The sequence below is a fragment of the Vicia villosa genome, unplaced genomic scaffold, assembly GCF_029867415.1.
Source record: "Vicia villosa cultivar HV-30 ecotype Madison, WI unplaced genomic scaffold, Vvil1.0 ctg.002934F_1_1, whole genome shotgun sequence".
Taxonomy (NCBI): Eukaryota; Viridiplantae; Streptophyta; class Magnoliopsida; order Fabales; family Fabaceae; genus Vicia; species Vicia villosa.
This window is the reverse complement of record NW_026706072.1, coordinates 96,267-211,678: the sequence shown is the minus strand read 5'-3', so window position 1 is coordinate 211,678 and position 115,412 is coordinate 96,267. Positions and strand designations below refer to the sequence as shown.

The 115,412-nt window shown below is 34.6% G+C and overlaps 11 protein-coding genes and 1 long non-coding RNA gene across 12 annotated transcripts in view; 8 read left to right on the top strand and 4 right to left on the bottom strand.

Annotated features, from left to right (window-relative positions):
• Positions 1-23,926: 23,926 nt before the first annotated feature.
• LOC131640090 (TOM1-like protein 2) lies at positions 23,927-27,361 on the top strand. The gene is made up of 3 exons (XM_058910494.1): positions 23,927-24,550; positions 26,204-26,491; positions 26,717-27,361. Exons 1-3 carry the CDS (start codon positions 24,065-24,067, stop codon positions 27,146-27,148), a joined length of 1,206 nt encoding a protein of 401 aa, XP_058766477.1. The 5' UTR covers positions 23,927-24,064; the 3' UTR covers positions 27,149-27,361.
• Positions 27,362-29,044: 1,683 nt separating this feature from the next.
• Positions 29,045-31,007, top strand: LOC131640103 (legumin A-like). Its single transcript, XM_058910508.1, has 4 exons — positions 29,045-29,369; positions 29,463-29,713; positions 29,834-30,385; positions 30,484-31,007. The coding sequence occupies exons 1-4, from the start codon at positions 29,084-29,086 to the stop codon at positions 30,871-30,873; spliced, it is 1,479 nt and encodes a 492-aa protein (XP_058766491.1). The 5' UTR covers positions 29,045-29,083; the 3' UTR covers positions 30,874-31,007.
• A 3,607-nt stretch (positions 31,008-34,614) lies between these two features.
• Positions 34,615-36,586, top strand: LOC131640102 (legumin A2-like). Its single transcript, XM_058910507.1, has 4 exons — positions 34,615-34,941; positions 35,040-35,290; positions 35,414-35,965; positions 36,060-36,586. The coding sequence occupies exons 1-4, from the start codon at positions 34,656-34,658 to the stop codon at positions 36,450-36,452; spliced, it is 1,482 nt and encodes a 493-aa protein (XP_058766490.1). The 5' UTR covers positions 34,615-34,655; the 3' UTR covers positions 36,453-36,586.
• A 6,614-nt stretch (positions 36,587-43,200) lies between these two features.
• LOC131640104 (legumin A-like) lies at positions 43,201-45,172 on the top strand. The gene is made up of 4 exons (XM_058910509.1): positions 43,201-43,527; positions 43,621-43,871; positions 43,981-44,532; positions 44,641-45,172. Exons 1-4 carry the CDS (start codon positions 43,242-43,244, stop codon positions 45,028-45,030), a joined length of 1,479 nt encoding a protein of 492 aa, XP_058766492.1. The 5' UTR covers positions 43,201-43,241; the 3' UTR covers positions 45,031-45,172.
• Positions 45,173-47,328: 2,156 nt separating this feature from the next.
• LOC131640108 (legumin A2-like) lies at positions 47,329-49,281 on the top strand. Its single transcript, XM_058910516.1, has 4 exons — positions 47,329-47,648; positions 47,738-47,988; positions 48,093-48,644; positions 48,738-49,281. The coding sequence occupies exons 1-4, from the start codon at positions 47,360-47,362 to the stop codon at positions 49,128-49,130; spliced, it is 1,485 nt and encodes a 494-aa protein (XP_058766499.1). The 5' UTR covers positions 47,329-47,359; the 3' UTR covers positions 49,131-49,281.
• A 6,219-nt stretch (positions 49,282-55,500) lies between these two features.
• On the top strand, positions 55,501-57,640 carry LOC131640096 (conglutin alpha 2-like). Its single transcript, XM_058910501.1, has 4 exons — positions 55,501-55,836; positions 55,920-56,170; positions 56,268-56,996; positions 57,125-57,640. Exons 1-4 carry the CDS (start codon positions 55,533-55,535, stop codon positions 57,521-57,523), a joined length of 1,683 nt encoding a protein of 560 aa, XP_058766484.1. The 5' UTR covers positions 55,501-55,532; the 3' UTR covers positions 57,524-57,640.
• A 3,177-nt stretch (positions 57,641-60,817) lies between these two features.
• On the bottom strand, positions 60,818-61,803 carry LOC131640107 (uncharacterized). Its single transcript, XR_009295160.1, has 4 exons — positions 61,730-61,803; positions 61,558-61,631; positions 61,324-61,468; positions 60,818-61,218 (listed from the first exon to the last, which is right to left on the bottom strand). It is a non-coding gene; the product is annotated as an uncharacterized LOC131640107 (long non-coding RNA).
• A 681-nt stretch (positions 61,804-62,484) lies between these two features.
• LOC131640101 (uncharacterized) lies at positions 62,485-63,193 on the top strand. The gene has a single exon (XM_058910506.1). The coding sequence runs from the start codon at positions 62,580-62,582 to the stop codon at positions 63,057-63,059; it is 480 nt and encodes a 159-aa protein (XP_058766489.1). The 5' UTR covers positions 62,485-62,579; the 3' UTR covers positions 63,060-63,193.
• A 3,123-nt stretch (positions 63,194-66,316) lies between these two features.
• On the top strand, positions 66,317-67,334 carry LOC131640091 (uncharacterized). The gene has a single exon (XM_058910495.1). The coding sequence runs from the start codon at positions 66,494-66,496 to the stop codon at positions 67,067-67,069; it is 576 nt and encodes a 191-aa protein (XP_058766478.1). The 5' UTR covers positions 66,317-66,493; the 3' UTR covers positions 67,070-67,334.
• Positions 67,335-70,308: 2,974 nt separating this feature from the next.
• Positions 70,309-71,166, bottom strand: LOC131640109 (zinc finger BED domain-containing protein RICESLEEPER 2-like). Its single transcript, XM_058910517.1, has one exon. It carries the CDS (start codon positions 71,164-71,166, stop codon positions 70,309-70,311), a length of 858 nt encoding a protein of 285 aa, XP_058766500.1.
• A 5,091-nt stretch (positions 71,167-76,257) lies between these two features.
• On the bottom strand, positions 76,258-78,014 carry LOC131640098 (transcription factor MYB14-like). The gene is made up of 3 exons (XM_058910503.1): positions 77,747-78,014; positions 77,499-77,628; positions 76,258-77,032 (listed from the first exon to the last, which is right to left on the bottom strand). Exons 1-3 carry the CDS (start codon positions 77,877-77,879, stop codon positions 76,525-76,527), a joined length of 771 nt encoding a protein of 256 aa, XP_058766486.1. The 5' UTR covers positions 77,880-78,014; the 3' UTR covers positions 76,258-76,524.
• Positions 78,015-115,407: 37,393 nt separating this feature from the next.
• Positions 115,408-115,412, bottom strand: part of LOC131640089 (protein root UVB sensitive 2, chloroplastic-like) — a 4,475-nt gene continuing 4,470 nt past the window's right edge. Inside the window, exon 9 of the mRNA XM_058910493.1 lies at positions 115,408-115,412. This exon is cut by the window's right edge and continues 1,036 nt beyond it. The gene's annotated coding sequence lies outside the window, so the exon portion shown is untranslated.

Below are 115,412 nucleotides of genomic sequence, written 5' to 3'. Positions count from 1 at the left end.
TATTTTCTATGTTTTCAGGTTTTACGCTCATATTGAGACTATTTGTGAAAAGGAAAGAAATTGAGCTAAAATCACTACTATTTGTGCCTAAAAGATGGAAAAGAGGTACTGTAGTGAAGTGGAGGTGCAAATGGAATGAATCAAATGTGAAGGGTGAAAATACGATGGATCAAGTGTGGAAGCCCAGCCCACGAAGGAGCTGAAGCTCCCACTATGAAGAAGCTGAGACGCCCGTCTAAGGGCCCAATTGCATGGAGACGCCCGTCTCCAAAGTCCAAGGGCCACGTCATCAAAGGAGACGTCCGTCTCCCAAGCTCACCCACGTTCATAGGCCACATCACATGAAGGAGACGTCCGTCTCCAACAATCCAGCCACTTTGAGACCCACGTCTCAAGACTCGTTCAAAGATAGTTTAAATTTGAAGGCCCACGTCTCCGTTTTATACTCCACCAACCAAGTCTTCCTATATTTTCTCAACTTCCCACTCCACTATCTCCACTACTTCTCACGTGATGCTGAAAATAACCTCCATTTCCATTCACTATAAATAGAGTCTTAGCATTCATTTGAAATCATCCAAGTTTTAGGCGCGGAAGCGCTGTTCATAGTTTTAGGCATAAATTATCACTTTGTAAAAGTGGTAGTTTCTCACATTGAGGAGCTACCACACTATTAGTTTTAGGCCTAAAATTTATGTACTCTTGGATCACAATCTTGCCGACATTATTTCAAAGCTTCATTCAAGTTTCAAGATTTGTTTTGTTCGCAATTTAATTCAAGTCCATTTTGTCCGCCTTACTTCCAGGTTTATTTATTTGCAATTATTTTAGTTTTATGTTCTTATGATATTGTTCTATCATTATCATTATAATATGGTTAGTAATTATAATTTCATGTTTAATAATTATAATTCCATGTTTAATAACTATAATTTCATGTTTGTTTCTTTAAGTATGTCAGGCTAATTTATTTAGATGTCGGTATGTAGAGTAATTTAACCGTAGGGACCCGAAATAAATTGGCTTAATTATGTTTTATTAAATATCACTTGTTTTTGGTTTGTATGTCTAATTAAATTAGTAAGTCTTAAAACCAATAGAGCGAAAGTTTGAGGGTTTAAGACGGTCAAAGGTTAAAATCAATAGAGCGAAAGTTTGAGATCTTTAACCAGATAGTAGACATAGGACATTAGTTTTAAGGATGGCGAAAGCGTATTAGAACTAATTAGAACTTATTTATTTTCAAAAAGTGTTTTTATACCCGCGCGGGATGGCGAAAGCGTACGTTAGGGATATTAGCATGTTCCGAGTCAACAGAGCGAGAGTTTGAGATTAGGGGATTTAAGTAGATAACGACTTCATAAAACAAGCATTTTATTAATTATGTTGTTTTCAAAAAGCGTTTCTAAATCTGGTGGGATGGCGAAAGCGTACATTAAGAGTTAGGATCGTAGTCTGAATCAATAGAGCGAGAGTTTGAGAGGAGGATTTTTAAATAACATAGTTAGTAAAGATCTTTGATTTAATTAGAATCTGGCCAATGGAACTTCGGATCACCTAAGTTAGATGAAATACATACTGATATCCGTTTATTATTATATTTTACCTAGATTTAAGATTTTAGTTTCCCCATTTATAAAAAAAACTCAAATATCATTAGCCTTAGCTTTACATAGTAACTTTAGATAACGGTAGGTCGATTTATAGTCCCTGTGGATTCGATATCTTTTAAAACTACACGACACGACTGTGCACTTGCAGTTATCCCGACTAATAGACACGTAAAGTCGCGATCAAGTTTTTGGCGCCGTTGCCGGGGACTATTCAAGTCGATATCGTAACTCATTGTTACACCGTAGAGACTAAGGCATTTTTTTTAATTAGTTACAATGTATCACCCAAATTTTTTCTACAACTCCCAACAACAATATTTCGAGGGATACCAAGAATCCCATAAATCCGACCTCGAAATACTGTTGGAAAATTTCAATGCGTCACCAATTCATTCTCACCCAAATTACCTCCGCAACTCCCAAGTTCAACATTTCGAGGAACCACAAGAAACCTACAATCCAAACCTCGAAACATTAATTGGGGATTACAACTCGACACTAGCTTATCCTCAACCGAATTCCCTCTACAATCACCAATCCCAACATTTTGAGGAGACACAAGAATTTTATAATCCCAACCAAACCTATCCTCAACCGAATTTCCTCTACGATCACCACAATCAATATTTCAAGGAGTCGCCAGAATCCCATAAATCCGACCTCGAAATAATAATGGAAAATTTTAATGAAACATCTATGATGACAAGGAACTTTGTGGAAACACAAAATGCGAAGCTAGCCTACTTCGAGGAACCACAAGAATCTTATAATTCTAACCTCGAAGCATTAATAGAGGATTTCAATGCAACGCCAACTTATCATCAACCAAATTTCCTCTACGATCACCACGCCCAACATTTTGAGGAGCCACAAGAGTATCATAAATCCAACCTCGAAATCTTAATGGAGGATTTCATTGAAGAACAAACTCTCTCTAGGCTAGAATCTATGATGACGAAGCACTTTGAGGAAACACAAAATGCAACGCTAGCTCCCTTTGAAGAACCTCAAGAATCCCATAATTTTAACTTCGAAATATCAATGGAGGATTCCGACGAGACGCTAACTCACTCTAGATTAGGAGCCATGATGGAGCACTTTGTAGAAACCCAAACCGTCCAAAACCAAGAGTTTATCAAACAAAGTATTCAAAACAATGAAACCCTTAGGCAACTGACAACTATGGTTGAATCCCTCGCGACTCACAACATGGCGTTAGATACTCAAATCGCCCAACTTGAACAAAAGCCACTAGGAGACTTACTTGAGGAGTATATTGGCACAACCATTAGTGAAGAACAAATTGAAATGCCTGAGGAGAGTAATAATGAGATTGAGGAGAGTGATTATGAGATTGAAGAGAGTGATAATGTGGTTGAAGAGATTTCTAGTGAGAAAAGAGTGGAGATTGAGAAAAATCCACCAACACTATCTGAAAGGGAGGTTGTAGAAGAGGTAGAGAGGGAAACACCTATTGTTATTCCTCTTCCCTATACCCCACCGATTTCTTTCCCGCAAAGTTTTGTGGAAGCTAAGGTAGACTCCAAATCCATTATGTATGTGAAGGTATTGGAAAATATCAACACTAATGCATCCTTATTTGAAGTCTTGCATAAAAAGAGAAATTTAGACGACCATGAAACTAAGGATATCGTTAGTGATAAGAGGGTAAGGTTAACCTTTGAGGTGGTGAATAATATCACTAAGCCCGAACTTGAAAAACTGATACTTAGGATAGATCCAGAACCGCCACCACGATTTCAAAAGAATGAACCACCCCACAGAAGAAAGAAAAGAAAAGGTGAGGGATATGTGAGATGGCTTGATAAATGGCCATGGAAAACGAGGTTTACTAAAAGTTCAACCGAGGAGTCATTCTCGAGAGAACCATCTTGAGTGCTTGCACTATTAAGCCGTCGAGCTATCGACGTTAAACAAAGCGCTGTGTGGGAGGCAACCCACGAGTTTTCAATTTAATGTTTTCCTTTTATTGTTTGAACTTGCAGATAATAAAGATATGGATCGCCTGTCACGTCTCGATCATATCTAGGCGAAAAACCTATAGATGATCATCTCAAAGATGAGAGGGTCTCCACGCACATTCCTACGAGTGTTGCTGCTGGTGGTGACACAAATTGATGAGTATGATAGGAGAAGGTATTTCCTCTGGACGCGGAGTGGATTTGGTCGTGATAGCCCGCCGGTAGCATCCATACAGGTTCTGTTTTTCCTTTTTCACCTTTTATCAAAACATTGAGGACAATGTTTGGTTTAAGTGTGGGAGAGAAGCTTTACCGCTTTCCTTTTTTACTTTATTTATTGTCTTCTAGTTGTGTTGTCGAGTCTTTATATGTGATTTTCAGTTGCTATTGAATTTCCCCTGAAATTTAAAAATTTTAACCTCCAACCAAAAATTTGAATTTTGACGCATGGCATACACACTCTGAAAGTATAGAGGTTGTCACACTTTAGGCATTGTTAGAAAAACTTGGAGATGTTTCAACAACATCGATACCGTCCTGACACCCAAAACCTCCTCTTTATGTGATATCAATCTGGATGCCCATTATGTCGAGACCTTAGGCTCAAGTTTTTAAAGTAGCTCTTAAGTAGTTTATATTAGCAGTCGGCACCATCTTAAGCACAAACTACGTAGGGAGTCGATGAATATAAGTGAATGATCCTGTTTTTTATAAATAAATGTTCTGATTGAAAAATAACCTTCTAAGTTAGGTGACCCTCACCCGGTCATTTAGCCCAACGGTTGTTAAGCCAATAAGGATTTAATAATTAGCACCCGCTGTTGGTTGGCCTAGAGGTCACTGGTACTGGGCTTGGTAGGGTGGACTACGGTCCGATCCCCCGCAACCGCAATTGGGAAAGATGGGGCTTCGCCATTTAAAAAACCAGAACCCCGTGCTAAAGAAAAGAAAAGGATCATAGTCGCTAACCGATTTCCCTACTATGTGCGTGTACGGATAACGGGCTTAATGTGATTGCGCTTGAATGAAAAGAGTGAAAGGAAAAACAAGAGATATAGGTTGAGTTATAATGGCATAATTCGAATTGGTTTGTATAAGGAGGGAGTTTTTGAACATTGTGTCGTTACGGTATCCTTGGTGTTGATATCTATTTCCTATCGATGTAACATTTGCCTAACATAAATATGATTAGGAGTCGTGTCATGCCCTTGTTTCAAATCTTGCTTAATCATTTTCTTTTACCGTGTGGTTGATTGCTTGAGGACAAGCAATGGTTTAAGTGTGGGGGTATTTGATAACACGAAAATGTATCACATATTTGGCTTGATTTACAATGATTATTTCCCTATTTTATCTTAATTATGTTGCTTTATGTTGGTATTATGCCGGTATTTTCTATGTTTTCAGGTTTTACGCTCATATTGAGACTATTTGTGAAAAGGAAAGAAATTGAGCTAAAATCACTACTATTTGTGCCTAAAAGATGGAAAAGAGGTACTGTAGTGAAGTGGAGGTGCAAATGGAATGAATCAAATGTGAAGGGTGAAAATACGATGGATCAAGTGTGGAAGCCTAGCCCACGAAGGAGCTGAAGCTCCCACTATGAAGAAGCTGAGACGCCCGTCTAAGGGCCCAATTGCATGGAGACGCCCGTCTCCAAAGTCCAAGGGCCACGTCATCAAAGGAGACGTCCGTCTCCCAAGCTCACCCACGTTCATAGGCCACATCACATGAAGGAGACGTCCGTCTCCAACAATCCAGCCACTTTGAGACCCACGTCTCAAGACTCGTTCAAAGATAGTTTAAATTTGAAGGCCCACGTCTCCGTTTTATACTCCACCAACCAAGTCTTCCTATATTTTCTCAACTTCCCACTCCACTATCTCCACTACTTCTCACGTGATGCTGAAAATAACCTCCATTTCCATTCACTATAAATAGAGTCTTAGCATTCATTTGAAATCATCCAAGTTTTAGGCGCGGAAGCGCTGTTCATAGTTTTAGGCATAAATTATCACTTTGTAAAAGTGGTAGTTTCTCACATTGAGGAGCTACCACACTATTAGTTTTAGGCCTAAAATTTATGTACTCTTGGATCACAATCTTGCCGACATTATTTCAAAGCTTCATTCAAGTTTCAAGATTTGTTTTGTTCGCAATTTAATTCAAGTCCATTTTGTCCGCCTTACTTCCAGGTTTATTTATTTGCAATTATTTTAGTTTTATGTTCTTATGATATTGTTCTATCATTATCATTATAATATGGTTAGTAATTATAATTTCATGTTTAATAATTATAATTCCATGTTTAATAACTATAATTTCATGTTTGTTTCTTTAAGTATGTCTGGCTAATTTATTTAGATGTCGGTATGTAGAGTAATTTAACCGTAGGGACCCGAAATAAATTGGCTTAATTATGTTTTATTAAATATCACTTGTTTTTGGTTTGTATGTCTAATTAAATTAGTAAGTCTTAAAACCAATAGAGCGAAAGTTTGAGGGTTTAAGACGGTCAAAGGTTAAAATCAATAGAGCGAAAGTTTGAGATCTTTAACCAGATAGTAGACATAGGACATTAGTTTTAAGGATGGCGAAAGCGTATTAGAACTAATTAGAACTTATTTATTTTCAAAAAGTGTTTTTATACCCGCGCGGGATGGCGAAAGCGTACGTTAGGGATATTAGCATGTTCCGAGTCAACAGAGCGAGAGTTTGAGATTAGGGGATTTAAGTAGATAACGACTTCATAAAACAAGCATTTTATTAATTATGTTGTTTTCAAAAAGCGTTTCTAAATCTGGTGGGATGGCGAAAGCGTACATTAAGAGTTAGGATCGTAGTCTGAATCAATAGAGCGAGAGTTTGAGAGGAGGATTTTTAAATAACATAGTTAGTAAAGATCTTTGATTTAATTAGAATCTGGCCAATGGAACTTCGGATCACCTAAGTTAGATGAAATACATACTGATATCCGTTTATTATTATATTTTACCTAGATTTAAGATTTTAGTTTCCCCATTTACAAAAAAAACCCAAATATCATTAGCCTTAGCTTTACATAGTAACTTTAGATAACAGTAGGTCGATTTATAGTCCCTGTGGATTCGATATCTTTTAAAACTACACGACACGACTGTGCACTTGCAGTTATCCCGACTAATAGACACGTAAAGTCGCGATCACCTTTAGTGCCTCAGATGTAGTATATTTGACATGATGTAGAGAAATAAATCATTCACAACTTTCCCTTTGTTGTTCAAGAACCTAGAAATATAAATAAAAAGTCAAATGTATTCATCTAATTTTGAACAAAATTTACAAGTTTAAGAACAATAAAAAACTCATTATAATGGAGGCATGGAGAATAATATGTAATATAAATTGGAAAATACAACTACTAACCTCAACATCACCGTCATTTGCTCTTTGACAGATATATCACATGACTCATCAATAAGCACATAGAATTGTCTATCACCAAGCTCTTCCATAATCACCTTGGTAACTTCATGTGCACAACATGTTGCAAGCTCCTTTTGAATGTCGCTGGAAGTCATTGTGCAATTTTTTGGACCACGGTCAAAAGCATCTCTCACTTTTTCATCATTAAATTTTATCCAATCCACCATCTCTCTAAAATTCCCTTGTTTAGAGAAGTAGAGCTTTCATCATGGCCACGAAAAACAATGCCTTGTTCTATGAGATATCTAGTACAATCTAAAGAATAAGTTAAACAGATCTTATACAATTCTTCTTATTCTCTAGATGCTCTAGCAAAGACACTTGTCACACTTTGTCTTTGATTATTATAATCATCACAGTGCTTCATACATCACTTGTGCTTACTATCATTACTACCAATATGATCTTTAAAGCCTTTAGATGCATGCTTGCAATCTTTAAATCCGTCTTTGTTGAAGACTTCATAACCAAAGTGTTCGGCCCTCCCGAGCGGCTGAAAGAGAAAACAATAGAAACACTAAACTGCATGCTTTGACTCATTGTATTCAATCCATGTATAATTCTTATACCATGCTTTACAAAATGCTCTTGAATACTTCCCAAATTGAGTACGAGGAAATCTTGCTAATTATGGCTGCTTTGAACCCTTTAATATATATGCTCTCCTCACTTGGTCTTGAATATCCGGAGCACACTTATGAATTTGTTTCCTACATCCTGGATCACGCACAATCTTATTTAGATTAAACTCATTGGCCATATTATATGGTGTTTCTTCTACTTCGGCTTCCAGTTGCACAACATTCACATTCTCAATACTTGTTCTAGGAACCAAAAACCTCCTTATCTTTGAAATTTAATGATCCAACAAAAAACTATGAAGTTAAATTGAAACTTTAAAAGCAAAAGCCGTATCTCATTGATTCATTGAACAAAATTTATTTTAATAATTAAAAAACTAAAACTAAAACTAAAACTAAAACAAAAACACAATTTATAAAACTAAAACAAAAACAATTATTTTAAGAATTTATAAAACACAATTTAAAAAACTAAAACTAAAACAATTTATAAGTCAAAATTTATAAATCAAAAACACAATTAAAATAATTAGCCTCTCAATATGTGAGCATGGTTGGCAGTCACCGAGTAAAAGGCATGGCGGTCACCAAGTAAGGGCATGGCAGTCGCCAGTCAGTCCCTTTTCCTTATTCTAAGAATTATTAGTAAAAGGGCATGTCGGTCACCAAACTATTCTATGGAGGTCACCAAACTATGGTATAAAAGGGCATAAAATTGCTTCAACCAAAAAATTAAAATATAAACAACAAAACTCAACTCACCACACTATGGCGGTCACCAAACTCAACTCAAAAACAAATATGATCTCCGATCGAATTCGCCTGTAGAGCAACTGTGGTCCGTGGTCGCATTCGATAGAGATTAGGTTGATTCATAAATAATTAATAGGGATGGGCTTGAACCATTGGTTATTTATCTGTTTTAATTTTCACACCCTGTTTTAACTAATTCTGCTCCTATTTTTACTAATTTTGCCCCTGGTTTTGTCTAAAAATCGGCTATTAGGTTGAAGGAGAGTACGAATAAAATAGGGGTTGAGCCTGGGTGCATGGTCGGGCTAGCTGGGCCATGCAACCGCCCCTGGTCTTGACAGGGTCGGAGATGTACGTTCAAGTTTCGGGAGAGATTGTAAGAAGCATTGAGGTCTAAGCTAAGGTTGAGCTATGTGTATCGTCCGCAGACAGATGATCAGACTGGGAGGACTAACCATTCTTTGGGGGACTTATTGAGGGCTTGTGTCTTGGGGAAAAGAGGTAGCGTGACGTGTGAGTCAGATTGTCGGATAATAGAGTTTATCCGAAGCTGTTTGTGTCGAGCGATTTTTTAGGGCGGAAATCTTATTTTAAGTGGGGGAGAGTTGTAACACCCCAAATTTAAATTAATATTTTTACTTAATTATTAAAGTGTTGATGTGTGTGATGTTTGTTGTATTTAAATTATTTTGGAGTATTTGAGCTATTTTGATGTTTTGGGGATATTTTATTAATTTAATAATCACAAGAAATATTGAGGTTGAGAACGAAGAAAATAAAATAAAATTTATTTAGATTATTAATAATAGTTATATAATTTGATTTTTAGTAATTAATAGAATAATTATAATTTATAGAAATAATTCATTATTATTAATGTTATAATTAAATATTTATCTAATAGAAATATGGGTGTATCCTAGTTATTTGATAAATAATATAGTTTTTGGTATCTATATAAAGGATTAGAAATAATTAAATAATTTTATTATTTAGTAATAATTGGAGTGAGTATAATTATTATAAATAATTTATAACATTGAGGATTTTTATTAAATATTTATTTTACTGACATATTTAATTAATTAGAATAATTATTTAAAAATTAAATGTTACTGTAAAAATACTTTACTGTTAGAAATAATACTAAAGTTAGTTTGGGACGTGTGAACAAGTAGGGGTGAAATGTTAGAAAATTGAGACTATTAATAGTTAACGTAAAGGTTGGAACTGAGTAAGGATCCTCTTCATTTCTTAAAAGAAATGGAGGTGTCTATTACTATAGTTTTTAAGAAAATAAAAGATATAAATACACGTATTTTTAAAAGTGGTGACACTAATTACATATTTATACACCAAAATCATAGTAATGGACATCTCTATTTTTTTTGAGAAATGGAAAGGATCATTATTCGTTGGAACTAGAAAAGCAGAATTTTTTTGAAATGCCGCATCTTAAAAATTGTTTACTGTAAGGTGGATTTTTAGGCATCAAAATGATGAGGGTTCCGTTGTCCTCTCATTAGTGTTAAGGTTTTCCCAAAAATCTTGTAATCGTATGATTTTGATTTTTCATATGTGGTAATATTTGATATGATACGGTTGGTTGGTTGGTTGCCTTATGAAATATTGTGTTGATATATATATATATATATATATATATATATATATATATATATATATATATATATATATATATATATATATATATATATATATATATATATATATATATATATATATATATATATATATATATATATAGAGGAGGGATCAAATTACACCCGAAGAGTTACACCACGAGTTACACTCGTTCAATAACTACATCTCGAAATAATATTTTTTAAATTCAACCGTTGGATTGAAACATAATATCATATAGATCATTCCTATAGAGTTTGAGCTTAATCTATAATGTTTTACTATGTCATTGAATAACATCAAAATTAACGTTATATGAAAGCTCATTTTGACGTTAATCTTTGGATATCTTGATGATATAGTAAATCATTATAGATTAAGCTCAAACTTTATAGGTATGATCTATATGATATTATGTTTCAATCCAACGGTTGAATTTAAAAAATATTATTTCGAGATGTAATTATTGAACGAGTGTAACTCGTGGTGTAACTCTTCGGGTGTAATTTGATCCCTCCTCATATATATATATATATATATATATATATATATATATATATATATATATATATATATATATATATATATATATATATATATATATATATATATATATATATATATATATATATATATATATATATATATATATATATATATATATATATATATATATATATATATATATATATTGTGTCATATGTATTGTTCGACCCAAGGGGTTTCTCTTAGCCCCTTAGATACGATATGTTAATCATACTTGTAAATGTGTGAAATTGTTGTTATAATATTATATTACTATAATTGTAATTTTATCTGTAAATTGTTTGTCGATTATTTTTACAATTGGTGGGTAAATGGTGTTAGAACAAGATTTGTTCTGATCAATTATCTTAGTTTTGATGATAACAATAATATGAATTTTGCTTAAGATAATATGGTACTCTAATCCAATGCAATTTCCTTTTCAGGAAATATATAAAGAGTATGCATAATTCAGCGCTCAGAAGCTTTGTCTCAAAGGGTTCAGCATGCAACATCAGAACATGGTCTGGCAAGACATCAGAAGATGGTCGAAGCAGAATCAGAACATGGGTCTATGGAAGCATCAGAAGAACATGAGATCAGAAGCACTGAAGTTCTGATGGTATCACGCACAGAAGCACTTCAAGGTCAGAAGATCAGAAGATGCTTTGCACCAAGCTGTTTGACTCTGATGATATTCAAACGTTGTATTCACAAACATCAGATCAGAAGGAAGTACAAGTGGCAAGCTACGCTGACTGACAAAAGGAACGTTAAAAGCTATTAAAGGCAACGTCAGTAGACACAGCGTGAACAAGGCTCGAGGTAGTTGACAAAAGCGTATAACATTAAATGCGATGCTGTACGGAACACGCAAAGCATTAAATGCACTCAACGGTCATCTTCTCCAACGCCTATAAATATGAAGTTCTGATGAGAAGCAAGGTTAACGATTCTGAACAAAACAACTCATATTAACTTGCTGAAACTCTGTTCTATTCAAAGCTCAGAATCTTCATCTTCATCAAAGCTCACTACATTGCTGTTGTAATATATTAGTGAGATTAAGCTTAAACGTTAAGAGAAATATCACAGTTTGTGATTATAGCTTTTAAGAAGCAATTGTAATACTCTTAGAATTGATTACATTAAGTTGTAAGGAACTAGAGTGATCGTGTGGATCAGAATACTCTAGGAAGTCTTAGAGGTTATCTAAGCAGGTTGTAACTAGAGTGATCGTGTGGATCAGAATACTCTAGAAAGTCTTAGAGGGTATCTAAGCAGTTGTTCCTGGAGTGATCAGTGTGTGATCAGAAGACTCTGGAAGACTTAGTTGCTGACTAAGTGGAGAACCATTGTAATCCGTGCGATTAGTGGATTAAATCCTCAGTTGAGGTAAATCATCTCTGCGGGGGTGGACTGGAGTAGTTTAGTTAACAACGAACCAGGATAAAAATAACTGTGCAATTTATTTTTATCTGTCAAGTTTTTAAAGCTACACTTATTCAAACCCCCCCTTTCTAAGTGTTTTTCTATCCTTCAATTGGCATCAGAGCGCCGGTTCTAAGGTGCAAGCACTTAACCGTGTTTAGAAAAGATTCAGGAAGAGAAAAACGCTTCAGTAAAAGATGGCTGATGAAACTGCAAAGTCTACATCTACATCTGGCTCTGCTGAGCAACACAACGGTAACAATGGTTATACTAGACCGCCGGTATTTGATGGTGAAAACTTTGAATACTGGAAAGATAAACTGGAAAGTTACTTTCTTGGTCTTGATGGTGATCTATGGGATCTTCTGATGGATGGTTACAAACATCCAGTAAATGCCAGTGGCGTAAAGCTGACAAGGCAAGAAATGAATGATGATCAGAAGAAGCTTTTCAGGAATCATCATAAATGCAGAACTGTTTTGCTGAATGCTATCTCTCATGCTGAGTATGAGAAGATATCTAACAGGGAAACGGCCTATGACATATATGAGTCCTTGAAAATGACTCATGAAGGAAATACTCAAGTCAAGGAGACTAAAGCTCTCGCTTTAATCCAGAAGTATGAAGCCTTCAAGATGGAGGATGATGAAGACATTGAAAAGATGTTTTCAAGATTTCAAACTCTTACTGTTGGATTGAGAGTTCTTGACAAGGGATACACCAAGGCTGATCACGTAAAGAAGATCATCAGAAGCTTACCCAGAAGATGGGGTCCTATGGTGACTGCATTCAAGATTGCAAAGAATCTGAATGAAGTCTCTCTGGAAGAGCTTATCAGTTCCCTGAGGAGTCATGAAATTGAACTGGATGCAAACGAGCCTCAAAAGAAAGGTAAGTCTATTGCATTAAAATCCAATATCAAGAAATGCACTAACGCTTTTCAGGCTAGAGAAGAAGATCCTGAAGAATCAGAATCTGAAGAAGAAGATGAACTGTCCTTGATCTCCAGAAGGCTAAATCAACTCTGGAAGAACAAGCAAAGGAAGTTCAGAGGCGTCAGAAGTTCAAAGAAATTTGAACGTGGAGAATCTTCTGATGACAGAAGATTTGACAAGAAGAAGGTCATGTGCTATGAATGCAATGAGCCTGGACACTTCAAGAATGAATGTCCAAAACTTCAGAAGGAAAATCCCAAGAAGAAGTTTCATAAGAAGAAAGGTCTTATGGCAACCTGGGATGAGTCAGAAGATGATTCAGACTCTGAAGATGAGCAGACTAACTGTGCGCTGATGGCGACAGAAGCTGACGGATCATAATCTACATCAGAATCAGATTCTGAAGAGGTATTTTATGAACTTACTAGAGATGAGTTAGTTTCCGGTCTAACAGAACTTCTGGAATTCAAGTCTCAGATTTGTCTCAAATACAAAAAGCTGAAAAAGTTATTTGAATTTGAAACAAAGAAGCTTGAGTTGGAGAATTCTGAATTAAAAGAAAATCTTTTAAAATTATCCAATAATGTTGGATCTCCTTCTGATTCAGAAAAATCCACTCCTAGTCTAAACCATATTCTGAAAGAATATGATTTAAGTTTCAGGAAGTTCTTATCTAGAAGTATTGGCAGAAGTCAGCTAGCTTCTATGATATATGCTGTGTCTGGAAACAAAAGAGTTGGCATTGGTTTTGAGGGTGAAACGCCATACAAACTTGAACCTGTTGATGAAATGAAATTCACATACAAGCCATTGTATGATCAGTTCAAGTATGGCCACTCCCATGATATTAGGCACACTTCACATGCTCAAAGTTTTCACATAACACACACCAAAAAGCATGTGACACAACCTAGGAAATATCATGAAACTCACATTAGAAATTATCATGTTGTTCCTCCTTCTGCTTACAATGTTAAACCTAAGTTCAATCAGAACTTGAGGAGAACTAACAAGAAAGGACCCAAGAAGATGTGGGTACCAAAGAAAAAGACTATTTCTTTTGCAGATTCTCTTGGCGACAAAGAAGATAAAAGTCAACATGTCATGTCACCTGGACTCAAGTTGGTCTCAACACTTGAAGGGAAGAAGAGCTGTCTTCCAAGTTCTGGTACTTAAATCTGTTGAAGAAACTATGTTCGTAGGAGATCAGAAAAGAAAGTTTATTAGTCTTGGAACCATTTGTTTTGTTTGTTTCTAAAGCAATGATGTTTCGTTCTTGATTATTCTGAATGCTCTAAATGCTACAGAATATACAATACTGAAACATTGATTGTGGACGAATCAATAAATATCTGGTTTGATGATAAACTTGTTTCTGATGAAACAAAGCAGCTTAAGAATTTCTGCAGATACAGTTTTGTCTTATCAGAAGCTGCAGAACAAAGAAGTGAATCTCCAGAAGCTGTGTATATCAGAAGTAATGGATCAGAAGATCATTCAGATTTATATCAGCACACTTCAGAAGGAGTGTTTCCAGAAGAGAAATTTGATCATTTCAGAAGCAGTGATCGGAATCAGAAGGCGTAAAGCCTATTGAATATTTCACACCTGTCATCCATTATCTGATGATGAACACGTGTCCCTACGGTCAGTACGAAGCGTGCAGTTGAAAAGACGCTGACCTAGGTAACTGTTTTAAATCATTTCGTTTACCACGATCTCTCTCCTCACGTCACTCGTCATTTAATGAAAATGATTTCTTTTGATTCTGAAACTATTCATTTTGGTTATTTATTCTTTTTTCATTCTCTATTTTATATTCGTCTCCTTATATTCTTTTCAAATCATATCATACATCTTTTTCGCTCCCCTGTCTCTCTTTCTTCTTGCATTCTCTTGTTTGAAAAGTTCTTAGCCGTTTTCTAAAACCCTAATCAAAAACCCAGTTCTCTTCTCTTGTTCGTTTTTGTTCATTCTGCATCCATGGCTGCCTTCTCATCCCAAAATGTTGATACATCTGTTCCTCACCATCTCCAAGAAGAAACTTTGCAACTTACTCCTGTTGTTGCATGCTCTATTCCCAAGGACAAATTAGAAGTTCTATGTGAACTTATTGTTGATTTTGACAACCTTGAAGAACATGGATTTCATCTTAAAGAAGACATCATCTTTCAAGGATGGACCTCGTTGTTTGCTGAGTTCGTTGGCCCAGTTTATCCGGATCTTGTCAAGGAGTTCTGGGCACATGCTGTGGTTGCTCCAAAATCTATACTTTCTTTCGTCCATGGAAAGTTTGTTGTTATTACTGAAAACATCCTAAGAGTGATGTTTGATCTGAAAAACCCTGAAGGGGCTTTTGAGTTTGATCAAAGGGCAGATTTGGGAGATGTTCTATCCACTCTCTATCCAAATGTCAAGAAAACAAAAAGCGTCAAGGATTTGAGAGATGTCTACAAAATCTGGACAAAGATTCTTCTTGGGTGCTTCTACCATAGGAAAGGAACACATGCCGCGGATTTCATCAATAATGAGCAAAGGTATATTCTTTATTGCATTGCCACTAAGAAGAAGGTTGATGTGATCTACATCATCTTCAACCATTTGTGGAAAGCAGTAAAGGATTCCAGAAACGCTTTCAGAGAAAAAGGTGGAACAATCATTCCTTTTGGAAGGATTATTTCAAATCTTTTGGTGCATTCAAAGATTGTTGAAAGCTTGGAATCTGAAGGTATTGTGAAAGACCTTGCCGTCACATCTGGGGCTTGTCTGAATGCATTTACTTTGAAGAAGATGAAAGTAATTAAGGCTATCAGTAAGACTCCCCAACCTCTTGCTGATACAAGAATTAGAAGAGCACCTGTTCTTGCTGAATTTGAAACTTTCTTCAACTGTGAGGTACCTGTAGTCAAAACTAGGTATCTGTTATCACAAGAAGAAAATAAATATCTCAAAAATCAAGAGAAGGGTGCTCCAATGAAAATAAATAAGAAGAAGGAAGAAAGGACTAAAAGAAAGCATGATTATCCTTCTGTTGTCTCTAAGAAACAAGATGTTTCTAAAGAGGTCATTGCAAAGGTTGCTAAGTCTGTCTCTGATGAGTTTGAGAAGAAAGGGAAAGAAGCTGTTGAGAAGAAGAAAACAAGAAAAAGGAAGATGATTCTTCAAGAGTCAGATGAAGAAAATGTCTCTCAAGAGGCTGAGAATCAACCAGAAGTTCTGGCATATGTCAGAAGGAAAGAAATCTCTAGCGGCAAAGCAAAGATTATTGAAGAGCCGAAGAGTAAGAAGCAGAAGAAGACTGAGGATGTGGCCAAAGCTTTTCTGAGAGGTTCCAAAGGTATATGCATTTCTGAACCTGATTCTGTTCCTGCTGTTCGTTCAGAAGTTGCACCAATAGAGGTTGTCCCTACACCTGAACCAGAAAAAGCCACATCAGAATCACCTGTTTTTGTCCATGTTCTTACACCTCCATCTTCTCCTATAACCATTCCTTCCTCTCCACCTACCATCAACCCTGTTCTGGATATACCACCCCTTCAAACTCTCTTTCCATCTCAACCTTCTCCCAATGCCACCTTTGAACATACTCTCTCCACCTCTCAAAACAATCCTTGTGATTCTCCTTTTCCAACCTCTGCATCACATGAGCAGCTGCTCCGTGATTGCAACTACACTCCCAAGCCTCGTCCTGAAGCTGAAGTGGTAGTGTTAGATTCTGATACTGAAGCAGAATCTTCTTATAGGTTGGATAGAGAACCTCATCCGTACTTCACTTCCAACCCTGCCTTTTCAAAAACCCAAATAAAATTCCGCCCTGTATACCCTATTGGTGTAGTTTTTGAAAAGATAAAGAGGAATCTCAGAAGTATCTTTGATACTCTCAGAATTGCTGAAAGTTCTGGATTGAATGATGTTGCTATGCGGAACTTCTGGAGGATCTTTCGCAGAGAATCAGATGCTCTGTTTTTAGAACTTCAGGAAGCCTGTGTGGCTGCTGCCCCACGACCTCGTGGAATTCTAAGGAATTATGAAGACTTCTGGTTTGCTAGTCTCAAAGGAAGACATCTGTTGGAAGAGAAGCCCTTCTTGGATGAGATGGAACAATTAAGACTGGCTGCTGAAATGGAAGCAAATCCATGCAGGGATATTGTTATCTTTATTCCTGATTATCCTGTTCTGCTCGGAGACTTCAAGACTCTCTTTGACTATCTGAGGGAAAACCCTTCTGAGAAAGACCCAAGCTTGGTCATTCCAGAAGTTGTTAACCCACCAGAAATTGAAGGTCCTTCTGCTCCCAGGAATCTAGCTGCCATTCTTCAGGCACTTGAGAATGGAGACTCGGAAATTCCTGCTGCAGAATATGGAGATGCTTCTATGCAAGAAGCAGATGCTGAAGATCATGTTGCTGAATCAGATCCTGTTGAGGAAATCCCTGCAAATGATCTATCCATGGAAGCTACAGATCAAGTTGCTATTCCTGTGGTTGAAAGCGGTGAAGCTTCTTCTGATGAATCTTCTCGTCTTGCAAGGACTCTGGAAGAAATTCAGAAGAGACAGGATGAGCAAAGCTCACTCAATGCTGAGTATAGAGCTTTCATGGTGAGGCAAGATGGACACAACAATGAGGTTCAAGAGATGCTGGCCAAGATCTTGTCAAGGCTAGGGCCATCTTAGATTGAGTCTGTGTTGTTTCTTTTTCGTTGCATCTGTTTTTGTGCATCTGATCTTACTTATCTTCATGTACTTCTGTACCTGCTGTTTGAACTTCAATGAAATCATCTTCTTCCTCCATGTGTTTCGTTTTTGTTTGTCTCTGAATCTTTTGAAAAATTCTTTTTGATGTTATGACAAAAAGGGGGAGAAGATAAATGATAAATGATTTGATTAATCTATCAGTTGCTGGGTAAAGCTCCCACACATTTACTAACAAGAACTGCAAGTTCTATATGGTTTAAGTGTTTTGCAGGTATAAAGAAGTGAAGAGAATCTTCAAAGCAAACACAAGAAGCAAAACCATAAGAAGTGTTATTCTGTAAAAAGAATAAGCTCATGGAAACTGAAGCAAGCTGAGTGCTGTCAAGCTTCAGAAATCAGAAGCAAGAAAGAAGAATGAATCAGAAGCACTGATAATAGAATTTGATCCATATTTGTCTATTTGCTCTGACAAAATTCTATTTGCTCTGATACATTATTTTAGCCTATATGGCTCGGATACATATCATGTGTTCTAATATACATTTTATGTTCTAACTCATTCATGCTGACTTTTGTCGTTTAGTTTTTGTTCTGTAACATTTCAGGATGTAGAGATGCTCTGATGATGCTCTGGTACATTCAACAATGTTCTGATACAAATCTAGCATGAAGTGATGTTGGTAGAAATTCAAAGCTCTGAAGCTATCCGAGGGAAGCAGAAATCAGAAGCTGTAAATGTTCTAAAGATCCAGAAAACTCAAGTTCTGAAGATCAAAGAAATTCAAGTTCTGAAGCTGTCCTAAATGGAAGCAGAAATCAGAAGCTGTGAATGTTCTGAAGATCAAAGAAATTCAAGTTCTGAAGCTGTCCTAGATGGAAGCAGGAATCAGAAGCTGTGAGTGTTCTAGGGATCTAAAGAAATTCTAGTTCTGAAGCTGTCCAATGGAAGCAGAAGTCAGAAGCTATGAATTCTCTGAAGACAGAAGCTTATGTGATCGTCTCTACCGAAATAATCAGGGAAGTCTTTTATTAAAGTTCTTCGAGTATTTATTTCAGGGGGAGATTATTTATCTCAGGGGGAGATTGTTAATCTCAGGGGGAGACATATTCATATGCTTATGCTATAGCTCTGTAATTTGTCTTTTGCCGTCTGCTCTTTCTGATCGCAAATTCATATCATTTATATATGTTTTTTTGTCATCATCAAAAAGGGGGAGATTGTTAGAACAAGATTTGTTCTGATCAATTATCTTAGTTTTGATGATAACAATAATATGAATTTTGCTTAAGATAATATGGTACTCTAATCCAATGCAATTTCCTTTTCAGGAAATATATAAAGAGTATGCATAATTCAGCGCTCAGAAGCTTTGTCTCAAAGGGTTCAGCATGCAACATCAGAACATGGTCTGGCAAGACATCAGAAGATGGTCGAAGCAGAATCAGAACATGGGTCTATGGAAGCATCAGAAGAACATGAGATCAGAAGCACTGAAGTTCTGATGGTATCACGCACAGAAGCACTTCAAGGTCAGAAGATCAGAAGATGCTTTGCACCAAGCTGTTTGACTCTGATGATATTCAAACGTTGTATTCACAAACATCAGATCAGAAGGAAGTACAAGTGGCAAGCTACGCTGACTGACAAAAGGAACGTTAAAAGCTATTAAAGGCAACGTCAGTAGACACAACGTGAACAAGGCTCGAGGTAGTTGACAAAAGCGTATAACATTAAATGCGATGCTGTACGGAACACGCAAAGCATTAAATGCACTCAACGGTCATCTTCTCCAACGCCTATAAATATGAAGTTCTGATGAGAAGCAAGGTTAACGATTCTGAACAAAACAACTCATATTAACTTGCTGAAACTCTGTTCTATTCAAAGCTCAGAATCTTCATCTTCATCAAAGCTCACTACATTGCTGTTGTAATATATTAGTGAGATTAAGCTTAAACGTTAAGAGAAATATCACAGTTTGTGATTATAGCTTTTAAGAAGCAATTGTAATACTCTTAGAATTGATTACATTAAGTTGTAAGGAACTAGAGTGATCGTGTGGATCAGAATACTCTAGGAAGTCTTAGAGGTTATCTAAGCAGGTTGTAACTAGAGTGATCGTGTGGATCAGAATACTCTAGAAAGTCTTAGAGGGTATCTAAGCAGTTGTTCCTGGAGTGATCAGTGTGTGATCAGAAGACTCTGGAAGACTTAGTTGCTGACTAAGTGGAGAACCATTGTAATCCGTGCGATTAGTGGATTAAATCCTCAGTTGAGGTAAATCATCTCTGCGGGGGTGGACTGGAGTAGTTTAGTTAACAACGAACCAGGATAAAAATAACTGTGCAATTTATTTTTATCTGTCAAGTTTTTAAAGCTACACTTATTCAAACCCCCCCTTTCTAAGTGTTTTTCTATCCTTCAAATGGGATTTTTCCCATTTGGCCACTTCCCTTTTGATCGATCATTTGATCTGTAATTAAATTGGATAATCCCATTTGATAACCATATTCCTTATTTTGAAAAATACACGTGGATCAATGTTTTTAGGTGAATAGAGACTGTTTCTTGTAAAATTTGTGGTTATCATAATTTTGAAAAAATATATATTTTTTATAAAATAATTTTTAATTAGATTTTCTCAATAACACCGTATAAATTGTTCTGTATCTTATTTGATCACTGTATTCTCTTTTGACGAAGAAACATGGATCAATATTTTTTTGCTGAATATGGATTATTTCCTAGTAAAATTTGGTGTTATAATAATTTGAAAAGAAAACTAGACTTTTTATAAAATAAATTTTAAGTGTATTTTCTCAATAACACTGTATAGATTGTTTTGTATCATATTTGGTCATTGTATTCCCTTTTGACGAAGAAACGCGGATCAATTTTTTTGGGTGACTATAGATCATTTCCCTTTAAATTTGGTGTTATAATAATTTTGAAAAAAACCTATTTTTTTATAAAATAACTTTTAATTGGATTTTCTCAATAACATTGTAAAAATTGTTCTGTATTATATTTGGTCAATGAAACCCAGATTTTGACGAGGAAATGTGGGACTGTTATGTTTTGTGAGCTGTAATTTTTTGGATCTATGACTAATAATACTTTGGGAACTGTGACAAATTTGTGGGAATTGTAATTTTGATCAATAATTTCACAAATAAAATTTGTGAAACCTTTTTCCTTACAATTTTTCTCGAGTCGAACGATGGAATCCGGATTTGGGAGAAATGGTCGAAAAGTCGGAAAAAGTTGGAATTTTTCGAAAATGCTATGAAATCGAGAATAAAAAACCGGAAAGCTTGGGAATCGGATGGGCGGCGGTCAGAGCTGCGAAGACTGTATAGACGCAGGCGACATACGGTCGACGTGACGGCGACCCCAGGGGCATTTTCATAATAATTTTTGCTTTTTTATATTTTTTGAATTTCAAAGACCTTTTCCTTGCTATTTTGAGTATTTTTGGTTAGTAAATAACCTTATAGAAACTTGATTAAAATTGTTAACATTTTATATGCAATGATTTGAAAATAATTAATTATGATAAAAAAATAATATTTTGGTGTGGTGAATTTTGGTGGATTTTCTGTTGTAAATTATGGTTCACATTTGGAACCTATTTTGGTGAATAATTCTTGGTGGCTATGATTTTTGGTGATTTATTGTGTTCGTTTACTAATATGATCATGCATACATTTATTTTGGAGCTAGGTGAGACTTCGATCTATTTGGTGGCCTCAGATCCATTGGTGATCTCGTTGGTCTAATTGAGAGGTCAGAGGCGTGTTTTAGATCCATTGGTGGGATCATCGGTTCAGGTGAGGGACTGGACACGGTGGAATATTGTCGGTAACATATCTCTGATTCCACAAAAATTTGGTACCACATGCATATAGGAAAAGGAGTTGGTGCATTATACAACATTGCATAAAATTATGAACGGTGTTTTGGATGTTTGTGTTTGCCTTATATGTTGATATTGGTGCTTGTTCGTATTATCATTATGTTGCTAAAATCTCACCGTTATTATATGTAAATTTATTCTCACCCCTTTTCTGTTTGTTTGGCATAATTTATGCTACTATTTATACAGGTGAGCAACAAGAGTAATATGGTCATGAGTAATGCGAGATGGCGGGACGCCTCTTGGCATTTTCTGTTTTATTTTCCTCTTACTTAGTCGAATAAAATGCTTTGAACTGTATCACTAGGGTTTTGGGCGCTTGTGTTTTGCTTATGTTTGGAATTGTAAGATCCTTCTGAATTATTTTGGTGATAATTACTTAGACTATTTTTATGTTTCATTTCATTTGCGTTGTATTTTGCAACAATGTATGATTAATATTTGAGTTTTGTGATGAAGTAACATCCTATGCACGAGGTCCTTCTATAAATAAAAAAATTGGGGTTTAGGGTGTTACAATTATCAGTTGCAATTCTCCAGGCTTCTGCAACTTTCTGCTAAGTCTTCACGTGATCAGAAGAAGACAAATTGACCTCAAAGTCTGATACCGACTTGTCAAACATCCTTGGTTCTTGAGATTTGACTGGCTTTAGGTTATGATCCTTTAGAGTCTGAGTCTTAGCTTCTGATCCTTCAAACTTTGAGTCTTCAGACGTTGACTTGATCTTCATATGTTGACTTGATCAAAGTCTAGGATCTTCAGGTTCTGATCATCAGAAGTTGATTCTTCAAAGTCTGATCTTCAAAATATGCCTCTTTAGACATTCTTTTTAAATATTCAATGCAGTATGAGAACTGAATATATTAATCTTTGTACCTACCTGCACACTTGAACACACATTAATTCACCTAATTGTTCTTTAAATACTTTGTTATCATAAAAACCTATGGGTTATGGTATCACCAATTTTGTTCCAACATCTTCGCCAAGGCATGGCATTTTTGTTACAAAACCATTCGGTAGACGTTGTTCAACAGTTCGTTGGCTCCTTGCAATCCAATATTAACTTGCAAGAGTTTGAAGTCGAAGACTGTTTCTCGTTTGAACATTGTAGGCCGTATCGAAGGTCTGAATGAATATTCAATTATGTGGAACTACAACATTAATCTAAGAAATGATGGTTAAGACGGTCCTTGCTCCGCCCTAGGCTGGACATAATTTTGTGGAGGAGGTATGGAGGAAGTAGTTGTTAAGACTCGACAAGGAAGATGTGGAGGATACCTGACAACTTTAGTGACTACATAAACTTACCGCTAAACGAAGAATAGGTGACTTTGGAACCCTCAATTATTGACAGATCATAGGGAGGAGAGTTTGATTTTGGGTTTGATAGAGTTTATCAAGAAACAAAGATCTTCGCTTCAATATAAGGAGATTTTGATTTCTATTGGAGGAGGTTCGGTAGAATCGGGAGAAGTTAGATCTTGGAAGATCGCAAGAATCGTAAGTTGATTCTCATTAATTGCACCAATGTTTCGTACTAGAACTAGAGATGATTTAACAGAGTGTATTCACAGCCAGGTACGATGGCTTGCAACTTTCGATACGGAGGATAAGGGGCTGACCTGCAAGATTAACACTCCAACTCTTAAGTCAATAAAAAATGAGAGATGAAGTTTGAATAGAAAAAGATTTTGAATACTTATGAAATGACACGTTTTTCTCTTTATATAAGGTAAAATGGTTGGTAACTACACGCATATGGAGTGACATGAGATGTGGTCAAATATTGGATTGATTTAGAAGATTATCATAACATTCTCGTGAGGGGTACAAAGAAAAAAAAAGGGATACTTGCTTCACATTCAACAACTTATAAAATTTTAAAAATAATATAAATATAACATTAATTTTGAAAAGTAAAAATACAAATAATTTAAAAGTATTTTTTAAATTTATTTTTTATAAATTAAAAGAATAATTTTAACATGAATAAATATTGATGATTAAAATATATTTGAAATACACATTTTTCAAAAAAATAATTTTTTAGAATTTTGAAATTGAAAAAAGTTATAATTAAATAATAAATATATAAAATAATATTTAAAAAATAATTATTTAAACTAATTTTTTATTTTAAAGTTTTTAAAAAAATATTTTTGTAATATTTAAAAAAAAACACTATAAAAAATCTATTTTAAATAAACTAAAATCAACTGACTCTTAATTACGAAAATTCCCATAAACATACAATTAAAATATTTGTTTGACTAGAATGAAATTCACCATTGATTTGAAAGGAATATATTTAGGGTTCGAAACAGTTAGTCCAATGTCACGATTCAAAACAGTGAGTAGTTTACCGAAACGTGTACATCAACATAGCCACGTAAAAACTAAAAAGTATACACGATCAATAGTCAAATCACAAATCTCTCAACTTTCCAGTTTCCACTTTCCCATTTCCACATTCTCCTTAGCTTCACTAATCCGATCTAGGGTTCATCACTTTCTCACTTCCGATGGACAAATCCAAGCTAGCTCTATTCGGCGAGAAACTCAAAACCAACAGCGCTAACCTGAGCCGAATCGTCAGCGGCAAAATGAAGGAAATACTCCAAACTCCAACTCCAGAATCAAAGATGGTCGACGAAGCAACATCGGAGACATTAGAGGAACCGAATTGGGGAATGAATCTGAGGATATGCGGGCTTATAAACTCCGACGAGTTTAACGGTTCGGAGGTGGTGAAGGCGATCAAGAGGAGGATCAATCAGAAGAGTCCCGTTGTTCAGAAACATAGCCTTGATTTGTTGGAAACTTGTGCGATGAATTGTGATAAGGTGTTTTCGGTTATTGCGTCTGAGAAGGTTCTGGAGGATATGGTTAGGTTGATTGATAATCCGCAGGTGGAGCAGAGTAATAGGACGAGGGCTTTGCAGTTGATTAGGGCTTGGGGTGAATCTGAGGATATTGCTTATCTTCCTGTTTTCAGTCAAACCTATTTGGTTAGTTTCTTTCTGACTTGTTTGCTTTGTTTTTTTCTATGCCTCTTTTGTTGTAACATTGCAGGTTGATCAATAATAGAGCTATATCTGAGTATGTGAGTTATTATCTAATTAGGGGAAAAACTTAAAGTTTACTTTAGTAGGTTATTGGTGGAATTATGATAGATAGAGGATGTGTTCTATTTTAAGAGGTAAGCAAGTGTTAGATTGGATCTATTGTATCTATTATTGGGAATCTTTTTTGCACGGTTAGGCTTAGGCTACCCTTTAAGGATGTTGAAATTAATTCACTTAAATAAGTACTAACAGGATGGAAATACAACAGGTTGCATTTTCTATTTTGGTTTGTCATACAACAAGGACTTATAGTAGCTACAGGGATTTCTGTTGGGCTTATTCTGATGTGGCAATTGGCAAATCATCACATACACAACTCTACTAATTTGTATTGTTTTCAACTTTTCTTGGATGGATTTATAGTATTATTACTGCTTGAGAATCAATACCCCATCACAAGGCAAGGCATTATTTGTTTTTTTGACGACGACAACAACAACAACATCAACTGTAACAAAAACAAAATTTTTCCTCCCATTAGGTGGGATTAGTTATATGAATTTAATGATGTCATTATGTCCTGTCTTGTTCTTGTCACGGATCATGTTCTGCCCTATAGATAATATAACTTCAATTCTTTCTTGATGGGTTAGTTTATTGTTTTGCTTGATTTCTTTCTACCTCTAATTATTGAGCTATCTTATATCTTGATCTGCCATATTTACCAATGCCTTCTCAAGTTTCAACACATGCCCAAACCACAACAAAACCCACCATCTTTTATTCCTGAGTCTGTCGTCTTGTACAACAAGTAATCTTTTTCTTATAATAGAGACCAGAGGGAGTAAAAAGCAATGTCAATCGCAAATGATGTTGAAGCTTTTTAATTTTATCTACCTAGGTTGAATACTATGATTTATATTTATCTATAGCTGTTACTTTTATGATGGATTCTAGGTGTATACTCTGAGTTTTGGCACAGTAAGATTTCCAATTTTGGCTTCCAAGCTTGTTTTAAGGTGTTTCTACATGAATTGGCATTCTATATACTGCATTTTACTTTATTTCTCAAATACTTGAAATGACAGGTCCCAAAAAACCCTTGATTGGAATTTGGATAAGAAAGTTTCATCCAAGAGTATTAATAGATTGGGTCATTTGTGCCCTAAGGGCTAAAGGACACATGGGAAAATCAATTTATTTAATTTTTGAAGAATAGAATGCACAATTTCCAAGATTTCTACATTTGATTTTTTAACATGTGCCTTTAGAGCACAATTTAATATTTTCATGATAGTTTAAAGGGAGCAAATATCATTGGCCTGAAATTGTCTTTGGATGGTAACTTAATTGTTTTTGGTACTTGATTTTATTGTTATATATAGCTTCTAGACATTGTTTGCAGAATTTTACTGTGTAAAAATAGCATTTCCTATGTGACTTTGGGATTTTCTTTTTACAGTATATTAGCTTTGAAGTGAATTTGACGTTTTTATATACAACTCTTTTGAATTTTGTGCCTTCTATTTTTTTATGACATTCTTGTGCTTCCTTTTCGCTTTCATTAATATGAATCCTACCTTTCATTGATAACAGAGTTTGAAAGGAAGGGGTGAATCACTTGACACGGCGGGAGGAAATTCACCACCAATTCCGTATGCCACAGAGTCCCATACTTACCAACAATCTTTAAATCCCCCTGAAAGATACCCAGTTCCAGAAGCAGGGTTACGTGCTCTTGCTCTGGATGACTCAGAAGCTTTCTTTACTGACCACCAACCCGTTTCTGTTGAAGAGAAGAAAGAGCATCTTGTGGTTGCTCGAAACAGTCTTGAAGTTCTCTCTAGCATATTAAATTCTGAGGCAGAACCAAAACCTTTAAAGGTAATCTTTTTCTGAAATTTGAGAAACGCAGCATCTCCTGAATACCGAATTGTTGTTTTGTTTGCTATGTGATGTTTGTTGTATGTATGAAGTCTTTCTTGCACAGATTTGTAGAGAACTAAACTACTCATAAATCAGTTGCATGCTTTTCAATACAAGGCTACTATTCTCATGATATAATTTTTTTTTTTGCTGATAGATTGTTCTATTTTTGTTTGGTTACAGGAAGAATTAACTTTGAGTCTGCTGGATAAGTGCAAGCAATCACTTTATGTTATCAAGGAGATTGTGCAAAGCACAACAAATGATGAAGAAACACTTTTTGAGGCTTTATATCTCAATGATGAGCTGCAGCAGTTGGTTTCTAAGTATGAGGAGTTGGAAGCTTCTCAAAGTTTAGGGGAACAACAAACACAAAATGCTGACTCTACCAAGAATGACGCGGAAGCTGTTCAAAACCTCAATGAAAGACATGAAAGTGACAAATCTGAAGAGGCAGAAGCTGCTCAGAATGTTGATCAAAAGCTGCCCCAAAAGTCAAACACTCTTGAAGTCGGTGTCAATGCAACCGAGGTGTATGATCACGTTGAAACCAAAAATGTGGATAGCACAAAAGAGAAGAACGGTGAACCTATCCTCAAGACTAATACCGAATGAGAAGGCAAAGGATGCAAGTTTCATTGTTTTTTCTAGCATTATATTTTGTTGTTGTCCATACCGTGTAGGCATGTAATAATATTTATAACCTATAGTTCTTTCTACAAGGGTGATTATATCCCGAGGATTGTGATACTTAATCCTTGTGAGATTATGGTAGTTCATCAAAATGTTAATGTAGTTTTTTTTCTTGTAAATCTCTCATTTTGACTATGCGCGTCAATTTGCTAATGTTTGATGCATTTCACCACAAGCATTAATAAAACCTGATCTATGATACAGAATTGGGCACAATGGTATGTGATTCTTCCTTTTCTTTAGAAACCTGGTTGTTGTAGATCATTTGCAGAAGTTGTACTGTCTTTCTTTTTAAAAAGAAATAAATTGGTCTGATACAACAACACACTTCAGTGAAGGGAATGTAAAGCATTTGGTGGCCTTTTGGTTTGACTCAATCTTTGGCTTGAATGATCAACGACTGATCTCTATTTTCTCCCTAGAAAAAGTAGGACTAAAACAAAAGAAACTGTGATCAAAATAATTTTAAATGTTATAAAGATTTCAGTTTTTTAAATTCTGTATATAAATGGTTATCATCCTATTATAAAATGATTGGAATTGATTTAATTTGTATTTTAAGAAGAGCTATTAATTTGTGTTGATTCAAGCTAATCGAACAATCCAGGATTTGCAAGAGCATTGACCGCTAGAAAAATTAAATTCAAATGCTCCCGAGGTAAAACACAGTCTCCACTATTTTCCCGCCAATTTTTCTCTCTTTCCATGTCAGTAGGTACCCTTACTAGGGGGCGTGTGATTTCTTTGAGGGGGCTTGCGATTTCTTCGAGTTTACAAATCAGGACTTGAAGCATGGGTTTAATCTATGCGAATATATATTTCTACGCTCTCTTTTCAAGCTTGAATTTCATGCAGATACATTTTTCTAGCTATGCATGGCATCATATTTGTGAGTTACCGTATTTTTCTTTTATCTTCAGCAGCATACAAGTGAACAAAATTGTGCTCTTGGTTATTCCAGAATTGGAACTTTGATATTGTTATCCTAATTTAACTGTTTGATTTATAAAACATGTCGTTTATAATTTATATAGCGATGATAAATTTTGTTTTGTTTGTGCTTATGTACTGTGGAAAATGGGGACCAGAGAATAATCTAGGCATTTTCATAAATTTATATGTTATATTTGTAGTTAGTTGATTGTGACTTTCACCTTTCTTATTCTTCAGTATTTAAGGATCCTTCAAAATATTTTTTTATAGGTCTGAACAGATTAAGAAGTTAGCGCCCATTGTAATAAAATGAAATCAAGTATAATGTATAAAATGAATGCTTCATTTGATCCTTCAAAAGGTATTTTTACATAAACTTTTAAGAGGTTTTTACCATCAAATTAATAGCTAAAAGTTCATAGAATTTTACTTCTTTAGAGTAATATCTCATTTTAGATATAAAAGTAAGACATCTCAGTAAACAACTGGTTGATGAAAATTTCACATTTTTAAGGTACTAATATGAAGTTCATAATAATGTTTTTCAAACACTATGTAGTAACACTTGCTAAAGTACCTAATTGAAAGTTTATTCTCCATAAATCTTTGCAGTGCATAATATGAAGGAAAGAGGCAAGGAAGAAAAGAAGTAAAGACATGGTCCCCCCAGCACCGATTTCAGCTATAAGAATGGCAACGAGTATGCTCTTTGTCTAGTAATGGAGATGATGAAGCCACCTGCTCTATTAGACATAGGTGTAAAGCATAAGAATTTCATAGCCATGCAAGCTGCAGAATGTCTAATTCTCAACACCCCACTTTCTATGACGTGTTCAATCTTCATCACCCTCTCTTCCCTATAAATTACTCCTTCTCATTAAGGTTCTCCGCATCACAACCAACATTCTCTAAGTATCCCTCGTCATGGCTAAGCTTCTTGCACTTTCTCTTTCATTTTGTTTTCTACTTTTGGGTGGCTGTTTTGCTCTCAGACAACAGCCACAGCAAAATGAGTGCCAGCTAGAGCGCCTTGATGCCCTCGAGCCTGATAACCGTATAGAGTCGGAAGGAGGACGCATTGAGACTTGGAATCCAAACAACAGGCAATTCCGATGTGCAGGTGTGGCCCTCTCTCGTGCTACCCTTCAACGCAATGCCCTTCGCAGACCTTACTACTCCAACGCTCCCCAAGAAATTTTCATCCAACAAGGTTACTTATTTTGATCTTATTCCAACTTCTATATTTACATTCAATACATATTAGTCATTCAGTACTAATTAGAGTTTACTATACCAATTACAGGTAATGGATATTTTGGCATGGTATTCCCTGGTTGTCCTGAGACCTTTGAGGAGCAACGGGAATCTGAACAAGGAGAGGGCCGTAGGTACAGAGACAGTCACCAAAAGGTTAACCGATTCAGAGAGGGTGATATCATTGCAGTTCCTACCGGTGTTGTATTTTGGATGTACAATGACCAAGACACTCCAGTTATTGCCGTCTCTCTTACTGACACTAGAAGCTCCCAAAACCAGCTTGATCAGATGCCTAGGGTGAGCACTGAGCAAAATAAAACTTCCCATATAATATACTCTTTTACATGATAATATATAGTCCCAAAAAGCAACATTGATTGGCAATTATTTGATTTTGACTAAAAATATGTTTGATAGAGATTTTATCTTGCTGGGAACCATGAGCAAGAGTTTCTACGATACCAGCATCAACAAGGAGGAAAGCAAGAACAAGAAAATGAAGGCAACAACATTTTGAGTGGCTTCAAGAGGGATTTCTTGGAAGATGCTTTCAACGTGAACAGGCATATAGTAGACAGACTTCAAGGCAGGAACGAAGATGAAGAGAAGGGAGCCATTGTCAAAGTGAAGGGTGGTCTCAGCATCATAACCCCACCGGAGAGACAAGCACACCACCAGAGAGGTAGCAGACAAGAAGAAGACGAAGATGAAAAGGAAGAGAGGCAGCCAAGTCATCATAAAAGCAGAAGAGATGAAGAGGAAGACAGCCAAAAGGGTGGAAGCAGAAGCCATGGAGACAACGGGCTTGAGGAAACCGTTTGCACTGCCAAACTTCGGCTGAACATTGGCTCATCTTCATCACCAGACATCTACAATCCTCAAGCTGGTAGAATCAAAACTGTTACAAGCCTTGACCTCCCAGTTCTCAGGTGGCTCAGACTAAGTGCTGAACATGGATCTCTCCGCAAAGTACTATCATTTCTCTTTCTTTCTTTCTTTTTTTCTCTTTTATTACTTTTAATTTGTTTTTGCATGACTTAATTTTATGTCAAACAATCTTCATACAGAATGCTATGTTCGTGCCTCACTACAACCTCAACGCAAACAGCATATTATACGCATTGAAGGGACGTGCAAGGCTACAAGTTGTGAACTGCAATGGCAACACTGTGTTCGATGGAGAGCTAGAAGCCGGTCGTGCATTGACAGTGCCACAAAACTATGCAGTGGCTGCTAAGTCAGTAAGCGAGAGGTTCACATATGTAGCATTCAAGACCAATGATAGAGCTGCTATTTCAAGGCTTGCAGGGACATCTTCAGCTATAAATAGTATGCCGTTGGATGTGGTTGCAGCGACATTCAACTTGGAGAGGAATGAAGCAAGGCAGCTCAAGTCCAACAATCCCTTCAAATTTCTAGTTCCACCACGTGAGTCTCAGAACAGAGCTGCTGCTTAAATTTGGCACCAAATGTATGAATAATAATGAATAAGAAAACTAAGGCTTCGATGCCTTTGTTACTTGTTTAAAATAACCAGAGTAATGTATCTTTGGCGGAAGGAGAATAAATAAAAAGCTAAAATTCCATGCTATTCTATGGTTTTCTTTTATGTCAAATATAGTGTGTTCTGCATTAGAGTTTAAAGGCCATCTTTTAAAATTGCATATTAAAAAATTAAGGTAAATTCTTTGGTACCCATGAGTTTAAGTTAGATACCAGTATCTTTAGTGCAAATTGTATTTTAATTTTAATCTATTTAAAAATAAAATAAGGGTACCGGAGTGTTCACCAAAAATTAATATGGTTAGGTCGTTTTGAAAATCGAAAGATATACTAATACCTTTTTTAAAAACTTTTTTTGATACGAAGTTTTCCTGCCGGGATGTCTGTCAGTATCATTGGAATAGAATTTAATTCATAATTTAAATTTATTTTATTCTATAATTATTATTAATTTTAGGGTTTAATGGATATGCGCTAACAGTGTAAATTAGTTTTACACTGTCATCCAATAGAAAACAAGAAGTATGTCATGTTATTAAATTTTTTTAAAATAAAAATGTAGAGAAATCAGATACATGGTTGTGATTGGTTGACAGTGTAAAATTATTTTACACTGTTAGTGCATGACCCATTTTCTCTTAATTTTATAATAAGTGATTAGAGTATAGATATTTATAGGTTTAGATTTTGGAGATTGATTTTTCCACCTTAGGTGCTGATTATGAAAATCCAAAAATATATCTACGAATCTGAAAATGTATTTTTGGATGCACTTATTCTTATCTAGTTCATATGCAAATAGTTACACCTATATTTTTGCTAGAAATTAGTACGGAGATGCATTTCACAATTTACTCTAAAACCATTTTTAACTAATTCAAACCATTTCTAACCGAAGCACTCACTTTTTTTACATAATTAATCTCCGTATCAAATATACATTTTCGAATAGTAAATTTTGACAATTTTCTAAACACCAATGTAAAAGACGATGTCTTATAACTATACAACCATAAAAAAAACTCAATTAAATCAAACACTGATGTAATAAGACGAAAATGCCATTTATAAATAATAATATTATCCATAATATAGTCAAAATAACAAACGATAATACTATCTATTATCCCTAATACAAATTTAATACTATTGCGTATATCAGATTCCCTTGTTTCTTCGTCGCCTCCTATATTATAATGTCATCCGTGTGTCAATAAAAATGACTTCTATAATGGTCCTCCAAGAAGTTACTTTGGGAAAGTCTCCTTTATCTATACCCTTTCGTGCAATATCCATAACACGATGACATACATGCAACACATCAACAACATGAGCTACCCTAGCATGTTCCTCCTCTAATATCTTCTGATGAGCTGACCTAGGCGGTTCTTCCTCAGCATCCGCTATCATATAAGAATGTGATACTTTAAAATACCATTGGACGTAGTCGTATGCACAACTCTAGTTACTAGGAGTTATGGTACCTTGTGATTCAGCCGATACCTTATGATTAAGAAAATTATCATACATGGCATATACATCTCTGCGGACCACAATAGGAAGAGCATTTTCAAAGGAATCTCTTGGAAAAAACTACATATATTCGAACTGACGCATGACTTACTCAGACATATGTGGATACATCATACGTCACCCACAAGTCATTCATCTAGAGTAGAAGGATATGTCATCCAAGAGATGTGTCTAACGATGAAGGTCGTACGCATGGAAGCATATATCATCTTCTGTTGTGCGTTCAAGATACACATTGAAGGGCTCGGTCGAATGATTATCTCTAAGTGGGACGAATGCACAAGCACGTGGCATATCTTTAGTATAGTGATCAACATATGAACATGCGGAGATGTGTGGGAAGTGCATGAGGCTCCCTGCTGGAAAATGGTACAAATTAATTATTAGTAACGCCTGAAAATGGGTAGAACATGTGTTATGAAAATGGTACAAAAATAGTAAAGGATGCAAATATAATATCGTCAACAGCGTGCAGCGTGCAACTAACTGTCACCTATTTGGACTTCCAAAGAAAACCTTTAGCTAACATGGGGTACGGGTAGAACAAATAAGCGGTTCCCCAATTATACTCATGAATCCACTCCAAGTCAGCGAAGTATCTGAGGTAAGCCACATCCACGTAATAGGAACTCTTGTCCACAAATATGGTCGTATCAACCAAGTACAACATATATGTCCTCAATGCATATGGTTTACACAATATTACAACCAATTACAATTACGACATAATAGACAAAGGGTCTTTGTAGAAATCGTAAAACAATTAGAATGAGTAATATTGCCATATGAAGACCACCTCCAAACCAAAAATTTAATGCTCCAAACCATATTATTTATGTTCCACACTTCATTCCAAACAAAAATCATTCCTTGTTAACCAAATTATCCAAGTCGTGGCTAACCAAAACACCCCCAATTTATTGCTTTTAATCTTTTTAACACGGCTCATCGAATGCCATTCCACAAAAAACAGGATACACTCTTCCTCAATCCAACCCGAAAAACTCACCCACTAAGCAATTTCTTTCTAAACTAACTTTATCACTATGCATTAAAAGAACATATGATCCCTCTCTTCCACATGAATCACAAAAAACACAATTTAAATTAGCGGGGCTAGCGATATCTTTAAGTTTACAAATTCAGGATTGAAGCATGGGTTTAATCTATTCGAATATCTATTTCTAGACTCTCTTGCATTGCTGCTGAATTTTTCAAGCTTACTTGAATTTCATGCAGATGTATTTTCCTCTCCACGCATGGCACCGAATTTGTGAGTTGTTACCGTATTTTTCTTTTATCTTCAGTAGTATACAGCTGAACAAAATTGTGCTCTTGATCATTCCAGATTTGGAACTTTGATATTTGTTGCCCTAATGTAATTGTTTGATTTATAAAACATTTAATTTATAAGTTATATAGCTAGTATTATTTTGTTTTGTTTGTGCTTAGTTATGTACTAGGAAAAATGGGGACTAGAGAATAATCTAGGTATTTTCATAAATTTATTTGTAATAAAATGAAATCAAGTATAATATATCAAAGTAATGCTTAATTTGATCCTTCAAATGGTATTTTACATAAACTTTTAATAGCTAAAAGTTCATACTTCATAGTATTTTACTTCTTTAGAGTAATCTCTCATTTTAGATATAAAAGTAAGATATCTCAGTAAACAAACAGGTTGCTGAAAAATTAACATTTGTAAGGTACTATACCAATATGAAGTTCATAATCATGTTTTTCAAACACTATATAGTAACACTTTAATTTCAAGGATTAGTTATTTGGTAACCGATACCGTAACACCTTAGTTTCATGGATTAATTGCTTTGGTAACCGAGATCGTAACTACTAATTGAAATCGTATTCTTCATAAATCTTTGTAATACAGAATATGTAATGAAAGAATCATGGAAAAAAAGAAGTAAAGCAATGGTCCCCCCTACCACCAATTTGAGCTATAAGAATGGTAACAAGTATGCTCTTTGTTTGGTAATGGAGATGATGAAGCCACCTGCTCTATCATACTTAGGTGTAAAGCATAATGCTTCCATAGCCATGCAAGCTGCAGAATGTCTAATTTTCAGCACCACAGTTTCTATGACGTGTCCAACCTTCACCGCCTTCTCCTTCCTATAAATTACCACTTCTCATTAAGGTTCTCCGCATCACAACCAACATTCTCTAAGTATCTGTCATCATGGCTAAGTTTCTTGCACTCTCTCTTTCACTCTGTTTTCTACTTTTCACTAGCTGTTTAGCTCACAGAGAACAGTCTCAACAAAATGAGTGTCAGCTGGAACGCCTCAATGCCCTCCAGCCTGATAACCGTATAGAGTCGGAAGGTGGACTCATTGAGACTTGGAATCCAAACAACAGGCAATTCCGATGTGCAGGTGTGGCCCTCTCTCGTGCTACCCTTCAACGCAATGCCCTTCGCAGACCTTACTATTCCAATGCTCCCCAAGAAATTTACATCCAACAAGGTTTGTTACTTTGATATTCTTTAAACCTCTTTATTTACATTCTTTACATATTAGTGATACAGTACTAATTAATTAGTGTTCTACTATACAAATTACAGGTAATGGATATTTTGGCATGGTATTCCCCGGTTGTCCTGAGACCTTTGAAGAGCCGCAAGAACCTGAACGAGGAGAGAGACGCAGGTACAGAGACAGTCACCAAAAGGTTAACCGATTCAGAGAGGGTGATATCATTGCAGTTCCTACTGGTATTGTATTTTGGATGTACAATGACCAAGATACTCCAGTTATTGCCGTCTCTCTTACTGACACTAGAAGCTCCCAAAACCAGCTTGATCAGATGCCTAGGGTGAGCACTGAGCAAAATAAAACTTCCCATATAATAATATACTCCTTTACATGATAATCTATAGTTCCAAAAAGCAACGTTGATTGGCAATTATTTGATTTTAACTAAAAATATGTTTGACAGAGATTCTATCTTGCTGGGAACCATGAGCAAGAATTTCTACGATACCAGCATCAACAAGGAGGAAAGGAAGAACAAGAAAATGAAGGCAACAACATTTTGAGTGGCTTCAAGAGAGATTTCTTGGAAGATGCTTTCAACGTGAACAGGCATATAGTGGACAGACTTCAAGGCAGGGACGAAGATGAAGAGAAAGGAGCCATTGTCAAAGTGAAGGGTGGTCTCAGCATCATAACCCCACCGGAGAGGCAAGCTCACCACCACAGAGGCAGCAGACAAGAAGAAGACGAAGATGAAAAGGAAGAGAGGCAGCCAAGTCATCATAAAAGCAGAAGAGACGAAGAGGAAGACAGACAAAAGGGTGGAAGCAGAAGGCATGGAGACAATGGGCTTGAGGAAACCGTTTGCACTGCCAAACTTCGTATGAATATTGGTTCATCTTCATCACCAGACATCTACAATCCTCAAGCTGGTAGAATCAAAACTGTTACCAGCCTTGACCTCCCAGTTCTCAGGTGGCTCAGACTCAGTGCTGAACATGGATCTCTCCGCAGAGTACTATCATTTCTCTTTCTTTCTTTTTTTTCTCTTTTATTACTTTTAATTTGTTTTCCATGACTTAATTTAATGTCAAGCAATCTTGATACAGAATGCTATGTTTGTGCCTCACTACAACCTCAACGCAAACAGCGTACTATACGCATTGAAGGGACGTGCAAGGCTACAAGTTGTGAACTGCAATGGCAACACTGTGTTCGATGGAGAGCTAGAAGCCGGTCGTGCATTGACAGTGCCACAAAACTATGCAGTGGCTGCTAAGTCAGTAAGCGAGAGGTTCACATATGTAGCATTCAAGACCAATGATAGAGCTGCTATTTCAAGACTTGCAGGGACATCATCAGCTATAAATAGTATGCCGGTGGATGTGGTTGCAGCGACATTCAATTTGGAGAGGAATGAGGCAAGGCAGCTCAAGTCCAACAATCCCTTCAAATTTCTAGTTCCACCTCGTGAATCTGATGAGAACAGAGCTGCTGCTTAATTTTGGCACCAAATGTATGAATAATAATGAATAAGAAAAGTAAGGCTTAGATGCCTTTGTTACTTGTGAAAAATAACCAGAGTAATGTACCTTTGGTGGAGAGAGAATAAATAAAAAGCCAAGTTTCCATGCTATTCTATGGTTTTCTTTTATGTCAAATATAGTCTGTTATGCGTTAGAGTTCAAAGGCCATCTTTTAAAATTTGATATATCAAAATTAATATGATTAGGTCGTTTTGAAAATCGAAAGATATACTAATACCATTTTAAAAACTTCTTTAATACGAAACTTTCTTACATGGATGTCGGTCAGTATCATTGGAGTAGAATTTAATTCATTATTTAATTGCATGTTTGGATTGGCTTTTGCAAGACCTAGAATCAAGTCTAGAGATGTAGAATTGATTCGGGGTGATTTTGAGATGTTTGTTTTATCAAAAGTAGAGTTGATTCTGCCTCCAAAATTGATTCTACTTGAAGCTCGAATTTATAGCTTCTACCTGCAAAATTTATTCTGAGTGATTTTGACACTATTTTTTTGTTCAACTTACTTTTACATGTAGCTAAACATAAATCAATTATGCTATACTCAATTTTGTTAAAATCAATTCTACCAAACTCAATTATGCTAGAATTAATTCTGTTTACCGCCAATTCAAACACACTCTACTTTTCATCATGATTGAAACTTCCAACCATGGTGAAAAGTGCCGTGTGGTCATAAGTTTGAACTTTGCTGTTGTTATCATTCTACTGCTACATTTTATATATATATTTTTTTGATAAGATGCATTTTTTATATTTTATCAAAAGACATACAACAACGGTTGTTTAATACAACCGTTGTTATATGTAGCGTATTGTCGTGAGTTCAAATCTTGCTGTTGTTGTTGTTCTACTGCTGCATTTTTTATATTTTATTAAAAGACATAGAACGCCAGTTATTTAATACAACTTTTGTATGTAGCGCACTTATTGAGTTTCTTCACTGTCATTAAACAAATCTTGACCGTCCATTTAGTGATTATCAATGCTCAAGACACTAATATTAGTAATCCGCGTGAAACCTAAAACTTAGGCTATGTTTGGAAAGCCATATTTTGAGCTTATAGCTTATAAGCTCGTAAGATAATAAAAGACTTGTTTGATAACAGTCTTTTCATCACGAACTTATGGCTTATTTTAATAGCTTCTATTTTTTTATACGCTATTTTAGCGTTTTAGCTTATAACTTATATCTTATCATTTTTTCTTCCATTATTACTCTTATAAATTTTAATTATTTTAAATGTGCATTTAATTATTAATTAAGAAATGTCTCTTTATGTCATTTTACATTTATCAGTTAGTTAAACTGCTAATTTTACCAAACACTTTAATTAGCTTATCAGCTATCTGTCATCAGTCATCAGCTGTATGCTATAAGATATCAGCCATCAATCATAAGTTATAAGCTATAAGTTAGCTAATCACCCTACTGCTAATTTTACCAAACAGAACCATAGACAAACTTCCAACTTAGACGAACTTCATGTTCTACCTTCAAACGTTTCATTTACGATACTCTTATTTCTCCACCAAACCAAACTCAAAAACATCATTTCTTTCATAAAAAAAATTCAAAAACATCATTTATTTCATAAACAAAACTCAAAAACATCATTTCTTTCAGAACTTCATCATCTTTTCTCCAAAATTAATGGGTTTAATATACGATTCCCCCTCCCATCAGGGCGAGTTTTGGTTTTTCCCCCCTGAAGTATTTTTTTTGTGATTCCCCCCTTATAAAATAAAGATTCTGTTTTCTGTAGCCCTTATCCCTTGTTTGGATGATTGGGCGTTTGGAATCTAACTAGGTGGCATTAATTTTGTTGACTGTGTATTAGCTTCATATGAAAACATAAGAAATATATCTTAAAAATTTAATTCCAGGAGAAATCGAACCCATGAACATGAAATGAAATGCCAAGCCCCCAACCACCAGACTAACTACTCTTTTTTGTTAATGTTTCTCTCAAAGACGTTAACACAAGACATTTAACTAAGAGAGAGAAACCAAAACAAATCTGCTTCATCTCTCTCACATGTTCTCGTCTGGAATAACTATGATCAAGAAAACACCAAGAATCCATAACGTAAACTGCTTCATCTCTCTCATAATTGCTTTTGTACAATAACAACAACAACAAAAGAACAATTTTCTTCAGTTTTTCTTCCAACCCTTTTCTCTTATTCCATGTTCTTGTTCTTCTTTAGTTTTTTCATCAAATTTCTCAAACCCACAAGAAAAAGATTCAATTTATATCTCTCACACCCACAAGAAAAAGATTCAATTTTCATCTCTCACACCCACAAGAAAAATATTCACAATTTTCTCAATCCCCAATTCAATTTGAATCCCTCACACCCACAAGAAAAAGATTCAATTTTTATCTCAAAAAATGGGGTTTTCAAATTTTCGTTCAGAACTTTTATCGTTCTAGTGGGGTTTCTCAAACCCCAATTCAATTCACGTAGAACTTTTAATGTTCTAGTGGGAAATGATTGATTCTCCTCCTTCAATATAATAAACTGATCTTGGTCATGAATCTGAAAATCCAGATTAACATTCATTTCATAAAGATCTAATATACTGAGATTTAGGATTTTCAAATTGGGGATTTTTGTTTTAAATTACGGAGGAATTGATTTCGTAGCCGTAGTGTAATTACGGATGAATTGATTTAGGAGATGGAGGATTTTAGTGTCACAGTGTTGATTTTATGTGTTACCAAAATTGGAACATGGAGGATTAGAGAAAAGTCTTTCAATTTGAAGAAGAAGATGGAAGGAAGATTAGGGATTTGTTCTGTTTTCAATTTTTGTTCTAATTATTGTTTATGGAGCAAGATTATTACAAATGAAAGGAGTTGGTTCAGCGGTTGGCCGTTTGGTTCGAATCCTGGATGTAACAAAAAGTTCTAGTTGGTTTTTTAAGGAAAAAATCAACATTAATCCATGTCAGAAACTCAAGCCATACCACCTGTAACACCTCAATTCTACCCAAGGAATATTCTAAAAATCAGAGTTATAAAATTTCCAACATTACATGGAATGCTACACTTTCAACTTCAAAACGACAACATTCAATCATTTGTAAATCATATACATAACACATGATTTCGGTTGAACCGACAACAACCTGTTTAGTCTTTAAAAATAAAACAACTTTCATTACTACACAACGGATTCATAAATTCAAAGAAAAATACCAAAACATCTTCTCCAACTTAAAATCAACTTCAAAACATCAATTCTTTAATGAAATCAACTTAAAAATTCAGCAACATAATGAAAACTAACAATAAAGAAAACACACGTTCATCCCCCCAAGTGTTACGTATCAGAGCGATCAACACCTGACTCAAACGAATGAAGATAAGCATTCTTCACTCTAGATTACCTGCATGTTACCAACATAGGGATAACATTTAAGCAAAAGGGATGAGATATCAAACCATATAATTGAGTGTATGATAAACAACATATTAGACCAAATTATATAAAATCACCACTTCAACAGCTTTCAAACAACATTCATCACCACAAAATTATCAACATAATATAACGACTACTTTATCATCACAACAACAACTCAGAATGCAACTCGGAATGCGACTCGTACAATGCACATGCATGTGGTACCAATGGAGCAGAACTCCCAACTTAGAAACCGCCAGTTAATAGAGGCGTCAACAAGGCATAAGCCTTCAACTTTAAAATAAGGCATAAGCCTTCAACTTAATATTTTCCAATCCAGGCCAACTTACCGAGCATCAACTCCAACTTGAATATGCTATGTATGCGACAACAATGAATGCGACAAAACACACAACAATAATTACTAAACAACAACATAACAACAACATCAACATTGGCCATAAGCCTACAACTTGAATTTGCCAATTAATTTGGGCAACATAACAACAACATATCAGCACAGGCGTAAGCCCTCAACTTGTCTGCCAGAAATTAAAGACAACATAAACGACAACCGCAACACAACAACATTGACAACAATCATCAACAACCATATTAACAACAACATCAACAATTATCGACCACCGCAACATATTAGCAAAAACATAACAACGAATAGAATTCAGCAGCAGCACAACAACAAAACATCATTGGCCATGGGCCTACAACTTAATATTTGCCAATAATCAAAGGCTATTCAAGAAAATTCAACACCACCTGAAATTTCGCATTTTTCGACAAAGTATACAACACACCGAATCAACCCCAAATATGCTACAAATGTTCCGTAAATATCCGGACAATTCAACCATACCAACCAAATAATTAACGATTAAAAGTTCTATTAATTCTATTTCGTAGTAATTGAATATCTATATCGCAACAACTTATACATTCCTCGGTCTTAACCGAAATATTCACAAACGCGCTGTTTAATTATCTTGCCAATTCGACTAAGTTCTACTAATTAATTTTCTACTAAAATTTCTAATATTTTCTACTCTGCTACGTCCACTAGTACTGCTGTCAATGATTTCACACCAATACTTGTATTATTTTACAGCCAGATAGTTCCACAATTTCCTGCAATTTATTTACTGAATTCCACCACTAGTTGCTATATGAATAATTTGCTAATTTATTTTCTACGAATATTCACCATTAGTATTTTTCTGCTATCATTAATCTCCTGTAGCAGTTACTAACATATACAAGTAATTAGTTCTATTTCTCATGATTTACATGTGTTTTCATTACTAAACATGTTCGTAATTTAATTAGGAAATTAGCTAATTAGCAGCACATGTTATATAGGAACTAATATAATAAGGTGCCAAAATCATGATGAGAGGCACTCACTCCCTCTACTGGAGGCTAGCGCCTCTCTCTTCCCCCATTTCCCACGAGGCATGCGCCTCTTGATATGCACATGATGAGAGGCAGGCGCCTCTCATCCCTTTTCATTTTTTTCTCTTCTGCTACCTAGGGGGTTCCACCTATTCTCAATTTCTCTTTCGATTACAGTTTTTTAAATTTGACCAACACAACAACATTACAGCAACATAAAATTATACCCAATCAACATAGACTAATTCTTCAACAACGGATTAATCAACAATAACAAATTTTCAGTATCAACCACAACAAATCAAACACTAACAGAAGCAATTTCATAAACCCAATCTCACATACTATTCATCATATACCCTATTATAGAGTCAGAACTCCACCCTTACCATGGATTGGAGACCGCTCTATAACTCTCCGGTTGCACCTAGCTTGCCTCTTCTTCCACTTTTTCCTCTTCACAGCAACCTCCACGTACTTTCTCCAAACCCTCATTTCTCTTTGTGATAGAAACCTATTTTTCTTACTGCAACTACTAATTTCCTTTTTATTCAACTACACAACATAATAACACTATTATTCTATTATTCTATTGGGCCTAATTTCTATACCCCCACAATTACTACTTCTAACCATTATAAGCTCATATAAATAACATAATATTATTCTAATACTATTTGTACAACTTAATCAACTAAATTAATCAACTAACAACTTGACAACTTAAATCAACATTTCACAACAATTCACAATTTCGACAATTAGTTCGAAAATAATTCAAAAATATTTAATTAAATAATTAATTATATACATGGCGTTACACCACCTAGTCAAATTCCAAACGCCCAGTCAGCCAAACAAGAAATTGAGGCTATTGAAAAGAAAATATTTATTTTATAAGGGCAACTCAAGCCATGCCACCTAGTCAGATTCCAAACGTCCAGTCAGTCAAACAAGGAATAGGGGCTACTGAAAATAGAATCTTTATTTTATAAGAGACGAATCACAAAAAAAAAAAATACTTCAGGGGGAAAACCAAAACTCGCCCTAGGAAGGGAGAATCGTATATTTAACCCAAAATTAATTAAAGATAATTCATATCTAGAAATAAATAAAACTTATTAGCATTTTAATAATCTCCAAAATATGCACAATTATTTATTTGAATGATTTATCATATATTTTAAAACAAGGAAAATTTACTCAAATTTTAATCAATAAAAATAGAAAATGTTAGTAAAGAGGCTAATGTTTCCTTTACTCTATGTTATTGAACATATCACCACTAATTCTCAATATATTTTCTACCAATTTATAAAAGAAACCCTTAATTTACTTAGGTGTTATTGCATTAGTTTTTTTAAAAGGTAATTATCATTAAATTACACCCTAAATGTTTATAGAATTTGATTTCTTTTGAGTAAACTCGCATTTAGAGGTAAAAGTATGACATCTCATTAAACTGGTGGATGAAATTTTCACATTTATAAGATACTGATACTAAATTGATAATAATGTTTTTCAAACCCTGGAATAGTACTATAGGAGTAGTAACACTTAGTTTTAAGGATTAGTTAGTAACTGAATTTGTATTGTTCATAAATCTTTGTAATGCAGAATATGAGAAGAAAGAATCATGGAGGAATTAGAAGTGAAGCCATGGTCCCCCACCACCGATATCAATTATAAGAATCGTAACAAGTATGCTCTGTCTGGTAATGGAGATGATGAAGCCACCTGCTCTATCATACTTAGGTGTAAAGAATAAGAATTTCATAGCCATGCAAGCTGCAGAATGTCTAATTCTCAGCACCAAAGTTTCTATGACGTGTCCAACCTTCACCGCCCTCTCCTCCCTATAAATTACCACTTCTCACTAAGGTTCTCCGCATCACAACCAACATTCTCTAAGTATCTGTCATCATGGCTAAGCTTCTTGCACTTTCTCTTTCATTCTGTTTTCTACTTTTGGGAGGCTGTTTCGCTCTGAGAGAACAGCCACAACAAAATGAGTGTCAGCTGGAACGCCTCAATGCCCTCGAACCTGATAACCGTATAGAGTCGGAAGGTGGACTCATTGAGACTTGGAATCCTAACAACAGGCAATTCCGATGTGCAGGTGTGGCCCTCTCTCGTGCTACCCTTCAACGCAATGCCCTTCGCAGACCTTACTATTCCAATGCTCCCCAAGAAATTTACATCCAACAAGGTTTGTTACTTTGATATTCTTTAAACCTCTTTATTTACATTCTATACATATTAGTGATACATTACTAATTAGTGTTTATTATACCAATTATAGGTAATGGATATTTTGGCATGGTATTCCCTGGTTGTCCTGAGACCTATGAGGAGCCACGGGAATCTGAACAAAGAGAGGGACGCAGATATAGAGACAGCCACCAAAAGGTTAACCGATTCAGAGAGGGTGATATCATTGCAGTTCCTACTGGTATTGTATTTTGGATGTACAATGACCAAGATACTCCAGTTATTGCCATTTCCCTTACCGATACGGGTAGCTCCAATAACCAGCTTGATCAGACGCCTAGGGTGAGTACTGAGCATAATTAAACTTCCCATATAATAGATATTGCATGGTAATTTAATATCCAAAACAGTAACATAATTTTTTGATTTTAACTAAAAATATGTTTGACAGAGATTCTATCTTGCTGGGAACTTTGAGCAAGAGTTTCTACGATACCAGCATCAACAAGGAGGAAAAGAAGAACAAGAAAATGAAGGCAACAACATTTTCAGTGGCTTCAAGAGGGATTTCTTGGAAGATGCTTTCAATGTGAACAGGCATATAGTTGACAGACTTCAAGGCAGGAACGAAGATGAAGAGAAGGGAGCCATTGTTAAAGTGAAAGGTGGTCTCAGCATCATAACCCCACCAGAGAGGCAAGCGCACCACCAGAGAGGCAGCAGACAAGAAGAAGAAGAAGATGAAAAGGAAGAGAGACAGCCAAGTCATCATAAAAGCAGAAGAGACGAAGAGGAAGACAGCAAAAAAGGTGAAAGCAGAAGCCATGGAGACAACGGGCTTGAGGATACCATTTGCAGTGCCAAACTTCGTATGAATATTGGTTCATCTTCATCACCAGACATCTACAATCCTCAAGCTGGTAGAATCAAAACTATTACAAGCCTTGACCTTCCAGTTCTCAGGTGGCTCAAACTCAGTGCTGAGCATGGATCTCTCCGCAAAGTACTATCATTTCTCTTTCTTTCTTTTTCTCTCTTTTATTACTTTTAATTTGTTTTCCATGACTTAATTTAATGTGACTTAATTTTATGTCAAACAATCTTCATACAGAATGCTATGTTCGTGCCTCACTACAATCTGAATGCAAACAGCGTACTATACGCATTGAAGGGGCGTGCAAGGCTACAAGTTGTGAACTGCAATGGCAACACTGTGTTTGATGGAGAGCTAGAAGCCGGCCGTGCATTGACAGTGCCACAAAACTATGCAGTGGCTGCTAAGTCAGTAAGCGAGAGGTTCACATATGTAGCATTCAAGACCAATGATAGAGCTGCTATTTCAAGGCTTGCAGGGACATCATCAGCTATAAATAGTATGCCTGTGGATGTGGTTGCAGCGACATTTAACTTGGAGAGGAATGAGGCAAGGCAGCTAAAGTCCAACAATCCCTTCAAATTTCTAGTTCCACCACGTGAATCTCAGAACAGAGCTTCGGCTTAGACTTGGCACCAAATCTATGAAAATAATGAATAAGAAAACTAAGGCTTCGATGCCTTTGTTGTATATGTAAAATAAGCTGAGTCATGTACTGTACACCTTTGGCGGAAAGAGAATAAATAAAAAGTGAAATTTCCATGCTGTATGATTTTCTGCGAAAGTTATTGTGCTATGAAAAAAATATATATATTGCTGCTCCAAGTTCTAACCAGATGATATATAACAATAACAATAAATAAATCTGAGTGTAGAAATAATATATTGATGAAAAATGATGTATTGAGATTACATAGGTCCAAATAACTAGAGGACTCAGAATATATATAATGCTTCAAGATAAGCATGCCCAATACAAGAGAAACATCAAACTAATACTAATCCCAAAAGAAAGTGATAAAATAAGTTTGCTAAGCTAATAACCTTTCTCACGCTGGAGTATGAATACTTTTAATACCTTGGCCTGGTTCCATGATCATACAAAAAAAAAAGAAGGGAATCTAAGTGCTTTGTAATTTCATGAACACTTTATGTTCCAAATCTCCATGTAAATATGTAATGCCAGTTTTTAATAGATGAGAGAGAAAACATAAGTCCAATTGGTAGTTAACCAAGCAACTGAAGAATAAGTTTTAAATAAATCAATATCTTTTATTTGGCTATACCATTTAGTTGCTAATCTAGCTTTGTACTTTTATCAGTATTTTCTCACAGCATTATCAGTATTTTGAACATAAACAGTATGGAGAATAATAAGGGAGGCTTGCATATCAGGGTTGGAGTCATATCTGTAATTGGGGACATCTTAATTTTGATCAATATGCAATTGACAATGGGGCACCATGAAAGAATCATAAAAGAGAACAGCATCAGTGGCATGGTGACATCGGAAGCATGTAAAATGACATAATCAATGTGATGCTTATAAGGAAAAATATAATCAACAAAAACATGTCTAGAAATGAATGTTTTTTGAAGAAGCATGTAATAAAGAACATTGTTGTGGAGTTTCTGCACATGATGTCTGGTGTAAAGTGCAAAAGAAGGAATAAAAAGAAGGCATGTTAAATTTCATTTTGTTATCACTTTTTATAGTTTTAATGAGTAGAAATCTGTTTAGAAACAAATTTAACAAAATTAGAAATGCACTATCTAGTGGCAGATTTATTTCTCATAAGTATTGTCCACATAAATCTAGAAAAGTCATCAAACAACCATATGTATGAGAAGCATTTTAAAGATGCATGAATACTAGTAGAAAAAAGTAATTTTGTTTGGTTAGCAAATTGACAATAATCACAAATGATGCTTTTATTAGATGATATGTAAAGAAATTTTTTATAAAGCTGTTGTAAAACAATGTGAGGTGAATGGCCTAAGCCATATTGCCAAACATCAAAATTGTTTGTTGTTTTATGAATAAGTCTAGTACTAACACATTAAAAACAGAACTGTGTAACAAATGATCATTGTGGAAAATGGAAAGGTATGACCTATAGGAGACTGATTGAGTCCTCTGAATAGTACAAGAGTTAAGGGGCAAAATTGGCAGCTGAGATTCTTAGTTAATTGAGATATGGATATTAAACTAAAATTAAACACATGTAAGAAGAAAACATTAGAGAGATTACAAGTTGTTTGAAAATGTATGTTTCCAGAATAATAAACAAATAAATAATTTTATCATGTGTAATATAAGCTAAATAAAGATAAGCTATGTATTATATATTAAAATGACAAAATTATTCTTAGAAGAAAATTATACTTAATCTGCTAAAAATAATTAATATTCATATTTCGATAATCTATTTCCATCATTTTATCTATAATTCCATTGCATTGCATTTGCATCTATCCATCTATTTTTACATGACTTCTCTCAGTTTACCCAGATAGATAGACATGCACGCATGTCAAACTAAATCCTATCCAACATTCAATATACAGATGATAATTTCACACATTAACTTGAAAGTGAATCAGGTTCATATATCTAAATATTACAAGACAGTAACATTAGAGAGATTGCAAATTTGTAAGAAAAGAAATGAATTATATATTATATATGGTCCCCATCACCACCGGTGCTCTCATAACTTTTTTTGGTAATGGATCATGTTGAATTGAAGCCACCTGCAGTAATGAGCCTTTGTGATTTTATGAGGTGTAACGCATAAGGCTTCCATAGCCATGCAAGATGAAGAATGTCTAATGGTCATCAACCCAAGCATCTTCTTTGAGCTGATGTGTCCCTCCTATACTCTCCTTTGTTTCACTATAAATTCCCATGCTAAATTAAGGTTCTCCGCATCACAAACATATATTCGATACAACTATGGCTGCTAAGCTTCTTGCACTCTCTCTTACACTTTGTGTTCTACTTTTCACTACCTGCTTTGCTCACAGAGAACAGTCTCAACAAAATGAGTGTCAGCTGGAACGCCTCAATGCCCTCCAGCCTGATAACCGTATAGAGTCGGAAGGTGGACTCATTGAGACTTGGAATCCAAACAACAGGCAATTTCGATGTGCGGGTGTAGCCCTCTCTCGTGCTACACTTCAGCGCAATGCCCTTCGCAGGCCTTACTATTCCAATGCTCCTCAAGAAATTTACATCCAACAAGGTTTGTTACTTTAATATTCTTTCAACTTCTTTACTTACAATGCATACATATTGATGATACTAATTAGTGTTTTACTATACAATTGTCAGGTAATGGATATTTTGGCATGGTATTCCCTGGTTGTCCTGAGACCTTTGAGAAGCCAAGAGAATCTCAACATGGAGAGGGACGCAGGTACAGAGACAGCCACCAAAAGGTTAACCGATTTAGAGAGGGTGATATCATTGCAGTTCCTACTGGTATTGTATTTTGGATGTACAATGACCAAGACACTCCAGTTATTGCAGTCACTCTTACCGATACGGGTAGCTCCAATAACCAGCTTGATCAGATGCCTAGGGTGAGCCCTGAGCATAATTAAACTTCCCATATAATATATATTACATGATAATATATTGTATAGATTTGCAATTGTTTGATTTTGACTGAAAATATGTTTGACAGAGATTCTATCTTGCTGGGAACCATGAGCAAGAGTTTCTACGATACCAGCATCAACAAGGAGGAAAGCAAGAACTAGAAAATGAAGGCAACAACATTTTGAGTGGCTTCAAGAGGGATTTCTTGGAAGATGCTTTCAACGTGAACAGGCATATAGTGGACAGACTTCAAGGCAGGAACGAAGATGAAGAGAAGGGAGCCATTGTCAAAGTGAAAGGTGGTCTCAGCATCATAACCCCGCCGGAGAGGCAAGCACGCCACACGAGAGGCAGCAGACAAGAAGAAGACGAAGATGAAAAGGAAGAGAGGCAGCCAAGTCATCATAAAAGCAGAAGAGACGAAGAGGAAGACAGCCAAAAAGGTGGAAGCAGAAGCCATGGAGACAATGGGCTTGAGGAAACCGTTTGCACTGCCAAACTTCGGCTGAACATTGGCTCATCTTCATCACCAGACATCTACAATCCTCAAGCTGGTAGAATCAAAACTGTTACCAGCCTTGACCTCCCAGTTCTCAGGTGGCTCAAACTAAGTGCCGAACATGGATCTCTCCGCAGAGTACTATCATTTCTCTTTCTTTCTTTTTTTCTCTTCTATTACTTTTAATTTGTTTTGCTTGAGTTAATTTTATGTCAAACATTCTTCTTACAGAATGCTATGTTCGTGCCTCACTACAACCTCAACGCAAACAGCATATTATACGCATTGAAGGGACGTGCAAGGCTACAAGTTGTGAACTGCAATGGCAACACTGTGTTCGATGGGGAGCTAGAAGCCGGTCGTGCATTGACAGTGCCACAAAACTATGCAGTGGCTGCTAAGTCAGTAAGCGAGAGGTTCACATATGTAGCATTCAAGACCAATGATAGAGCTGCTATTTCAAGACTTGCAGGGACATCATCAGCTATAAATAGTATGCCACTGGATGTGGTTGCAGCGACATTCAACTTGGAGAGGAATGAGGCAAGGCAGCTCAAGTCCAACAATCCCTTCAAATTTCTAGTTCCACCTCGTGAATCCGATGAGAACAGAGCTTCGGCTTAGACTTGACACCAAATCTATGAAAATAATAATGAAAGTAATGAATAAGAAAACAAAGGCTTAGATGCCTTTGTTGTGTAAAAATAAGCTGAGTCATGTACTGTACACCTTTGGCGGAAAGAGAATAAATAAAAAGTGAAATTTCCATGCTGTATGATTTTCTGCAAAAGTTATTGTGCTACGAAAACAATATATATTGCTATTCCAAGTTATGGTCAGATGATATATTAACAATAAAATAAATAAATGTGCGTGTAGAAAAAACATATTGATGAAAAATGATGTATTGGAATTACATAGGGAGAATATTTTTTAACACCCACCCTGAAAACCTCAAAATGCCCTTCCCATATGCATATTAGAACCTACATTTTGTCACATTTTAGGATGTTTCGGATATGTATGACTATTTTTACAATGATTTATTATTTAGTAGTTAGATTAGGATATGAGAGGTTTTTTTGGCATATGTGTATCTGAAATCACATAAAAGGGGTATTTCGGATATGCACATGCAAATTTTGCTCTGCATCAGTCATTTTTGTAAAACACTTCCTCATTACATTGATAAAATCGGAGAAACAGAATAACTAAATTTGATACCTTTTATCCGATAAAATGATTTGGAAATAACAACTATGTAAAATAAAATAAAATATAAAAATACGGTACAACTGTTGTTCTGAAAGTGCAAAACATACAAATATTACAGCACGAAATGAAAGTCATAAACTTAGGCTACTGCTACTACTGCGTATGCCTAATCCTAACCCCCTGCGACCTCCTCTGCCTTCTATAGCCCGTCGCACTAGACATCTCACTGACCATCCTTTCGACTATGGCAACCGCCTCTACACCGCCCTCCTGAATGATCCCTCTGTCCAATGTCTCATGCCCAATCAACTGTATCCGCTGACATGTTGATAGGAGATCAATGCCATGATCATCTTAGGCCTAATGATTCTCCAATAGCTCCTCATGCGTTGACCTAGGGGGACGTCCTGGAGTATCGAGTGTCATGATAGGATGTGACACTTTAAAAAACCATGCCACATATCCATCAACATAGTGCCAACTTTGGGATGCCCACATATCCTGATACTCCTCTGTCACCAAATGATGCTCCCAATCCTGAAAGATATCAGTGAGAGCTCGAAAGATAATGGTGTCGGGAGAAACCTCAAATGGAGACCTAGGTATCATCTGCACGCGTCCAACCTGTCTGATGCACCGTTCCGGAAAATAGCTTCCCATGGTGTTAGTCCCACATGCTAACCAACCAAAATATAATGAGATGCGGTTGAAGGGGACAACATGTTGGTAATCACGGAAAGGTGTCCAGTTTATGTCATCGTGAACAGTACGATCGAGGTATACCCGATATGACGCTACTTTATGATTCCCCTTTTGGAGGATGTATTGTGCAGCCCTAGACATGTTGTCAGTGTATAACGGATCAAGATCGTAGCCATGAATGCGGTGGAAGAAAGAGATGATCCAGCTCTAAAATATAAATAGCAAAATATGTTAGTACAAGTGAATAAATAACAAATTAAATGTCATATAATTGAAAAGAAAGGTACCATAAGGAGTGTGCAAGAGCCAGATATGGGTCCATACGCAGATAATCTACCATCACTCGATGGCCTTAACTCTTTGTAACCGGAAATGGTTCACTAACCTCCCTCTGATAGGCAGGTGGAGCAGACAGGCCCCCATCATGGAGGGTGATCGGCAACTTTCAAACAGAAAAGTGAAAAGACGACGTCTCCTTGTGCCTCCTTTCGGCAAATGCTCCCTGCATGTCATGGCTTATGGTAACATATCCGGTACAACATAATCTGTCAAGTCTGGATCCAGCTGCAACATTATTAAACCACTCGACCTGCGATTTAAAGAGATCGAATATTTTCCGCAAATGGTTCACGGATCTTATGGGCATCTGTTCCTGTCACAACAAAAATATAACAATGTTAAAATAAACCGTTTAAATTCATCCCAAATATTTGTAAGTAAACAGTTTAAATTAAAAAGTGCAATAAGAAAACAACCTCGCCATTCCAAATATGTAGAGCGGCATGATCATGATAGTATATCAAGACGGATGTGTCAGAAGGCCCTCATGGGTAGTTGATGTTTCCCCCTCTTGTGTATCATGTACATCCTCTTGAGCAACATCATCATGTTCATGGTGAACCTCCTTCTTAGGTACCTCACCATGCTCAGGTACCTCCTCCTCCCGAGTAACCTCACGAGAAGAAGACGTCCGAGACATGCGACTCCTCGGTGCAGAGGAGTATCCTGCAGGCGCTTCCTTCATGCGGACTCGGCCCTGTCCACGAGTCATTCATTTTTGTGCGGCTCTCTCGCGCCGAGTTGAGGCTGTCTGGCTTGGCCTCCCTTGTCTTAGTCAATCGGTCGGTTCCTGGTTGTCATCCATTTGCCTGAAAAAATGTGACTAGTTAATAAGAGGTAAGGTAAGGGAATGATTTAACATCCATTTAATGAGACATATTTGAAAAGTTAAAAAAAAATCAGATCACGGAAGATTTCGCAAGTGCATATCCGAAAGTGGTTAGAGGGTATTTCGGATATGTACTTGTGAATTAACCTACGAACAATCATTTTTCAAAGCTTCCACTTCTTTCCCTAACTCATTCAAAATCTAATTTTAACATCCAAACACTAACATTGAACTACAATAACATCAACCTACATATTGTTCTAGATTCTAACAAACCTAATAACATTTTTGAGGATGAGGTTTGAGTAGAGAACACTTACACAATTTTTTGAGCTTTTAGTTGAAGTTGAAATGAATATAAGTGCTTTTATGGAAGTTTTGATGCTTGAGAATCATCAATGGAGCCTTTCAACTTCAATGTAGTGTTAGGAAAAATTAGGTTTTTTTGGTTTGGGGTTTATTTGGTATTTGAAGAGAATGAAAATAGTGGGGGGAGTGTCTGTTTGCGCTCCCTGAATAAGTCAAATTACTTCGGATATGCATATGCGAAGTCCCCTTTTTTTCTAAAAAAAATGTGACTTCGCATATGCATATTTGAAGTCACCCATTTTTTTTCAAAAAAAGGGTGACTTCATATATGTATTTGCGGCGTCACATTTTTTTTTAGAAAAAAGGGGACTTCGGATATGCATATCCGAATTAAAGGGATATTTTGGAATTTTGACCAGAGGTCCCTAAAAAGGTGTATGAGTGCATAAAAAAATTCTCTTATTATATATATATAACTTCAAGATGAGCAGACGCAATACAAGGGAAACCTCAAACTAATAGAGAAATTAACCTACAGTTATAGCTTGGCACCCCTCCGAATTATATGAAAAGACTAAAATATTAAATTAAAAATTTCACCATTTCACAAAATTTACAAGAGATTATCAAAAAATTTAAATTCTAGGAGCGATACCGAAAATTTGGAGTCGATTGCCGGAAATTTCACAAAACAGTAAGAGTTTTCGATTATTTTGCAAAATTTTCGATAGAAATCCATTGAAATTTCTGGTATTTCTTATTTGAAATTTCAAAATTTTCGGTACTTTTTGAGGCATTTGTACCGAAATTTTTTAAATTTCTGCTAGTTCATTTTTTTTTGAAAAATAACAAAAATTTCAGAATTTTTCGATAGTTTATTTTTTAACTCTTTTTTTGCCTTATTTAATTGTTTTAGTGAGGACCAGGGGTAGAGACAGTTTTGTTTCGAGCAGACTTGTGGGTAGAGCGAAGGCTCAGGCCCGAAGGAATGAGGCAGAGGCAAAGGCTTCCCAGCTACAAGCTGAAAGACATCCTCTGAGTGGTTCTCACCGAAAATGGTTGGTTGAGCAGACGCAGTTCTTGATATCAAGTCTCAAATCATTTACAAACTTCAGACACTTAGATCTCTCAACATTCATAGTGTTGTAATGAGGACAATACTTAATCAATTCTTGGAATCTTGCAGCATATTCCACTACAGTTCCATTACCCTGCTTCAACTCAAGAAATTCCACATATTTCTTTCCACGCACATCTTCTGGAAAATAGTTCTCTAGAAAAGAATCACGGTAAAGAGCCCAAGTAACCTTAATTTCTTCCTCATCAAACCTATGAACAGTGTTACTCCACCAATCCTCAACTTCTTTCTCAACTTAAAGTCTCGCCCGAGGGACTTAAAATCTCATCAGACAGGCTCGTCTAAAGTTTAGCCTGAGGGACTCTACTTAGAGTCCCATCATACAGGGTCAACTTAGAGTCTCATCAAGCATGCACTACAACGAAAAATACATTTTACCCCGGTTGAAAAATAGGTCTTACTTTTGTTTCTCATGAGAGGTAACGAAGGGCGTCATGGAAAGTTTGCCACTTTACCTCTCAGTTTTAACACAACCCACATGTAATGTGTAAAGATCATGGGTTTGATCCTTAGGGAGATCCTTTTTGGAATTTTTAAATGGCGAAAACATATTTCCCCTTGATTTTAACATTCCACTAACGGGTATAACACCTTTCACCTTAGTTCTTACATTCAACTGACGGGTAAAATACGATTGAATTGATTAAATCTAATATGGATTGATTATTTTACTAAACCCTAACTGAATATATAACTTCTCAAAATTGGTCAGGAAAATAATTATATGAACAATTGTGTTATATTTGAAGAATAACTTAATGATTTTTGAGCATCCTGTAACTCATCATTCATCTCACGCTCATTAATAGTTAAAATCTCTTCAATGGTTCAAGTTCTTTATTTAACACTTCCTTTTCTACTAATTCGTTCTTGAAATCATAAAATTTGACGCTTTAAAAAATGAACAAATATGGATGAAAGTTGAACACAAACTAGAAGTATTGAAGAGCTTTTAACGATAACAGAACATGAGATAAATGATGAGTTGCTAAATGCTAGAAAATCATTTATCAGTGTAAGATAAGTTTCAAATACAACATAATTTTTAATATGATTATTTCTAAAATTAATTTAATAGGTTATATGTTCAAAGAGGGGTTAATGAAACAACCAATGGACATTAGATATAATAAACTCAACTCGATGGAACAAGATGAGAGATGCAACAAGAATCACAAAAAACATAATCTCACTATCAATATCAATCTCAAACAAAAACCCAATAACAACAACAAAACTATAACATATAGATTTTCATAACTTTGGGTAGTAGAATAACTAAACAACAACAATAATAACATCAACAACTCAAAAAACAATCTCTCAACAAAACTACAACAACATCATCAATACAACTATAACATAAATTTGTTTAAACAACACCAACAATAAGATTAAACCTCTCTCAACAACAAGAACATCAATAAACCTATAACATAAATCTATTTAAACAACAACAACAACAAGATTAAATCTCTAGAGTTTAGGGTCTTAATAACGGGTCTCAGCAACAACTACAACAACAAAATCAATAAACATGTAACTTAAATCTGTTTAAACAATAACAAGATAAAATCTCTAGGATTTCGAATCTCAACAACCACAACAACAACAACAAGATGAGTAGTGATGTTTGATGTACCAGATCTTTGAAGAAGTGAAAGAAAATGTTTTGAATCATTGAAGAAAAAACAAGAGTCCTAAATACATATCATCTTCGTATTGAGAATGAAATGTGTTTTTGTATTTTGTTGTTTAGAGCTCTCTTGTTGGATCTCTTAACAATATTGAGAATTATTTTTTAAGAAAGTAATGTATTATTTTAATTAGGGTTGTTCATGGTACAATTTGTAAAAAAAACTGAACAGAACCAAATCATAGTAAAAATTTACTTGAACTGAACCGAACTGTTTTAATTTATTAAGAATCGAACATAATCAAAATTATTTGTTTGATATACTGTTTCGAAATTCAGTTTATCAAAGAACCAAATCGTTAAACTTTTTTTTTAATTAAAAAAATTAACTTATTTTAAATATTTTTCATTTTCATTTTTAATTCGGTTTGAGTTTAGTTTCAATTCAGTTCGATTTCAATTATGGTTCAATTCTAAAACTGTTTCTGCATAATAGTTTAATTTACAATCATAACAGTTCGGTTATTTTAACTTCAATTCATTTCACTTCGATTCTTGAATTTTTTTAAATAGGTTAAAATGATGTGAGGTTACTTTATAGGAGTAAATGTGCTGCCTATTGCAATTCAATGCAGTGATTCTGTTGCAGCGGCACCCTGAACAAATTGCACCGCAGTGTCAATAATTAAAGCATGATGAGGTGTAAGAATGAAGGATTCGATAGACATGCACCGCAAAGAATGTCCACGTTTCATAAACTCACATTCATCGTGTCCACCATTCAACCTTCTCTCCATCTCTATAAATCACCACGTAGCAAAGCAATCTCCATTCTCCTCCTAACTCACTTCACCCAACATGGCAAATCCAAATTCCTACTATTTCTCTCTTCTATCCATCTTGCTCCTCTTCACGTGTACCTGCTCAGCTCGCCAGTTACCACGTGAGCCAAGCGAGTTCTACGAGTGCCAACTCGATACCATCGACGCACGTGAACCCGACAACCGCTATGACTCCGAAGCTGGTTTCACCGAAACCTGGGATCCTACCCAACCTGACCTACGTTGTGCTGGTGTCTCTGTTCTCAAACGCACCATCGATCCCAATGGTCTTCTTTTGCCATCTTACGTTGCATATCCTGAGCTCCATTTCGTAGAACAAGGTCAAGTTCTAGTTACTTACGAATACTTCATTCACTAGTAAATTTAATCCAACAATGTTTCTAATATATGCATGCATGCACAGGAATGGGAGTGTTGGGAATGGCGATTCCTGGTTGTGCTGAGACATATGAAGAGCCACAATGGGAAAGAAGAGGAAGGCCACAACTACAACAAGACCGTCACCAAAAGGTTCGTTACGTGAAGCAGGGTGACATTATTGCTATTCCACCTGGTGTTCCTTACTGGACTTACAATTACGGTAATACCCCGCTCGTTATCGTCAGCCTTCTCGACACTTCCAGCAAACTGAACCAACTCGATCGAGCCCCCAGAGTGAGTAAATTATTGAGTAAATTATTGATTCGCACTTTAATATAATCTAAATAATTTTTTGATGATTAATACTGATTTGTTCATGTGGTTAATGTAGAGATTTTATCTTGGTGGGAATCCACTAACACAGAGTGGAAGAAAGCATGGTGAAGAAGAAGAGAGTAACAACATGTTCAGTGGCTTTGATTCGCGTTTCTTAGGAGAAGTTTTGAAAGTGAAAGAGAGAATAATTAGGAAGCTTCAATCTCCAGATGGTGGACAAGGTAAGCACCAAATTATACATGTGAAAGGAGGTCTTAGTCTTATAAGACCACCGTTGGAGCCAGAAATTAGATCAGAAGAGGAGAGAACACACCGAAAGCGCGAAGAAAAAGTAGTAGAGGAAGAAGAAGTGGTTGAAGATGAGCCTGGTAAACGAGAACAAGAACACCGTGAATGGCGAAAAGAGACAAGAAGACACAAAGAAGATGAAGGTAAAGGAGAAGAAGGTGAAATGGTAAAAGAGAAAGAAACAAAAACCGAAGAGCATCATCGTCACCATGGTGAAAGAGAAAGAAGTGAACATGGTGGTGAGATAAGAGAAGAAGAGGAAGAAGAAACGGAGAAAGAGAAACAAAGAAGAACAAAAACTAAAGAACGAGAGGGGCAAAAAGGTAATTTCCTAGAGGAAACTATTTGTACAATGAAGCTTCACGAGAACCTCGCTGATTCTTCACGCGCCGATGTATTCAACCCAAGAGCCGGTCGCATAACATCAGTCAACAGTTTGACTCTTCCGGTTCTTGGATTGCTTCATCTTAGTGCCCAATGGGTAAAACTCTACAAGGTATAACTAAATTAACTAACATTTTAAATTTTGGTTATTTGGATTCTTTAGTCCAAATTTATATGATAGATGTTCGAGTTTGAACCCGCAATATCTGATTTATTCATCATTATACTAAATTGTTTCAGGATGGTATATTTGTGCCGCATTGGAACATGAATGCAAACAGCGTCCTGTACGTGACGAGAGGAAGAGGAAGGGTTCAAGTGGTGAATAGCGAGGGAAAATCGGTGTTCAATGGAGAGGTGAGAAGGGGAAAGTTGTTGGTGGTGCCACAGAATTTTGCGGTGGCTGAACAAGCAGGAAATGAGGGATTGGAATATGTAGTTTTTAAGACGAGTGATAGAGCTGAGGTGAATACAATGGTAGGACGTGATTCTGCGATAAGTGCTACACCTGCGGAAGTTCTTGCTCATGTTTTTGGACTTAGTCCAGAGGAAGTGAATGAGCTTAAGAATAATCGTAATGAGGGTGTTTTGGCTACTCCTGATTCTCGAATCCAGGATGGTTTCATAAAGATGGTGTAATAATGTAATCTTATGTAGTTATGTTGTAAGTTGTCCCTACTATATTATGTAAAATAAAGGAAGTACTTTGTGTAAACAGAAGCATAACACGAATAAAATTTGGAGGTTTTAATGTCAGTAATTCTAATTTTGGGTCAAATATATTAAAAATTTCACATTTTTAATTTTTTTATAAAGTTATAAATAATTAAAAATAAGAAACTTAATTTAAAATAATTATACAGGTATTTATTTATTTTATTTCTTCACATTTTTCATAATTCTCTAATTTTATTTTTTAATAAATATAAAATAGTTTAATATTTAAATAATTAAAAATAAAAGGGAAAATTAAGAAAAAATATAAAAGCATACTTTCATGTTTCTGGTGATTGATTATAAGATCTTCTAACAAATTCTAAGAAGGGGACAACTTCTCTACCCATCACAAAAAGGATAATAAGGATAAGGATGGTGTAATAATGTTGCTTGACACAAGGCATCTCGAAGTGTCGAAGCAGTTAACTTCACACAGTATTTCGACTTGGGTTTAAAATATGTATTTTGGACTTTTATGTTTTTGACTTTGGTTTAGAGAGAAATCAAACCTAAAACTATAAATAGAGGGAGTAACCCCTATTTTGTATAACAATTTATATTCACAGAATTTGCAGTTGCAAGTGAAAAAAAAGTTTTCCACAATTTCTGGGCAAAGAAACACTATGTAGAAAATCATCTTTTTCTCTTTTATTTATGTAAACCCTAATTCACCTTTTTCCCCAAATTCCCTTTTCTTTTTTTGTCATTGTGTAGTGATAAAGAATTACTCAAAGATTGAGTTTAATTCCAACAGAAGATAAGTGATTTCGTTTTTGTAAAAAGGGTTTATATTTTAATTTTATTCTCTTTAGAACTCTCATATTCGATTTACTCATATCTTAAGTCCGTGAGAAATGTATGAACTTATGTCCCTTTCTTTATTTAAACTTTTTTTTTTGTAATTTACTTTATCTTGTTCTTTTATTAATTTAAGAATATTTACCCAAGTTCTTTAGTTAGTTGTACTAGGAAATCTTACAACACTATCACACTTTTCTCAAAACATTTGACATAAAGTGTCTTTAGGATTTCAAGTTTGATCTTGCAAGTGAATTAAAACTCGTGATTGTTTACTAAAACACCAGTATGAAAATTGGCACACATGATGAGACTCTTTTGTGCAAAATTTAAACTTTTTGCAAAGAGTGTATGCACTTTTGTATGTTTTTTTCGTTCTTCACGTCTAAATGTTGTCAATTTTTTAATATTTATGCGTTTGAGGAGTGAAAACTTGTTTCATGTCTAGACCATCAGGAAATTCATTCCCTCAAAGAATTCCTTCTTTCCGAAACAACGCTCCAATTATAAAAGAACAACCAATCAGAACGACTCCTATTGTGAGTCTGATTTTAGTTTCGACTGCGACACCAAAAATAGTGATACCACCACCAACTAGTTTTCTTGTTAATCTCGTGATTACGCAAATCACTGTAGGAGGTATTAGACCTCCTTTTTTTTAAGTTTTACACTTTCCTTAGTGGTAAGGAGTATCCATATGGTATGCCAACTACAATGATAAGGCAATGGCTGTTGCATCTCCATTCAATCCATATCTAGCATCAGGCTCTGCTATAAACAACCCTGGTCGAATGGGTCAATCTCAGGGAGGATTGGGATACATCCCTCAAGTTATGCTACTTTTAACTAATAATTCTCCCTTAGCTGTAAGGCAACAAATGGATGACAGTAACCATGACATGGTTAACATGCTTACCCAACAAATTGGTACAATGTTTAATCCTTTAATCCAAAATACCCATAATAGCTACCAATAATTAGCACATAAAATAAGCCAAATTTTTTTATTTCTTTTGTGCTCCTCAAGCACCCATTCACCCATTTCTAAATAACCAAGTGCATTAGCAAGTTGCGCCCCAGCTAGTTGAACAACCGAGACCCAGGGTGGTCGAAGATGTAATGTTGGTAAATAGGAACAACGAAGATGCATATCATGTAGTTAGGAGAGTCAAACAAAACAATATAGGGGGATAACATGATCAATATGGTTGAACAAATCCTAACTCAAAATGGTCTTAATGTTGGTCTTCATAAACCAAATTTCGTTCCTGCATTATCTGAGTACGTTTTGCAAACTAAAATCTCCACGAGTTTAGAAATTTTTAAGTTTACTAAATTTGCAGGTGACACTAGTAAGTCTACTATCGAGCACATTGCTCGATACTAGACAAAAGTTAGTGATATTGCTAATAACAAAAAATCATAAGATAAAATACTTCCCCAATTCTTTGACCCATAATTCTTTCACATGGTTCACTACTCTCCCACCAAACTCACTACATAATTGGAATCAACTAGAGAGAGTAATGAACAATTTTATTAGGGGCATTAAAAAATTAGCTTGAAAGAGTTAGGCAGTGTGGAACAAAAAAATCGCTTTGACGTGAGTTAGTCAAAATGGCTGCAAGTGGTTTTGATTATTCTATTGAAAAGAAGTTAGATACCCAATACCTAGGGGATATGCCTCAATTAGCTTATAGAAGTTTATTACGCATGTTAACAATTTATTTGAGAAATTTTATCTTTGATGTCTTGCATAAATTTTTGTGCAATGTATCTGATACAATACACATGTGAAGTTGGAGGATCTAGTCATCCATTTTTATGATTATTATTTATACACACTCTTTATAGATTCATGTTTGTCAAAAATCAAACAAATGCAGTGTTGGAGTTTGACGTGTCTTCTCAAATTCTTTAAAAAGAAACTCCAAATATTATTTGTCTTACCTTCAACCAATGCAAAAAAATATTAAAAAATCATTCACCTTACCATCTTCTATAATAACCATTAATTATGCCGCTCTATATTTTTCATACAACCATGTTCCACCGATTTGAACAACAAATTTTCGATCATTGATGTATGACTAGAAAGTCTAAAATATACTGGCAGGATTCTGCCATCACTGAGTTGTGTGCCCTCATTTGAAAATACAAGAAGTGTCTTCGAGCTGTGGTAAATCTTAATAGTCTTAATGCATCAATGGGTTTCATTAATGATACCTATAATTGAACAATCATGTCAATGCATCAATACAATTCGGGAAGCATGGGTTTCATTAATGACATCAGTTAAATGACTTCACGCACCTAAATCAGTTCGGTTTCGAAACCATAAGCACCTACACAAGGAAATTTCCAGGCAATTAACCCTATTCAAACAACATATTCATATACATAAAAGAACTTGCAGCATATCAAAACCAAGCCTTCATAATTTAAGCATAATCAGACCATGTGCCAAAAAAACACAGTTGCACATCATCCCAACTGAATCGAACCAGTTCGGAAACTCACATCAAAACGCACGGACCTAAACAATGAATCCGCGGCTCCAAGAGGAAACTCCCTGCACAAATTAAATCCAAACAGAAATTCAAAATGAATTTAGAAGCTTGCATCGGACTCAGTTTGGAAAATATCCAAGAAATCCGCTGCTATAACAAATCGATCCTTGCACCAAAGTCTAAAAGCCCTACAACTTCAAGCAGAACTTGACGCCGCCGCCAATACATCCCTACGACACCCTCATCATTTTGCACCAAACAACTTTAATACGTTAAGCCAGCGCCACATCGTGTCAAGTTCATTATTAACTGCAAATAAAAAACACCCAAACATCAGTACCATATTAGAGCTGCATTTAAATGTAAAAAATAAATGAAATATCAAAATCAAGACAGATTGTGTTTATATTATACCCTGTGCAAGTAAGTGTCTGCAAAATCAGGCATGTCATAGTTTATAACAATATTGACACGTTCAATGTCAATTCCTCTACCAACCAAATTTGTAGCAACAAGAATCCTTGCATGCCCCTCCTTGAAACCTCTATAACGCTTTAACCTACAAAAGCTTAATCCAAACCCTGAACCCTAAACGTCAAAAAGTAAGATTCAAAGAACACTAAGCATAAAAAAACAAAATCTGTTTACCTGAATACATATAAATAGATCTGAATGTTGACCCATCATTGAGAATCGTTAAACTTGATGTATGATTTCGTCACCTATTAAAATCAAAAAGGAATTTGCAATAACAATTTATGGGTATGCAGATCAAGATTTTTGTGAGTAAATAGAGAGGTTGCCAACAAAGAAAAAATACCATCGTTATCTGCTTCGTCTGAAAGTAGAAACCATCACCTAAAAGTAATCAGAAAAATTTGAATAAAAAACAGAATGAACGGATGGAGCAGAGGAGAGAAAGAAAGTGAAAATTTGTGATTAGGGAAAAATATGAAGTTTATAAAATTTGAAAATTAGGGTTTATTGCAGAAAGAAAGAAAGATGAAGAAAGAGAAGAGAGAGAGAGAGATAGCAAAACCAAAACCTAATATCAAAAGAGAGAGAATGAGAATAAGGAAGAATAGGAAAGTAGAAAGAAATAAAACGTGAGGCAAGCCACATGGAAAGGCTAAATGGCAAGAAGGGTAGAAATGGTATTTCAATAATATTCAATTTTTTTATATGATAGATTTTTTTTTTCTAAAACGATACTATTTTGAAACGGAGGGAGTAGTTTAGTTAGTTTTGTACTACTCCTTCAAATAAATTAATTCAAAATAATATTTATTTATAAAACTTATTTTTTAATTTATTACAATTAATTCAAAATTATTTATATATTTTTTTAATGATCAAAACTCTAAATTATTTAAAAATATATATAATTAAAATAACTTTTTATTTTCAATGACAAGCCTTTGCATTGCAAAGTTCAAATGAGTAGTAAACAAGTGTAGACATCAATTGGTTTTTCAAAGCATCTAAGCTAGGGTGTAGGGGTAACTTTGTCCAAGTACACTCACATGTTCCAAGAAAGTGGAGTCAACAGTATCTGCAACTATAACGTTCACAACTGACATAAACCAAGTCACCAAGAAATCTCAAAAGTACCCTGCAAAACCAAACGTTAACCAAACGAGAATGAGTTCAAATCAAACTTCAAAAACCAGATGAAGAAGAATAACAAGACAACAACAATGTCTCCCCTCTCAACCACACTCTTCCCTCTTATCTTTTATCTCTTATCACCAGTCTCATCTCAACAAGTTTCACACCACTGGCCAGGCTTCATCTACACACGCACCGGAGGAAGATGCAGTCCACAGTTCTGGAGCGGAAGGCAAGAAACATGGCCGAGAATGGTTCCAGAGACATCAACGGTGTCCAATGTGTTTGGATGGAGAGTGTATAAACGGTACAGATCGGATCTCACGTTACTTGAAGCAACGAGTAGGAACGATGAAGGTGAAAACGCGTTTGGAGCTTTGTTGAAAGAGGGAACAGCTGCGTTGATAAACTCGTATGCGAGAGAGGGTTTTCCTTTTAGGTCATGGCAGGTTAAGACTTTGGTTATGCAGGGGTTTGTTTCTGAGGTTGCTGCTGCTTCTCTAGCCAAACGTTTCTCTTTGGCTAATCATGCTTGCTCCTGAATCATTCATGTTCAGTCTCTGTTTTTGGTTTTCTTTGTTGTTTTTTTTAGTATTGTATAGAATGGAAATGGAAATCACTACTCTGTGATGTTGCTACTTTGTTGTTCTTTTATAGTAATGAGTTTTTTTTTGAATTACTTGCCTCACTTTTATGTTAATCTTTCATCTTTTTTTTATTCACAACTATACATTTTTATGGATTTGGATTTGTTACAGTTTGAAAAATTCTGCAATCATGCGGTCGTGTAATGTTCTATCTTTTGAGATGGTAGGTTTTAATTTAAGATAAGTATTTTAAATGGATAAAATAAAAACTAAATATGTTTTTTGGATCCATTAATCAATCAAGATCTGACGGTAAAGATTGACCTGATAGCGTGAAACCGTAACTGCAGTAAATCCATACCCTATTTTTGAGCTGCAAATGAGGGTGTAGTCTAGGCTTGATACAAAACAAATTGAAAAATGTTATTTGTACACCAAAGTGTACACCTACGTATGGACGATACTGTTCATGTACGGAAGGTACTATTCATCGTCTTTACATGAACAGTGCAATATTATATTAATTTTTTTATATATATTTTTTTTTATGTTTTTTAAAAAAATATTTGACAATACTTTCGGATTTACTTATGGATTTGACAATACCTACGGATTTACTTGTGGATTTACCTACGGATTTGACAATACCTGTGGATTTACCTACGAATTTGACAATACCTACGGATTTACTTGCGAATTTACATACGAATTTAGGTAAATCCGCAGGTAATGTCAAATGCAGGTAAATCCGGAAGTAAATTTGCAGGTATTGTCAAATATTTTTTTAAAACACATAAAAAAAATATTTTTTAAAAAAATAATATTTAAAAAAAACGTAAAAAAAAATAATATTGCACTGTTCATGTACGGACGGTGAATAGTACCAGTGTAAAATACGGTGTAAATACTTGGGGTGTAAGAATAGCATTGCTGAAACAAATTACTATATGGTCAATTAGTATTAGCAATTAATTTAAGAGCTAGAGCAACGAAATTTTTACCAAAAAAATGTAACAAAACTTTGACCGGTTATAAAAATAAAATGTAATAAAAGTGAGTTGGAATTTCTTATGCTATATAACGAGGAGAATGGGTTTCAGTGCGAAATGGAAGAGATGGATGGAGTTGTTGGTATTTCAAAGTAAAATGTCGGTGTAAATCAACGGGAGCCCAACTAAGAAATTTGTTGTTTAAAGGGGTTTGAGACAAAGAGATCTGCTTTCCCGTTTCCTTTTTGTTTTGGTTGCGGAAGGATTAATAGGGTTAGTTAGAAAGTCTATCGAAATTGGAGAGTTTGGTAAATTTCTCATCAAAGGAAGTTGCCTTGTTGACATTCTCTAATTGTAAATGATACATTATTGGTAGGAAAAGGGACTTGGAAGCATGTGTGGGCGATCATGACAGTTTTGAGGGCTTTTGAACTCATCTCGAGCATAGAAATTAATTATCACATGAGTAAGTTGATTGGTATCAACTCTAGCAACAACTTCTTGGAAGCTTCTTCTTTTGTTCTTTCTTGCAAGGTGGAAGAAAGCAATTTTTTTTTTTTTTTTTGGTATTTCTATTGGATTTAATCCAATGAAGACTTCGACTTGGAATCCTCTTTTGACTAAGATGAAGAATCGATTAGCGGGATGGAAGAATCGTTTTCTCAATTTTGGAGGTAGGATAACTCTTTTGAAATCTATTTTATGCTCCTTTAAAAATTTCAGTATGTCTTTCTACAAAATGTCGGTGAAGGGAGTTAAAGAATTTACGAGGATTCAAAGTAATTTCTTATGGGGAGGAGTGGAGGAAAACAGAAAGATTCACGAATCTTAATTTAGCCATCCTTAATAAACGGAGATGGAGAATTCTTCAAGGCTAAACTTCCCTTTGGTACAAAGTGTTGAAATCTAGATATGGAGATTTATCTATTAAAGTGTTTTGTGGAGGAAATTCTTGCAAAGTTACTTCTTCTTGTTCTACATGGTGGAAAGACATCACTATGTTAGGGAACATTTCTAGCAACGACCCTATAGTCTCTAATACTAGGTTCATTATTCGTAATGATTTCACTACTCCTTTTTGGGAGGCCAAGTGGATAGAATATAACTCTTTGAAGGAGATTTTTTCGGATTTATTTTCGGCTTCTTGTTTGAAGATAGTGTCAGTGGCGGGCATGGGTGGAGGGGGGGTTGGAGTGAAGATAGGTGGAAATAGGGTGATCTTGGTCTTACCGCGGCCATAGTTAATAATTCGAATTTATTTGATGATTTTTGTTTTGTTTTAAAAAGAGAGATTGGAGGCATTCGGTGACGTCTTGGAAGGGTCGGATTCGGTTGAGTGGTCTCTTAGTTCGGTGGATGGTTTTTTGGTGGCTTTGTGTTATGCGTTTTTTTCTAGTTTCCGTGTCTCTCTTAGACCTCCTAATAGGTATGATGCGTGGTTTGAAAAGCGGAAGTGCCATTCAAGATTAAAGTCTTTGGTTGAAGACTCCTTATTAATAGACTTCCAACAAAGGATCTCTTGGTGTATAGAGGTATCATTTTTCCTATAGATTTACAAATGTGTAATTTGTATGGCATAGAATTAGAAAATATGGATCATACGTTCTTCTTGTATAGTGTGATTAAGAATGTTTGGAGGGAAGTAACTTCTTGGGTTGGCAAATCGGATGTTGTGCAAGAAGAGTGTCTTTCGAATTTTGTGGGTTGACACTCATTTTGTCGGGTTAAAAAGGTGAAAGAGGGCAAGTTAGATGTTCTTTGGTTAACAACTACTTGAATTTTATGGTTGTTAAAGAATGGAGTTTCTTTCTGGAATGAGGATTAAAATTTTAACAATACGGTATGGTACATAAAAACTTTGGTTTGAAAGTGGTCTTTTTTGTGTGGAGAAATTACAAATTCCAATTGTAATTTTTACGAGTTTAACAAAGATCATTTGTTATTTCTTTCGTAAATAGTAATTGGTTTGTAATCTCTTTTTTGTCAAATCTTCTCATTCTAATGTGTAAATAGATTGTAGATCTCTTAATTTTCGCTTTTATAATATTTTGCTTAAAAAAAAATAATATAGCCGACAAATGTATGATGCAATCATTTCCACTCCTTTTTATCTCAATGAATTTTATTTCTAGACACAAATAATCAAGAATTTAACAGCACCATTCTATGTTTGCTTAATAATTAAGCTACTCCACTGGTGCTGATCTGATAGAGAATTTAGCAGCCTTTGTCAAAATATCCAGCGTAAAAACTAAGCCACTCCTCAAAACACACCCAATTCAAAAACGAATCTAATACCTCAAATGTTATAAAGAACACATCTCAAAGTTTTCTTCCACACATAATTTTCATTATCCTACAACTTCTCTCTCCCTTTCTTCTTTCTCTCAAACTCCTCCCATGTCCTGCATAAGTCTAAGACTTCCACCTGCTAAAAAGGTATGGAAAAGCTTCACCTCTAAACTTAGCAGTAAACTCCACAACATTCGAAAATCCAAAGCCATGAAAAAACAAAGAAAGAATAGAAAAAACACCACAACTACAACTATCACCACCACTACTACCAAGCCACAACCTAAGTTTCTTGCTACGAAGCGTTTTCGACGCAAAAAGTTAGCCACGGTTAGAAGTGTGTTATTCAGCTTCAACAAAAAGCCTGCACCTGTTTATATTGATAAGCTCTTCAAAGAGCCTTCTTATGATTATGTAGGGTATCTGAAACCACATACACAACCAGTTTACAAACCACGAACCGAAGTAGTAGCTGCGAAGGATTCTTCTAAGAAGAAACAAGTGGTGGAGCTAGAAGGAACAAGTAGGAGATGTGAGAAAACTAGTGCATCAGATGATGATGTGTGGGAGTCAGTGGCATTAGGTTCACCTCAGATGCAAGGAATTGATGAACGAGCTGAGGAGTTTATTGTTAGGTTTAGGAAACAGATGGCTGCGCAAGAGAGATTAGCAAGAAGTTTGTAGTACAGTACATGTAATTGTTGCTGTTGTTGTGTAATAAAATTAATAAGGTTGATTGGTTGGTGCTTAAAATGAAAGCAAGAAACAAAATTCGTTTTGTTTGGTTAGTATAAAGAAAACTGGACTAGTATTATAGGTCTGGTAGATTATTAAAAACTGGTAGGATCCTTTAATCCTTATACAGGGTAAGGGTATGGTTTAGTAATGTGTTTTGAATTCCTACAATTGTGCTATTTTGACCTTCATAATATTACCGTGCTCCCTAATATCAGATGTTTTCATGCCCTCTAAAATGCTAAAGGGATTTTGGTCTTAAATTTCTGAACCATTTGACTTGTGTTCTAGCAGCAGAGATGCATGTGAACTAATTTCTGGTTCAATCCAAGCCTTTTTCAACTGCTTTATCTTTGGTTCATTTAAGTTATTTCGCTCAATTACCTTCATGTATGCTCCCACCATGAGTTTTTCGTTTAGTATACCAACTTGTTTCTTTCCCTCTTGATTATGAATGCTAAGATTCCTTGATCTTGAGTGATCTCCTTTTTCTCTAGTGGTGTTCCGTTGACTTGCCTTAAATTCTATCCATTTTGTTGTTGTATTTTTGATCCATACAGAAAAACCTTGTTTTTTCTTATCCATATTGTATCAAAGTTTTAATTAACCATAACAAACACCAATTAACACAAGCAAATTTTGAAATTTAAATTGAACTTCATTTGCAAGTTACAAAAATTATAGGTGTAATAGTAAATTTACATAGAGAAATTTCATTTCAATCAAGCACATGGACCCCAAAATGCATCCTCGGATCACACTTTCACTCACCAAAAAATCCCATGAAATCAGGAGATTCCTCCCTCACTCATCTAGAGGTGTCAATTTAAGGGGCCAATTAATTTGGGCCCTAGCCCCTATATTAAGAGGGCTTAAAATAATTTTAAAATAATAAGCTCTCAAATACATAGGGCCCAATGTTAGAAGGCCCCAAAATTTTAAAGAGGGCTATAAGGCCCCAAATAAAATAAAAAACTTAATTTTTAAATAGAATAAAATCAAAAACTCAAAAGATAAATCACTTTTAAATAAAAAATTAAAAATATGTTTAAAATTTTCAAAAACAAACAACTTGTTAAATTAGTTTTTTTTTTAAATTGACAAAAAATAAATTAAAAATTCTGTTAAAAATTTCTAAAAATAAAAAAAAAAGTTGTTCCAACAAAAAATTTCAAAAATAAAAAATATATATTGAGTATATAAAAAACAAACTATATATATATATATATATATATATATATATATATATATATATATATATATATATATATATATATATATATATATATATATATATATATATATATTGAATAGGACTTTATATTTTTTTCATCACATAAGCAAGCATATTATGTATTTCAATTCAAAAATAATATCATCTAAAGATATGTTTTCAAAAAGAAAAAATGTATATGGCACTAAAATATCAATTAAAGACATGAAAATATCAATTCAAAGTGTCTCCATTACAATCCATAAACATATCGGTTAAAGGCATAAAAGTATCAATTCAACAAACTCATTAAAGTATATGGCACTAAAATTAGTTGTCCACTTCAATCTTGCAATCCAAATGTATGTTGAGTCATTGTCATCTCATTATTGCATTCATCCATAGTGTTGATATCTTCCTCATCTTAAAAACAAAACAATGACATGAGTATATCACAAATATGAACAAATGAAAATAAATAAAATACATAGTATTATTACCATTTATATTTTCAGGAAATCCATACAACCAGCTCCGAGTACAAATCAACATTCGGATGTGTTCTGGAAGAGTAGAACTTCTGTATTTGGTAAGAACACGTCCACCAATACTAAAAGAAGAGTCAGATGCTACGGTCGTGATAGGAATGCTAAGCACATCACGTGCCATTATAGAGAGTATCGGAAACTTTTTCTCATTTAACTTCCAATAAAGAAGTACATCAAAATTTTCGGATTGTTCTTCATCCAGCTCCATCAATTCATCGTCAAAGTATATATCTAACTCACTCTTTTCAGGAACAAACCTACTCTCAATCGAGTTCCATGATTTAAAATCCTGCAAGATATATATGAACGATTAATGAAGAAGAAACTAAGTAAAAACATATTGTGACAAGTTATTAAAATATAAAGGCTTATAGTGAGTGATAAAAAATGTGGAGAACTCAAAAGTAGTTAACATCAAAGTAGATCAAAATTCTAGCAAGTTTGAGGCATCTTTGTGATTCTGAAACTTTCCATACAAATGTTCTATGAGAAAGATAACCTGGAATCCATGAGACTTAAGAGTTAAGACCATTTCACTATACAATGTTTTCTACAAGATTATTTCCCAAGATATATTTGATTCTGTGACATGTTGTGGCCATTGATACATCAAAATAACACTTCAGAAAAACAACAGCTTATAGTCTCCACATTCATGATTAACATACAAGTCTTCTAGCAAAAGCAATTGACAACTTTATTGATAGGATTCACAGAGAAAAACAATGCTTTTGTTAATCCACATAACTTTGCATGTACAATCAAGAAAGAGAAAGTTTCATATCTCATAACCAAAATCACTTTCATATAAAAAGCCAAAATTTACCTCCCTGACAAGAAAGGTACAATATTCATACATTATATCTATATCTTCCACTTCTTCCTCTTATTCTATCAAACCAACTATAACCTTTCTTTTCTACTCTCTCTCTCTAACCAATATCATCATGAGAGGAGGAATTTTCAGTATTCAGCTTCAAGCTCTTACACAAGAAGCTGCTACTATTGTTAAACATGCAGTGAACCTAGCAACAAGAGGAGGTCACGCACAAGTCACACCTCTATAAACTATTGCTTCAAACAAATGATAATAGAAATACAGTATCGAAATGAACTAGTTGTTTCGACACTTAACATTTAATATTGCAGTCTGCAGAGAATTACAAACACAACTATAGAAGAGTTGGAGGATATTCTCATTCATGCTCTTATATGTATTTACCCTGCTAGTTTTGCACCACGGTTTGAGCCTAAAAGACGAAGAAACGACGATCAAATCAGTCGCAAGCTAAGCAGCTAACATGATCCATTATGATAATAAGATATGTTATTTTTGTTTCTAGTAGAAAAGTATGATAACATATAGAACATGTAGTAATAGTAGCACACCTCAAAGTATGATTTATTACCATTTAACAAAGAAAATTTCAATTATTATGAAGAAAATGCATTTGAACAAGAGGAGTTAGAAGAAAACTTACACTTATAATCTTTGACTTTTTAGCTTTATTCCCATCTCTAGGTAATTTAGCCAATGAGTTGAACTCGTAAGATGATTGAGAAAGAGAAACAATTTGATTGGTTGAACAACTCACATACTCTTCATAAAGCCCTTTGAATTTATCCATCACCTTCTCAAGTTTCTCTTTAGATGTTGATGCATCAAGTGTACTATAGCAAAACTTCAAAAACTTCTCCTTCAAGCGGGGATCAAGAATTGCTCCAAATGCCAGCACGACACTATAATTTTTCCAATATTTGTCAAATTTAACTTTCATCTTATCAGACATATCCTTTATCACCTTATCAATACTTTTTTGATGTTTTTCTAAAATGCATTGTACTTTCCACACTTGCATGAAATACAAATTTGCTGTTGGATAAGATGAACCAGAAATCAAATTAGTGATATCGTAAAACGGTTCTAAGAACTCACAAATTCTTTCTCCCCTTTCCCATTCCTCCTCAGATGGACAGTATTTATAGCTTCTATCTGCCACCTTATAAAACTCAAAAGCTTTTCTATATTGTAAGGCACTTTCGAGCATCAAATAAGTGCTATTCCATCTAGTCGACACGTCATATCTTAAACCACCGCCAACATTTATCCCTGCATCCTCGACACAATCTTTAAACTTAAGCATCCTTCCATCAGATCCTTTAATATACTTGACACTCTCTCTAATTTTATGGAGGGCTTCACTAGCAATTTTTAAACCCTCTTGGACAATTAAGTTGAGTACATGGGCTGAACACCGGATATGAAAAAATTCACCATTACACATCAAATTTCCCTGCACTCGAAGATGGGTTTCAAATGGTCTTGCATGTTGTCATTGGCAGAGGCGTTATCCAACGTAATAGTAAATATTTTCTTATCTATTCCCCATTGTTTTAAGCAATCAAATAAAGTAGCTTCCAATGCGATACCCGTGTGGGGGGGCTTCATTCGAAGAAAGTTAAGAAGACAACTAACTAACTTCCAATTTTCATCAACAAAGTGAGCAGTCAAACAAATATAACCCTCACTAGTAGATGCTGTCCAAACATCCGATGTTAGACAAACTTTATTTGGAATCCTACCCATGATTTCCTTAAGCTTGATCCTTTCTTTATCATATATCTTTTCAATATCAGACACCGTGGTATTCCTAGAGACCATTTCAACACATGGATTCAAATATTTCACCCAAACTCGAATTTTTTCATACTCGACAAAGCTAAAAGGAAGATCATGTGCAATAATGGCTTCTCCAAGTAATTCACGATGTGTGTTTTGGTTGATTGGGGTTAGGCTTGACGATTCCTCTAGATTAAGAAGGCTCATCTGAAAACTTTTACAAATAAACACATGACGACTTAGATGTGAAGTTCCATAACTTTGACCGGACTTGGGGTTTTTTCCAATAGCAAAATCAGTACTACAAAAATTGCATGCAGCTCTTTCAACTCCATCTTTTCCTTTGCCGATTTTTGTGAAAATAATCCAAAGTGTTGACAATGTTTCCTTACGAGTTTCATCTTGACCTTGTGCATACTCACTCATATCCGTTGACTCCATACTATAACAAAAAAAAATGTATTATGTCAGGTTCCATATTACGAATCACATTCCAAAAAATCAAACACATCCGAAGCATTAGATACAAAACAAACAAAGAAAATAAGGATAAAATAAAACAGGAAATCGTCAATACCTTTTGGGTATGCATTTTCACATTTTATCGACCAAAAGAGTTTACAGAATGTGCTCTATCAGAATATGCAAACACTATCACAATCTCTAAATTGTTCAGCTAGGACTATGAAACCATTACAGATTTCTTTTTATGAATGCATATAGTCTTTTATAAATCTGTCTTGATGTTTGAAAAAATAATAGCAACGAAATGAACTGTGAACCAAAAGCTAAAATGAATAACCAAACATCCAAACTTGATTTCAATCTTAGTTCAACATTGACACAAGAGAATAGAGTAAGTTCAAGAGCTTTGAATCTTAACTCAAGAAATGGAGAAAATAAGAAGGTAGAGATTAAGCTGTGTATCGGTGAGCATTTGTCAAACATGATTTTAAATAAACTGGATTTTGTAAAGTTGATTATGAAGTAAAGCACTTTATATTTGGATGATGGTATTCCAGAAGCAAGTTTGATATAAAACTTGGAGAAACTTTTTAACCTTACACAATGCTGATTCAGAATAACCAAACATCTAAATGTTTACTAGAATCACATTGGACATGAGAAAGCTCAAGTTTGACACTCTTTAATATGTATCCAAACATGTAAAGCTTAACATGGTTTGACCACAAACTAGTTATGTTTGGCTACCGGTCTAATAATAGATTCCGATGAAGCTCTAACTCCGACATAGACATATTGACACTGCTAATGTAAAAGATATAGAACACTGACACTGATAGAAATATAGAGAAGGTGAAGAATTGTTCATCATTGAATCAAAAAAGAGAGAAAACAGTTATTGAATTATTGAATTATTGAATTATTGAGTTATTGAAACTGAAACCTATGTAATACTTATTTAAAGGATAACTAAATAGTGATTGCAGTGTGAAAAGGGCAGAATGGATGGAAAGGCTTAGAATATAATTCAGAGTACCATATCTTTATAAGCAATCATCATCATTGGGCACATTCATAAGACACTAGGTAATTTCTCCAGAGGGAATAGAGTCAGTACAATAGGCAATCATCAATTAAGTTTCTACACCAGCAAACCATTGTACTAAGTATGTATTTCTTAAGCAAAGCCAAAACCCTTTTTGCAACAATAACTATCAGTTGAATAGACAGAAAATAGGAAACACAGCACCCTCAGACAAAAATGATGTACATCATAGCATATACAATGGATTCATTCACAACATTCTTGCAACATAGATAGATAGATATAGATATCCAGAGCAAGAGAGAAAGAGAGAAAGAAATAACACAATACATACACACATACATTGAGAGAGAAAACCATTCAACTATATCCAATACCACTGCCCAAATATCACAAAACCATTCAACTAGTTCAACACTCTTAAAAAATATCATTACTTAATCAAATAACAATAACTTGCTAAGAAGCAGATTCAAATAATAAAAACTTTATAAATCAAACATGTATAAAGTTATTGAAGCATTTTCACAAACAGCTTGTGAATGCCCCTCTTAAGCAATATTATATATATAAAAGATGACCCATGTGAATTCAAATAAGATGAAAAAGAACCCATTTACAATCCTATTGATTCATTCCTATAACATAAAGATTTAACATCAAATGAGATGAAAAATGAAAGTTGATTTTAGAAAAACTAGAGATTAAAGAGAAATGGATAGAGAAGAATACCTTTATTTTGTAATGGAAAAAATTCGATGGCGGCGCAATAGGTTGACGCTGGCGATGACGGTGGCGGTGAAGATGAAGCTTCGGTGAAGATGAAGCTTTGCTGAACAGAAAAGAGTTTACGTGCTATTGGGAAATGAAGTTTTGTGAATTTTTGGAATAAAATAAGGCCCCTTCAATGGGGCCATAAAAAAATGTATTAGGTAAAGGGCCTAAAATATTAGGGCCCAAAATAAATCTCAATAATTAAGGGCTCAATATAATAGGGCCTTAATGGGGTTAAATAAATAGGGCTTTTAATTATAGGGCTTATTTGACAGCTCTACACTCATCCCTCAACAAACTCTAACAATTTCACTTACCAATTTACTCTAGCTAACACTCCTCATTCCATTTCTCACACGCTTCATAAGTGAGTTCAAAAATAACTTCAATTCCTGTAACATATAACATCATTCCTCCACCTCTCAATCACACTGACTCTCACACTTGAACAAAATCCTCACACGTATTTTATATCCACCTCAACCTTAAGCTCTCCTATAAATCAACTCTCAACTCACTCTTAACTCATACCGCATTTGTCAGAAACTACCCCATGGAGCCTGCAAGCTAGATTAGTTGAATGGACGACTCAATCCAAGAAAATGGAACTTAGTAAACTTGAGATATCATTATAGTTAGCCATCCAATGTATGAATTCCCTTAATACCCTATTCATATAAAGTTAACTTGTTGCTTATTATGAACTTTCATGGGAAGATCCTTTTGCCTTTAGAAGCAATGTAAATGTTGGTCTTCTATTGGAAGATCCTTGCCACCCTCAGAGGTAATACAACTGACGACTTCCATGAAAACATCATTGTCGCCCTTAGAAGAAATATAAATGTTAGACTTTCATTAATAGATATTTGCCTCCTTTAGAGGCAATATAAATATTGGATGTCTATTGGAAGATCCCTGCTGCCTTCAGAGACAATATAAATGTTCGACTTCTATTGGAAGATCATTGTTGCTCTTAAAGGCAACATATATATATTGGATTTCCATTGGAAGACCCTTATTCAATTTAAAAGTCCCGCACATGAGAATTAACTTAAAGATCTCGCTTGAAAGACTCAACTTAAAAGTCTCGCCTGAGGGACTTTACTTAAAAGTCTCGCCCATGGGACTCAAATTAAAGGTCTCTCATGAGGGACTCAAATTAAAATTCTCACTCGAGGGACTCAACTTAAATGTCTCGTCTGCGAGACTCAACTTCAAAGTTTTGTTTAAGGGAATCGACTATCTAAGTCTCGCTCAAGAATGAATTATCCTCTATCTGAATTAAATTACATGCCCTTTCCTAAGCCTTGTGCTAAAGGGAATGTGTATTGGTATATATAATTGTAAATGACTGACAGAAGGCGATACAAGAGTCCTCTTAGAGCATCTCCAATGGTTATACTCTTTCTTTGGTTCTTTCTGGGACCCATTAAACCACATCAGATTAAAGTAATTCATTCAATTTTTTACTCCAATGGTACAACTCTAAAGAACCCATATTGAGTCCCACAATTTTATCTTACATATTAATATTATATCATATTATTTAGATATATATTTCACTCATATTCTATTTTATTTCATACTGGGTTCCACAATATACATATTTTAAAGGCAAATGGTTCAATGCATTGTTGCTTCATCAAGCAACGGTTCACCAGCTGGCAAGACTTTTTCCCTTTTCCAATGTTAAATCCATATGCCATGCTGGCGAACAAGGTGAAAAACCCACCGCTGGAGATGGTCTTAGAACCAAAGATACAACATGTCGCCCTTGCAAGCTTCTGAGGTATATCATTCGCCCATTTATGAAAATATTAGGAATGGTGTGTCTACCCACTAACGATGCGAGAAAGGAAGTCAAGAGAGAAAGCTACATTCTCCATTGTAATAGAGTTTTAACTACCACTCCCACTCTTCTAAGATAGGATAGGCCATTACTACTTACGTGAGTTCTAAAATCCAAGTCCAGGCGATTCATAAACACCTCATATATAAGGTTGGGGGATACATTAACTTCACTGAGAAAACACATATAAAGTTTTTAGGTGTTGTCACTCATTTTATTTTAACCAGTAAAATTTTGATGTTTATTTATTTGTTATTAATATGATATATTGCCTTAATTTATTATTTATTGATAAATAATTTATTTTAATATTATTTATTAATTTAGTTTAATCTAAATATTTTTATTATTTCATTTGTTTTAAAAATAATCAATCATTGTTATTTTTTTAATATTAAATGTTTAATATATTATATATTATACATTATATCAAATTTATTATATTATATAGCATTTTATAACATCAGTAAAAAATTATAATTTATAATTTAAAAATCTAAAAATCAAACCAAATCGATATACATGAAATTAAATAGAATCAAAGCTGATTTTTTATAAATAATTTAAAATTAAATCGAACCATATACAATTTTATTCTTAGATAAAATAATATTTACGTCAAAACCAATCTAAACTTCAGTACATATACCATACTGGATAAAATAATCTGAAACTCTAGGCTACAGAAGTTATTCCTCATTTAACAAACTCCTCTCCAAGAGGGTTTTAATTATTCAGCAAAATTAACTTAAGTCTTTTTTTTTGGTTGACAAAAAGCAAAATTAACTTAAGTCTAAAACTCTAAATAATGAGACAAAAACATGATTTGCGTTCCATCCAATGAACATACAAGTAGTACAACTTATGAAAAACAATGATAATTCAATGAATCATAACTCTAATAGCTCAGTTATTTCCTCAGCTCTCGCATAAACATCATGCCAAAAATCCATATCTTGGCACAAACTCAATGAACTAGAACTAAACACACCTTCATCACCAACTTGAAATTCATAATTATCACCACCAATGTCCATAATGCTAGATTTATCAGACGACAAAACTTCAGACCAGAAATCCTCATCCATTGCAAAATTATTTTCCGCCGAATCAACATCATCATTATTGTTACTATTATCATGATTATTAGTAGTAACAACGCTACTACTAATACTATTATTACTATTATTATCATTATCATGGGATGGAATGTCACTAGAACATTGTTCTTGTTTCGCATCGACATCGAATTCCAACTTGCTTTCTTTTTTACTTTGTTTTAAGGTTTCATTGTTGCCTTGTTGGTTTTGTGGCAGCCTCTTCTTCAAATGTGTGTGCCATACATTTTTAATCTCGTTGTCTGTTCGACCAGGTAACCTTGCTGCTATAGCTGACCATCTGCAATTTTATTAAAAAATCTAATTAATTAAATATTTGTACAATAAAAAACATGGTGAAATACTATTTTGTAGTTTAGTTATTTGTTTCTTTTATATAGGAATATGACAAGATGTGATACTAATTTATAAAACATGTGAAAATGTAAAAGAGGCTCTGCAGACAGACATATGTAGTATCTGTTTCTGTCTGGTTATGATTTTGCTTCCCTTAAAATTTAAGATAAATCCAAAGCCACTGGGCCTAACCATTATTATTCCTTTTCTCCTTTTTATACAAAAAAATAAATTAATATATTAAATAGATTTTGTGTCTAGGACAACAAAAATTTAACATTATTGCGTGTGTTCGAACCAAGGATCTCTCGTTAAACTGAAAGAAATTTCTTACTATCGGCTATATATAGAAATCTTGATTCAGTATATTCTAATAACTAAGATGGTAAAAATATAATAATTATTTTTACCTGTTTCCCAACATTTCATGTAAATTGATTATTGCATCTTCTTCTTCTTTGGTAAAGTTACCGCGTTTGATATCCGGTTTCAAATAATTTGCCCATCTCAATCTGCAACTCTTTCCGCATCTCAACAAACCTATTGATCAAAGTAACAAAAATGAGAAAAACTAAAACTTTGGTTATTAATTTAATTCATGAGAGTGATACTATATATGAATTTGAATTCATATGTTGAGTAAAAATAAAAAAATTACCAGCTTGTTTGGGAAGAGCACGCCAATTGGAATGACCAAAAGTGTTTATATGATTGATGAGGATTCTATCTTCTTCTTGAGTCCATGGTCCTTTCTTCAACCCCATTTTCTCACAACATGGAGCTCTTCCCATTTTGTTATAAAAATCCAAATTCTCTTCTTTTGGATATTTGAAAGCATAAACTTCAGGATCTCTCGTATTTATATATAAATAGTATACTCAAATTAAAACATCAACTTGATCAAAAAGGTGACAATAAAGTTGAGAGTTGAAACTTCAAATGTCACACGAGTAAACTAATTATAGCTGCTTTATTTATAATAATAATAATAGTACAATTTGAATATTATTGTAAAATTTAAAATTTAGTTGTCGCTTTCAGACATTTGTGTAAATGTACGTCTCTTTTGTTTGTGTGTTTTATTTTATTTGTCAAAAAATAAACGTGGGAATGTGCCTGCTAATATATGTAGCTGTCGACAGCATGACATTTAATCGTGCATTCATTTATGATGAGGCTTATTGACTTCTTCACTTCAACATGTATGTCCTTTATTCAAACTCTTATTGACTTTCAGGTTGCATTAGCAAAATTGTATATGTCTCTTACTATGCCTCTTTATGTGATTTTTCATAATTTACTAAATGTATTTTTTAGTTTTTATTTAATAATATGATCTTTAAACCTAGTTTGGATATAAAAAATGACTAAGTAGAGATGGCAATTGGATTTACACTTGAGACATATGTATGTATGTGTACGTATAATGTATGTTTTCCTAATTGGGGCACTTGCCCCCACCAACTTATATATTTTGTGAGTGTGTTTAATAATTCTAGGGGTAGTTCTTGGATTAATAATTTTAAGGAGAATTACCCTTGTCTTAGTTTTTGTCGAGGTCGACAGATTGTTGATAACCATTTTATCAAATCGTTAAGAAACTATAATGCTTTCAATGAACCTTTAATGTGAGAATGCCTTCGGCAAACTAAAGTACAACTGAAAAAACAATTAGTACAAGAAGTAACAACAGTTACATTAGAAAAACAAGACATCAAATACACAAAAAAAGAAAAGAAAAAAAGTGCAATACTCAAAACTAAGAAGTCATAAAAGAAATCCCGAAACAAACACCAACCTCAAAGGACTACACAAAAAAGAAGAAGCGTAATTCTCTTGTGATCTCTTTGAAATTATTTGAAGGTTGAAAGCTAGACATAAAAAAATTTGGTGAATGTTATTGAACATAGTTTGTTTAAAAGCTCTAGTTGTTTGTAGAATGTTATTGAGTTGGGCCTATATAAAAACTATGGTTGTTTGTAGAAATTTTGGGAGTTGATCATATGCAAAAGTCTAAATTCTTTTATAAGTTGTCGAAAAAACACAAGTTTGTTTTAGTGGAAATTTCAAGAAAAAACTCTTAAGGACTAGGGTAGACAAAGTGGTTTAGGTCGTCCAAGATACATCTCTGGTATAAATCAAAGAGAATTTATAAACCATTTTTTTTGGAAATTCAAATATACAGTTTACCTCTACTGTGTTTGAAGTCATTTGGTTAATAGTCATATGCTCTCACTAAACACATCTCTGGCCTCTTTCCCAATACGGAGGTTTGCTTGGAATCAACCAAACAACATATAAGAATGAACTAGAGGCTTCTCTCAACATTTACGTCATAATCCTAGCTTTGTGTTTGGTAGAAAATATTTGAGGGCAATTGTTATGGGTCGGTCAAACAACCTAACAAGGCTGACCCTATCTAAATAATTACATTCAAGTCTGGTAAACTGATAGATTTCACCATGAGGAAAGACACCAGAGGCAAGTTAATTTATCATCTTAAGTTGTTAAATTCAATTCAATTGACCTTCCGCAATCCACAATGTGCCTTTAGGAGACGGTTTTTTTATTATAAACTTTTAACTATTATTTTAATTCTTTAATTTAATATTAATCCATTTGAGTTAATCTTTTTTTTTTTTGGGAAAAAGAGGGCCTAAGCCCCAAAGAAAAAAACACTAAACAGGAATCCAACGAGAAACAGCAAAGCCTATCCTATCATCCAACAGATGAGCAACAAAACTGGGCTCAACCGTATAATCAACAAAACTGCAAGATAAAATACATCCTTCATTAGCCATGGCATCCGCGCACTTGTTTGCTTCCCGATAAGAGTGACTAACTTGAACATCCTCATGGAGATCAATCAATCGGCGAATTTGCCTTAGCAGAGCAACACCGTCTCCACTATTAGACGCACCTTTCATAATAACATTCATAACCGCAACATAATCCACGTTTAATTCCACTTTGTTTTGTCCTATCTTGAGAGTATATTTGAGACCTTCAAAAATGCCCCAAAGTTCTGCTATAAAGGCAGAACACTCCCCTGTGTATTTTGTAAAACCTCCTAGCTATTTACCATGAGTATCTCTCACCACTCCTCCGCATCCTGACGTTACCCTATCCTTGCTAGCTCCATCAGTATTAAGTTTGACGTAATTATGCCGCGGTGGTTGCCAACGAATCATAGCGATCTCCCTATCGACAATAACCGTGACAGCATTTTGTTTCTTTGCCACAGAATACTCCTCAACCAATTTTGCAACTTGTTGTGCCTCGTGTATAGGCCGAGCGAAATCGATTTCATGTGTTTCTTTATTCCGCCATGTCCAAAGGCAATGACACGCTACTGCCCAGAACTCGCTCCAATTATGCATATTTGTACCACACACTCGCAAGTTGAGATTTACCCAATCTTGCAAGCCCACCTGCATAAAACTGTTAGTAATACCCGAAGGAATTCTGCTGTCCCAAATACGCTTGGCATATGGGCAGTCCCGAAAGACATGTAGCACCGTCTCCACCTCCACCCCGCACGTTTGACAATTTGCTCCACCAAATCCCATGCGACTCTTCCGTTGATTGGTGAGTAACCTATCATGAGCCATCAACCATGTGAGATAACGCACTCGTTTGGGAACATTCAGCTTCCATATATTCTTCCAACATATATCCACACTATCGAAGTTGCTATCCCGTATAGAATTATACATAGCTTTCACAGAGAACTGTCCACCACTAGTTCCCATCGGAACAAACTCATCTTCGCCATAACTATCATCCGGGGGGAGATGAGCTTGAATTCTGTTCTGAATTGTCAGCGGCATCCATCCCTGCATAATCCCCATATTCCATTCACCATTGGTGTCCACTAAATCACATAACTTAGCTTCCATTAGATTATGTGGAATATGCATGTTTGGATCCTCCATAATCTTACTGTTATCTAGCCATCTATCTCTCCAAGGATCAATTTGTTTACCATTGCCAATACACCAAACTCCATTTTCATTTAACAGAGATTCCATCTTTTGAATATCCTTCCATAATTTTGAGTCTGTGTTTTTATAAGTGTCGGTCGCATGCTCCTCGTTCTTACCATATTTACCTTTTAACACCTTACACCAAAGCTCAGCAGGCTTGTTATGCAATGTCCAGCTCAATTTTGTTATACAAGCATTATTCATCTTGTCAAGTCTTCGCAGCCCCAGACCGCCTTCCTCTTTCGGCGTTGTAATCTTGTCCCAGCTTATAGCATGATATTTCTTGATTCCATTAGAGCTCCCCCAAATAAAATTACATTGTAAACCGTTAATTTCCTCAATGCAGGCCCTTGGAATAATATTTGTCATCATCGTGTAAATAGGCATAGCTTCCATTACACTCTTGGCTAGAGTTACCCGCCTCGCAAAAGATAGATGCTTTTCTTTCCAACTAGCAAGTTTCCTGGAAATGTTCTCTATAATGTATTGGTAATAATTCCGTTTAAGCGCTTTCCCATTAATTGGAATCCCTAGATATTTCCCAAGGCTGGTCGCAACTCTGTAGTGAGAGAGCTGAACAAGTTTGTGTTTCGTAGCTGCAGGAACATTTCTTGAGAATACGATACTCGTTTTCTCAGTATTAACTTCCTGCTCTGAGATTGTGCAGAATTTATTAAGAGTATTAATCACACACGCCATTTGCTTCTCCGTCGCCTCACCAAATAACAGTAAATCATCTGCAAACATCAAGTGCGATACCATGATACTGTTTCTTCCTAATCGGTTTGTTTTCCACTTGCCTTCATTAACTTCATGCATGATTAGATGGCTAAGCTTCTCCATGCATAACACAAATAAATACGGTGACAAAGGGTGTCCCTAGCGAATTCCACGCTGAGGTCTAAAGAACTCTGTCCTCGCTCCGTTCCAGTTAATGTTGGATTCCACACTTGTAATACCATGCATAATAATATTAATAAGACTCACTGGGAGTTTAATCTCATTAAGAGTATGCCATATGAATTCCCAATTTAATTTTTCGTACGCTTTCGAGAGGTCTACTTTGATCACAAACCACCTTTTCGTCCTTTCATTTTGTTCATACTGTGGAGGACTTCATTTGCAATAATGATATTATCTTGAATTCTTCTACCAGGTACAAATCCGGATTGGTACGGAGAAATCAAATGTGCCATGTGATCCTTTAACCTATTTACTATGACTCTGCTCACAAATTTGTAGATGGAATTACATAGTGAAATAGGTCGGAATTGCGTCACCCGTTGCGGCTGGCTGACTTTAGGAATTAAGCAAATGTCAGTCTGGTTTACTTTGGAAATGCTGCCAGGATTGTCCCACACCCTTTTAACAAACTCCTCAACCTGTCCGCCAACAATTCTCCACGACTTCTAGTAAAATCCCGCTTGGTAGCCGTCTGGGCCCGGCGCCTTCCAAGGGCACATAGAGAAAACAGCCTCCTTAATCTCTTCAGCAGTAAACTTGACATTTAAGCGATCTAATTTCTCGGTATCAATTCTAGGGAAAGTTATATGGGTTTGATTCCAAGCTTGGTTGGTATCTTGGAAAGCAAACATGTTTTTAAAATACTCAGTCACCATATGTGCCAATTGGTCATTGTCGTCCACCCATTGGTTTTGATCATTTTGCAATGCCATAATTCTGTTTCAGCGTCTGCGATGAATGGTTTTAAAATGGTAGTATTTCGTGTTACGGTCTCCATCCAACATCCATTTAGCTCTAGATTTTTGGAACCACATCAACTCCTCTTTCCTCAAGATATTACTGAGTTCTTGAAGGTGGACCTTTCAAGTAGTTAGCTTATACAATACTCTATCTATTATGATATGAATATGATGAGTTATAGTCTTGCCTTAGAATATAGTAACTTCAATATAGTTAACCAATGTGTGTTTCACAGGGAATTCAACCATATATGCAATGTACCTAAGCCTAGATCTGAAAGTAATTTCATCATAAAGCTGACATTTAGTTAGACTGATATGTTGACTGTATTCTTTAAGGAGAGGGTTAATGAATTGAGCATTTTTCCTGGTAGATTTTAAAAATATCATAAGGTCATTTGCAAAAAAAATTAATGTGGCTAGGAATGGTTATATTACCAACTAATATGCACATCAACTTACCATGATCCACTAACATAGATGACTATCTACTAAGTGATTCTTCATTAGGGCTGAAAATGAACTGAACAAACTCAAAAATAGTTTGGAATTAGGTTCAACAATTAAATCGTTGAATTAGGTTCTTGATCCAAATGAATTGAATATGAGCGAAAACTAGTTTGTTAACTAAATGAATTCTCATTAGATTCATGAGTCAACTCGATTACACATGAGATGAATTATATTGTCTTTAAGAATGGATTTAAAGATTAATCCAAAACTTGGCCCTATATTTTCGTTTGATCTAACAGTTTTAATTGATAATTTATATTCTCATGTGAGTAAAATATTTCTAAAAATAATTATATAAATAAAATCATCATATAAATTATGTTTTTTTTAAAAAATAACTTAAAAGTGATAACTTTTATTTTATTTTCATATTTTCTATTTAAAAAATATTATTTTAAAATGTCAAATATATAAAAAAGAATAGACTTAAAAAATAGCTTTTAAGTCTGTGAAGCAAGCGAGTTAAACCTAACAAAATGAATCTAACGAGTTGAACCGAGTTGTTCGTGAATTTTGTGGCGAGTCGAATTTGCGCTTAAAAAAAGTTTGTGACGAACTCAACCGAGATTTAAGTTGAACCAATTCTTAACGAGTCGAGCTAAGATGAGTTCGACTCGACTCCTTATTTTCAGCCCTATTCTACATTAATGCATAAGAGTAAGGGAAATAGAGGATGTCCTTGTCTCGCTCCTCTATAGGAAGATTTTTTTTGCAACTTTCCTATTTAACATGATTGATAGTTTGACTTAAAATAGAAAGGAAAGTATCCAATCACAAAAAATTTGATCAAAAGCAAATTAAACAAAAACTTTAATAAGATATTTTTAATTTAAGTATTAAAGATTTTTCTGATGTGTATTTTCAAAGTCATACTATCTTAAAGAAATTTATTAATTTATGGAAAAGTATTAAGTATGACACTTTTAAGATAGAGGGACCAACTTATTTTTATTGACTTATAACTTTTCTTGATAAAATCATTTAATAAGTTTATAGTTTTTTTATTTTTTCTTTTAATTTTATCTTAATGACTTATTTTAAAAAATTAAATATAAATTTTTTATGTTATTTGTATCAAACTTTTAACATGGCAAAATATCACAAATTTAATTAATTAATTAATTCATTATCCGTCATCTATTTATTGATTTAAAAATATTGAAAATCAATTAAATGATAAGAAATCTCTTTAAATTTAATTAAAAGTTTTGGCTTCAAACTCAACCTAAATACGCAACACGGTTAAATTCTTTTAAATTTGAGTTTTAACATCTATTGTAATTCTTTTTAATTTGAGAGATTAATCTATAAATTATGCGTAGAAAATACTTCATTTTAATTTAAAAAAGTTTTAAAACTATAGCCATCCGCTAATAATTAATTTATTAACTATATATGATTTCTTGACCAAGAGGTCCTTCGGGCTGCTGATTACTTTATTTGTAACTTAGTAATAGTTGGATTTGATTATGAAAATATTCTACAACCAATTACCTTAACTAGTCTTACTAAATTACAATTGTTACGCCGGCCTCACTATTATTTGTTTATAGGGTCTTGGCAAACTGATACACCCTCCATTTCATAAAAAGACATTCAATAGACTAATTCAGACAATAAAAAAATATTTGAAAAAATTGAATTATTAGTATTATTTTTACATATTTATATAATTTAAAATATTAAATTAAAACTGATAATAATATTATTAGTTATATAAGTTTTCATGATAAAATAATAGTTAAATGATTATGGTGTTAATATCAAAGTCGTTTCGATAAAAAACGTTAACACTAACATTATAAATCTCATTAAAAATCTCGTACTTCACCTTGAATTAAACTTACTGAGATAACACATTATTTTATTAAAGATCACGTCGAAAACGATGATTGCGTAATTAAATTTGAGTCCACATCTAATCAACTAATATATATTTTTACAAAATCTCTTTCCAAAAATAAAATATTTTTGTTATAAAAACTAAATTAAATCAATTATGCATAGATTAAAATGTTTAAGTGCTTCTTCTACTTATCTTTCTCAAAGTGCCATATATATTATATATGTTGTATGTTTATTATGTCTCTCTGGTAATATTAAAAAGGATAAATACTCTTATAGTGAGTAAAACATACTTTTCTTTAATTGTGAAAGGAAGTTAATCACTCCAATTCTTTTATCTATCTTTTGTTGTGTTTTCTATCTCTTCTAGAGTGTGTCATAATCATAAAAAATGGAGGAGAATATAGATACATGTGTGTCGACAAATGGTTTTGATGATAACAATTGTCAAAATATTGTGTTGATGACAACAATCAAATGGGTTTTTTTTTATCACGACAACTCTTTCAAAGGTTCCCAATAATTACATATGAACAAGAATAAGATATCTCAAACATCGTCAGTCAATTGTGTTACATTACAATTGAAAGTACCATACAATGTCGAATCAAGCAAAATAAATTTAAAGGTGTGAAAAGGTGGTCTCAGAGATCTAATCTCAAAGACGTGAAAGTGTGGAAGCTTGTATGATCTCATGCTTAGCGTTCTATATAATACCATACAATGTCAAATGTGTTACATTCCAATTGAATGTACCATACAATGTCGAATCAAGCAAAAGGAACTTAAAGGTGTCAAAAGATTATCTCAGAGATCTAATCTCAAAGACGTGAAGGTGTGGAAATTTGTATGATCTCATGCTTGGCGTTCTATATAATTTTGATCAATTTAATTTCAAAGGAAACAAGATTAAGTCTTGAGGTACTAAGGCTACGCACACATACAAATTATTTGCAAACTTCTTCTCTTTTGATAAAAGTTCTTAAAACTAATATAGGCAAGTGATTAACTGAATACAAACTTGTTTGATTAATAAGAAAGGTAAAATACACTATCTAATTGATTAAGAAGATATTATATATAATTGATTAAATCAAAGTGTAAGCCCTCCTAATAGATTAAGGAGGTCGGTATTGATTAAATGCCATCAAAAATCAAAATTTCATATTTTAGCTTGATTAATTGATTAGTACATGGTGTTAATGGATTAAATCATTTAAAAGATCAATAACTTGTTTCCTTTTTTAGTCCGATTTTTTTAAGTAAAGGAGGATTCTCCTTATTTCAAAATAGAATAGTTTTCTAAATATAAAATTTGCACTATCTTTCTTTCTCTCACTATTTTAAAGTTCATCTTATCGAAGTTTCGTTAGTGCCCAAAGACTGAAAAGTTTTATCTGAGAGTTGTGTTGTATTGGTGTTGTATTGTAATTTCTTTTTCAAGAACGTAGTTCTCTTATGATCTTTTTGTAATTACTTGAAGGTTTCCAGCTAACCTAAATTTCTTGGGTGGAAGTTATTGATTTGAGCCTGTATAAAAGCGCTAGTTGTTTGTAGAAGGTTATCGAGCTAAACTTGTATAAAAGCCATGGCCGTTTGTAAAAAAATTGTGAACTGATCTTGTGTAAAAACTTAAGTTCTTTTGTAAGGTTGTTGTACTGATCATGTTAAAACACTCGAGTTTGTTTTAAATCTCAAAGGGAAACTCCTTGGGACTGGAGTAAGTCAAGTGATTTAGGTTGAACTAAGATAAATATCCAATGTGATCTTTCTATATTATCTCTTTTATCTTCTATTATTTATTCCGTTGCTTATTTTGCTTTTTATTATTTGACTGCTTCATCTTTCTTTCTTTATTTCTATCATCTAACATAAACGATTTTAAATCAAAGTTTATATATAAACCTTTTTTCTTTGGAAATTTGAATATCACAATTCACCCCTCTTATGTTTAAAGTCACTTGGTCAACAATCACCTAATCACACTCAACATGCCTTTGACCTCTTCCCCAAATCACATGTCTTCCTTGAAGCCTAAAAAAAAATAGAGGATTATGGTTTGGAGTTCGGTCTCAATATTAATGTCATAACTCTTGCTCTAGGCTCAGTAGAGAAGACTTGAGGGTTAATTATAATAGGCTGGTCAAAAGAACCAACAAGACTGGCCCAATATGAGAGACCCAATCCACATCGTTTCATTCAATACTGGCGATGACACAATCTATCGCTAGGACGGCACACATTAGAGACAAGCCACTTGCTCATTTTAAGTCGTCAGATCCAATCTAATGACCTCCCACAGTCCACACCGTGCCTTCTTGGATAGGTTTTAATCGCCGACCATATATAAACTCGATTTCATTGTATAACAAGTAAAATTTTCCATTCAATCTTGCAAGTTACGCCTCTTTCTCCTCATTGACTTGAGTGCTAGAACATTGCAGATTCACGCCTACTCTTCCATACTGAAGGTTCACATCGTTTTACTAAAATTTTACAATGTCGTATCAAAAATCTTTTACAATAATTTCTAACACATCAATCTTTTGTCCCACGCCGGAAGAAATATCACTTATTTTTTTAATATAAAATTAGTGACTATTTATTTAATTGTATTATTTAATAATTATTCAATTTAATCTTTTATATATATATATATATATATATATATATATATATATATATATATATATATATATATATATATTGTTATTTATAACAAAATTTTAGTTTTACAAAATACATAGATTTATTAAGTTATTTTATTCATTAGCTATTATAGAATAGAATTTTATCCTCTATTATAATTTATCAAACTCAAAAAAATTATCTATTTTTTATTTCATGATAAAGAAATTCTTCTGCTGCCGTCACTTTATTTGTAACTTAATAATAGTTGAATTTAATTATGAACAATATTCTCCGACCAATCAACCTTAATTAGTTTTACCAATTGGTACGCCTGCTGCACTATTAAATGTTTCTAGGGGTCATGGCAACCTGATACACCCTCCATTTCACAATAACACATCAAATAGACACAATAAAAAATATTTAAAAATAATTCTTTTAAAGTATTACTAGTAAAGGACCCGTGCGCCCGCACGGGTCACGTAAAGTCGGTATAAATATTAAATAAATATAATATGATTATGGTTAAAAAATGTATTTTAATTTATACGAATTAACAGAAAAAAAATCAATATTAATTGTCATATAAATATTAATTTAATTTATTAAGTTGTAGTAGTTGTTAGGATATAGATAGATTGGGTAATTGCTATTAAACCAAATATATGGTGGAAAAAAAAGGTTTGGCCCGTCGGGCATGCCAATAATTTTTATAATTGTTTATAATTTTAATTTTACAATTTCTATCAATATTATAAAATAAAATATATTATACAACAAAAAAATATATTATACAACAAAAAAATATATTGGTTTAATAATTTGATTAGATTTAATGTAAAATAAAAAAATATACACCAAAAAAAGATGGATAACACAATTTGATTATGTTTGTTAAATTTGTGTAGTAATTTAGAAGTTATATGCTATAGTAATTTAGATTATTGAAAATTTCTCATCCAACCTCATGGATCTCTTACACACCACAGGATTTTACATTTTGGCCCCCAGCTTCCGTAGATGGATCTCCGGAAGCACCCCATATTTTGAAAAAAAATTGATTTCTTCCATAGTTGCATCTACGGAAGCGTAATAAACTAGTGTATATGGGGAGAAATACACATAAAATCAGTTCAGTGATTATTCCGTAGATGCATCTACGAAATGCCCTTAGCGCCACATTCTTCCGTAGATGCATCTACGGAAGTGTCTGATATAGTTTGAACCAACATGATCACTCCCTTCGTTGTTTCATTTCTTCAAACACCACATACTCCACACCCTAAAAACCCTACGCACGGCACCTCCTAGAAATCCAATTGATCGTATTATATGTGTTGGATGGCTCGCCAAATCGCGTCATTTTGTACAAGTTTACTTGTAACCGGGATGCCCCATACCACCTACTTCACCGGAATAGGCACTTTATCACACTGGCGTTGTCGATACGTGGCCGGACCGTTTTGTGGATAGGATGCACGATTTTGAATATTTGAACAACACCGAGAAGGAATCAAATGCCGAAAAGTCAAGATTATAGCCTCCAATAGATTTAGCCGGCGATAGCTCTTTTAATGTATTTATGTAGTTTCAAAGTGTAATATATACACTCTATAACATTGCAATATAATCTTTTTTTGCCAAGTCTTACTTTATGTCTTTATGTGTATAAACATTTTTTCATTTGCAATCTACTGCTAGCTACTGCACTGCTTCTACTGTAGAAACAAACAGCGAAACTTCCGTAGATGCATCTAGGGAAGGTGATAATTTGAAAAATTATGGGTGTTTACCGTAGATGCATCTACGGAAAGGAGAATTTTAAAACCCTTCCGTGGATATATCTACGGAAGGTTCTGTGACAGAGATTGTGTGGTCAATAATCTCCATAGGTTTCTATAAATTTGGGGTTTCTAGGTTTGCATTACACACAAACACAAACACAAACATAAACCCTAAACACAAACACAAAAATGTCTCACATTAGGCCAGATGGATGTCACCGAACATCAATGAAGTGTCCCGATCCTGAACCAGAATACCGCATAAGGGAAGGACATGTCATTTTCTCTCTCGTCAAACCCCCCGTGACGGTGAAGTTTTGGAATATCCATTCCTTCAACCAACTCAAGAGGACTATCATGTCTTTTTTAGAGGGGGGTACGAACCCGGAGAAGAAATCAAAAGGATCCAGAGACTTAGAACAAGTACCTCGTTTGCGACCAGAAAAACGGAACGTTGGTGGGTTAAAGTGAAATGGGACATCGATTACATTCAAATGATGCATGAGTTAGATGACATTATTTTAACGGACGTAACCCATCTCAGGTGCGTTTTCTGTCCGAATGATGAGGCTGTTTTGCATCTGTTTGATACGTGTTCTTTTGCGGATAATATTTGGAGAAAAGTCTACGATTGAATCGGTATTCTTGGGGAATTAAGATTGGAGGTGTTCAAGTCTTTCTTTTTTAACAATAAGAAAGTTTTGAACAAGCTGAAGCGAAGAGTGGTGTTTGTTATTTGGTTAGTTTCGGTTTGGAGTATTTGGTTAATGAGGAACAATGTTATTTTTAACGATGTCAATCAGAGATTTGATGAATGTATGTCAGTCATAGTATATAGATCTTGAATTTGGCTTTCCTCTAGTTGTAAAATTGCTGTTTGTAGTAATTTCTATACTTGGAACACTCTTCCTCTTCTCTGGGTGGTTACGGTCTATAATAAAATTACTAGTTAGATTAATCTAAAGGCTCTTATTTGTTCTTTCTAAGTGGTCTATTGGTGAGGGATTTGTTAGAGCCCTCACTCTAGCATCCACCATGTTTTTATAGTCTTTCAAAAACAAATTTGTTTTACAATTATTTTAATTTTAATAAGAAAGCTGTTCGGTGGAATACGGAATTACGGATACAAAAATTGAATTGATGAAGTCATAGAAAGAGAAATGTGTAAATTAATAAACTAAGTTCATGATTGAATGATGAGAAATATAATGTATGATTGTTGTTATTAATCCACTAGTAAGTTATTAAATTATTACTAAGATAAAAAAACGTTAAAGCGATTAAGCGAAGGCTTATTATTCTTTTTCATTATTTATGAGACAGTCAAAGAATGAGGCCTGTCTTATATGCCAACTCTATTGATTAAGTCGGTAACCATTTTCTTTTATATTCTATTTCTACTTTTAGCTGAACAGATAGATTATTGCACGAATTAGTCTTATTTAATACTAATAGTGGGAACAACAGTAACAAGACAAGTCAAACATATAGTAGTATCATGTTGACTTCATAGCATGGCATGGCATCCAATGTTGAAGAATGTCACTTCAATAATCTTTGTATTGTTTTTTTGGAGTTTGAACTCAATCTTCATTCTCAACTTCTGTCATTATCAGTCAAATGTTTCATGAATTTAACAAGTGTTAATATACCTGAACATGGCTTTAAGAATTTAAATAGGTTGTTTTATTAAAGTTTTCGTTTGGGAGTGGAACTTTTATGAGCTATAGTTGATTATGTTATTGGGTTTAAGGTCAGATGTTTTGTGTTTATGTCAAATGAGTCACCTCCTTGTTTCTTTGGTGTATTATGTTCTTTTTACAGTGCTGATTTTTTTGAACATAAGAGGGTGGACAATATATGAATCAATGACATTTTTTTATTTATGAGTTTGTGTAACTTTTCAATTTCATCTTAACGATTTGAGATTATGTAAGATGTTAATGGTACTCATACATGTTTGTGCAAGTAGAGGTGATATCTATTGCCTAAAGAACTAGAGATTCTAGTTAAAGGGTATCATATTAAAAATATGTAACTTTTCAACAATACTCCTCCTTTCATGTAAAACCGTTCTAGTGACATCTCATCAAGACCTAATGACCATCTTTTCTTCGAAATGTCTTCTATTTTGTATGCAACATAGAAGGTCATTTTTCGATAATAATAAGGAGTTTGAGAAGGGTACTAAAATACATGTCTCCATACACATGTTTTAAAAAAGTCTTTGTTCCCGAGCCATGTCCGTGTGGAAATCAATGTTTGTATATATACCTATCTCCTAGTATACCATACTCATATCTATTACTCACATTTATAGTCAAAGTAAATCATATCATTATCATTTTATAAAGATTTTAACATCATTAAAAAATTTCAAATATTTTATTGTTCAATGATCCAATAAAACGAATACTTGTATAAAATTGTGTAATAGTTTAATAGTGATATATATATATATATATATATATATATATATATATATATATATATATATATATATATCTTTTAAAATTGATAGACATAAATTTTTGTATATAACAATGACGCCATGCTACTAGTCGAAATTGACACGTCCACATGAAGGCACACTTAGTTTAATGAAGAAAACAAGACATGATTGAGATGTGCAACCGACTTGATCAACGAAACACGTGACGCTACGCATATCAGAGAATTTTCCGCCAAATAGAGGGCCACCAAAAGGTACAACTCCAAAGTGGTCCCAAGAGAAATACAGAAGTGCAACCTCGTGCCCAAGCATGTGTTTGTACCAACTTGCTTAAGGAAACCCTAGCCTAATTAGGAAGGTCCATATTGCGTATCTAAAAAACTTACCTCATGGCACTTACAAACTAGAAGATATAGATGGAAGATTCATACCTAGGGCTTGGAATTGAGTTAACCTGTGATATTATTATATTTAGTAATTTACCATTTCTTAATCAATAATGTGAGAGGAATTTGGATCGCCAATGTGAACTTTTTTAAAACGTATTGCTTTAAATATCAAAGATCGGGTAACATCTTTCCACAAAATTAAGGGTCTTTCAAAGGAGGCATCTTAAAAATTAACGAAAGATGAGACTGCAAATGTTTATTTTGGAACTTCAATGAAGTGTTCTTGTTGTCCTGAGAGACAATATTTGTGGTAGAGCTCCAATGAAATATCTTTTCCACCTTCAGAGAAAATAATGTCCTCGTCGCCCCTCAGAGGCAATACTTATGTTGGAACTTCAATGAAGTATCCTTGATGCCCTTAGAGGCATTATTTATGTTGGAACTTCAATGAAGAGTCCTTACCATCCTCAAAGAAAATATTTATGATAGAACTTCAATGAAGGGTCTTTGTCGCCCTTAAAGACAATATTTATGTTGGAACTTCAATGAAGTACTTTGGCCGCCTTTAGAGGCAATGTTTATGTTTAATTTTAATGAAGTACTTTTTCCGCCCTCAGAGGCAATATTTATGTTTGAACTCCGATTAAGTGTCCTTGTCTCCCCCAAAGGCAATATTTGTGTTAAAACTTTAATGAAGTATCCTTGTTGCTCTTAGAGATAATATTTATGTTGAAACTTCAATGAAGTATCATTTCCGCGCTCAAAGGAAATATTTATGCTGGCCATCACGGAGGGATCCTCTATGGAGCAATGTGCTTGCGGATTCAAACATTCATCTCTAGTTGTTCTTAGTAGAAGATGATCCTTGGTGGTTTTGATGTTGAAAACACTTGATGTAAAGTGGCGTTGGATAAAGTCATTGAAGTTATCTGATCAAGCAACCTCTAGTGATGGTCGTCTATCAAGAAGTTATATCAAGCTTCATCATATAGAAGAATTCAAGTCCCATTTGAAGTGTTGAATCCATGGTGAATCTAGCAAAGGACCTTGAAGCTTCAAAGCTGTGAAAGAGGGGAGGTGTAGTAGCTCGCCTTGTCATATGCTTAAGTGATTAGTGTATTATAAAGGTATAAGAGAAACTCCTTAGATACCAAGGAAACTCACACACACACAATTGAAAATAGTTTCAAACCTCTCTCTTTATCTCTCTCTCTCACACTCTCTCTAAAATACCTTATGGTTGTTGTGATTATCCTGATAAAATATTTGTTTGGCTCATGATATTATCTAATAAAATCTAAGTTTCGTTCTTGAGATTATCCAGATAAAATCTCTATTTCGTTCTGCATGAGATTGAGATTCCAACCACACGGTTGTCGCACGCTCGCGAAAAATGAACAGAGTCGCCACCAATATATTTATCCCATAAGGGAAAGGGATATCAGATAACCTAACAAAGGAAGGAACAAGGTCTTGCGACCAGAGAATCAAGGTACGGGAGTCGGTTACGCAAGGGGAAGGTGCTAGCACCCCTCACGCCCATCGTACTCGATGGTATCCACCTATGTCTGTCTCTATCTAATGGGTGTATCTATGTCTATGTCTACATGCGAATGAATGCAAAAGAAAAACGGGGAAAAGAAGGAATATTTACAAATGTGCTCGTTCAAGCCCCGCGACTTGATGCCTACGTATCCTTTTCAGGAATCAGAGCGCCGTAGTTCGGCTCCATAGTTTTGTTTGTTTTTGTGTTTTTTAGTTGGGCGGCGTTAACGTTCGCGCTCTTGCACAAGGGGACAGCCTAGGATGCAATGGAGCGGAAATAACGGTGCCCTTAAGAAAGCGAGAGAAGAGAGAGAGAGTTTGAGTGTTTCGAGGAAATCCCTTAAGCAAGGGAAACTCGAGTTACTCTTTGGTTTGTGTTTTTTAGGAGAGTTGGGAACTTACGCCTGAATGGAACCCTTAAGCAAGGGAGCCACAAGCACTCGAACATCCCTTAAGCAAGAGAAGTTACAAGCTTCCATTCCCTTTTTATTAGTCAAAGTATTTATTAGTCATTTTTTATGAGTTTTCTTGGTATTTTTTATGGGAAATTTATTCAAGTATTTTTAAATGGATTAAAGTTGAAAAGAAAAAGAACTAGCCTAAAAAAAACTAGCCTAATATGAATGGGGAATTCTACTTATTGTTATCATGGCTTCTACCTAAGGTTAGGATTTAAAAGAAGCATGAAAAATAAAACGGTAAGGTAGAATATTGAAAATGGCATGAAAAAGAACAATTCAAAATATAGCACAAGAAATGAATTAACAAAACGATTATTATTTATGGTTTTTATGAAAGAGAATTGAGTTCTAATTCAATCAAAAGGACTAAAAGAAAATAGCCTAATTACTATTATTTCTTATGATTATTTTTATGACAAAATTAGTATTCTAATCAAACACAAGAATTAAAATAAAAGTCTAAACTAATATTTTGTGATCATTTTTTATGTCAAAAATTAGTATTAAAAGTCTCAAAGTTAACAAGAAAAATTAGCGTTTTTATTTACAAAGAAAATGGTAAAAAAAAAGCTAATTAAACTAAAATTGAAATAAAGAAACGGGGGTGAGAAGTGAAATGTAGTAGTGAATAGCAAGCGCTGGGCACAGGGTGTTGGCCCAGCAGAGTTTTTGTTTTCAGATTTTTGGCAAGAAAAAGACGTGTGACGGGCCCTGGGGGTATGAATATCAATGGGGGTGCAAGGCCCAGACGCATCATTGTCTCAGATTCTTAGCATAACAAAAATTGGGCCATATGGGGGTGAACTGATGAATTTCGTGGATGCAATTGATTATTGGTGATCCATCATCATGTTTTACTAATTATCCAAAGTAAAAAAACGAAACTAAATAAAGAAAAATAAAAAGCTAATTGAATTGGGAATTAGGGTTAGCTGTGTACCGGTTCATCTTCCCCTCACTCTCTCACTCTCGTTCTCTTTCCCTTTTTTACACGCAGCGGCGGCAAACTGCCCTCTCTTCTCCGATCGAAATATCGCCGGCCACCACAAAGACGAACACAACATGATGATTCTCTCGTCCCCCTCTCGTTCTCTGATTCAAACAAACTGACGTGCAGAAGGAGATTGGAGATTTAGAATACCAGAGGCGAAGATCGAGCAGCTCGATGCGGAGGAGGCGCGAAATAAACGCGATTAAGAGAAGAAGATGATGATTCAGGTAAACCTCTTCGCGAATCTTCCGATTTTCCTCTCTTCTTCTTCTTCTTCTTCTATTCTTTCTGAATCAATTGTCGTGCGTGAATCGTTATTGTTGTATGAATCGGAGAGCAATAAGTGTGAGTCCGAGGGTGAGGATAAAAGAGAGAGGTTTAGCTCAAGCTTAATCGGAGCTCCGATTATGGAGCTCCAATAGCTTCTGAATACCGAGCTTGTAGTGATGGTGAGGGACGTGAAGGAAAATGGTGGAGTTGAAGGAGGTTGAAGATGAGTGTTGCAGAGAGTGAGAAGAGGGAAAGGATGAAGAAGATTGAGGGTGGAAATGATGTGTGGAAAAATGGCGTGTAGGAACTGAATGAGATGGTGAAGAGTAGATTATATAGGGAGAGCTGAAGATGGATTCAGTTAGAGGAGGTTGAGGGTGAGCCGTTGGATTCTGAGAATTCTGTTATGAGATGAATGGTGGGGATTGAATCGGTTGATAGGTGGTTACAAATCTGTTATTCTGTTTTGGTGGTTGTTGGTTAGTTATGATTTGAAAAGTAGTTATAGGAAGTTAGTTTGGGTTTTTGAAATTATGTTAGGAAGTGATTCAAAACTGAAGTTGGTGACATTTAGTTGTTAATGCTGAAAACAGGTAGAGAACAAGTTAGTCTTTGTATTGGTAATTGATATAAGTTTCTGAATTTTGTATATGTAATTTTCGTAATGAACTTTGCATGGGCTTTTATGTTTATGGATTTGGTTTCTTCTATTGCCAATTTCTGTTGAGCTGCTAGTGAACTAATGTCGGTCTTTTTCTCCTTGCATTCTGAAAATTGCCCTCTCTTTGGTACTGATGCCGACTCGGTTTATTTGTAGGTGCAGCAGGTTTGGAATGACTTTGTATGTGGCTGTATTGATGCAGGGGTGTATGGACTCAAATGTCGGTGCTTGGAATAGCAACTGCTTGTATGACTTGTATGTTATTTTGGATTTAAATGAGGTATGGAATGTACTGCGAACTGATGCTATAGATCATTTTATGATGGGACTGATTTGGTGAATGCTTGAATGTAGGTATGATGAATGACAAATAGTTTTGATTTGTGTATGTATGACTGATTGTGTATGTGACTGTTTTGAATGATGAATGTGTGGTACTGATGTGATTGGTTTTTTTGATATTTGGTGTAGAAAGTCTTTGAGTTCTGTGCTGACTCAAAATTTCAATGGCGCAGGTGGTTTTGACGAAATCTATTAGAGGAGTTGAATGATGTCCATGGCAGCCCAGGCTCAGAACTCTCAATTAACACTAGAAAGCTGTTAGTTCTTCAAGTGTATGGTTGCTAGCAATTAAAGGTATTAGGCTGCTGGTATTTAATGATGGCAGGTCTGAGTTTGGTTAGAAGTTTATGGTAAATGTATGCTGTGGTTTAGTTGGCTAGAAAACTGTTAGAGGGAGTTATAAACTGGTAGTTATAGGTTGTTTGATTGTTAGTTAGAGATAGGTTAGGATGCTGAAAAATCTGTTAGTGATTATTAGGATAGGTCAGGTTAGTTATGAAGTTGGTTAGGCTCTGTTTGGGTTTGTTGAAAGCGGTTAGTAAAAGCTGTTGGGGTTAGTTATACGGAGGTTAGAAGATGTTAGAACTCGGTTAAAAATGGTTAGGGAAATGAACTGTTAGAGAGTTAGGAATAAGTTGTTGGATTGAAAAAGTTTGTTAGAAAATTCTGTTAGTTTTTTTGGTAATTGAGGGCTGTTATGTGAAACTGAGTTTTGTTTTGGGAATGTGCAGGATTGTAACAGTTTTTTCTTTGTATGAATTTATAGGTTTTGGCCTACTGAAGTTGCATACAAGATGGGAGCTTGAAGATCAAATAAAGGCTTAAGGCACAAGGTTCAAAGAATGGGTGGAGAGGCAAAAGTGGAAGATGATGAAGCTTGAAGGAATATACTCATGGTGAAGTTTAGGATTAGGAACACCATACTTTGTAACGTGATGTAGATGTAACAATACCTTGTAATGGGTTGGATTTGGTTTTGTAATGAAATTGTGATGAAGTTTGGGAGATTATAATGAATGCATTTTGTAATGGAGACATGGTATATTACTGATGTAACAAAGTTGACATTGTAGTGATTTTGAATGGTTACTGAATTGTGTGTACACAGTGCTGGAGGTTTGGAAAATATTGGGTGGAAGTTTATGTATGTATGATATGATTGTGGATTGTTGTGTTGAATTTTGTCTTGTAAGCCATGTACATGATGATGAATCAACTTTTGCTTTTGAACTCTTGTATGCTAAAAATCCATATAAATGAATCTTCTAGCTTGAACCAATTCCTTCACCAATCAAATGTCAAATATTTAAGACCTTGGATCCAATCAATCAATCTTGAACTTTAAATTGAATTTACGGAATCAATTGAATTAAATTTCAAATCCAAATTAATCCTCATTCTTAAGGAACCCACAACTTCAGTAAGAAACCAGTCATAAGCAGAGGAGAGAACAAACAATTGCATTGATCGCCACTTTTCTTTATGCCATAATTCGCATTTGAACTTCAATTAATCATAACAACAACACATTGAGGAGACTTTGAAGAAGAGAAGAGTTGGAGCACATAGAAACACCTCAACCTAGAAACCAATGAATCTCAGTTGAATTAACGATTGTAGACACTGCACATAAGAACCATAGTCCTCTTGCCCTTGATGAATCTTCATAGAAAAACCTTGTAGCTTTAGGAGAAAGAAGCCAACAATGAACAACCATATAAAACCCTAGATTCCAAGATCTTTGATCCAATGCAAAGTTATTGATTAATGAATGCATGAGTTATGTTAATGACCTAATGGGAGGTATGCACATGAGACTATGAAATGCATGAGCCTAAGCCAGATAAAATTAAAAGGGTAGGACAAATTTGGGGTATGACAGCTGCCCCTATTTAATCGTCTTATACCTGAAGGTGAGATTGGCGCTGGCCTTTCGAACATTCGAGGTAGAAGAAGATTAAATATCAAAGTACCAGAAATTTGTCCTGAAGAGAGGATGGTGTCAGTGTTATCTTTATTTTTCTGATATCTGCTGGGGAAAGAGATTTTTTTTGTTTTCTGGTGGAAGAATTTATGGTATGTAATGGTTGGATGGGAAAAGAAAATAATGACTTGCTGGGGATTGGGAATTGGTTTTACGGTAAGAAATTATGGATGGATGGTGGTTGCCAGGCGAGAACTGACTTCACCGTGAGCGAGGGTTGAAAATGATGGAAAGGATTTACCAGGGCAGGGACTGGAATTTGAAAATGTTTGACAGGGCAAGAACTGGACTTTGAAAAAGTTTGCCAGGGCGAGAACTGGACTTTGAAAAAGTTTGCCAGGGCGAGAACTGGACTTTGAAAAAGTTTGCCAGGGCGAGGACTGGACTTTGAAAAAGTTTGCCAGGGCGAGGACTGGACTTTGAAAAAGTTCGCCAGGGCGAGAACTGGACTTTGAAAAAGTTTGCCAGGGCGAGAACTGGACTTTGAAAAAGTTTGCCAGGGCGAGAACTGGACTTTGAAAAAGTTTGCCAGGGCGAGAACTGGACTTTGAAAAAGTTTGCCAGGGCGAGAACTGGACTTTGAAAAAGTTTGCCAGGGCGAGAACTGGACTTTGAAAAAGTTTGCCAGGGCGAGAACTGGACTTTGAAAAAGGGGTTTGCCAAGGCGAGAATTGGGCTTTGAAGAATGATTACCAGGACGGGAACTGGATTTGGAAAATGATTACCAGGACGGGAACTAGGTTTTGAAAAAAGATTTGTGATGTAGTAGCAGATATCAAATGGAGTTTGTAAGGACAACTTTTTTTTCTTTTTTTTTGTGGGGAAGTATCATCGTCTTGATTGAGTGCGGATTTGTATTATCTGGCTTATGCTTTGCATGTTTGAATTTTTCTATGGCGTAATGATCCGCTTTGACGGATATGTTATGCTTTTGAGGATGCAATGTTATATGCAATGAAAACTATATGCAGAGTGCCAAATAAAGGCCTTGGTGAGATAGAGAAGCAGGATCATTGGGGTCCGTTGCTTGTTGTCTTGAGATGCCAATATGAATCGGTGTTGGAAATCTTGCAGTACCAAAAGATCATTGGAAACTGCACTGAGGGTTGAAATGTAGCTTTGTCGGGGAGGAAGTGACTTCATCTGACTTTCCCTACATCTTGAACTGCTTGGGGATGGTGAGTTTGAGGAGATTCCCTCGATTCACCATGTTGGGATGAGAAATCCAGATAAGGAGACTAGGTTTGGGAAGTGGAACAACTCTCATGAGAAATAAACTCATGTGCTTGGGGAGAGGCCAAAGTTCCAGGAGAAATAAACTCCTATGATCGGGGAGATACAATAAAACTCAGAAGATTGTGCCCCAAGCTTCGTGAACTTCGAAGGAATTTGCCCCAAGGGATCCTTGGAGAGATTTGTCGAATCTCGACGTAACTGCCCCAGATTGGATGAACTCAAGAGAGATTCCTCGACTTGATTGCCCCAGATTGATGGAAGCTTGAATGGATGCCTCAGTTGACAGAGTTTTCACACACAACTTGCCCCTTGGACTAGTCAGCCTTTAAAGTGAATGGCTCATGGAATCAATCAACTTTTTCTGCAGTTATTCATTGTTTGGTCTTCCTTGATGTCAAGTCTTTATTCACAAGTAAAAGATATTTGTTTTGAAGATGATAATCCTAATGCAATGCTTATGCTAGCTTCGAAATCAAAGTTATTAAAACAAAGTTGTGACATTCAGTGTTTGAATTATTTGTCATATCGATATCAACATAAATGGTAAGCAAACATCTAGGAGTCAGTTTTACACAACTTGCTTTTGAAATAAACCCTGCTTCAATTAGGTCTTTTAAGGGTTGTAACGTGGTCTGGTTCACGGTTTTAGAAAGAAAGGATTTAAGGCTCAAAGTCTAACCTAACCCACCCATTCTTCGTGATGTTCTCCAGTCCTAAGTTCAACTTAACCTGATACGAGCGTTCATCCTTCAGGAGGAGTTTAAGATGATTGAGGAACCAATGAAGTCTTCTTGGACATAGCAGTCACTTCACCCTTCGATTTTGGTGTCTGATCACACGACTTTGTTCTTTTGATGAGGATCTTTGTTTTGTAATCCTCGTTTTTCGCTTTTGCCTTTTTGTTTCCCTAACTTTTGCCTGGACAAATTCTTTTAAATTTTATTTTGGAGTCCAGCGGGATGCCCTACTTTTCGCCTAAGTCACTTGTTTTCAAGTTGTTGACTTAGCGGGCTTTTCTTTTTCTCTTTTTTTTTATTCACTTTTTTTTGAACAAGTCGTGTGATCCTGAATCTCTGATTTGTTGGAGGTAATTGTGACTGCCTCATTCTTTGATTGATGAGGGGTTACCATTGTGGCATTGACTTTCCTCAACCTTTTGAAAGATAACCATTGTTGTATCCTTGGACGGACACTCCTGATGAATTTTGATTGCTCGATTAGATTAATTGAATGCTACCCTGCCCCTGGGTTAAATGTGAGGGTTTTTTTTTTTTGTATAGAAAAGAAACTCCTACTTCAAGGCTCAAAGGGGTTAACGAGGGTTGCACTCCCTTATATCTCCGGTGTTTGGGGATTTGAAACAATGCCTGTACATCCTCAGCGGGGTTTTATTCAAAAGCACACAATTAGAGATTTTTGCATTTATTATATTTTCATCATTCTCCTTTCGATGTTTTTTTTGCTTAAACCAGAGTTTGATATCGATAGACAGAAAGATATGAGTGAACACGAATGGATTGATTCGAAACTAGCATATGCAATGCATTTTTTTATTTTTATTAAAAACAAACAAGTTTTACATGGAAGAAACATTTAACAAAACAAGGAAAATTACAAATGAAAAATGCAGAAATGAATTGATGATTGCCATTGTTGAGGAGGCTTGATCCGTCTGGACTTGTTGATCTTGAATACTTTCTGTAGTTCCTTCCAAACACTTCAAATTACTTCAAAAGAAAACTCCAACAAAGTCATCCAAGAGTTGTAAATCTTTGTGTTACTTTAGGGATTCGAGCAATGCAAGTGATGCAATGCTCAAGATAAGAGTACGTCTTGCTTATCCCTCGTGCGGGAGCCCCAAGCATTGTTGCTAGAGTAGTAATCGCCATCATAAATGGAAAGAATCTTATATGGTCATCAAACTCAAGAGAGCTACTTGTGGTGAAGAGGACCCAATACTCGAATCTTAACCAATTGAAATTCCGAAAAACGGGGAAGCACCTTGAGAATGAGAAGCATCATGTAGAACACTCTTGATTACCACATGGAAAAAGAATCTGACGAAGTCACTCCAGAATTGGTAATGCTTTAAGGGATTCGAGCAATGCGAATGATGCAATGCTCAAGATAAGAGTACGTCTTGCTTATCCCTCGTGCGGGAGCCCCATGAACTCTTCAATTTATGTGAAGACCATTTGGAGTGAATGATATCGCTTTGGAGTCAATGAGATCTTGGACTTTGTGTTTCAAAATATTACAATCCTCAGTTGAATGTCCGGATGTCCCAGAATGGTACTCACACTTGGCATTTAAGTCATATCCTTGAGGAATCGGTGTTGGAGGGGGCTTAGCCTCCCTTAGTTCGACCAAAGATTCATTGAGTAAATGGGAGAGCAGTTGACTATAAGTCATAGGAATCGGGTCAATCTTCCTTGGTGGTCTCCTCGGCCTTCGTGGACCTTGTTGTTGGTAATTCTGGTGATAGTTAAGAACATGAACCTGAGGATAAGCAGGGAGTTCCTCTTCTCCATTCTCTGAAATTGCATTTGTTTCACTTTTCTCTTCTTCAGTGAATTCAGGAACATTGACCATATCTTGGATTTTACCCATCTTTAAAGCATTTTCAATTCGTTCTCCTACGACAACCAAACTTGAGAATTCGGAGGAAGCACATCCAATCATCATGTTCAGATAAGGATCTTTCAGGGTGTTCATGAACATGTCTACAAGCTCTCGTTCCAAAAGAGGAGGTTGGACTCTGGAAGCTAATTCTCTCCATCTTTGTGCATACTCTTTAAAAGACTCATCAACCTTCTGAGTTAAACTTTGGAGTTGTATTCTAGTAGGAGCCATGTCACTGTTGTACTTGTAATGCTTGAGAAAAGCCTCTGCTAATTCATCCCATGTACGAACATGGGTTCGTTCAAGTCGTGTATACCACTCAAGGGATGCCCCACTAAGGCTATCCTGAAAGAAGTGCATTAGAAGCTTATCATTTTCTGCATACGGAGCCATCTTGTTGCAGAATGCCTTAATGTGACTCATCGGACAAGTGATACCCTTGTATTTCTCAAAATTGGGGACTTTGAATTTAGCAGGAATCTTGATATCAGGCACTAGGCACAAATCAATAGCATTCAAACCAGAGGAGCCTCGACATTCTAAAGCCTTCAGTCTTTCTTCCAAGAGATGAAATTTCCTCTCATTTTCCTCAATTGGGAACTTGAAAGCTTCGAGTTCAGAATCGTTCTCATGATGTGAATCCTCCTTGTTAGGAACTTCCACGGGCACAGGTTTTGATCCCCCATTAGCAACAGTAGTCGGAGTATCATTAGTCAACTTAGCAACACTTTGTCTTAGCTCTTCTTGCCCTTGAACAATAACATGGAGAGTCTCAAAGAGTTGGGTCATCCTTTCTCCCATAGTATCCAAGTCCTTACGAAGTTCAGCCTGATTCTGTTCAAGACGGTCCATGATTCTCTTCTGATTAATCCTTGTGTGATACGGATGTAGGGAAGTCAGCTTTGATGATGAAGCAGAAATCTGATGAAAGGGACCCCAATTAGCTTCTGAGAGAATTATGGAATGCATGATGGCATGAATGCAATGTTTCATTTCCGAGGAATCCTAAAGTCTTTTCACACATTCTTTCTTTTATCCTTTTTTGAAACCAAAGCTTTCTTTTTTATAGAATATCTTTTCTTTTCTTTTTTCCTTCTTTTCTATTTCCTTTTTCTTTTCATTCTTTTTTTGGAAATAGACTTTAGAATTCCTCACAAATGAAGTGGATAAAACAATGATGTTATGCAATGCAGGCATGGGATCAAGGTCCATATGATCTGAGTAGCCACTACACAATCCTCTGAATAACTGATGTGAAACCTCTGTACAAGCCAAATGTCACAAGATCAAAGGTTCGACGCCTTTTTGAATACCAGCATGTCAGACACCATGAGAACGGACCAAATAAAGGTCCGACCTCAAATATGAAGAAGCAATGGTATGTAGGAGCCAAGGTTTCCTGTCCCACCCCAATCTCACGGGTATGAAGTCTAGACACGGACAGGTGGTCCCTAATGGTCACCAGGGTCTACAGTTCCCATGGGGTACAAAGTGTTTGAGGCAGCAAGCGTGCCAGACACAGTGTTCCATGAAAGAACCTCGCCCAGTTGTGGTACCCCATGTTGAACTCATCCATAGCAAGCGCTACGGGAGTCAACATGAGCATCCACGCTAATCCTATGTGTCACTTGGCCTGGGTAGTGGGCCTTTTACCTCACAAAAACCCCCCACCTGCAAAACAGAACAGAAGACCCCAAGGAACACAAAATATAATCCATATGCATGATGTGCAAGCAGAAATAAACATGATATGCAAGCAGAAAATAAACATGCAAACATATATACAAGATATAGACATAAAACAAATAAACACCCAATAAAATAAAACAAACAAAGGCTAGGATCGACTTGCTTAGGTAATCCCCAGCAGAGTCGCCAGCTGTCGCACGCTCGCGAAAAATGAACAGAGTCGCCACCAATATATTTATCCCATAAGGGAAAGGGATATCAGATAACCTAACAAAGGAAGGAACAAGGTCTTGCGACCAGAGAATCAAGGTACGGGAGTCGGTTACGCAAGGGGAAGGTGCTAGCACCCCTCACGCCCATTGTACTCGATGGTATCCACCTATGTCTGTCTCTATCTAATGGGTGTATCTATGTCTATGTCTACATGCGAATGAATGCAAAAGAAAAACGGGGAAAAGAAGGAATATTTACAAATGTGCTCGTTCAAGCCCCGCGACTTGATGCCTACGTATCCTTTTCAGGAATCAGAGCGCCGTAGTTCGGCTCCATAGTTTTGTTTGTTTTTGTGTTTTTTAGTTGGGCGGCGTTAACGTTCGCGCTCTTGCACAAGGGGACAGCCTAGGATGCAATGGAGCGGAAATAACGGTGCCCTTAAGAAAGCGAGAGAAGAGAGAGAGAGTTTGAGTGTTTCGAGGAAATCCCTTAAGCAAGGGAAACTCGAGTTACTCTTTGGTTTGTGTTTTTTAGGAGAGTTGGGAACTTACGCCTGAATGGAACCCTTAAGCAAGGGAGCCACAAGCACTCGAACATCCCTTAAGCAAGAGAAGTTACAAGCTTCCATTCCCTTTTTATTAGTCAAAGTATTTATTAGTCATTTTTTATGAGTTTTCTTGGTATTTTTTATGGGAAATTTATTCAAGTATTTTTAAATGGATTAAAGTTGAAAAGAAAAAGAACTAGCCTAAAAAAAACTAGCCTAATATGAATGGGGAATTCTACTTATTGTTATCATGGCTTCTACCTAAGGTTAGGATTTAAAAGAAGCATGAAAAATAAAACGGTAAGGTAGAATATTGAAAATGGCATGAAAAAGAACAATTCAAAATATAGCACAAGAAATGAATTAACAAAACGATTATTATTTATGGTTTTTATGAAAGAGAATTGAGTTCTAATTCAATCAAAAGGACTAAAAGAAAATAGCCTAATTACTATTATTTCTTATGATTATTTTTATGACAAAATTAGTATTCTAATCAAACACAAGAATTAAAATAAAAGTCTAAACTAATATTTTGTGATCATTTTTTATGTCAAAAATTAGTATTAAAAGTCTCAAAGTTAACAAGAAAAATTAGCGTTTTTATTTACAAAGAAAATGGTAAAAAAAAAGCTAATTAAACTAAAATTGAAATAAAGAAACGGGGGTGAGAAGTGAAATGTAGTAGTGAATAGCAAGCGCTGGGCACAGGGTGTTGGCCCAGCAGAGTTTTTGTTTTCAGATTTTTGGCAAGAAAAAGACGTGTGACGGGCCCTGGGGGTATGAATATCAATGGGGGTGCAAGGCCCAGACGCATCATTGTCTCAGATTCTTAGCATAACAAAAATTGGGCCATATGGGGGTGAACTGATGAATTTCGTGGATGCAATTGATTATTGGTGATCCATCATCATGTTTTACTAATTATCCAAAGTAAAAAAACGAAACTAAATAAAGAAAAATAAAAAGCTAATTGAATTGGGAATTAGGGTTAGCTGTGTACCGGTTCATCTTCCCCTCACTCTCTCACTCTCGTTCTCTTTCCCTTTTTTACACGCAGCGGCGGCAAACTGCCCTCTCTTCTCCGATCGAAATATCGCCGGCCACCACAAAGACGAACACAACATGATGATTCTCTCGTCCCCCTCTCGTTCTCTGATTCAAACAAACTGACGTGCAGAAGGAGATTGGAGATTTAGAATACCAGAGGCGAAGATCGAGCAGCTCGATGCGGAGGAGGCGCGAAATAAACGCGATTAAGAGAAGAAGATGATGATTCAGGTAAACCTCTTCGCGAATCTTCCGATTTTCCTCTCTTCTTCTTCTTCTTCTTCTATTCTTTCTGAATCAATTGTCGTGCGTGAATCGTTATTGTTGTATGAATCGGAGAGCAATAAGTGTGAGTCCGAGGGTGAGGATAAAAGAGAGAGGTTTAGCTCAAGCTTAATCGGAGCTCCGATTATGGAGCTCCAATAGCTTCTGAATACCGAGCTTGTAGTGATGGTGAGGGACGTGAAGGAAAATGGTGGAGTTGAAGGAGGTTGAAGATGAGTGTTGCAGAGAGTGAGAAGAGGGAAAGGATGAAGAAGATTGAGGGTGGAAATGATGTGTGGAAAAATGGCGTGTAGGAACTGAATGAGATGGTGAAGAGTAGATTATATAGGGAGAGCTGAAGATGGATTCAGTTAGAGGAGGTTGAGGGTGAGCCGTTGGATTCTGAGAATTCTGTTATGAGATGAATGGTGGGGATTGAATCGGTTGATAGGTGGTTACAAATCTGTTATTCTGTTTTGGTGGTTGTTGGTTAGTTATGATTTGAAAAGTAGTTATAGGAAGTTAGTTTGGGTTTTTGAAATTATGTTAGGAAGTGATTCAAAACTGAAGTTGGTGACATTTAGTTGTTAATGCTGAAAACAGGTAGAGAACAAGTTAGTCTTAGTATTGGTAATTGATATAAGTTTCTGAATTTTGTATATGTAATTTTCGTAATGAACTTTGCATGGGCTTTTATGTTTATGGATTTGGTTTCTTCTATTGCCAATTTCTGTTGAGCTGCTAGTGAACTAATGTCGGTCTTTTTCTCCTTGCATTCTGAAAATTGCCCTCTCTTTGGTACTGATGCCGACTCGGTTTATTTGTAGGTGCAGCAGGTTTGGAATGACTTTGTATGTGGCTGTATTGATGCAGGGGTGTATGGACTCAAATGTCGGTGCTTGGAATAGCAACTGCTTGTATGACTTGTATGTTATTTTGGATTTAAATGAGGTATGGAATGTACTGCGAACTGATGCTATAGATCATTTTATGATGGGACTGATTTGGTGAATGCTTGAATGTAGGTATGATGAATGACAAATAGTTTTGATTTGTGTATGTATGACTGATTGTGTATGTGACTGTTTTGAATGATGAATGTGTGGTACTGATGTGATTGGTTTTTTTGATATTTGGTGTAGAAAGTCTTTGAGTTCTGTGCTGACTCAAAATTTCAATGGCGCAGGTGGTTTTGACGAAATCTATTAGAGGAGTTGAATGATGTCCATGGCAGCCCAGGCTCAGAACTCTCAATTAACACTAGAAAGCTGTTAGTTCTTCAAGTGTATGGTTGCTAGCAATTAAAGGTATTAGGCTGCTGGTATTTAATGATGGCAGGTCTGAGTTTGGTTAGAAGTTTATGGTAAATGTATGCTGTGGTTTAGTTGGCTAGAAAACTGTTAGAGGGAGTTATAAACTGGTAGTTATAGGTTGTTTGATTGTTAGTTAGAGATAGGTTAGGATGCTGAAAAATCTGTTAGTGATTATTAGGATAGGTCAGGTTAGTTATGAAGTTGGTTAGGCTCTGTTTGGGTTTGTTGAAAGCGGTTAGTAAAAGCTGTTGGGGTTAGTTATACGGAGGTTAGAAGATGTTAGAACTCGGTTAAAAATGGTTAGGGAAATGAACTGTTAGAGAGTTAGGAATAAGTTGTTGGATTGAAAAAGTTTGTTAGAAAATTCTGTTAGTTTTTTTGGTAATTGAGGGCTGTTATGTGAAACTGAGTTTTGTTTTGGGAATGTGCAGGATTGTAACAGTTTTTTCTTTGTATGAATTTATAGGTTTTGGCCTACTGAAGTTGCATACAAGATGGGAGCTTGAAGATCAAATAAAGGCTTAAGGCACAAGGTTCAAAGAATGGGTGGAGAGGCAAAAGTGGAAGATGATGAAGCTTGAAGGAATATACTCATGGTGAAGTTTAGGATTAGGAACACCATACTTTGTAACGTGATGTAGATGTAACAATACCTTGTAATGGGTTGGATTTGGTTTTGTAATGAAATTGTGATGAAGTTTGGGAGATTATAATGAATGCATTTTGTAATGGAGACATGGTATATTACTGATGTAACAAAGTTGACATTGTAGTGATTTTGAATGGTTACTGAATTGTGTGTACACAGTGCTGGAGGTTTGGAAAATATTGGGTGGAAGTTTATGTATGTATGATATGATTGTGGATTGTTGTGTTGAATTTTGTCTTGTAAGCCATGTACATGATGATGAATCAACTTTTGCTTTTGAACTCTTGTATGCTAAAAATCCATATAAATGAATCTTCTAGCTTGAACCAATTCCTTCACCAATCAAATGTCAAATATTTAAGACCTTGGATCCAATCAATCAATCTTGAACTTTAAATTGAATTTACGGAATCAATTGAATTAAATTTCAAATCCAAATTAATCCTCATTCTTAAGGAACCCACAACTTCAGTAAGAAACCAGTCATAAGCAGAGGAGAGAACAAACAATTGCATTGATCGCCACTTTTCTTTATGCCATAATTCGCATTTGAACTTCAATTAATCATAACAACAACACATTGAGGAGACTTTGAAGAAGAGAAGAGTTGGAGCACATAGAAACACCTCAACCTAGAAACCAATGAATCTCAGTTGAATTAACGATTGTAGACACTGCACATAAGAACCATAGTCCTCTTGCCCTTGATGAATCTTCATAGAAAAACCTTGTAGCTTTAGGAGAAAGAAGCCAACAATGAACAACCATATAAAACCCTAGATTCCAAGATCTTTGATCCAATGCAAAGTTATTGATTAATGAATGCATGAGTTATGTTAATGACCTAATGGGAGGTATGCACATGAGACTATGAAATGCATGAGCCTAAGCCAGATAAAATTAAAAGGGTAGGACAAATTTGGGGTATGACAACGGTACTGCTTTATCAATGGGGTCACAACCAAAAGCATGACGGTGTGCTCTAATGTAAGTTTTGGCTTTGCGCTTCTACTTGAAGTCATCTATAACAGTTGGATTTATTAGAGGTAAAGCAAGAAAAATGAAACCCCTAGCAACCTCCCTGAGATCGAGGATACCAACCACCCTTCCATCTTGAGCCACAACTTCTTCCTTTAAATATTTCATCACCACTTTTCCAAGAACCCCTAGAAAAGGGGAAACTAACATTAGAGAAAGAAACTTTGATCGTTACTTCGAGAAAAATTATCTTAGTAGGTTGCACGAATAAGAGAAGTTGAAGGGACACCATAAAGACGTCGGAGAAGTGGTCGACAAAAATTGTTTTTTAAACTAGAAGCCACTGCAAAAAAACAAATGATGAAGACCCATGTTTCAAGAGTGGTGAAAAGGAAAAAAGCTACACTTGGACTCGTTATGCATCCCTTGATACAGATGTCACACAATCAATGTTAGGTACCATCAAAAAGTACAATCGCGATGCGAACAGAAATGATCTCGTCTCGATCTGCTCAAACACTTAAGTACCCGAAAAATATGGTCATCATCACTATATGATCTATAATCTTGCGTCAAGGTTGCCTCATGAAGTGTTGTAGTTAATGACATGAACATTCAATGCGCCGACTTCCCCTCAAAACCTTTCTGCTTCCTCCAACCATAAGCTGACTTAAAAAATCAACAAAATCGTCAAGGGTGGTCTAAACCTCACACTCTTCGCTTCAACAGATAAGAATAAAAATTTAGGAACAATTGTTCTGAATCATTTATAAAGGCTTACAGACATTTGTCTCATCTCATTTTCTATTCCTAATTTTACCACAAATTACTTTTAAAATGTATGACAAAACTGAGTCTAAGGGTCTGTTTGGTAAGACCCAAAAAAGAGCTTTTAGCTTTTCAACTCACATTAATGAAAAAACTCTGTTTGGTAATGTTATTTTAGCTTTTAGCTGGTAGCTTTTTTATTAGTTTTTAACTTTTTATCAAAAGATATTGGAAGTAGATTTTGAACTTGTGACTTTTAGCTAGTGACTTTTTTTCTTTATACCCTTATTATTTTAATAAAATATTATTACCCTAATTAATTAAATTATCATTTATGTTATTTTGTATCTATCAGCTAATAAAACAACTTATTTACCAAACACTCATATTAGCTTATCAACTATCACTCACCAGGTACCAGCTACCAACTACTATAATCAATTACCGGGTAGTTTTACAAACTGAGCCTAACAATTTTTTTTCTTCAAAATCGTACATCACTATTAAAATTGGTTTCCACGTGATTTTTATTTATTTATTAAATACTGATCCCACTTATATGGATTTCTACAGCAAACAAACTTCAATATGAAGTTTTGCTTTTTAGGCAGCAAACTCTGAACAGAATTAAACATGTGTTCACACCAAAAGAAAGAAAGTACATTAATGAGTCTCATAAAAATATTTTATTTTACTTTTTATATTTTAATATAATTATCACTTTAAATTATTAATTTAACATTTTAAATTATTATTCTTCTTTTAATTTTTAATTAATTTTTTAATTGTAAATAAAATATTAACTAATAATAATATTAATTTTATTATTAAAAACAATATAGTAGTTAATTAATTTATAAAAAACCATATACAAACTAAATCGATTAATTTTATGAAACGGATAAAGTAAAATATCAATGGATGTTGACTCACATATGACATATGGTGTCACATATTCAATATACTATGAAAAAGGTATGACACTTTCAAAGTAATAATTGATCACTTTCCATAGTTTCCATGAATAATACAATCCAATGATTTCTTTTGGTACAATACAATCTAATGATTTTAATGTGCTAAATTACTCTAAGGAAAAGCTGTTACAAATAAATTGTTGAAATTTTAAAGTAGACTTTTGACAGTTAATTATTGATAGCAAGGTACTAACTTGACTTCTAAGCGAAGAATGCATGCATGTGCTTTAATATTTTGGTTTTTAATCAGAAATTATTTTGTGTATGATGAAGAAAAACCTTTGTCTTTGTTAAATGTATTAACTATTAACACGAATATTTGTAATGCCATAGCAAAACCTTTGCCCGATTTTATTCTAACTTCGTTTTTAAATATATGATTCTTTTGAATTTTGAATTTTTCTTTGATCTTTTTGTAAAATAATTTTTAAATTTTAAAGTATATTATTGATTTTTTTATTAATTTATCTTTTTATAAAATAAATTTTTATAGTATATTATTGATATTGAAATTTTAAACAATCATTTAATTTTAAAACTATTTTAAATAATTTTTTTATAAAAATCATTTTGAAATACAATTTTTTTAAAAAAATTATGTTTTCGATTAAGTTTTAATCTACAATAATGTATATTCATGTTATCGGATATCAAAAGTAATTTTTCAATTTAGATAAAACAAATTTAAAAAACTTTTAATATTTAAAAAAATATCTTCATAAAAATTATTTTTAAAAGTACAAAGAATAAATCTATTTTTTTTAAAATTAAAACAAACGAGTCTTGTGTTATTTGTATTAACTATTTTATATAAATATTAAATAATTCTTGTTTTTTATTTCTTTTTTAAATTATACAATTTATTAAAAAATTTAATATTTTAAATAATTTTTTTAAATTCTTGTAACTTTATCTATGTCTTATATTTAAAGATAGAAATGTCATAAAGTATAAATTAGATATAATATATATATATATATATATATATATATATATAGAGAGAGAGAGAGAGAGAGAGAGAGAGAGAGAGAGAGAGAGAGAGAGAGAGAGAGAGAGAGAGAGAGAGAGAGAGAGAGAGAGAGAGAGAGAGAGAGAGAGAGAGAGAGAGAGAGAGAGAGAGAGAGAGAGAGAGAGAGAGAGAGAGAGAGAGAGAGAGAGAGAGAGAGAGAGAGGAGAGAGAGAAGAGTTATATTGACTCCAAGAGTAAGTTATAATAAATTACTCCAACCATTAATTCTTTTCAATCTAATGGTTAAAAATAATAAGTCATTAAATGTGGAAAGAAAAAATTATTCCTTATTATTTTTAACCATTAGATTGAAAGGAATTAATGGTCAAGATGTGGAGTAAGTTATTATAACTTACTCTTGGAGTCAATATAACCATCCTCATATATATATATATATATATATATATATATATATATATATATATATATATATATATATATATATATATATATATATATATATATATATATATATATATATATATATAAAAGCTTCGAATATATGATGATTGATGGTTTAAATTAAAGTTACAAATTAATATATGTTTAACAAATAAAGCTAATGACTACTCGGCTCCTCAAAAAGAAACCGGTCATCATTCAAATTTAGAAAGTAAATAATATTATATGAATGTATTATTTTTACTTTAATGTGTGCAATATCTAAATGATTATATTTGTTTCAGCACCACGTGCTTTGATTTGAATTGCTCGCGTGTGCCTTGGAAGCTCCGTTCTCGTTGGCTCGTGTGTTGGAATTACTCGATTAATATTAATTTTATGATAACACATATATAGAGAAGCCAATTTTTGTGTTGATTCCTTGGCTAATCTAGGTTTGAATCTTAAGGCTTATAGATTTTTTAACTATGTTCATGAAGACATTCAAAGAGATTTCTTGTTTGACAAGCTAGGTACTCCTAGGCATAGAATTTGTACCTAAGGGGTTTTTTGGTTTGGTCCCCCTTTGTATCTCTTGTTCTTCCTTCTTTGATTTATATTATCTTCTCTTTTTTGTGCTTACAAAAAAAAAAATGTCTCCATAATCTTTGATTTTCAAGAGAGAGAAAATTCAACCCAATTAAAACTAATTGTGAAGGTTTAGTTTTGTTATTGCCATATTAATATGATTACAGGAATTAGGTTTTTATCCGTTAATGTAAGTGTGAATAATTGATATGATGGAAAGGAATGAAGAGGTAAATAATAAGATTTTATTATTTAGATTAGATTTATAAATAATGAATCAAGTAGAATTAAATATGATGACATATATTCTATCAAATTTTTTGATTTTTATTTTATCCTATTTAGGGTGTATGTAATGCAATAGGGGCGAGCTAATTTGTTATATTAAGTTTTGTTAAATCATAAATGAGTAATGTTATGCTTACACCCCATATTTACACCAATACTTACACCAAACATTGTTCATCGTATTTATACGGTGAACAGTGTTTTTTAAAATAAAATAATTATTTTTATTTTTATTTTTATTTTTAAAATTAAGGACGACATTGTTCATGTACGGACGCGCATTAACCAACTTCATTATTGCATTAACCAAGTTTTTACATTGCATTAACCAAGTTTGATGACTGTTAATTTTTTTTTAATATTTGGACATTGCATTAACCAACTTCATTACTGCATTAACCAAGTTTTTACATTGCATTAACCAAATTTGATGACTACTGTAAAGTACTGTTCATGGTGTAAGAATAGCATTACTCAAATTTGGTTAATGCAATGTAAAAATTTGGTTAATGCAGTAATGAAGTTGGTTAATGCAATACTCAGGTATTAAAAATAATTTTTAGCAGTCATCAAACTTGGTTAATGCAGTGTAAAAACTTGGTTAATGCAGTAATAAAGTTGGTTAATGCACGTCCGTACATGAACAGTGTCGTCCTTAATTTTAAAAATAAAAATAAATATTATTATTTTATTTTAAAAAACACTGTTCACCGTATAAATACGGCGAACAGTGTTTGGTGTAAGTATTGGTGTAAATATTAGGTGTAAGCATAGCATTACTCATCATAAATAATACGTAAACAATAGAAAATAATTTGTTATATTCCTCTATACTCCACTTCATTCGGTTATAATTTATTTCGCTATGTTTCGTTCTATTTCTAGCATGTTTGGATTGATTTTTGGAAGATCCGGAATCAATTCTAGAAGTATAGAATTGATTTTGGGTGATTTTGAGATGTTTGTTTTAACAAAAGTATAATTGACTCTGCCTCCAAAATTGATTCTACTTGAAGTTAGAATTTGTAGCTTCTACCACCAAAATTGATTCTGGATGATTTTTATAATGAAATTTATTGTTCAACTCACTTTTAAATAAATATATTCAAACATAAATCAATTCTACTAAACTCAATTATGTTAAAATCAATTTTACCAAACTCAATTCTGCTAAAATCAATTATGTTCACCGTCAATCCAAACATAACTTTAGAGTCTTAGAAGAAAAATACGTTGATTTATAACTTATAGTTTTTAAACTTACATCTATAAAGTTAAGGCTATTTGTGATGCAGTTTATATTGATTTTGAGGTAAAAACTCATCTAGTTTGAAGATAAATTTATTCTCAATTCGATTTGATTTTAGATGATATGTTAAAAAAATAATATGGTGTGATATAATTTAATATGGTTTAATTTGGATTGATTTTTAAGTATTTAAATTATAAATTATCTTTTTTATTAATATTATAAAAATATTAGGTTTGATGTAAGATATAACATATATGATATTAAAAGTTAATATTACAAAATGAGAATGACTAATTATAGTTGAATGAATGATTATGGTTGAAACAAATGAAATAATAAAATAAATATCAAATCAAATTAATAAATAGCATTAAAAAATAAGTATCATCAAATAATAAATTAATGTAATATGTCAAACTAATAAAAAAATAAGTATAAAAATATATACATGTGATTTAATTTTGTTTGGATTAGTTTTAAAACATAAATTTGAAGTTTGATCTGAACCATTTATTTTCACCAAATGACCTACAAACACATCTAATAATATTAAATTTTTTGTGGTTTTTAGTTTTTTTTTTTTAGTAATTTGCGATTTTTATTTAGATCGATTTTATTTTTAATATCTCTGAAAAGCATAATTTTATTTATTAATTGTATTTCATTACGAATTTATAGTTTTTTACTAACTTTATTTATTTTTACTCTATTTCAAATAGCAGTAGTGCTTTCAAATCATTTTTTCAATTTTATTATTTTAATTAAAATTTATTTCATTCTTTAATTTTTAATAATTTTAAAGAGATGTCCATTCGAAAATAGAAAGAATAAAATGATGAATATGAATAAAAATTGATAGGAGTTTTCCTCATCTTGGTGAAGGAGTTTTCCATAAAATACACTTCCAGTTCCATGCTCAAGCAAAAAAAAATGTATAAGTATA

Coding starts and splice junctions, on each gene's coding strand:
- LOC131640091 (XM_058910495.1), top strand. CDS start 66,494: ATGTCCTGCATAAGTCTAAGACTTCCACCTGCTAAAAAGGTATGGAAA.
- LOC131640090 (XM_058910494.1), top strand. CDS start 24,065: ATGGACAAATCCAAGCTAGCTCTATTCGGCGAGAAACTCAAAACCAAC. Junction 24,551..26,203: donor TTTTCAGTCAAACCTATTTG/GTTAGTTTCTTT, acceptor CATTGATAACAG/AGTTTGAAAGGAAGGGGTGA. Junction 26,492..26,716: donor CAGAACCAAAACCTTTAAAG/GTAATCTTTTTC, acceptor GTTTGGTTACAG/GAAGAATTAACTTTGAGTCT.
- LOC131640109 (XM_058910517.1), bottom strand. CDS start 71,166: ATGTGTAATGGTGAATTTTTTCATATCCGGTGTTCAGCCCATGTACTC.
- LOC131640104 (XM_058910509.1), top strand. CDS start 43,242: ATGGCTAAGCTTCTTGCACTTTCTCTTTCATTCTGTTTTCTACTTTTG. Junction 43,872..43,980: donor AGCTTGATCAGACGCCTAGG/GTGAGTACTGAG, acceptor TATGTTTGACAG/AGATTCTATCTTGCTGGGAA. Junction 44,533..44,640: donor AGCATGGATCTCTCCGCAAA/GTACTATCATTT, acceptor ATCTTCATACAG/AATGCTATGTTCGTGCCTCA.
- LOC131640098 (XM_058910503.1), bottom strand. CDS start 77,879: ATGGGAAGAGCTCCATGTTGTGAGAAAATGGGGTTGAAGAAAGGACCA. Junction 77,629..77,746: donor TGCTCTTCCCAAACAAGCTG/GTAATTTTTTTA, acceptor TTTGATCAATAG/GTTTGTTGAGATGCGGAAAG. Junction 77,033..77,498: donor CATGAAATGTTGGGAAACAG/GTAAAAATAATT, acceptor ATAAAATTGCAG/ATGGTCAGCTATAGCAGCAA.
- LOC131640096 (XM_058910501.1), top strand. CDS start 55,533: ATGGCAAATCCAAATTCCTACTATTTCTCTCTTCTATCCATCTTGCTC. Junction 55,837..55,919: donor GCTCCATTTCGTAGAACAAG/GTCAAGTTCTAG, acceptor ATGCATGCACAG/GAATGGGAGTGTTGGGAATG. Junction 56,171..56,267: donor AACTCGATCGAGCCCCCAGA/GTGAGTAAATTA, acceptor TGGTTAATGTAG/AGATTTTATCTTGGTGGGAA.
- LOC131640108 (XM_058910516.1), top strand. CDS start 47,360: ATGGCTGCTAAGCTTCTTGCACTCTCTCTTACACTTTGTGTTCTACTT. Junction 47,649..47,737: donor AGAAATTTACATCCAACAAG/GTTTGTTACTTT, acceptor TACAATTGTCAG/GTAATGGATATTTTGGCATG. Junction 47,989..48,092: donor AGCTTGATCAGATGCCTAGG/GTGAGCCCTGAG, acceptor TATGTTTGACAG/AGATTCTATCTTGCTGGGAA.
- LOC131640103 (XM_058910508.1), top strand. CDS start 29,084: ATGGCTAAGCTTCTTGCACTTTCTCTTTCATTTTGTTTTCTACTTTTG. Junction 29,370..29,462: donor AGAAATTTTCATCCAACAAG/GTTACTTATTTT, acceptor TACCAATTACAG/GTAATGGATATTTTGGCATG. Junction 29,714..29,833: donor AGCTTGATCAGATGCCTAGG/GTGAGCACTGAG, acceptor TATGTTTGATAG/AGATTTTATCTTGCTGGGAA.
- LOC131640101 (XM_058910506.1), top strand. CDS start 62,580: ATGAAGAAGAATAACAAGACAACAACAATGTCTCCCCTCTCAACCACA.
- LOC131640102 (XM_058910507.1), top strand. CDS start 34,656: ATGGCTAAGTTTCTTGCACTCTCTCTTTCACTCTGTTTTCTACTTTTC. Junction 35,291..35,413: donor AGCTTGATCAGATGCCTAGG/GTGAGCACTGAG, acceptor TATGTTTGACAG/AGATTCTATCTTGCTGGGAA. Junction 35,966..36,059: donor AACATGGATCTCTCCGCAGA/GTACTATCATTT, acceptor ATCTTGATACAG/AATGCTATGTTTGTGCCTCA.